The sequence below is a fragment of the Rhinichthys klamathensis genome, unplaced genomic scaffold (genome assembly GCF_029890125.1).
Source record: "Rhinichthys klamathensis goyatoka isolate OS25496 unplaced genomic scaffold, OSU_Roscu_1.1 h1tg000111l_1, whole genome shotgun sequence".
NCBI classification, from domain to species: Eukaryota; Metazoa; Chordata; class Actinopteri; order Cypriniformes; family Leuciscidae; genus Rhinichthys; species Rhinichthys klamathensis.
The window spans coordinates 6,287,760-6,409,655 of NW_026606649.1; the positions used below are offsets into that span (position 1 = coordinate 6,287,760).

Below are 121,896 nucleotides of genomic sequence, written 5' to 3' on the forward strand. Positions count from 1 at the left end.
TGTATTATTATTTTTCTTTGTTATTATTATTAAAAAAAAATTTTTTTACATTTATTTATTGCTTGGAGGAAATATAAAATTGTGGAGCTGGATCACACTAATCTTATTTCATTTCATTTACACAATTATTGAAGTTACCAAACTTTTCCATCAATAACTGGCTACTAATTTCGTTTCCTCTTAAACAGATCCCTATCTGATGAATTTCCATGCTTGCATTTTAAATTTCTTCACATAACCATAAATCTACTGAAGCATGCATCCATTAAATCAATCAAAGACTATGGTTTGACCTGACCTTCCTACTTACTGTGGGCGTAACCTGACATTTGATACATTCACTCTTCTCGGAGACCTTGTTTTGAACTGTGGATGATAACATGTGTTGTCAGAGAACATATGTTTACATGAAGCACATAAAACTAAGGCTATGAAAATGAGATGCCCACCTCACATTGGAATTCACAGCTTCTTCTAGAACATCACTTCCATGATCAAAGTGAGGGAGGGGAAATATCTCTAGAGTTCCAGTCATGGAGATGAGATAGAGCAGAAAAATGCCTGACAGCACTCCTCTGTCAGCGCTTTAACACTTTTTTTCTGTTTTCTAACATTTTTTTTTTTTTTTTTTTTTGCAACAGACAAAATTAATCGTAGGGATGTGAGATGCCTGATTTACATTCATTAAAAGTCATCTCCAGAAGTCAAGTTCAGTTCCAATCAAATTTGGGTAATTATGCAGAACAAGATATTCCCCTAAGAGCTGAAAAACGCAACTTTTTTTTAACATGTCACTCTAAATGAACAAGTTTAATTTTATCAAATATACGTGAGGGAAAGCTGAATAGGTTATTCAAAAAAAAAAAAAAAAAACACGCTTCCTATATTGTCAAACATATCTTAATAGTCACCAAGCACCTAACAGTTAGGTTAACCTTCTTCTCTCTTATATATCCTGCCACTCAGCTTCACAACAGAGGTCATTTGAGCAATAACACATGCCAGAGTGGTATTTTTCTGAAAAAGTGCTGAGTGCTATTTGATAACTTATTTTCATGCTGATATTTAGACTAACAGCATCACGGCAAATATAACATTAGCTTCGTCCGAAATTGCATACTGAGGAAATAATTTATATATGTAACCTAAACAAGAGGGGTCATTCAGCTGGTTCTATAATTGTAGTAGCATGTTGTCTTTGTCATGGCTTTGTCCTTTCACTGCCATTCACAACTCCTTTCCTGTGGCTTCATGAGATAGTAATGTGTTTATCAGTTGTGCTCTTCAGAATCTCAGCAAAAGATTGTTTTAATGTTTTAACTGTTTTATGAAAACTGTGAATTCAGACATGCTACTGATTTCATGTGGTCTACTGTTTTTCACCTACTAAATTTTAGGGCATATTGTGAAAAAAAAAAGAAAGAAAAAAGTATATATATATAGTGCTAAAAAAAAAATGAACAAAGCCTAAGCTGGTTTGTTTGGCTTAACTGGTTTAAACTGGTCTTCAGGCCTGGCTAAGTTCTTCAGCCGTTTTTTATGGAAAAATACTGTAAGTTGAGTGAAAGACTTATTGACTCACTCATAGTCTCGCGTAGCCAGACCTTCAGACTGACGGCTGAAGGTCTGGAATTCATAGCAGCTTTCTTTGGCCAAGGCCCGCCCATAAGGCCGTTTGACCGACATGTCAAACAACCAATTACAGTTCGTTTCGTTCAGCGTCACGTTTCGGGGCGTGGAAATGTCCCCACAACAACAGACCAGTTTTGGAAGTCAGTCAGCATAGAAAATCAAAGAAGGAGAAGAAAACTTCAAGAGTCTATGCCGTGAACCTCGCATACTTTTGCGAATCCTTGTCACTCATGTAAACCCAACAGTTTTTCTTTCTCCCCCCGGAAATCCGATAAAATTCAACCAATCAGACGACGACTTCGACATTCCTGAAGTGTTTCCAGTTAAGTGTACCATATGCATCAGACGTTTAGCCAACGTTCCGTGGGCGTGACGTCTGAGGCTGAGACTTACGCTGCGTTCCAGGCAGGTTTTTGAGCACGTAAATCAGGCCAGCCACGCCAAACTACCTGAGCGCAATATATACATACTTATTTTTTCAGACACATAACATTGTAATACATAATCGTGTGTGTATATACATACTTATTGTTTCAGACACATAACATTGTAATACATAATCTTGTGTGTATTATTATCATTATTATTATATTATTATTAATTTGACTGCAATGTTATATTGTCCTAAAGTGTATTCTCACTGTGTACCGCCTGCAGAAACACTGCATCCGTAGGGGCTGCCATTGTTGTTTTGTATGGTTTTGCGGGCTATGTGACGTCAGAACTCGTAACTGGGAGTACATCGATCTAGTACGAGTTCACGGGTGGGAAGTCACGGGTTTGACTGCCGTTCCAGTGCACTTTCACGGGTATAAGGTTGGAAAAACACGGGTTACAGGTTGCCTGGAACGCGGCATAACTCACTCATAACGATAAATCCTTGTTGCCACCTACTGGTGCGACAAAAGGATTCCTTTTTTTGGTAGTTTTTTGGTAGTTTTTTTTTTTTTTTTTTACTCTCTGTACAATTTACAATTCTTCATGAACATGACTGGTCAATCCCTGGCCAGTCAACAGTCAGACTCCTTATAGCAGACTTAATACTTCAGAATAGATCAGCAATTGTGAATTATTACAAGTCAATTGCCCAATTTTAACCCAATTACAGTGACCAAATGGGTACACGTACCATCAGCATTTTATTTGCTTCAACCTTCGCTGTTATTAGAGAAAAATATATTTTGAGTTCGGAATGCTGAACTTTAGAACTCAGATTTGTCCTGTGATTTTTCATTCTTCTATTCTAGTGAGGTTTATTTTCTCTTTGCCGTCAATTCCAGAGGTCTGTAACCTGTTTTGAGAAAGAACGCTTCCTTTAAAATGCATGTAACTGAACTTTTCCACCAACAACTTCTGTGACCTCAAAGGCAGTGTGATTTTTTATCCTTTCCTCCTGAGGCGGAGAGAGGGCGAGGGTTATTCATTCGTGCTTAGCTGTGAGTTGAGTTTGATGGATAAGCCTCATAAGCATTGATGCTAACACTCAGGTGCACACTCTCTTTCTCTTTCTCTCTCGCTCTGGTTCTTCACAGATCATAGAGCATCCTTTTCCTTACACTCACTCTCTCTCCAACACACATTCTGCCTCTTAGACCCCCTGCTGGGTTCACTTTCTACAACATCCATCAAACCTAAACAAGAGGGGTCATTCAGCTGGCAAATAACCTTCACTCAACTACATAGTGAGCAAGCTGTGGGTAAAACGCTCGCTGCTAGTTCGGGCTAGTGGAGTTGAGTTAGGCCTTGGGAAGAAGTTTCTCTTATGTGGTGATCCTGGGCAAGTTTCTGTTGTTGAAATACAATTAAGAGACATAAACAGCATTGATCTCTAATACATGTACACAAAATTAATGAAACAGTAAAAATTCACAAGGTAATGTTAAAGACAATCAAACCGTTGTTCATGTAACAGTCTCATTCTGTTTTGGTTTCGTTTTCATTCTGGGGTCCGTTCTTTGTACATGGATTACTCAGTTATTTGGATTTTACTGCTGACAATTTGACATGATACAGGATTGTTAGATACTTCGAAGATCATCATGGAGTTGCTGTCATGGCAACAGGTCCATAAGCTCAAACCTGTTCGGGAGCAGGCCTTTTTCATGTAAACAGGATTAGATTGCAGCTTTTTAAGCGGAGGTGATACTTAAAATCTTTCCCAGCCACTGCTACTTTCTTAAAAGTGTACCTTATTGAACCAGGAACAATAATCATTTAAAATAATAAATTTGAAACTAATATTAATGTTATGTTGTCTATCATAATATAGACACAATTTTGCTCCATGAGAGATTTATTCATGAGGGAATAATTGCCTAATAATTTTATTGGAGTCTTACGCACATGATGTACAGTTAGTCTGTATGCTTTGCATTAATTTGAACGGTGACAGATATTATGTGAGTGGCTTGATGCAGCGCAGGAGATGCAGATAATTTTGTAAAAACATTAGAAAAATATTTTGACACATAAGAAACTTTGGTAACACTTTACAATAAGGTTCATTAGTTAACATTAGTTAATGTATTAACTAACATGAAGCAATACATTTGTTACTGTATTTTTTAATCTTTGCTAATAAAAAATAAAGCTGTTTGTTCATGTTAGTTCCCAGTGCATTAACTAATGTTTTAATAAAGTGTTAGTAAATGTTGAAATTAAGAAAGATTAATAAATGCTATAAGCGCAGTTCATTATTAGTTAATGTTAACTAATGTAGTTAACTAATGCTAATGAACCTTATTGTAAAGTGTTACCAAAACTTTAATTAATGCTGTCAGGTAACAAATCTGCTTCACAGGTAAAATTATATGAATTGCTAATTGCAACATTGTTAGGCTCTCTGTGAGCCTCCTTGGTCACTGTTTAACCAGAGCGTTGTTAGGCCTCCTCTCGCTTACGAGTTGTAGGTTCTTTGTGAGCCTCATTGTAAGGCGTCCTGAGCGTGGGTGTAATCCTCTTGATTTAGAGAGTTGTCATGTTGAGGCCTCAAGAGCTCGGCTAGCTGTTTGCTAGGTTGTTAGGGTCTTTGTGAGCATCCCTGGCTACTGTGCTTTCATTCCGCAAAAGCTCCCCTAGAATAGTAATTGCGAGTTGTAGTCTCTCTTGGAGCCTCCTTGCAAGATATCCCATGCGTGGGGTATTGTTAGGTCTCCTCTTGATTTAGAGAGCCATCATACTGAGGTCTCCGCTCAGAGTTTCGTCTAAGTTTGCTAAGTGTTTAGGCTCTCTGTGAGCCTCCTTGGCTACTGCGAGCGTTGTCAGGCCTCCTCTCGCTATAGAGTTATATTTATTGAGGCCTCCGGTCTCTTGAGCTCTACTGGGATTGTGATTGAAAGTTGTAGGCTCTTTGTGAGCCTCCTTGCAAACTGTTCTGAGCGTGGAATATAGTTAGGTCTCCTCTCGATTTAGAAAGTCGTATTACTGAGGCCTCAGTTACTAGAGCTCGGCTAGGCAGGTAGTATACCGGGTTGTTAGGCTCTCTGGGAGACTGCCTGAATACTAAACCTTAAGTGTGGAGTGTTCCTTCTCTCATTATGAGAGTCATTGTATTGAGGCTGTATCTGCAGAGCTTTGCAAGCCAGTAGACTGAGCTTAGTTTTTTTTTTTTAGCTTTCTCTATATTGCCCTTGGGTTATACCCTTGAGCCATTGAGTGTTGCCTAGGCCTCTCTTTGAGGCCTCCACTCTTCAGGGCTGCCTTAACACAAGTTAGGCTCTCTGCGAGCCTCCTTGGACGCTGGCCTCCTCTCTTTGGAGCTATCCTGTTAAGGCCTCCGTTCTTGAGAAGCTCTGGTGTATGATTGTTGCCGGTGCACCTTAGGGATGAGGACTCATTTGAGTCCTTTGACTTAGCTCAGCCAATAGGGCACTCATCCTTTCAGCATGGGTATTCCTTTCCTCATAGCGACCTCTAGGGGACGCAGCGCGAGTTCCCTTTCAAAAGGGAACGTCTCAGGTTACGCATGTAACCATGGTTCCCTGAGAATAGGGAACGAGATGCTCTGTCCCCTTTCCAAGCTTCTGGCATTCTTGCACACGTCACCTTCAAGTCAAGTCAAGTCATCTTCATTTATATAGCGCTTTTAACAATGAATTGTTTCAAAGCAGCTTTACAGAGATAAACATATAATTTAAGGTAACAGATTGTTTTGGCGTTATAGCGGTTCTTGAATAATGTTACTTCCAGCTAAAGTTAACTTTGATTGATTCACCTCCGTCGAAATGATCAGACTTTAAACGCGAACCTGTGATTAACGCTGACGGCGTCCACATGCTCATTCAGAATTCTATAGTTATGTGCTTTTTAAAATATGTGCGCAGGTTTGTAATTCATACAACCCAGCCTAAACAAACTACTTTTCTTGCCTATAAATTTTGATACAGAATTTTGTTTTATTTTATCACTTCGGGGTACGCGAGCCGGAATTCACAGCGCTTTATCTGTAGAGTGGGAAAGGGATCCTCCATAGGGAGAGGATAGTGGATACTTCAGCACTGCATTGTCATCGGGTCCAGGCGAATCTCCTTCGTCAGATCTGGACACGGCCTGGATCCGGCAGGCTGCGGGAAAACCTCGGGATAAACAAAGACACTAATATTAGCGTAGATGCCATTCTTCTTATGATGTAGCGAGTACATCAAGATTTAAGGGAAGTGTTCCCAGTTCCGGCTGACCTAATCTATGCAGCCTAACATTGAATTTATAGAAGTCTATAATGTATTATGTGTATGCTAGGTCAAAGAGATGTGTTTTTAGTCTAGCTTTGAACTGACAGAGTGTGTCTGCTTCCCGGACAATGGTAGGAAGACTGTTCCAAAGTTTTGGTGCTAAATAGGAAAAGGATCTACCGCCAGCAGTCGATTTAGATATTCTAGGCATTATCAACTGGCCGGAATTTTGAGATCGCAATAGACGTGAAGGACTATAATGCGTTAAGAGCTCGCTCAAGTACTGCGGAGCTAAACCATTTAGTGCTTTGTAGGTAATCAACAATATTTTAAAATTTATACGATGTTTAATAGGGAGCCAATGCAGTGTTGACAGAACCGGGCTAATATGGTCATATTTCCTGGTTCTGGTAAGAACTCGAGCTGCGGCGTTTTGAACTATCTGTAGTTTGTTTATTAAGCGTGCAGGGCAACCACCCAGTAGAGCATTACAATAATCTAGCCTTGAGGTCATGAACGCATGGACTAATTGTTCGGCATTTCCCAATGAGAGCATATGGCGTAATTTAGATATATTTTTAAGATGGAAAAATGCAGTTTTACAGAAACTAGACACGTGGCTTTCAAAAGAAAGGTTGGTATCAAATAGCACACCCAGGTTCCTAACCGACGACGAAGACTTGACAGAGCAGCCATTAAGTGTTAGACAGTATTCTGGGTTATTACGTGTGGAAGTTTTTTGTCCAATAATTAGAATCTCTGTCTTTTCAGAATTTAGTAGTAGGAAATTACTAGTCATCCGATTTTTTATATCAGCTATGCATTCCGTTAATTTTGTGAATTGGTAAGTTTCGTTGGGTTTTGAAGAAATATACAGCTGAGTATCATCGGCATAACAGTGAAAGCTAACTCCATGTTTCCTAATGATATCTCCTAATGGTAGCATGTACAGAGTGAACAGCAGCGGTCCTAGTACTGAGCCTTGTGGTACGCCATACTGAACTTGTGATCGATAAGACATCTCTTCATTTACTGCTACAAACTGATAACGGTCAGTTAAGTATGATTTAAATATCATGCTAATGCAATTCCACTAATGCCAACATAGTTTTCTAGTCTATTTAAAAGAATGTTGTGGTCAATGGTGTCAAATGCAGCACTAAGATCGAGTAACACTAATAGAGAGATACAACCACGATCGGATGATAAGAGCAAATCATTTGTGACTCTAATGAGAGCGGTCTCAGTGCTATGGTACGGTCTAAATCCGGACTGAAAATCCTCGCAGATATCATTTCTTTCTAGAAAGGAACATAGTTGTGAAGATACTGCTTTTTCTAATATCTTTGACAGAAAAGGCAGATTCGAGATCGGCCTGTAATTGACTAATTCTGTAGGATCAAGTTGTGGTTTTTTAACAAGCGGTTTTATCATAGCCAGTTTAAAGGTTTTTGGTACGTATCCTAGAGACAAAGATGAATTAATGATATTAAGAAGAGGATATATGACCTCTGGAAACATCTCTTTCAGTAGCTTAGTCGGTATAGGATCTAACATACAAGTTGTCGATTTAGATGAATTAACGAGTTTGCAGAATTCTTCCTCTCCTATAGCAACAAATAAATCAAATTTTTCCTCAGGGAGACTACAATGCACTTCCTGATGCGATACTGTGGTAGACGGTTGCATAGTTATAATTTTGTCCCTGATATTATCAATCTTATAAGTGAAGAAGTTCATAAAGTCATCACTGCCGTGTTGCTTTGACACGTCTGAGCTTGAAGCTTTCTTTTTCGTTAGTTTAGCCACTGTTTCAAATAAATACCTAGGATTATGTTTATTTTCTTCTAATAGGTTTGAAAAATAAGCAGATCTAGCAGCTTTTAAAGCCTCTCTGTAAGCAATTGAGCTCTATTTCCACGAAATCCGAAATACCTCTAGTTTAGTTTTCTTCCAGTTGCGCTCCATTTTTCTGGCTGCTCTCTTTAGGGCCTGAGTGTGCTCGCTGTACCAAGGCGTTGGACTATTTTCTTTAATCTTCTTTAAGCGCAACGGAGCAACTGCGTCTAAAGTGCTGGAAAAGAGAGAGTTAAACGTTTCTGTTGCAATATCGAGTTCTTCTAAGCTATCTGGGATGCTGAGATGATGAAACTGATTAGGAAGATTATTGATAAAGCAATCTTAAGTGGCAGAAGTTATAGGTCTAACGTATTTATAACACGGAGTCGGCTTTGCAGCCTTGGCTAAATGTAATTTACATGAGACTAGATAATGATCTGAGATGTTATCGCTCTGCTGCAGAATTTCAACAGCATCAACATCTATTCCATGTGATAATATTAGATCTAGAGTATGATTACGACAATGAGTAGGCTAGGTCCTGACACGTGTTGTCTAACTCCAATTGAGTTTACAATGTCTTTAAATGCCAATCCCAAAGCATCTTTTTCATTATCTACATGTATATTAAAATCACCAACAATTAGTACTTTATCTGCAGCCAATACTAAATCTGATAGAAAGTCCGCAAATTCTTTGATAAAATCTTTATGGTGCCCTGGTGGCCTGTACACAGTAGCCAGCAGAATTCTCAAATGTGATTTATCGTTTACACTATATATTTTTACATTAAGCACCAATACTTCAAAAGAAGTATATTTAAAGCTACATTTCTTAGTGGTTTTGAAAATATTACTATAAATTACAGCAACACCTCCCCCTTTGCCTTTCAGACGAGGTTCATTTTTATAACTGTAATCTTGTGGGGTTGACTCATTTAAAATAATGTAATCGTTTGGTTTTAGCCAGGTTTCTGTCAAACACAGCATATCAAGATTATAATCTGAAATCATATCATTAACTATAAGAGATTTTGAAGTAAGGGATCGAATATTCAGCAACCCAAGCTTTATCATTTGCTCATCTGTATTATATCTGTTTTTTATTTGTTGAACATCAATTAAATTTTTAACCTGACGTTTTTTGGATTTCCAAATTCGGGGAACAGACACAGTCTCTATATGAGGATATCTAGGTGAAAGAGGCTCTATGTGATGGGATTTATCTGACCTTGGTGACGTGAGGCCGCTAGCAGACGGTCGGTTTAGCCAGTCTGTCTGCTTCCTGACCTGAGCCCCAGATTGTCATGTTTTAGCTCTAAGACTATGAGCCAAATTACTAGAGAGAAGAGCAGCACCAGCCCAGGAGGGATGGATACCATCTCTTTTCAACAGATCAGGCTTGCCCCAAAAACTTTTCCAATTGTCTATGAATTTTATATTATTCTGCGGACACCACTTCGACAGCCAACCATTCAGTGAGGCCAATCGGCTAACTATCTCATCACTCCTGCGTACAGGAAGGGGGCCAGAGCAAATTACAGTGCCTGACATCGTACTTACGAGTTCACACACCTCCTTAATATTAATTTTGGTGATCTCCGACTGGCGGAGTCGAACATCATTAGTGCCGACATGAATAATGATCTTAGAGAATTTACGATTAGCATTAGCCAGCACTTTTAAATTTGCTTTGATGTCAGGCGCTCTGGCTCCCGGCAAACATGTGACTATGGTGGCTGGTGTCTCTATTTTCACGTTCCGTGTGATCGAATCACCAATTACCAGGGCACAATCAACAGAATTCTCAGTGGGTGTTTCACTGAGTGGGGCAAATCGATTTGTTATGGGAATCGGAACGGAAGAGTGGTTCTTTGATCCGCGACTAGAGCGGTGATCTCTCACAGTAACCCATCTGCCCTGCTGCACGGGCTCTACTTCAGCCGGAACTGAATCATGTAAAGAGTTCACTATGCTAGGCGCATCCAAAACACTATCTAAAGATCTAGCATTCTTACCATCCTCAATTAAAGTTTGGATGCGTGTCTCTAGTTCTGAAATCTTCTCCGTCAGCCTGACTGTCTCCTTGCATTTATCACATATAAATCCTATATTGCCATCGGAGAAGGCTATACTAAACATATGACATGTGACACAGGTGACAATAACAGGACAAGAAGACATTACTCACCGTGTTTGTTGACTGATTTCTTACTTACCTGGACTTTATGAACTCAAAAGGCGCGGGCGCGCGAGAGAAAATAAATATATAAATGAGCGCACGGGTGGCGCGTTAGCAGGCTAACGTTAGCGAGTTACTAGCGTGCTGTGTTAACAATAACGGAAGCTAGAGATGTAAGGTTAATCTGAGATGTTGGGTAAGCTGTATTTAGTAGTATAAACAACTAGATAGTAAATGATGGCTCAAAACATAAAGAAATACGAGGCTCAGGCGGAGCTTACAGCCTCGAAGCAAACAAACACACAGCAGGCAGCGAGGCAGACAGGAGCAATCGATCAGCGATCAGACCAGAATCAAAATTATATATATCAAAGTATATATCCACTTCCACCTTCAGACAAGAAGTGGATGAGGTATTTCTCAGGTGCCCTTTTATACACGGTCGCACTGGTGATGACGTTATAGGCTGCCGCCTGTCAATGAGAAGTTCATTGCCATGTTTAGATTCATACTAGCGACCCCTGAACGCAGCGTCTTGTTCCCTATTCTCAGGGAACCATGGTTACATGCATAACCTGAGACGTTTCCATCCATCCATCCATCCATCATGAATTCCTTTTTGACAATTGCTTAAAAAGGAAAGTTATTAAAAATAGGGCCAATGTACTGTATTAATGTACGAAAAAGAATTTGACCTGTATTTTGAATTACACATTGCAATGTGTTTTATGGATAAAAGCAATGTCCATAAACTTAAAGATATTTTTGCATGTTTTAAGCAAACACACAAATAAACACACAAATTAAATGATTTGAGTGGTGTCCCCTCATCCACAACGTATCTCCAATATGCATGCTCAGTAATAGACGCAGCAATTTGAGGTTCAAAAAGGCTTATAGTCTTTATAACTTAGCCATGTATCTTTATAAAAGCCAACTCAAGCTGTCCACTTTAAGGTAAATACGGTATTACAATTTTACATCATAAATACATTCCATATTAAATTCAAAATGATTAATTCTCAAATCAAAGCAAGACATGTGATCATGGCAGATAAGCAAGGTGGATTTGTTCTGCCTTAAACTGAGCATTCTTAATAGCCTGCCAGTTAAGTGCCACTCCCATCATCAAACTTGACATCATAAGTTCTCACTATTGAACATTATAAGATTGCTCATACTAAATTACCTAAAATATTTACTTTAATACTTTCTTAACCTTAATCTCAACTTTTTTCTACATTACATTAAACAACTTTTAAAATAGAGTGTGGCAAAACAGAAGTTGGATTTTTTACAGTGTGTAATCTTTAGAGAGATATAGCCGTTGTATGAGCTGAGCTCTGTGTGTCAACTATAGTCCCTGCCTTCAAAGTATATAGAACTATTAAATATTGTCCTGTCCAAATGTCTTTTGTCCTTCATTCTATTTTTACTTCAAGTGAATCGCCTATAGAAACTCAGTCCACATCATTTCAGCTGGCTCAAGGCAATATACTGTTGTTGGTTATGGATGCTGTTACTTAAACAACTGAAATATAGTCATGCAATGACATCTAAAGCTCTGTGTGCAGTGCAACGAACTGGGCTTGATAGAAAATGACAGGTTGCTTCTGGTCCTGTCGACAATAATAGGCTATATGACTTACTCAAGCCTGCAGAGAAATATTTCGGTAGCAGATCAAATGCATGAGGCCTAAATATCATTCCATCCACTCTAATTAGACAAATAAAGATGTATTAAATGCTAAAGCTCAATTGAGAAATCCCTTGAGGGAGCAGGTCAATGAGTCACAGCATTGGGAAGAGCACACCAAACATCATCAACATCATCCTCATATTTCCTGTCTAAAGCAGTAGCACTTGAGGTTGTCTTTTCCTTTAACAGTGTTGGTGATTCAAATGAGCACGAGGGCAGAAAGCATTGTATGATTATTAATGGGAAAAGATTATGCTCACGGGGGTGAGGGATTAGTTTAGCGACCTTCACAACACTAATTGAAACAAGTATGGAGACTCTGCGGCACAGTAATCAACTAAAACACGGGATCATTAATCATTATAAATAGCGCTGTCACAACACAAGCATTAGTATTATCAACCCCTTTTGTTTGTCTAGTGGGAAGCTCGGCTCGGACGCGTGGTAAATGTCCGGTGCGGAGGTTAATGTGAGTCGAAGTGGCATTTAAACGGCGCCGCTGATCAAACGGGCAATGAGGTGACACGCTTCGCACACGTTCATTTGCAGCTAATGGAAATTGATGCACTTCTGATGAAGTTACTAACAGGCTTGACATCCGGAAGAGTTCAAGTCTGTTGGGAGTAGAGATTTTTTTGACATTCCAAATGAGAGGGTAAAGGATATTATTAAGCGGGAAAGAAAAGTAGGCCTACTTTACTCTTAGAGGATCTTTTGACAGGTGTGGCAGCTGCGCAAAAATTAATTGAAGCCAATTGAGACGTTGGCTGTGTCCGAAATCACCCCCTGTAACCTTTAATAGGGCACTATTTGAGGGGACAGCCATTTGTAGTGGTGTCCGAAACCATGGACGTTACTGAGTGCACTCATTCAATCCCACAATGCACCGCAATAACGAGTGTACAACTGGTGTACGCTCAACGGCTAGTGAATACCCATAATACACTGTGAGAGTCGCGCGTCCAATGAATTCCCGCGTTTGACCAGAAGATGGCGCCCGCAGCTGAATCATCTCTCCATCCATTTTCCAAACCGCTGGTGGTCCAATGTGGCTACATCGTAATAGAGTGCTGCAAGTATAACGTCACTTTGTAGGCCAACCGTTAGTTAGCATCACACTAGTTCCCTCAACAAAAACCCAATAGGATTGTCCCATAGGCTTTTGTATTATCGCTAAAACCAAGCTGTGTTCAACAAAAGTTTATGATACTTGCACGTTTTGTCCATCAAGATCATTTTCACCGATGAACACAATTTATATGAAGTAAAAAGCTAAAGCTATAAATGAACTACACCACACGGTCGCTCGACTTCAACGTCACCCCCAAGCTTCCGACAACTCTTTCAGTTTTTATCCAAAAACATTTTCCCAGAACGTATGAGTTAGAATAGTTTGTAAGAGCACAATTATAACCATAACGATGGTGTAAAAGCGGACTGGGCTTACCCGTTCAGCGTGATGACGTTTACTTTCCTCGACAGCCTTTGTAGTCTCATTTAGCTACTTGTTAGCAACCGCTTAAAAAAAATATACGTGGGGTAATATTGATGTATTTTATGTCGTAGAATAAAATGTGTCTTGAGCTTGTTCACCACAGACCTTATTCGCCTTTGGCTAAGCCCCGCCCCCCTTAGTTACTGTTGCTAAGTCCGACAAACAAACTTCATCTGGGCTCTGGTATCAACATGGCTTATGCTGTGACAGCTCTTCCTGCTGAAATTGTATCAAACTTTTATAAAGCAGCAAATAAAGTGTCCGATAGAAGTAGGCAAAAGGGGCTGCAATATACGTTCGAAGGCTATATTCACGACATACAGGTGAAACGCAAGGAACAAGGCATCCAAATAGAGGCAAAAGCATACCGGTCACAGTCAAAAAATTAACCACCGCATATCCTACTAATCGAGACGGAGGCTGGGACTAACAATATCAAGGAGCAACACTGTTCATGCAAGCTGGGTGAGTCTCCTATCACTTCTATAATCGTTATTACAAAGCAAACGGACTACGCGAGTATAACGTTGTATTTATTAGAAGCGTGTGCTATGACACTTATCAGGATTTGACTTCGGTTTGGGAAGGGAAAAAAACGGACACCCCCCTCCAACCTCTCTGGGAAACGTGTATCGGTGTTACAAATGCCCCAGGCACAACGTTTAACCATATTTTTGATAAAACTACGACGGTAATAGCCTGCCGAGACCAAAAATAAGAGACGCCTGTGTTAAAGTCAATGGAGCACTGTGAAAAAGTGTCGGACATCTGTGGGAGCTCGTTCTTGGCTGCGCTGTGATTGGTCAATCTACATTCTAGGGTGTGGCTTAGCCAAAGGCGAATTTCAGCCATTTAACCAAAACCCTATTTAAAAACCCCATTAACTTCGGGACGATGGAACAGGATGTGCTACAATGCTAACTCGCTTCTGCGTTTTGGCTTACAAAGTGTTACCTGCACCACTCTATATCATACAGGTATAAATTCCTTTTTAATAACTGGGTTTCAGTCACGTGATTATGATGTCGCGCGAAATTCAGATGGAGTTATTGGGAGTGAAGAGCGCAATGGACGAGATGGAGGAAAGTCCGTACTGTACTACTTTACACGCTATTACAAGAGAAAGATATAAACAAAAAATCAAACATATGTTGGACGTGATCCTTACGTTATGAAGAGGAGCGATTTTCAACTGAATTGAAAGATTTTCCTGCCATCGAGGCGATAGATATCAGCAACTACCTCGTCTTACAGACATACTTTGACTTTACAAAGTTCGTAAACGTTACACAAACATAGCCACTTAAGTTGTATTAACTCACCTTTGACGATCACTGCACAAACGGGCATTTTCCCATTCGGCTCCTCCCGACCGCAGACGTAGGTTTGCAAGCCGTTTTCCCGGAGTTTTTCGGTCAATTTCTTGCATTTCCCCCCCTTATGAACAACAACTTTTGGTGCACGATAAAAAACTCCTCGTGGTTTGATCGATTTAAGTAACCATAAACGACGCAAAACAGGCATTTTGAGTTTGTTATAGTGCTTTCTAAATACAGCAAATCACTTCCTGCCCTCCATTTGCATTTCGCGCCATGGCAACGCAGTGGCGTGACGTCATATGAAAACAAGCTATTGATTATTAGATTGTTTAATTACAGTTTATCAGTGGCGGGCCGTGCATTTCACACCTAGGCCTTCTGTCCTACCTGAATTAATAACTTTTAATAGTGTAGCAGCAGTGCAAAGACTCTATAATTGTTGTTTTTATTTTGCACCGGCAGTTATTGGGTTAATGCGGTGAGTTTGGAAAAGGCCGGTAGAAAGAAACGAGCGTGTAAGTTCGGCTGGTGCGCTTGCGTTCCGATTATAAGTTCAGAAACGGAGCCTCCCTTATCTTGTCGTTCAATGGTTACAATAGTGTATGGATGTTTGAAAAAAAATTAAGTTTCGATCATAAATTTAAAAGAAAAATTAAGAAGAAAATCATATTCACCACGGGAAAAAAAGCATTATACTCAGCAAAACTACTGATTATTTTTTACACAAAATCCATCCTTATTTCTTTCCTCAGGAAGACTTAAATTACTCTGTTGTACAGGCTATCTGTGCGTTTCAGTTCCAACAATAACGAGTCTAATGCTGAAAGTCGAGTCCCGTCATATTTCTAGCATAAGTTTTAATTCGCTTTAGAGAGTGTCTGCTCGACAGAAGCAGTGGACACAGTCACCGCATAACCTGACGATGTGTACCGCTGTCCCATGCTCCCACACAGAGTTTTGAACGAAAGCAATGAGATCAGCGGGACTTTTGCCTTCAAAATCATTCGTGGCATAACTTACATTAGTCAGTTTTTACCCGGACAGATCGAAGAGTTCCGTGACTCTGCGTTAAGCTCAGGCTGAATAAGGGATTTTTTCCGGTAGGTTTGAACCTGCTGGGGGGTCGAGGAGGGAAAGAAACATTAATTTGTGGGTTGAAAAACTATTAAATCTACAGGAATATATTTTAGTTTGCAGTTCGCTACAGATGCGTATAGCCTACTGACTACCAGTAACAGTACGCGCTCTGAGCATCCAATCAAAGAACGTGAAAATGCCGACGTTATTGTATGCCTGCTAGATGGCCCCGCTGCAGTCAAATCGAAATCTGATTGGCTGATTAAATCTGACTGCTTATCTGATTGGTTAAAGCAACGGTTTCATTGCCATTCATTGTAAGTTACAGGCGCCCGCACTGTCGATTCTGAAGGCCTGAGGGCAGATTTCTTTGACCCTGGCAACGCATGATGGCTGAAATATGATTGGATAAAAGCGCTAAAATAAACATACACTACTGGAAGCAGAGCAACCAAGAGAAAAGCTATAAAATTAAGAGAATGAACTATTGGGAATAATTGAATACTCATTCATGGAAAAAATATATTAAACTGCAAGTCAGTGATTCTGATAGTGTTTAGGCCAGCAGAGAAGGCCTTGCTGGCCCTGACGGCCCACCACTGCAGTTTATGTATGCTAATTTGCATGACAGAGTTCAAGATATTTTTGAATAAGACACAAAATCAAGTCTATGAAACTTGTCAAAACTCTGCGTAAATATAACAAGCGTATCGGTGCACACTTGTTTAAACAGCACACACACCCGGACATTTGACTGCACGTCACTTTTTTTACATTATTGATAGCTTTCAATCGCAATGCAACGGACCGGTCGACGAGACATAAACTAAGCCTTGAAATAAAAGGGTTACTGAGCTGTTTACACTTAAATTACACCTACATTAATATTTAAGTAACTTATATTGATTGCTATCAGGATGTGAAGACAGTTTAAAACAGTAGGCTATAACAAAAAGTGTTTATAAAACATACCCTACCTTTAACGTTTCCACCATTAGCTACTGCAGACAGGCATGTGTAAGACAACTTTATGTGAACAAAGTACACACAAAGTGTACTGGCAAGTAAAAAAAGACATCTTACACAAACTTTTTTTTTTTTTTTAAGAAATAATAGTTTTATTCATCACGGATGAATTAAATTGATCAAAAGTGACACAAAGGCACAACTTTACATTATATATATATATATATATAATGTATTTTATATTCATTATATATATATATATATTTATAATATATATATATATATATAATTACATTTTATATATATAAATCTGTTTATGTTCTTTTGAATTTTCTATTCATCAAAGAATGCTGAAAAAACCATCATGACTTCAAATATTAAACGGCACAATTGTTTTCCTCTGTGATAATAATAAGAAATGTTATTTGAGCACCAAATCAGCATATTACAATGATTTCTGAATCATGTGACTGAAGATTTGGGTAATAGTTGCTGAAAATTCAGCTTGGCCATCACAGAATTTTGTAAAAAAAAATTATTAATATAGAAAATGGCTGCTTTAAATTGTAACAATATTTCACAATATTAAAAGTTTTACTGTATTTTTGATGCAATAAATGCAGCCTTGATTTGCAAAACAGACGTCTTTTAAAAACATTTAAAACATCTTACCAAACTTTTGACAGTGTGTTCATGAAAGGGCTATTGTAGACACTTGCTAAAGTCATATTGTGATTACTTGTTATAAAAATATGATAAAGAAACTTAAGTTTGGAGGAGTTTGTAGCCCAAGCAGGGTCAAGAGCTATACTTAAATAGGTATTCAGGGAGTAAAATGGCTGAGCACACATTCCAAAAAAGGTCAAAGGCCCTGTTATTTTTAAAGGCATTATGTAGAACAAAAATAATGGATTCTAACCCACAATTATACATTTTAAACTTTCAATTAACCTTGCACAAGGGTATTCTCATTTCCATCAGCTTTAGATTAATACCAGTTGTTTATCACATACCTGTGAACAAAGAACCCTGTTGCATTGCATGCATCATTTAGAAGGTTAAAACACAATTATTAAATTTAAAGCTAAACTATTGATAATTACATACTTGAACACACATAATTCCCATTTAATAACAAACATTTCATTAACCTACACCAAACACAAGGGAATTTACATAAACAGTTACTGAAGGTGGATGCTATTACAGAGCTTAGCATTGTTTTTTTAATTGCTTTGCTAATTAAAGCAATTAATGCATGAATTAAAGGATGGGAATATGATAATTACACATCAACCTCAGAATACCTAATTGTGTTATTTGGTTTCATCCTTTTTAAAAGAAGTTCAATTAGCCAAAGTTAGTGTATAAGCTCACTACGTCTTTTTTTTTTGAACATCAACTTCTTCCACTCTAAAAGAACTATTGAAGTCAGATGCATATTGTTTGGAGACCGATGGTCACTCAAACAAAGCTGACAAAAATGATTCGATGGTACTGATGAGCGATATCACTGTCACAGTGGCAACCTTTATGATACTGATTCACAGTGAGGAATAAACTACCCCATTGTTGCGCATCATTAACCGGCCTCATGAAGAGACACGCCTGGTCCGCTTTAGTTGATAACACCTGTCATTCCAACAAGCGGTCGCAATCATTCTCCACATGCTGTTTGTGTCTTTGTTAAAGGTGATTCAACGGAGGCCTGAAGATGGTGCATCCTTGACCCATGCTACAACTAAAACAGGTGGCATTTCATCCACAAAGTCAACAAATGTTTGAGGGACTACCATCGAAACACTCTTAAAAGTGTAATAGATTCGAACATAACAGGACTCAACTGCAGCCTTTTCCCATTCAACTAAAGTTAGGAATAGGAATCATGAAATTGACATTAACCCAGACAACATTCTCCTGAGAATTTCTCCTTGAAAAGTGACTGGATTAGAGTAAATGTTTAGCAATAAGAGCAAACATAAGGTGGAGGTGATTACAGACACACAAATGAATTCTCACTGCAGGAGTGAAACATTATGCCTCCTATCTGCAGGAACCAAGGACACAGCCACCTCTCCCTCTCAGCACGGCTGGGTGTTAATGAAGCTTGTGCCTTTTGGGCTGATCTAAGAGCCATGCCGCTTTTACCAAACGTGACCTTAAACATTCCCGGCCAAATTCTGGTGTCAGATCTGAGCAATACAAGCACCTGTGACATTGAGAACAGGCTTGATGATCCAATTAAACTGCTACTGTTTTGAAGAGAATAAGAACGAAAGAAGAATTTGGCCATGACGTTTAGTACAAATGTTTAAAATAAAGAAAGACATCTTAAAAGATTGATATTACAATGCTACGTTACAATACAAAGCACAAGCAGTCAATTAATTAACTATAAATGCACTGATGTCGCCATCGTGTGGATGAAATACACAAATGCACATGGCTGTACAGATAAAATGCCTTTGAGGGGTCAGCCAGAGACCATATCAATAAAAAGAGCATGTTTCATACAGTTAGGGTAAAAAAACAACAACATTTTACTGACTTAACCTGCAGCAAAACCCAACAAAAAATGCATTATAGTTATTTGTATACACAACGTTAAATGGACAAAAAGATAAGGCAAAATGCTTGAACAGTCCAACTGTACATACTGAGGCACATGAAAGTAGGCCAAACAAGGCAAAACCAACTACTTTCACACATTAATCATAGGTATATGCTTATATACAGTGTATCATGCAGTTTTTTCTTAAACTGCTTTGTCAGAGATGAATTTTAGACTCATCCTTGACTAGTGCTGTTTTCAGAAGCCTGAAAAAGATCAAACAAAAAGGACAGTTAATGATAAGACAAATTTAAGTGTGCAAGTCCTATTAAAGTTTTTTTTTCTTAGTAGGTAGTGCACTTTTTTAAAGTGCAAATATACCCCTATAGCTATAATATATATATATATTTAAAAAATATATATATAGCATGTCACACCATAGGGCCGTGGTTCTCAACCAAGGAAACGGGGCCTACCTTCGAGAGGGCTGCAGAATGCCTTATAAATTTTTTTTTATATATATATATATATATATTTAAATTATTATATATTAAAATAACATAACCTGAAGCTATGTATATGGTTTAGATTATTTTATCCCCCTCAACAACTGTTGTTGTTTTTTATTGTTAATATATTGAGACTTCCAGTTTGTGGTAAAAAAAAAATTTGCTTTGTCATAATTAAAGCGGAAATGCCATCCATGCATTCTCTAAACCACTTGAGCTATGTAGGGTCGCAGAATAAATACTCATGTCCGTGGAATTGTTTTTAGAGAGAAACACTGTAGAAAATGTAAAAATAAATAAATATTATAATAAACTAAATTTGATTCAAATAAAAATACTAATATAAACAAGTAAAAATTTATTAAAATAATAAATAAATTGGTTTTTGTTTTGGAATTTAAAATTTGAATAAAGAATGCATTCAACAGTACAGCACTATTACGCATAAAAACGTAATGTGACATTATATAAAATAAATATTTCCCTAGCAATCTTTTACACACTCATTAATTTTTCCAGTTTTAGCACATTTATACATGGAAATGTAAAGCTGCCTTTTAAATGTTAGGAATCGGATGGGGGACCGTGGCATCTAAGTGATTGAAACCCCATGCTTTAATAGGTTGCGTCTGGCAGACTTCACCTAATTTCCCAGATTACTGATGCAAGAAAATCAATATACTCATGATTTTGCATCTTCAAAAGGGAGAGTGGGTAAAAACAGAGTGGGGAGAAGCAGAAATAAGACCGTCTGGTCTGAACAACGAAAGACTGTCACCACAAATCTACTGCTGCATTAGTGTTAGCACCTTTAACGAGTCAGAGGCTCTTCTGAGCTCTTTGATGACTGATGACAGGGCTTCGGGATTGATCCCTTGCTCACAGAGACGGACACATATCGACAAGGACTCCATGTCCAATCCTGTATTCAGAAGCCTTGATATCTCCAGGAGAACTGAAAATGAAAGAAGAAGCCACAATAGTCGTCCAGTGGTTCATTCGATGATTAACCAATATGATTCACAACAAATAATAATAATAAAAAAAAAAACTTCGCCCTAAACATTTGTCTCAATCTTACCATCCATAGTCTCCCGGACAGCATTCATGTTTGCGCTCGCGGGATTGGCCATGGTGCTATCGTGCTAAAGCTATTTAATTACTTAACGACAATAACAAAGCACTATCTTTCATTCAGATGACCCTGACACGTCTTTTGCTGATAGTCCCTGGTATCTTCCCCGCATTTGCGAAATAAACATTAAACAAAATACATTGCAAACTAACTGAGAGTCGTTTTATTTACACCTCCCGCTTGTTGTTGTGGTAATCCTTTCAATAAAGTTGTAAACGTTCGAAAGGAAGTTACGTCGAGACGGAATGTCGCCCGTTCTCTTCACCCGATTGGTTGTTTCGCAGGTTCTGCTGAATTGTGATTGGTTGGCACATCTTGAGCGAAAATTAAATCAGACGTTGGAAGCCCATCAGAGATCGCGGTTGGGCTTGTTTGCGTCTCGTTGCGTTGTAAGTATTTAATTAAGAACATTAATCACCTGGTAAAAATCACATCAAAACATGTCAAGATTGCAAACTAAGAAAGGTAGATAACCCGATCAGTACTCGGTTGATCATTACTAATGAGATGCAGTAACTTAGTGGATAACCAAACAGGATGTTTACCACACCAAGTTGTTGATATTTTCAAGAATCTGCAGTCTTTCACTAGTTTTTATTTTTTATTAAAACGTAGCCAGCTCGTCTCTGGACGCCGTTTTTAAGATGGGAGATATAGCAGAGATTCATATAACACCCGAGACTCCAGGAAGACCTGCTATTCTGAACCCGTTTGAGAGCCCAAACGATTATCACCGTCTGCATGAGCCTCTGATGCCCAGCCCGTCGGTGTTCAAAAGCTCCAAGAGCTCATCTGCGGTGAGTATCTGACTCAGCGTGTCAGGGGGAAAATAAAGAAAAACGATAGAAATGACATTTCTGTTTGTATTTTCTGTTGTAGACACCAGCCAAGTTCAAGTGGTCCATTGATGAAATGGCAAATTTACTTCCTGTGGAAATAGACCCTGAGGACATTCACCGCCAGGCTGTGTTTCTGAGCCAAGCCAGGTATGTAATTGCTGTTAGTATGTTTAGCTTTTTAATAACCCTGTATTTGTAGTTATTTTTTCATATGTTCGTGATATTGACTCAACTGTGTTTCTTTTTAACGCATAAGGGCAGATTCTGAGATTGAGGCAAAACGGCAACATGCTATTGAACAGGTAAAACTGCTTTACCCCTTGTAAATAAAACAGTGTCTGTCCATGAAAATGTTTTCTTTTCACTAAAGAGAAAGATGCTTCATCAAATTATTTTTGGTTGTACAGTTTTTCACTAAAGGTGCCATTGTTCCCTCTCCATGGGGACCACTCACAGCTAAACAATCAATAAAACTGCCACATCAGAAAAGTAAGTCATGACACAGACACATAAAAGACAAATGTTTTAATACAACTAATGTAGCATTTGGATATTCATTGAAACTGTCTAATTTTAGGTCCGTTGTCCCCACTGGTAACAGAGGAGCCTCCGCCACCAAAGAAAATCAATGGTTTGTTTAGCAGCTCTAAGACATTTATAAATTATCATTTTAGATCTTTATGTAGATTTAGAATAATCGGGCTTTGCTTGTTGTTTGTGTTTAAGCCATCTGTCAGACAGTCCTGTCCCTACCAGTGGACTTCAATCTTGAGAAAGTTCTGGGTAACCCTTTTCATTTCTTTCTTGTTTTGGAGTAATATATTTATATATTTATTATTATTATTATTATTATTTTGTGTGTGTGTGTGTATATATATATATATATATATATATATATATATATATATATATTCCCTCAAACTCTTATGCTTTTGTCTTTCATACACAGTTTTTATGACCTCATTAATTGAGATAGCATGACATATTTACTCTTTCAAGATTCAAGTGAATTTATAAAGAAGGTTCTAATCTAAAATGTTATTTACAACATTATAATACCATTCAAAAGTTTGGGGTCTGTAAGATAAAAATAATAATAACTTTTATTCAGTAAGAATGCATTAAAAATGTATCAAGATTGACAGTTAAGGCCCATTCACATCAAGGACGATAACCAAAGATAACAATAAATATATAGTTAAAAAATCTTCAAGAATAGCAGAGTTCACACCACTACTATAACGATAACAGCACAGAGGAACTATTTTTATCCTGCTGATGAACAATATAAACATTGACAGCCAATCAGAATCCATTCTGCTGCAAAGAGCTGGAGCATTTAAAGTGACAGACAAGCACGCGTTTATAATAAACAGAACATTATTGTCCGCTGGTGTGGACGCTAATATAGTTATCGTTCTTGGCCTTAAATGGTTCTCTTTGGGTTCTATCGGCCAAAAATACTTTTCTTTTTAAAACCTTTTATGCATACAGTTTTAATGACTTCATTTATAGAGAGATTGGTTTATTGTACTTTTTAAAAAATGATGAAAAGAATTCATAATGTAGGCAAAAAATATAATTTATAATAACAGGGTTCATACTTTGACTTATTGAAATTGAAGTACTGGGAAAAACTTTTGAAACAGCCATGAAGAGGTACTTTAAAAAGTGCTTGAATTCTTAAAAGGCAATATACCCCAAATTTGTGTTCAATTTGTTTGATAAAACACAAATACAGTCTTTACGCTTAAAATAAACGCTGTAGCCTGTCTGATATTAACCTTGTTGAGGAGATTTCTCATGACTGGCGTCAGTGCTGGTCAATGCATTGATCTCTATGAAGTGAAGCGTCAGATTAGCATTACTTCAGCGCAGCATTGTTTGTCTGTTGCGCCTGACGCCGTTGTTCAAATAATTTTCTTGTTTACAACCTTAGTTTCTTGTTGATATTAACTTGAGAACTTCTATTCTACCAGGTGATTACTATAAGACAGAAGAGTTAACTGAACAGGTGCAGGAAAGCCTTAGCTCCTCTTCATTGCGACGTAAGCTGTTTCTGGATGGTCATGACAGCGGTTCTGAGTCTTCTACCCCTTCCAGCCCAGATAGAAATTCCCATAACATACCTCCCAGCAGTCGAGAGATGATGTCTTCTGTTATTGTCTCTCCACTTCAGTGTGGCATTCCAACCGGGACGCCATTGTCTGTACGTACTACGTACCAATTCATAGATTTGCCCAGGGCCATTTTACCCTTGTATATACCAAAAAAATCTGGATCAAGGATACCTGATTCTAATAATCTAATATTATGTTTTTACCCATAATTTTCAGGGCCAGTTTTCTTCCAGTCCCATCCGAGGCCAGTGTCGAGCCTACAGTCTGGGCAGTATCACAAGTCCAATGTTTTCAGAGAGATCTTCTCCTGCTTTTAAATCTCCTATTCTGTCGCCCATCAGACTTCAGCATTCTGTGACGCCTGTATCAGGTAAAAAATCTGAGATGGTGCCAGGGTTTTAAAATGTAATTTGCATGACCAGATAGATAGATGCAGGGGTGTCCAAACTTTCTTTTGTCAGCTAAACCTGTTAGACATAATATTTACTATAAGTACCCCCTGAGATTTTTAGTATTTCAATAATTTAACATGTTCACGGTTCTCTGTTGGTTAGTGGTCACATAACATGCAAGTAAACAGATTAAATATATGATATTTTTAGTGTTTTATTTTGGAATTTAACCTTTGGAGATTCGAACCTCTGTTTAGCTTAACCTCATTATAAAAAATTATATATATATATATATATATATATATATATATATATATATATATATATATATATAATTTTTATGAGGTTACCTAAAAAGAGGTTTGAGTATTTAATCAAATATATATATATATATATATATATATATATATATATATATATATATATATATATACATACATAAAATAAAATTATTTATATATATATATAACTATTAAAAAAGAAATATTAGTTTTTAATTACAATTGTACTTTTTAAAATAAAAATGTTAAATTTTATTTTATACTAAAAGTTATAATACTAATATATATATATATATATATTGGTGAAATTCTGTATGTTGGACATTATGTGAATTTGTAAATAAAGTCAAATCTAGCACACATATTCCCAAATGCACGTTAAACTCGCAGCACGTGCAGAGATGGAGTTAGCCGCATTTACTGTGAACAAAGTCACTAAAAACACTGGATCATCATAAGCTATTTGTGTGTGCATTGAACATTAACACACTTCACTGAGACATGTAGCACATTAGATGATAGTTATGTAATTCTATCACCGCTTTTGATTTGATAGTCAAACTAAGCTATATCTCGATTATTGCTCATTTATTTATTTTAATTTTGCTTTCAATGTAATTTATTATTCGCTTTTCACCAACTTGCGAACCACCGTTTGTAAGACCTTGGATAAGTGTGAATGTGAGATGACATTAAAACTTTGTCTTTATAGGTGAGAGGAAAAGGCTGTCGTTTCTGTCCCCCAGTGGTGTTCCTACGGGCAGCTCGGACATGGACGTGAACCGATGTGGAAATAGCCCATTGGTGGAGGGCTGTTCCCCTATTCGCAGCTGCTCCCCCTTTCAGTCCAGACCCAGAGTCTGTATGTGGGCCTCTCCTACTCACATTTCCCCAATCCTCCACGACAAGGAGAACATCCATCCCAGTGAACCTTTACCCACCATGGACCTGGACGCCAGCTCGACAGGGCCTCATGCCCAGCGAGAAGGACTGCTATCAGGGGGAAGTGAGTCAGAGGCCTCTGTGGATGTTTCAGAGCAAATGGATCAAGACGAGCAGTTTGTGAAGGATACGGAAGGAAATATTGAGACCGACAAAAGTGAAGATGAGGAGGATGAGGTCATCAGCAGGTGCAGAGAGGAATCCTGTGGTTGGGTTCCTGAAGAGGACACTGCGTCACCAGCTAGACTGTCCAGCTCTCGAACAGGCAGTGTGCCTAACGCTGAGAGTACGCACATGTTCGTATCCCTGCTAGCGGAAGGGAGCATCACACCGTATGACATTAGCATGCAGGTTAGTATGCGTGCTGTCAGATGACCAGAATACCAGTGGCTTCCAAGTAGCCTCCAAATACTAGACAACTAGATGAAGAGTCGTTTAAACAGTAACCCAGCAGGTGTAGCTGACCTAAAACGTTGTGAAACCGCCTGGTGGTAGCAGTAGCAGCTGAACCGCCTTCTCTCCAAGAACTGTAGTTTTTATTTATTTTAGTTATTGCTTTATAAATAGAAAATTGTTTTTGCAAGCTTTTTAATGGAATTGTGAACTATGGTCTTAATCTCATATCAGGTTTAGGTCTAATCTGTCCCTCATGTTCTCTGTGCAGGTGGATAGCGGTTATAACACTCACTCGGTTTGCACTAACAGCTTAATGGACGCCCTCAGTTCAGACAGCCAGAGTAAGGAAATGCTGGACACACACACTGCTGAGGAGGGTGTACCTTTCACTAGACACACTAAGCCAAAGGTAATGTCACACACACACTACACAGCCAACATCAGTCACTGTAACCAACTATATCACATTTGAATACTTTATTCAGCTGTTTTGAGCCATTTATTTAGTTTTCTTTGTGTGCACACTCAAACTGTATTCACTTGATTAGTTTGTATAAATAAAACATACGCACTGTGCATAACCACACTAGGTCATTTTTAAATGAGGATATGTTTTGTTCTCCAGTTGTTCATCCCACTGCACTGAGCATGAGGGACAAAACAGGCACTTTACACACTCTTATGCCCAAAGCTGTGGAGGAGACATGATTTACACATCAAGCTGAATACTGATTTCATCTCATAGAGAATGCTGAATACTGTGGTTGGTATTACTGTCTGAGCCTTAAAGTTTTTTTGTACTGACTAATCCACAGCATTATTTATTCTTGCTTCAAAAATGAATGAATTTGAGACTTGAATAAGATTTTTGTATGGTTTTGATTGTGGAATGTAAATGTAGCTTGCAATAACTTTTGTTAAGAGGATGGGGAGGTATGTAACCATTTCCTCTAGCTGTTTTTATAGGGCCTTTTTTTTTTTTTTTTTACAATCTTAAAATAATTTATGAATTAATCACTAAAACATATGGAGATACCACAAGGTATACATGTATATTATGGCAGCATGTGTATCTGAATTGTAATAAAACGTCTTAAAAACAGTGCCAGTGTCCTTGACCAGCTTGCAATTTGTTCTCTTACAGACAAGAATAACATTAACACTTTTGTTCATCTAAAAGAAGTGAAGAAAAATCTAATGAAGAAAAATATTTCTTTTAAAATCGAAATCAAAAGATGTCACATTGGCACATAACATTGTTTTTGTACACAACTGTTCTAAACTAGAGCCGAATACATTCAGCATGTACCGGTACTTACAGCTGATGTGTGTTGTAGTTTTTCAATTAAAATGTAAAGAAGAAATATAGTACTTTTTTTTCTTTTTTCTTTCTGCATTCCAAATTATACAGGGTTCCCACTGTCATGGAAACTCTGGGAATTTTACAATTATGATATTCAGGCTGGAAAGTCATGGATTTTTTTTTACTCATGCTCTGTCCTAAAATATTTAATCTGAGCCTTGTTGCCCCAGATTCAAAATATGGTGAAGAGTTTAGATATGTCATCACGCATGGCCAATAAGAGACAATGCCATTCTAGTCATCTGCCCATTTTAGGATTTTTGTTTTCAGGTTATAATAATACTTGATACAATTTGTTCTGGGCATCATATTTAAAGACCGTTGTAAGTGGTTCTGATTCTACTATAATATTTAACACTGTTTAAGAACAAATTTGGATAATCCCTTGAACTCTACAATGTATTTAATATAGTTTTAATAAAGTAACAAAAAAACATTTCTTAATATTCATATTTAAAATTTAATAATGAGATTTTCACTGAAAATTAATCCAGATGGATGACATAACGGTACTGCTCAAATGAAAATTATACAGTTTAACACAGATTGTAGAAAATGGTGCTTTAGCTAGCTAAAAAAAAAACTGCTGATGTAAACAGAATAAAAAGAAACTACTAAAACCCTTTCATATCAATTTCTTTCACTTGTGCATTCACTCAAGGCTCCCTTCAAACTACCTTGTATCTGATCTGAAAATCTTTTCATTTAATTTTGGCTTTTATAGTACTACTCTCCTTCTTGGTGTTAGCGGTCAAGCCTGGGTTTTTTGGCCACTGGTTCCGATTCAGGCACAGGTACACTAACCCCAGGGATCTAGAAAAGACAAATACAAAACTATATTTTAGTGACACATTTAAAAAGTTAATTTACTTTATTTCTACATTGTTTCGACCTGTTGACCTAACGTCTATCTAGAGATGTAGCTTATAATAATCAACAAATAAACCCAGGGAGAGATATCACTGCAAATATACCATAAACGAAGGGACATAAGGGATAAATGAGCACTAGGATGGTCTTTATTGTAAAAACAAAATAACTAAAAATATTTACTAATATTAAATCAATATTTACTGTCCATTTATTACATATTTGGTTGAATGTACACTGAACAAAATTTTAAACGCAACACTTGTTTTTGCCCCAATTTTTCATGAGCTGAACTCAAAGATCTAAGACTTTTTCTTTGTACACAAAAGGCCTATTTCTCTCAAATATTGTTCACAAATATGTGTTAGTGAGCACTTCTCCTTTGCCGAGATAATCCATCCACCTCACAGGTGTGGCATATCAAGATGCTGATTAGACAGCTTGATTATTGCACAGGTGTGCCTTAGGCTGGCCAAAATAATCTGTGCATTCAAAATGTCATCAATAAAATGCACCTGTGTTCGTTGTCCATAACATACGCCTGCCCATACCATAACCCCACCGCCACCATGGGCCACTCGATCCACAATGTTGACATCAGCAAACTGCTCACCCACACGACGCCACACGCTGTCTTCCATCTGCCCTGTACAGTGAAAACCGGGATTCATCCGTGAAGAGAACACCTCTCCAAAGTGCCAGACGCCATCGAATGTGAGCATTTGCCCACTCAAGTCAGGTACGACCAGTGTTGGGAAAGTTCTTTTTTTTTCTACATGAACTAGTTCAAAGTTCAGTTCACACATTTTAAAATGAACTAGTTCAGTTCATAGTTCATACTTCAAAAAATGAACTAGTTCATAGTTCTTTTTTTCCATATGTTGCTGCGAGCTTCTTTTTTTTTTTATTATTATTGCCACAGCCCATATACAACCACAGACAGGAATTATTTTATCGACGGCCAAAGTTTGCACAGAAATGTAAGATTTTTCCCATCCTCACCGACCTTGTCATAAAACTCGTTTAAATGATCATACGACGCCTCCTCGCTCGCTGCTTTGTCGACTACATGCTACTTCTTGTTTGATGCCGCATGTGGCGGCCGCGGTGTGACACTGGTGGCTGGTGTTGCCAGATTGGTTGTTTTTTTCGCTACATATTAAGGCCTGTTTACGTGCGTTTTAGCCGGGTTTTCGCCTGGAAGGCTCTATAGAAATCTGGCACCCTATTGAACGAAGTTAAACTGAGAGAGCGTGCGTTCACAGACACCAGAATGAACGCGTTCACAGTAACGTTCATCAGGCAGTTATTCAGTACGTTCAGTTCACGTTCGCCCAAAATATGAACGAGTTCATGAACTATCGTTCATTGAACACGTTCAGGCACAACACTGGGTACGACGATGAACTGCAGTCAGGTCGAGACCCAGATGAGGACGACAAGCATGCAGATGAGCTTCCCTGAGACGGTTTCTGACAGTTTGTGCAGAAATTGTTTTGTTATGCAAACCGATTGTTGCAGCAGCTGTCCGGGTGGCTGGTCTTAGACGGTCTTGGAGGTGAAGATGCTGGATGTGGAGGTCCTGGGCTGGTGTGGTTACAAGTGGTCTGCGGTTGTGAGGCCGGTTGGATGTACTGGCAAATTCTCTGAAACGCTTTGAGACGGCTTATGGTAGAGAAATTAACATTCAATTCACGGGCAACAGCTCTGGTGGAAATTCCTGCAGTCAGCATGCCAATTGCACGCTCCCTCAAAACTTGCTACATCTGTGGCATTGTGCGGTGTGATAAAACTGCACATTTTAGAGTGGCCTTTTATTGTGGCCAGCCTAAGGCACACCTGTGCAATAATCATGCTGTCTAATCAGCATCTTGATATGCCACACCTGTGAGGTGGATGGATTATCTCGGCAAAGGAGAAGTGCTCACTAACACAGATTTAGACAGATTTGTGAACAATATTTGAGAGAAATAGGCCTTTTGTGTACATAGAAAAAGTCTTAGATCTTTTGAGTTCAGCTCATGAAAAATTGGGGCAAAATCAAAAGTGTTGTGTTTATAATTTTGTTCAGTGAAGGAGACTGGTCAATTATAGTTTTGTGGACATTATAAAAAAAACAAATCACAGCTGCAATTGATGTTGAGCTGTAAATGTAATGTGCTAGCCATGTCTCTCAACAAAAACAAAAACGTACCACTGGTTCAATGAGCGCCATTCTGATCCTCTGATGCTGGAGGTTGGAAGCATCGAGGCTAATTGTCACTTTGACTTTATCAAATATGTGGAAAGTGTGTTCTTCCACTTTGAGAGTGGGACCCTGAAAAAAAAAAAAAAAAAAAACAGGTTCAACCTCAGAACATTCATATGATCAGGTAATATCTCATGAATATAACCTGTAAGGCTAGCATTGCCTGTTATGGGCTGCACAGACTGATGTCAAGATATATGCGTACCTCAGAGTCAAAGTTGAGATGAGGACTGGGTTTGTCCTTGTTCTCAAAGAACACAGTGCCCTCCAAACCAAATTTAGGAATGAGGATTATGATGGCATTTTTTCTTACAAACAGAATGAAGCCTTCCTCATTTATGATTCCTTTATTCTTGAAAAATAGCTGAAGAGACGAGATGAAAGACACCATGTTAAAAAAAATCTGCAACAATTATACCACACATCATTAGTCATGTTTTTTGGAGATGTGTTGATGTTAGTGCTTGCAGTTTACCTGAGTGTGGAATGCCACTGAGGCTCTCTGTGCATACTGGGCCATTTTGTGTCTGTAGTTGAGGTTGGTGCACAAGGCCGACTGCTTATGCTTGTCCATCAAATCTGGGTACGTGTTGTCTGCATTAATAGCCACCGCTAACAGACGGTGAACTATGATATCAGAGTATCTAAAAAATAAATAAAAAACAAGCATAAATGTTCAGTCAAGAAGGATCAATTTATGAATAGGTGAAAAAAAGTACATCATAATGAAGGTAATCCATACGACCCCAGTGGATGAATCGATGTGTTTTTATATTCTTAACAAAAATTAAAGTTCTATCATCCTTTACTTACCCTAATGTTGTTCCAAACTCATAAGACTTTTGTTAATCTTCAAAACACAAATAAATATGTTTAATGAAATCTCAGAGATTTCTCTCCCTCCATTGAGTCTATTCACCCAAAACTCAATACTTCAAAATGTGCAAACGTTACGATCATGACGTGCATCGTAAAAGAAATCCATATGAATCGAAGTCTTCTGAAGAGACACAATCACTTTATATGATGAGCAGATTTAATTCAGGCTTTTATTGACATAAACATTGATCATTGCACATACATGGAGAACATTACATTTTAGTAAACCGAAGCTCAAACATGCTTGCTTGAGATGTGAGGACCAATGAGGTTTGTTCTCACGCATCAAGCAAGTACGGCTGAGTTGCTATTGACCATTCTTGTTGTACTTGATGTATGTGTAATGATCAAAGTTTATATGTGAATACAAGCCTAAATTAAATCTCATAATACAAAGCGATTGTGTCTCTGTAGAAGACTTGGATTAAACTGCTTGATTCATATGGATTCATTCCACAATTGTTTTACCAATGTTTTGAACCATCAGAGTTTTGAGGGAATAGACTTTCAATGCAGGAACATGACTTTCATTAATATCTTTTTTAGATTTCATTAATATCTTCATTTGTGTTTTGAAGTTAATCAAAAGTCTTATGGGCTTGGAATGACATGAGAGTGATTAACTGATGACAGAATTTTCATGTTTGGGTGAGCTAACCTTTTAACTATAAACCATCGCTTCCTGCCAACTGTCATACTTGGTTTCATGAGAGGGTCAAGTTTACTTTTGATTTAAAGAAAGTGCGTTTTGAAGCACTGGTCCAACGTCCCACTCCCAGTTCACAACATGCTTAGGTTTACGTCAAGGGTTAACTCTCTTTTGAATGCAAGTAACACCCTCGTAAATGCAAGAATGACAGCTTGTCGGCAGCAATTGTTTCTAATTAAAATAAGTTTAAAATATTAGTATTTTTATACAAAGACCTATTTTTTTTTTTTAGCAGACACAGATTCATCCACTGGGATAGTATGGATTATAGTCAATGTGTTCAACTAAAGAAATAAAGGTATACATCTAGGATGGCATGAGGGGAAGTAAATCATTTTTGGTTTGACTATGCCTCTAAATTGATTGAATATAACAATTTTACAGGGACTAGGTTGTCTCACCTTCTGATGGGTGATGTGAAGTGTGTGTAAATGGGTGATGCCAAGCCATAGTGGTGGAAATCATTGTCCATGCCAGAGCAGAAATACACAGCCTGCATCATGCAGCGGGTGGCCAGAATCCTCAGCAGAGTGTTGAAGTATGGAAAGCTCTCAGTCGTTGCATTGTTCAGGGAATCGGCTAGAGCTTTGGCTGAATCTGTATGGATGTCGAGGTCCTGGAGAAAAGGAATAACATGGCAAAAATTTCAATGAAACTGACCAAAATGCTGCACTTATTTAAAATGTGAGATGATTATACCTCTCTAGATGGTTCATATCATGAAAAAGTTTTGGATGCCCTGACTAACACAATACACATAATATACACTGCTATCCACCTACTTGTTTACAGACCCTGATATACTCACAGAAAAAATTTTTTTTTAACCTTTGCTCAGGGGTAAAAATAAGTTTGAAATGGCTTTGCAATGATATATTGTTTGCAAACATTAGGACACTGCCCATGCTGGGAGCCCTTTAGATTTGCATGTAAACATTTGCTGCTTCTCAATAGCTCAACAAAATTGACAGCAATGAGAAAAGAACAAATTTAAAAAAAAAGTATCTGATTATAGGGATGCGAGTATGTTTGCACCAGCTCTGCAATTAAGTGTTTTTTTAAGTGCAATTTTTGTCCCACTGTCTAATCTCGACCAACCGACTTAACAAATTAAACTGAAAAGATTTCCATGTCAAAGTAGGTGAAGCCCCAGAGCACCCACATATTAAATAATCATAATGGACCATTGGCAATTTGAAGATGTTTAACATGTGCAATGTTTATAGGGAAAATTAATGCTGAGCATTACTTTCAAACGTGTTCGTTCTTTGATTTCAGTTTCAAGATTCACTTCAAGTAAATCAGAGCCTTAATGATGTAACCTCTACAGACTAGAAAAATACAGACTTTAATCTTAATGAATCTTTTTGGTGAATGTAATAAAAAAAAAACTGGGATCAATCAAAATCAACATCACTGTTATATATAGAAGGTCTTTACAAGGTAAAAAGTGCCCATGATAATCAATTCTAGTTGACAAATATGGGGAATTTTGTCCTGCTTGCATTGATTTTCAAGGGCACTAACTAAATAAAACAAAAACTTCTGACACTGGCTTGATTTAATGATGGTGTTTGTGCACTTGGTAAGTTAGTGGTATGATTTCCACAACCAAAACCCAAAAGAAGCCCTTACACATAATAGGTAGGTGTGCGTGGAGGCTTTGCCTTCTTTGACATGGAAATCTTTCTTCTGTTCAGTCCGTTGAGCTCAGACGCAAGTAAAAACATGAACACACTAAAGAGAGCAGCTTTATAGTAGAAACTGAAGTCCTAATGGAAAGAGACACTGAAACAGTTTTTTCATGTTTAATACTGTAAAGCTGCTTGCTTTAAATCAATATATTGTATAAAGTGGTATATAAACAAACATGACTTGACTGGAGTTCTGAATTGTAGTGCTTGTGCTCAGATGCTTCTTTACTGCAGTTTGCTTACTGCTGTCATTTTTGTTGGGTGTTAAATTTGTTATTGAGAAGAAAACATAGCAGATATAACATCATCTAAATACATCCAATGTTTAATAAAAGTATAGCTGCAAAGGTGTGTAACTTTGCCATGAGTATATTGGGGCCTTACTTTTTTTGGATTATATAAAGACGAAACATATATAAAGAACATATCCACTCACCCTTGACTTTGCAGCCTTGATGAGGATGTCATAGTTGGATGGTGGTGGTGCAGGGTGTTTCCTCAGTAGGGCACATTCTGAGAACTCATCATAGATCTTCTGCGCTACAGAGATATTTGCCAACAACATGAACTCCTCCACCATAGAATTAGTCTCCCTGGGGAAACATGTAAAGGTCATGGAACACTTTATTTTGATGGTCCACTTTAGACATTCTACTAATTATAAGTAACTTTGCAAGTCACAACTGCATGTCAACTACCAGTCACTAGAGGGATAGTGGACAGTCTGCTTAATATCTGCTAACTTTTTATTTTGATGGTCCACCCAACAGACATTCCACTGACTTTAAGTAACTTTGCAACTATGTCAACTTATTGTACTAGTTTGAACCATAACCTAACAGTCTACTCATACTCTAATGAGAGTTAGTTGACATGTAATTGCAAAGTTACTTATAGTTAGTAGAATGTCTAAAGTGGACTCAAAATAGTGTAACCAAAGGGCACATTTAAACTTTCAGAATCCAGACAAAGATAGGAAAAAGTAATTATTCTTCACCATAAGAAATAACAAAAGAAAACATATCATATTTTAAAGACTTAAAGGCAGAAAGAGGTATATGGAACTCACATTAGTTCTTTGGTCTGCAGATCTATGGGGTCATGCGTCTCACTGTCTATATGGAAACGTACTTCGGGAGAGGAGAGGGTCAGTGCTCTGAAAAATGGTAAAATAAGCAACCCTTACAAACTGTCAATGCAAAGGGTTAAAGTCTGCTTCAGAATCATAGCTGAGTTTCAAAATTACAGATCTAGTTAAATGGAAATACCCTTTGTCAATCCTCTGGCCCTTTAAGATCTTGGCCAGTTTGTTAAGGCCCCGCAGGCTCTTTGTGATGTCATCATTCATGGTGGTGTCATCGATCCTCATCTGAGCTTCGGCATATGTAAGGGAGGCCTTACAAGACAAAACAACACTTCCTTGAAGACCATCATAGAACACAGTTTTAAACACATTTTTCAAATTAGAGGCAGCATACCTTGGAGTTAATGATGCTCTTTGTGAAGTGAGTTTTGATGATATCAGCTTTGTGGTTCATCTCCCAAATACAAGAAAATGCTAACCTGAGTGTGAAAGTACATATTAGACAGTGAAGGTTAAAGCATATTTAATGTTTAAATATATAATAATGAGTTTACAAAGCATAATCACATAGAGGATAATGGTTTCATAGAAAGCACACCTCTCAACATTGGACCGCAGCGAGCACAAGTTGGAACTCAGAAGTTCAGGAACCATGTCAATTCTCTGTGGAAAGGAATGACTATTTATCACAAAAATGAATAAAGAAAGTAATATGCACAAAAACACTAAAATATTAATCCTACAGTTCCATTAAAAGGTTTGGGGTTGGTAAGATTTTTTTTTTTTTTTAAGTCTCATGCTTCACCAAGGCTGTATTTATTTGATAAAAATATACAGTAAAACATAGTAATAATATGAATTATTATAACAATTTAAAATAACCTCCTTTTATTACAAGTTAAAAACAGTTCTGCTGCTTAGTATTTTTGTGTAAACTGTGATACATTTCTATCAGAATTCTTTGACGAGTAGAAATTTAAAACATTTTAAATATATTTTATGTAACAATATAAAGGTCTTTACTGTAATTTTTTTTAATCAATTTATAGCATCCTTTCTAAATAAAAGTATTCATTTATTATTAAAAATGACACTTATAACCTTATAATTAATCTATAGTTATACTAAACAAAAGGCTAATTTAAAATGAGTATTTCTGGTTATAGCTTTTGACCCAGCCAGTCCATAATCTGTTTTTTTCCAAACAAGTACCTTTCCACAAAGGTAGACTGTAGTGCCTCGGCTTGCTGCCTCTTGATCTAGTGCATTTCCTGGCCGTATAAAATGGCTGACATCTGCTATGTGAACGCCAACCTAAAAGAAAAGCATGCCATTCAATACAAAACCCCAAAGGAACAGCACTACTACATTCCCTTTACCTTTCAAAATACTTTACACATACCTCCAAGTTTCCATTCTCCAGTTCCCGACAGTGAAGAGCATCATCAATATCCGTACAGCCAGGAGGATCCACACTACACACAGAGAGGTGTCTGAGATCTGCTCTGACCTTTAACTCCTGCAGGAAATCACAGATAAACATCAAGCCTTGAGCATTATAATGAAACATTCTGACACAACAAAGCATGACTGCCCTACCTCCTCAGTAATACTCCAGGGCATCTTGGGAAGGAAGCTAAGAACAGCCTGAGAGAAGGGCTGGTGAGGAACATCATGTTCTAGGAGAAGCACCTCTGTCTCAGTCTCTTTGTCTCCTGCAGTACCCAAGTTTTTAACAAAGTGTCCCTGAGAGACATGGAGAAAAATAATATAAAGTGATCTTGAAATGATCAGTGGAATTTTAACATCCAGGCTTCCAGACTCAAGCTATGTTTAATCATTCATTTGAAACAGTCTGTGTAAAGATGATATTAACACACAAAATGCAGGATTGATAATCCTAAATGCACGCTTGCATCAAAATACTATAAAAATGCATCTCTGATGGAAATCTCTTGCCTAAAACTCAAATCAACCCAGCATGCCATTATTTGTATAAAGTGAAGAGTGTAAATGACCGACACTTACGTTTGGGTATCTGGAGTTTTTAGGCCAGCCATCTATAGCAACCATAATCCTCTGTCCAACCAGAGTTGCGGCTTGTCTAGTCTCGATTCGAATACGTGGGATTCGTCGGTCTGCTGGGGTGAAAAGGTGTCTTGTTGCCTGGTGTTAAAGTTCAAAATAGTTCATTAATGCAATGCATCAGACTAACATCAAGAGATTAAGGAAAAAATTAATTGAAATTCTTTATAAAAAAAGTAAAAAAAAAAAAAAAAGTTAAAAAAAAAAAGCTAATTCCCCTTTGTAAGCAGTCATGTAATATTGATCAAAATACAGTGATTATATGAGCAAAACTGTATTATTGTGCATTTATCTGTTCAGAATAAGATTTCCATTCAATAAGCAAACTAATTCTGCCACCACATTTCAAACTTCATAAGTTCAGTTTACACTAATCACTTTAAAAAAAAAAAAGTTTAAGAAAGAAGTCTCTTATGCTTACAGATTTATTTTAACAAACACAAAGTAAAAGCTCTAATACTGTGAAATCTGTTTACAGTTAAAAATAATTGTTTTCCATTTTAATATATTTCGTCTTTTATTCCTGTCATGGCAAAGCTGAGTTTTCAGCATCATTGCTCCAGTCTTCAGTGTCACCTGATCTTTCAGAAATCATTGTAATATGCCGATCAGTGTTACCTCTTTGATCTGTGACTGTGAGAGCATCCCACAGAAAGGCCTCCAGTTCCTCTTTATAATGCCCACCACTCGTCCAGTGGGCTTAAGAGCGCTAGACTCCGATGCTTCACTCTTCAACTACAACACAACAGCAAAGAGTCACTACACACATTACAAAGGTGTCATACAGGTCACAGAAATTAGGGATGCACAATATATCGGCCACCATATCGACATCGGCCGATATATATGTTCGTTTTTAATGTTATCGGCCCAGTAAGAAAATTTGGCCGATATATTAAAGCTGATAAATAATGAATTTATTTCCTTCAGGTGAGACACTTCAGATGCGAACTGTTCGCCATGATGGTTTTGAATTGCTTAATATGATTGGAATCACTTCAAAAAGGAAAATAAATACAGTTAAGCACAACATGTGCTGTCATATAGGCTACATAAAATTGCAATGAGAAAATTATAAAATTATAATTGTGTGCTTGGGACATGGCTTTTTTTGATCATGACTTTTGTTTTTACAGTCATGCTCTCAAATTACATAAAAATTTGGATTTAGATTTATCGGCCAATATATCGGTTGTCGGCTTTCAAATATAAAGGTTTATCGGTGTCGGCCAAAATTTTCATACCGGTTCATCCCTAACGACAATATATAAACCCACAATACATTATTGAAATAAAGGGTTCTGATTCAACTACACAGTGTCTTTCGATACATTCTAGTAATTATATCTTAACTGTTGATCTTATGGGACTTATCCTACCTTATTCTCAGTCTCATCTTCCTCAGCATCTTCATCATTTGGACTATCATCCAGCAGCACAACAGATGATGGAGCAACCCAGTGTTCTTTGGGTAGGAGTTCAACAGCCACTACATCCTGATGCACAGCCCGGTTTAAGTTCTGAAAGCCTCGAAGTAGAACCTGCCAGAACATATAATGTTACAAATGTTCTTAAAAATACAACAAAAATGACTAGAAATACATTAATAATTTATTTTATAAAAATTTAAATAATCAATAGCTTGTCTTTCTTCATGATAACCTGCCTACCTCATTGATATCCGCCCCCTCTCGATGTATAAAGACCGTACCCTCCAGATAGTTATCTCTGTTGGCATGGAATGTGCCCTGAAGAAACGTTCCGTTCTTAATGCCAGTCTGAATCCTGGATAAGGGCAGGTGCTCTGGAAAGAGTAACTTACTGCCAGTGTTTTCATTCTATAGAGAATCATAAAAAAGACATGTCATTATATAAAACATTGAATATATATATATACAAAAACAAGAAGCTTTCTTGATCATTTTTCATCACATTGTACGCACTTGATCATCAGCTGTCATTGCAAGCCTGTCCACAAGCTCAGGATTGCCAATCAAGCTCTTGATGTACTCTTCACCTACATGAGAAAAGAATATAGAAATAAAACCTGCATTCATTTTTAAATCTTAATTGTAACAATTATGCAAATATCCTTACATGAAGATTGAGGCTGTCAATTAAAATTTGCTGATTATAAATTAATATGATTTTTACACTACCGTTCAAAAGTTTGCAAGATTTTTTTATTGTTTTTGAAACTCACTATGGCTGCATTTATTGAATTAAAATACAGTAAAAACAGACTACTTTAATATATTTTAAAATGTAATTTATTCCTGTGATAGCAAAGCTGAATTTTCAGCATCGTTACTTTTAGGTAAAAGAGCCCATCACTGATTGGTAAAGTCAAGCGCTTCACTGCAGCTGCCGTTAGAAGCTCCGGTTCCCATAATAACCTGAGACTCGCGCTTAGGACTGCACATGCGCACTGGCTCGTCTAGCCTGAAAACGTCGCCTTTGTAACGCTATTTGAGCATAAGAAACAACATTTATGAGACGGTTCATGTCAGATTGTGTTGCTGATTCGAAATATGTTATTTAATTGTGAGTTCGGCAAGCAGTTTTTGAGATTTCAGGATTCCCCCATTCAAATAGATAGGATGTCCGAAATAGCTGCCCGGAGGCGTTGCAAATATGGCCGCCGAGTGAACAGACTCTCCTTTAAAGGGACTTTGGTACAAGTCAGAGCTCTGCAAGTTGTTTACATTCATTATCACTGCAATGTTATATGCTGCTTTGAGACATGAGGTCATTTAACACCGTCTCTCGTGAAGCTTTGCAGACTCTGCTCTGTGCATTCATGTGTTTTTGAGGAGGCGTGGCTTTAGAGACACTCTGAAGGGAGGGTGGGATCTTATGTTTTCAAAGCTAGCTGGCTATTGCTAACCTCTCCAAAAATTGCCCACCCTAGCTTTAACAGCTGCTCAATATTTTTGTGGAAACAGTGATACTTTTTTTTCAGGATTCTTTGACAAATAGACAAAAGAATAGAATTTATTTTAGAATTTATAGAATAGAATTTATATAAATCTTTGGTACACAATAAATGTCTTTACTTTCACTTTTTTTTTCTTTAATGTATCCTCACTGAATAAAACAAATTTCTTTTAACTTTTGAAAGGTAGTGTATTAAAGGTAGTCATCCTCCCAAACCATTAGATTAGGATGAACAATTAAATTCAAACTAACCCTAAACTAGCCATAATAAAGACAGTACTTCAAACTTCTAGTGCCACAATGACATCAAGAACAATAAAAAAAAAGAAAAAAAAAAGTGTCTTACATTTGTACACAATCAGACCACACTGCTCTGCCTTTTCTTTATTAGCCCGGTCATTGGTCAGCAGAACCACTTTCAGTGGGCCACCATCGGTCACTTTAGTCAGGTGATCGGTGTACCACTTAGCAGCGACACGGATGGCTCGATCATTACGATCGTTAGCACTTTCCCCTTGCTCTCGTTCAACGAATGTCTCCCTTTAATCAAAGAGAATTATGCGACAGATGCATTCAGAAATGTATTCGAGTTAAATCAAAAGCATGTCATGAAGGTACTGTTAAGAGAAGCTTCTCAGAATGTGTTACCTGTGATGCTCATTAGTGAAGGTGTAGAAGTGCTTATCCTTCTCATGAATAGCATCCTTGATTCTTTTGTAGACCGTGGCGCTCCTGTGTCTGACCTCTTGTAAAACGGTCTGAAGAATGATGACGTTCCTGATCAGAGGGTCCACGAGGATGTCAAGCTGTCAGAATTGAATACCAAATCAAGTTACGTCTCATTTAAGGCAAGACACTCCAAGCAAAACCATTGTTTTTTCATGCATTGGTCAATTTTGGGTCAGATGTTGGGTTATGTTGCCCCATAAAATGTATTTTTTCAGACTAGCGGAAAGAAAACATACAAAAACACACATTTAAGGGTTTATTTTATTACACCTTATTTCTCCAGTAAGGGCTAGCAAAATCTCCACTTCAGTAGCACTTAAATACACCAAACTGTTTTATTCCCATATGTATTCTGAAGGTTTTTACAGAGGGGTTTGTTCATACATCATTCGCCTGGTTTGTATAACCTTTTATTCCTAAAAGTATGGTAATTTTATTTTTCTAGCTGTTGACATTTTTTTTAGATATATATATTGATAAGTGAGTGACAAAAACAGATATCCTAAATTCCCTCTGTAAAAACTTTAAATATGTCAACAAAATAAAAAAGAATTTAGAACCTGGCTTTATTCAAATATTCTGATTTCTGAGTTCTAGAAATGTACGCAAATCAGTGCATATTTAATTAGATGTGACTTTATTTGCATATTTAAACTACATTTCAGAAAACTTGCAATGCAATAATTTATCTGTACATATGGTTAATAATTAAGTTGGAAAATATGGTGATACATAGTATTTTCTTTTCTATTCACCTGCGTTATTGCCTTACAAATTATTTTATCCAAAGTGACACGAACTTTGCAATTGCAAGATGCTTAGGATTATAGTTATGATAAAACGATTTTTTAGGGGATCACCTATACTAAGAATGCCTTTAACCTGCCAAGATCTGAACAGACAACCCATGTGCAATATGTTTCTTTGGTGCTTCGTGTTATGGCACACACACACACTGACCTAAACAAGAAGTCATCTGATCTTCTAACATGCTGATATGACAGTTACGAAAACAAGTAAAAATGCATGTTATTGTTAACAGCGAATTGAAAGAATAAAATTGAAATGAGATTAAAATGAGTGAAAATGTACCTGATGTAAAACCACATTGGTGTCTGGGATTAAATAGTGAGGATACGAGCACAGGTTGCTCTCTATGCACGCGTCCTCTTGTAGCACTGGAGCTTCATCTTTGCACTCCTTACAAACTTCACTTCCGCACCAGATGTCATCTCGGAGGTAATGTTCGCGCACTATTTTCAACACTCCACCAGAGCGGGTCTTCTTCACAAATGTTTTGGATTTTAACATGGTCCAAACTGTACCGACGGTGGTTTTGAGGAGCTGTTCCACCAAAACACACTCAGATAACCCACGTGTGTGTGTACCAGTGCGCCAACTAAATATTATTCCGGAGTGATTCAGCAAAGGCAATGGGTTATTTACCTTATTTTTGAACAGCACTGCACTTAAAATGCACATATAAAACGACACAAATGTATTTGTTAAAACTGTACACTATCGGGAGGCTCCAAGCAGCCTGAGTGTGTTTTGTAGCTGTCCCCTTACAGTTCCAAACACCCCAAAAGGTACTGTCTGGCCATTTTGATGTTCACAATGGGGTGGAGTTAGAGCTGAGTTGGTCTTCTCTGTCTTTACCATATTACACCACTAGAGGGAGATACAACACTTACTATCCAAGACGAGGTGCGTCAATGTCTTTCTTTTACTGTCTATGGTCAATGTGTGTGGGAAGTGCGGCGGCATAGCTAAAATGTATCATTTGACTTGTCCCAATGTTTTTTTTTTGTTTGTTTTTTGTAATAGACACTTGAGAAAATCTATTATTTTGTCCCTGTGCTATAACAGCTCCCGATTTGCTTCATGAATGCAATACTGTTCACAGTTCACACTGATTTGATTCTCCTGAACGAGGCAAAATGCAAATTTTGTTTTAGTAATTTTGCAATGGAGCATCGCTGAAAGCGTTTTGTGATGCATGCCACAACCCTCTTAAATGGCTAATTTGAAACAACATTTAGTCCTAATTCAATTTAAAGCTGTACAACATTCATTTTTTTTAATGAATTGAATTAATATTATTATTTTAATTATTTATAACTCTAACCTTAATCTTTTTATTTTAAAGTCGGCATTTCCATTTTATAGGTGAAACAAAGGCAAAACCAGCTATAAAGATTTTATCATAGCCTCAATTCGACTGGCGCATGGTTTATAATGCAACCTCATTCTATGATGGCTAATTATCAAAGACTATATATCAAAACTATTTTTTTAAAGGTTTTGACATAGGCTATTTGCTCTTTTTTCTGTTTGTTTTAGGGCTCTTAGCTCTATGCATTCTGCATAGTGCTAATAACTAAATCTATGTGTTAAATAAAATGAATCAAATTTGTTCATGAACGATATGAGACCTACAGAACTGCCTGCAAACAAATATGATTATTTTCATAAATACAAACAATGTGTAATACAATACTGGACATATACATATTTTCCATAACATCTCTAGTTTTTATTGTAAGATATTTGTTTTCAGAGCTTAAATGTGGTTGGTCATGTTAAAGTTTAAAGAGCTTAGCTTTAAAGTTGGGTTGTGTTGTTCACACATCATCAACATTCATATAATTATATTCAGATACACACATGAGTCAGAGCTCTAGATCAGTAGAGGGCAGAATAAATTCCTAAATGATTCATTAGATGAACCAAAAGTACCAACCAAACAATCACTAAACATTCGTAGAACTGATCCTTGATTTGTGATTTATGAGCATGATAAAATGTATCAATGTTTTGGTTGGTGCGTGTTTCCTTGGATCCCAGACAGATAAGGTCAGAAATTACAGTCTTGTACATATGGTCTTACCCAGCCTGTTCCAAAACTGTTTTCCTCGAATAACTCACATAGCAAACAACTGCACAGCTGCCTTTATTCATGGCTCACATAACAGCCATATTTTGGGGATATGCAGTGTGCTCTACATGAACCGCATGCTATCAGAAGAAGATAAATTATTTTGCTATTTTGCAATCATACGACACTAGAAAATATGCATGAAATTAAATACTTCGATATCATGAAAATACATGGACTATCAAATTACCCACACTCTATGTCAGGGGTTTTCATTCTTTTGACCAAATATGATCATCCTCATGAGAGGGACCCCAATCTTAAAGTTTAAAAGGCATAGGCCTACATATTATTATATATTTTCACGTATAAAGACATTAAAGGTACAATATGTAAGAATTTTGTATCAAAATATCCAAAAACCACTTGCACAGTGTTATATATTTCTTTCAATTGTGTACTTACATTACCCTAAATGTTTCCAAGAATTTGTAAATTCAGAGAAATGCGCAATTTTAAATAGTGCCATATCCCTTGTCACTTGTTCGCCTGTCAATGACGTAATATCCGCGTTATCCCTGGTTTCCGCTTGTACTGCCATAGTAACCATGGTGACAGACTTGGACAGCTGTGTAACGTCGTCTAGTGAAACGCTTGTTGTTGTTTCGTTCAAACATTATGAACCATGGTAAGCAGACTTTGGGACAAAAAGAGAAATAAAACGAGGATCAATATCGGCGTGGCGTTTTCGAGATGCCGAGAGCTCCACGACCGCGACTAACTTGGACTTGACAGAGATGCCGCTCTTGCGTGTACTTTATTAAACAGGTGATCAAATGTACATAAAACAAATTAATGTTATATCTCAACATGATGAAATGTTAGAATATGATCAGTATGTTATTCTAATGTTGATCTAGCTGTCTCATCCATCCAACAAACTAACACATAGAATAACATTATAACTTTCAACACACTCAAATGCAGTTTAGTAGTGTAGACCAAGTGAAACAGCGCTGCGTTACCTCACAATTTTAATTTGTTGCATAAACTGACCAGTTTGAGTAGTAATTCAGCACTTGCGGGTAGTTCGGTAGAATTAAATGTCCTCATTAGGACTCGCGTGTGGCGCTGATATCTGTCTCTCATTAGCAATCGCGCCCTGCTTCATACCACAGTCATGTTAAAAAACATCAATGTATTCACTCATCCATAAACATTATTTCCCATAAACATAATTAGATCCATCGGCATGACGACAAATTTCATGATTCCGCTTATTCACTGCATCATAAATCTACGCCTTCGTTATTGTAAGAGGTTAGCAAAAATTACATATTGTAGCTTTAATACTGTGAAAAAAATATTATTATAAATGTGTAAAATATTATTTGGCATTTTTACACACTATGATTTGTTATTTATTTAAAGCATTTTTGATTTATTTTAATTAATTAAATTATTAAAATTGAATTAATTATTTTTATTTTAATCTAATTTATTTATCATTTATTTAAATCAAATTTCATTCATTTATTATTTTAATCAATTCGTTTTTTTATTTAAATCTTAAATATTAATTGTTTCATTAATTATTTTTTTTTACAATTCTTTCAGTGTTTTACTCTAAACTTTTCCAAGGACCCCCTAGCTCTCCCTAGCTGTGGATCCCCGGACCTTGTAAAACCCTGATCTATGTGATTCAATCTAGATTTTTATTCATGCATTATACCAATTTAAGCTTCAAAAACAGGAAAGATCTTACAGTATGGTATTATCGTATAGCATTCAGAGCGGTAATCCTTATATTTAACATCTATGCAGCTGAGAAAATACCATGATATTATGCAATCACAAATGTCTTTCTGTCTTCTGAATCCCAGAAACGTCCATTATTGTTTCAGCTCTGTCTCAGAAGTGCAGGTCTGAGGTCTGGGCTCTTGCCACCAGCAGGTGCAGAGCTGCTTTGACCTCACACCCCTCATTTAAGTTCCCTGGGCCTTGGAGCATCAGACCCCCTTTGTCTTGACTCTTTTCACACACCATATAGCCTACACAATGTACAAGCCCTCCAGATAAAATTGAGGGTTATTATGTATGGAAATAAGGCAAACATGCCTACTTAACAAGTTAATACAAAGTGCTTTTTGTTAACCATGCTCACTAGGAGTCTGTGAACTACAGCATTGATGCAGCTGGCAATATTTTATCTAAATGTAGGGATTTTTCCCTAGTAGTCTACTAAATTCTGGAATATGAGTGACATCGATTTTATAACAAAAAATAATCCCACGTCCACACTAGGGGTTTACATCAATAGTTAATTTTAATTAATAAATTATATTACTGTACTGTATACAAAATAATCTAACGTGAACACGCGACGCGCCCTACTGTTTGTTTGGAAGAGCACGTGACTCTCCTCCGTGGAAAACATGGCTGCGCCCTGTGCCGCTCAATGCTTTTACAGAACAGGTAGGTTTACAGGTTCATTTAGGAAGAGGTAGACTTTTCTGTCTAAATTGTAGAACATAAACACTCATTCGGACGGTAAGGCAAGCCAAACGGTGACTCAAACGAGACAGTTGTCGCTCATGTCTTATTATTTATAATCGCTTATCGGCAGTGTACGCTGGATACTATAAATATGAAACCCAAAGCCGCGCTGTTTTATAAGCTATACAGTCACCATAGTGGGCAATTCAGTTTAGTTGTTGATCAAGATGGGGGTTTCAACTTTTATATTTGGTTCCTCCAAGTAAATCTTTAACAATTAAAAATAAACAAGTTTAACAATTTGCTTACTTATTCATGCACTGCTTACTGTTCCAAGACAAGACAATGGAAAGGCTGGACTCATGGCAGTCTTGGAGCTCTTATTGTTCGCTGGTTTGGCAGAGTCTTTGTGGGTCCAGTAGAAGTAAATAGGGAAAGTAGCATTACAACTCTCGCTGTCTTTTCAGCCATGGCATTTTCTTCGTTTAAATTTAAATGAATTATAACCCAAAAGTGAAATGTTATGACTTATTTCATCCCTATAATTTCTAAGTGGTTAAACTAACTGTGTTACAACTCACCCTGTGTTACAACCATCCATGGCCTCTCCTACAACAGTCAGTTTTCTGAAAAGGACCTGACCTGCACATGTTTCAGTAATACAATCAATAGCAAAATAAATATCAACCAAGCAAATACATTCACCTCATATTTCTGTTTGAGATTTTCCCATTTATTTAATTGATGGTGTTGACACTTTTTTTTTTTTCAAGATTATTACCAATGAATGATTGGGCACAGTAATAAATACAGTAGAGACACATAACATGATCCAGTTGACATGACAATAATTATTAATAAGCATGAATTGGTGGAACTGCTTTGCCACTTAATAGATAAAAACTAACAAAGTAGTTTCTCTTTTTTTTACAGCATTAATCATTAAACTTACTTGACATTAATTATTTTCTAAATGAGAAATAAATAACTATTGATTGCTCACATTTCCACCATGTTTGTAGTTATGAAGTTAACCATCACCAATTTTAGACAAAAGGACATTCAGAACAATTATAATAGACCATCCAGAATTTGTTTGAGGCACGCTAATTCTAATCTAGCATACTGTTTAGGATAGATATATGTGAATTGGGAATGGTCGCCTCTGGGATTACAGAGCAATTAATGGTAATACACTGACATTAAGATTATCAGATCACATTGATATACTGCAGTCCTGAAGTAAGGATTATGTATTACAGTTAAAGCACCAGAATAAGTCTGCTGAAGTCGACCACACACATACACACAAAGGGAATTCAGAGCAATCCACATCCTTGGCCACATCCTTTGCTCTCTGCCACCCAAATTGTTGTCACTACACACACCCGCTACCCCACCCTGGGTTAACCCACTACTGCCTTTATTTTAAACCCCCTCAGCCACCCCTCGCTGCTTTTGAGTTACTCCCTTCATCAGTGGTTTTTTCATCTTTGTAACTCAACCCCTGTATAACTGCACTTATTTTGGGCTTTTGACCACAGTGTCTTCAGAAAAAAAGTTATTTCTTTTTTTTTCCCTGTAGACAAACCTCTGCTGTCCCTGTTGGTATGAGTTACAACATGTTTTTTGATGTATGATGATGAATTATTTTCATTTGTGGTTCAGATAAAAAAATTAAGCATCATATTATGAGAGCATCATTGCATGGTGTAATTGTTTGGACTATTTGTTTACATTGCAGCTGTGTTATTCTTTTGAGAAAGGGAATGGGTTTGGGACATGATTCACAGAGTCTAAGCAAGGAATATTTGTAGACCTTAATTTCACTTGGCAAAATTCATTTGAAAATTTGGTTGAAATGCCCTGCAATGTCATCAAACACAGACAACACTTTAGTCATACAGATACGAATATTATGATATACTATTTTAGTGTAAATAAATATTATGAATTACCAAGTTCATATATATATATATATATATGTATTCTATATAATTTAATTCATCAATGTGAATTTTCTATATCTAAATTAGTGCTGTGAATCAATAAAAAAACAAAACAAATTAATTGCACAGGTTTCTGTAAGTAATCGTGATTAATCACCCTTAACATTAAAATTGGTAACCATAAATATATTTTCAAATTGATGTAAAAATGTAATGTAAATCTAATCTAATCTAAATCTAATGTAAAAACTATGGAAGCTTATTTCCGCCGAAGAATAAAAAAAAAAGAAGTAATTGCGACATTTTATCTCACTCTTTTTCTCCCAATTGTGATTTACATCTCGCAATTCAGACTTTTTTTCTTAGTTGCGTGATATAATCTGGCAATTGTGAGCTATAAAGGCAGAACAATTGGTGAATTGCGTGAAGAATTGGGTGATATAAAGAATGTAAACTAAAGAATATATAAAGATTTAAGTGATATAAAGAAGAATTGTGTGATATAAACTCGCAATTCTGACTTTTTTTCTCAGAACGTTACAGAAGTGAACTTTTTTAACTTGTTAAAGAGCCAATATTAATCACAAATTATATATATATACTGTATGACTATGGGACAAATAACAGTTAGGAAAAGACACCTATTTAAATGAACATATACGTATACAAACAAACACATCATTTAAATAGGTGTCTTTTCCTAACTGTTATTTGTCCCATAGTCATAATAATGGCATTGTAATGGTCACATCTGGTGTACTTTATGTGGTGAAATAAGCTGGTTAAAAATGCCAACAGTTTTACCTTTAAACTGTGTCTCCCCCCCCCCCCCCCCCCCCCCCCACATCCTATGAAGAGGTTATCCATATACAGTCTTGTTCCATACAGTATATCGTTTGAAGTGCCCTTTGGACTGAACATTTACACTCACTATTTGGAATCACACTTGATAGCCGAAAGAGAGAAGTACACTTTGCAGAGCACTATCATACCATTTGTTCATCTTTTTGGCTGTGAATAGGTGGTTCAAGGCTGCTACAGAGAGTAGCACAGCTGCCCATCTGCAACAGGAGCTCATCTGGTGCCAACCAATGCCCACCTCGCCGATGCTTCTTCTGGAGAAAATCAAAAAGTTCCAGTGTGGTCCGGCCTGCCATAGTGCGCCCCTCTTATGCTGTACCCAAGGTAATCAATGCATCATCAAATGACACTGAGGGGCCGTTTGCACTACACCGTTTTCAACTACGCAGTTTCAACAGCGTTTTGGGGGCCTGAAAACACATACTTTTGAAAACTGGTTTCAAAGTGAACGTTTTTGAAAACGATTCCGTTATTGTCTTGGTGTAAACTACAAAAACTCTATTTTGTGAAAAGGGTGACATCATGCGCATGGTATTACATGTTCAGTCTATAGGCATGTAGTTTTTCTTTACAAAGTGACCTCGCCAACTACTGGCCTGGCAGCATAATACAGGATTTTTTAATTGTTTTTGCGGATCCCTGTGATCATGGATGGTTTTGACAATGTTTAAAAGTTTAATGTTGATTATAGTCGCCATGAAATCAAAATTGACAAATTTATTATAAATGATTTATCTGTTAACATTACTATTTTTTTTTAATTCATGTGTAATCTTTAATCAAAATAATTTCCCCTCCTTCTTGCAACGACAGCTCTTCTCTTGTCTGATGAAGTGTTTACTGGCGCGACTCGTGCGAGGGTGGGACAACCTGTCACTCACATGAGATCACAGCTATAGAAAAGCACAATGATCCAAACTATTCCTTATGGACAAAATCGTGTCCCGCCCTAAATTTTTCTTGTTCGAGAAGCCGTTTCACTCAGATGTACACCGTAATAGCGAAGAAAGGACTATCGCAACTTTCGTTTGATGCCAACTTTAAATTTGAAAAAGACTTGCTCTTTTTTTCTCAGCACATTCAGAGGCCGGACTACGTGTCATCCAGCAAAGTGCCTGAGTGGCCAGATTACATAGAGATTAAAGATGAGGAGCAGGTCCAGGGATTAAGAAGAGCATGTCAACTAGCCAGACACGTACTACTGCTGGCAGGAAAGAGTTTGAAGGTATACTCTGCACTTATCTGAAATTTGAGACTGTAATATTGAATAAGCTTGATGTGACACGTCCTTGAATTGTTTTTTGCAGACACCTCACAATATTGTTTGTTTGCCAGGTTGGCATGACGACAGATGAAATAGACTTTATAGTCCATCAGGAAGCGGTTCGTCACAATGCCTACCCCTCTCCTTTACATTATGGGGGGTTTCCGAAGTCAGTCTGTACCTCTGTCAATAATGTAGTATGCCATGGCATTCCAGACAGGTAACTCAGTGCAATTAAATGTGAGTGCTTTGTTGTGACTGAAAGTCTATAAATGTGTCTGTTAGTATATGGGTCAATGGCATAGAACAGGGGTACTCAATCCTGCTCCTGGAGGGCCAATGTCCTGAAGAGTTTAGGTACAACCTGCTCCAACACCTGCCTAGAAGTTTCTAGCACAGATGCGCAGCTCTACTATTGGAGAATAACTTGATAACATTATAGCCTTGACGTCACTGAATCGTTTTCAGAGTTGTATGACAGTCAATCACTGTTTGCGAATACCATAGAAATGAATTGTCGAAACTGAATCATACTCATTGCAAAATTTTTTGTGAAAAAAACAGATTTTTTTGTTGTAAACTCCAAATATATAGCTCACTAAAAAATAAATATTGAATGGCCAACATGTTACTGTACAGGTTGTCAATTCATGTAGTGATGATCTGTTTTCTCACAAAAGCAGTTTATTCAGCAAACTGAAGCCTTACCTCTACTGATATCCATTTGGGTTAACCTTAGAGGCTCTGTTTCACGCACTCAAAAGTACCTTGATTACCTGGTTTAGCTGTGTTTAATTTAAGTTTGGAGCTAAACTTTTCAGGACAGTGGCCCTCTAGGTGTAGGATTGGGCATCCCTGACATTAAATATCATAATAAAGGAAAAATCTTTTACAAATCTAGTTTAATGCACATGTGCCAACTTCTTAAACATTCAAAAGTTTGAATTTATTTGAATTTATTTACTCAAGTAGTGTAACCATCCAGTAAAAAGTCATATTTTACTTTTTATTATAAAATAAACTTTTTCGGGGAGTCATATGACAAAATAAGACAATCAGATTTAACTTTACCTTGTCTTAAAAAGTTATCAAATTATCTGACTTATTGACCTTGATACAAAAGCTGTGTCCCAATTCAGAGGCTGCATCCTTCGAAGGCCGATTGCGTCACAGCAGCGTGACAGAGGATTACATAATGTATTATTATGCACAGAAATGGACCACGGTAAACATATTTAGGCAGGTTGTGAACCCTGTTTTGTTTTCAGACTGTTGAATATCAATTTCAAAAACGTCCTTTAAATGATGCAGCCTCTGGTACACAGTTAAAGTCTTGAATTGTTTCCTGCATGTTGGTCACACCAAATTTTTCTGCATATATCTGCATGTTGGTCGCACCACATAACTCGCAATTACACAAAACACACAGGATTTTTTCTTTAATTCAGAAATGAAAAACATACTTATAAAAGAGTGTATGAATTGCATCTTTAATGTATTTTTGAACATCTTGGTAACACTTTACAATAAGGTTCGTTAGTTAACATTAGTTAACTACATTAGTTAACATGAACTAATAATGAACTGCACGTATACAGCATTCATTAATCTTTGTTCATGTTAATTTCAACATTTACTAATACTTTATGCAAATCTTGTTAACATTAGTTAATGCACTGTGAACTAACATGAACAAACAATGAACAGCTATATTTTTATTAACTAACATTAACAAAGATTAACAAATACTGTAACAGATGTATTCCTCGTGGTTTGTTCATGTTAGTTAATACAATAACTAATGAACCTTATTGTAAAGTGTTACCAACATCTTAATACAACAGTCCTGTCTTTGACCCATATACAGTCAATATTGTGTTTTATTTTCTAGTCGGCCATTGCAGGATGGAGATATCATCAATATAGATGTCACAGTGAGTCCTCTCTTTAAATTGTTAGTTAATTGTTGTTAGATTCCAATGCAGTTCTATTTCACGCATCTCAGTATCTGTAAATAGTGGATTTGCATTCTGTAGGTTTATTTGGAAGGTTACCACGGTGACACCTCAGAGACATTTCTGATTGGCTCAGTCAATGAACAGGGGAGGAAGTTAGTGGATGTGGCTCGTCAGTGCAGAGATCAGGCCATCGCCGCCTGCGGACCAGGACAACCTCTGTGCATCATTGGCAACACTATAAGGTCCGTTCCCACACTCATCCCAGTTTGCATCGCCGGTTGAATTCTTAACAGCATCCAGCACCTTCAAGAATGATGTCTGTGGGAAATGTTCTTTTATTCATTACATTTACCCACTTGCTCTTTTTTTTCTTGTTAAAAATAGCACATCTAACCCCTAAACCTCTGTTATCCCTATTGTGCACAAAAGTAGAAAAAAAGACAGCAATCTTGCCTTGTCAGACTATAAAGCCCTTATTTGATAGTGTAGTGTCTGAAGAAGGACTACACAGAGTTAATGTATTTCTCAGTGAGCTCCGAGCAAGCAATTACCCAGAGTGCATTGGGGTTTTTCCTGCAAAGGGGTGTAAATTACAGGTTAGTTTGTCTTGTTGGATGTGTGCATGTGTCCGTGTGTGTGTGAGAGAGAGAGCGAAGTAAATTACAGGCTTGCTCCTGCTGTCTTTGAGAATCGTAGACTCTGCCAGGGTGGATTCAGCTCCCCACAGAGACACGAAAAGATCCGCAGGAGCCTTTTCACAGAGAGAGGACATTCTCAATCACTCACATACAGTACAGACATCTTTAACAGCATCTTATTGACTTTACACTTCTAATACAAAGACGTAAATCTGCAAAATATCAATTGTAGAGATGCTGAAATTGGTTCAAGGTCAAAACGTGTACCTGAAAAAAAGTGTACTGTGAATATTTTATTATTTCTACTTTAATTTCATGGCATAAATGTGTGTTTTTACATGTATCTTGAAATTAATACATTTAGGTGATTAAATGTGAGGATTTTCATGCATTTTGTGTAGTGTAGCAATAGATATTCCGTCTGTGCCTGAGGAAGCAATGCTTTTGTTGTCTCTCTCTCTCTCTCTCTCTCTCTCTCTCTCTCTCTCTCTCTTTCTCTCTCTCTCTCTGCGTAGGATTCTGAGCTTCTACAGGGACATACACTGTTATTATATACACACACAGAGGGAACAATTACCTCTCCTTAGGAAAAAGCACTTAGACCTCTCTTTCACTCCTTCTCTCCCTTTTTTTTTTCATGCTGGCACCCTGGCATCCTCTCTCAAACTGTCTCTTTACATTTCTTTGTCTCTGTCTTTTATTCTCTCGTCTTTTTCTTTTTGTGTTATACACCTTCTTTGTCCTCTACCTTTCCCTTCCCCGAATATAATAAAAAAAACAACTACGCTAGAATGTTTCTAGTGTGCATTTCAGACACTGTAAAATTTGACATGTAGAAGGCAACTCCCTAATTGGGTGTAGACTCATTGGTAAACCAGAATTTACTTTTACACTTGAAGGGTTAGCAAAAAATGGAAATGAAATGAAGAACATTGTCATCAGTTACTCACCCTCATGTCGTTCCAAACTCGTAAGACTTTCGTTCATCTTCAGAACACAAATGAAGATATTTTTAATGAAATCTGAGAGATTTTAGTCCCTCCATTGACAGCTACACAACAGACACTTTGACGCTAAAAAAAGTTCATAAAGAGATAGTAAAACTAATCCATATGAATTTAGTGGTTTAGTCCATATTTTCTGAAGAGACTATAAAGATGCTTTATATGATGAACAGATTGAATTTAGGCTTAAATTCACATATAAACATTGATCAGTAAACATAAACCGAAGTTCAACCGAACCTGCTTGACACGCAAGAACAAACCTAATTGGTTCTTGCAGAGGCTCAAACGTGCTGCGCGACACATGAGAATGAACCTCATATGTTCTCGCACGTCAAGCGAACATACTTGAGCTTCAGTTTATCATATTGATGTGTGCGTTGATGAACGTGTATAAAAGCCTAATTCAGCCCGTTCATCATATTAAGCGATGATCGTGTTTCTTTAGAAAATTTGGAATAAACCGCTCAATTCATATGGATTAGTTTTACGATCTCTTTATGAACTTTTTGAAGCGTCAAAGTGGTAATCTGAGGGTGAGTAAATGATGACAGAATTTTCATTTTTGGATGAGCTACCCTGTTAATTGTTTAGTAGAAACTTTTATCCAAAAGAGAAAAATAAACAAGCAATGTATCATACAGCAACCAAGATAAACTTGGCTAAACATAGGCTAAATCATAGCATTCCCTTATCATCTTTGTTTCTGAATTACAGCAATATAGCTAATTCAAATGGATTCCGCTTGTGTCCATACTTTATCGGTCATGGGATCGGAACGTATTTCCATGGTCATCCAGAGATATGGCATCATGGTAAGAGTTCAAATTATTTAACGTATTATTCATTCATTGTACTTAATTGGAATCTTCATTAGCCTTGATTGGCTGGCTTACAGGGATAGTTTACGCAAAAATATGTTTTCATTATTTACTCACCCTCATATGATTCCAAACCTGTATGACTGGATATTTTGAAAAATGCCTCAGGGGTTTTTTTTTCTTGTTTTTCTCGTCCTTATAATGGAAGTCAGTAAGGTCCAATGTTGTTTGGAAACTAATGTTGTTCAAAGTATCGTATTTTATGTTCGTGCAGGTTTAGATTAATATGAAGGTAGTAAATGATGACAGAATGCTCCGTTTTGGGTGAACAAACCCTTTGATATGTCTAAGCTTTACTTATTTAGCTATTTAGTTTTTGTATTATTGTAACTGTGAAGTGGATTGATGTGATCAGCAAAGGTGTTTTACCCTTATTATCACCAGGGGTTCATACTACTTTTCTCTTTTACAGCCAATGACAATGATCTACAGATGGAAGAGGGCATGTCCTTCACCGTAGGTATGTGTGTGTACTGATCATTGTTTTAGATCACAGAGAGATCACATCAATATAAGCATGCATTTGTAGGATTTTAGGAAGTTTAACCATCATATCCCATTTTTCCAGAACCCATTCTTATGGAGGGATCCTCAGAATTCAGGATCCTGAGTGACAAGTGGACTGCTGTATCTGTGGATGACAAAAGGTGTGGTTTAATTTTGTCACCCATGCCGTTCTTTCACCACCTTTTTAATGAGAGCCCAATGCAGCCATTTACATGTAGCCTACATTAATCATTCATTACTTCATGCAAGAATAAGTGGCCAATTTCTATTGAGAATCTTCAAGAACTTTGTTTCTATTGGCTGTTGACATTTAGCTCAGAAAGACTAAGTACCCTCAGAATTTGAAGCACATTGAGAGCTAAGTGCTCTGCTATAAACTTTCCTTTAACAGCATATATTTCACTGGAGAGCACTCCAATGTTAATTGCAAATGAACTGATTGCCCTGTTGGCAGGTGAGAGCAGAGTGTTACTACTTGGTCAGTGGTTGATTAGAGCTCTGATTTTTAAGTAATATAATATGTATGATGTAATATGCATTATAAGAAAATGGATACTAACATTCATTCCTTTAATTCTACTTCTAAGGCGGTGGTTATTAACCTTTTTGACTCCAAGGCCACCTAATTCCAGTTGTTTGCGATTTTTTCTGGATAAGGATTTTTTTTAAATATATATTTTTTACTCGCAATTTCTATCTGACAAAATATTTTCGAGCTTGGCATAGCTAGAAAAATATATATTCATAAAATGTATAAAAATGCTCATTGAGGTTTAAATTTTTTTTTTTTATGACAGGTTACATTTATAATTTTTCAAAGGAAAAAACAACAACACCACGATCTCATGGCAATTCGTAACTATTTAACATTTTGGCAAATTTGTGGCTATATAGTATGAATTTGTACAATCTCATTTTCCTACGTTCTGCTTACGTTCCAGTAACGGGTATATTTAGTGGCTGGGTTAGAAGTGAACCATGCTTACATTTTTCTAATAATCGTAAGTTTTTGTAAGATTCACACAAAATCGCCACCTTGTAACATAGTTCGTTTTCCCTGTGAGAACAGGTTGGGGGGAAAAAAAGTTTTTGAGGGGGTAAATTAAAATATCTTGATTTTTAAGTTTTATCTTGACCTATTTTAATGCTTGTTTCGTCTTTATTTTAAATAATTTTAAGCCCCTCCTTTATGCCTTCTCAGAAGTTTGCTGAAACCCCTTAGTGGGACCCAGCCCACTGATTGAAAACCTGCTCTAAGTTGGAAGAATAAATCTCTCAACATGTTTACCTGTGTGTGTGTTCTCTTGTCTTGTGTGTTAATACTCAGATCGGCACAATTTGAACACACGGTTGTCATCACCTGCGATGGTGTAGAGATTCTGACTAAACTACCAGATGAAGATTGACTGGACAAGAATTATGGAACATCTTGAAGTGTGACGTGTGATCTGGAAGTTTTTAGAATAACAAGCTGTTATTTAAATAAATGTGTTTCATAACATGTAGACAATGTTTTATTTTATTTTATTAGCTTGACCAAATATCTTATTGAAACAGCTGTGCAGCTCCATTAATGGGTTTTTACATCTTGAATGAATGGGTTTTAATTACTTAATGCATGTAGGTTATTGTGTAATGAGTTTCAAAATCTCTTCACTGTTGCAAACTCTTTTGCTTCTGATGTCATCTCTGACAGAACTCATTGAAAGCACAGGGAATGAAATGTCATTATGTCTTATTATTATGGCGGGGTTTCTCCGTACATCATAATATTACTCCGCAGTAATGTAGTTAGCGCTGTGGATCTCTCGAGAGGTGATTATATTTATGGGCCATGGGTTACCGTATGAGCCATGTGTAGCTTATCAAGAATACCCTATAATCATATCTGCTTCACGACATCATTCGGAGACTGCTTATGCTGTCTGACATTTGACAGAGTTTGAATGTTGCTGCCTGAAGAAGTGCGCATTCATCCTCAGTGACAATAGCTGTGTCCAGTAGCCTATTACAATGAACTATTTGAAGTCAATTTTGATGGTATAAAAGAAATCATATTTTACAAGTAGCCTAAGCTATTAAATCGCTTCAAAAACTCGTTGGATGAAAGAAGTCAAATGACCAGAAAGTGCGTTCACGTGAGCACGAATCTCGAGCCGACTTCCACTCTGGGCTGTATCTGTTTAGTGGCTGCACAATTAAAGTTAATTACATTGTGACCCTTACTAGTTAATCCGTAGGTTCGTTTGCTGTGCCATCTGGTAAGATTCCTGCTTTTGCTTGAAACAGTCCATAGGCTATAGGTCTGGGCTAAAGAAACGCGCAGTTACACTATCACATAAAAAAGTTTACATGATCTATGAGTTTTTGTGTCCTTCATAATGTAGCCTATATTAAAATACGTATGATGTATTTTCAAGGGATAAATTATTAGGACTACAGTAGATAACAGATTTAAACGGCCATGAATGATTAGCCCGGTTATGTCTTTATTTTGAATTTTTAACTAGGCTGTAGCGGCAGCTCGGATGGAATTTCAGCCTTTAATCTTATTAGCGTAAAATACATAAGGCATAGCTTACAAAAAAACTAAACAAAAATAAAACTAGAAAGGGCAGATTATGAAGATGATGTAGCCTACTAGTTACATTATTAGCTACTATTATTATTAATCATCATCTGTAGGCTATATCTGTTAAAGGTCTAGCCTATTGTGATTTGATCACACTCTCTGGCCGCACATGGTGCCTCCAGCCTTTCTAATCTGTGCTCATTAAATCGAATCATAATTGCAGCCATTTAGTTTTTGTGCATCCTCACGCATTTTCCTCTGTCTGTCGCAATTACGAGCAGTTTCTGTCGCAGAGGGAATCTTTTCAGTCGGACAAAAGAAAAAGGGAATAGGCAGGGAATCTATAAGCGTTTTTTCTGATGATACAGCATGAACCGGTAGCAGGTGTTGTAGTCTCACGATGTCGTGATCCTTATTGACCTTATAATGTCGTATTTTCGCTCACTTTTAGTTTCAGCGTTTTCTTTCCGTATTTTCTGTTTTATTTACAGCATTTCATTATCTTTTCTTAGTGTTTGAAGTTGAAATATTGCTGAGTAGTTATTATAGGCCTATAGGCTATCTTTTCCCCCGTTTCATATGTGGCCGTGAATGCGCAATAATGATTTACAGTCAGATGGGGTTCTTTGATTTCTCCGACCTAAATGAACCAAATCAACGCCAAATCAACTTTTGCGTTACCATCGTGTAAACCTTTGCTTAGCTAGTCTACAAAAAGCTTTATCAAAAGTTATTCAAATGAAATTTTTAGAAATAATAGAAACCCCCTGCTTCATGCAGATGTAGTGGCTTTGAATCCGCGGAAGCAGTCATTTGGACTGGTGTGGTTGCAAATAAGCCCTGGCATTTCAATTACTGCCAGCTGTGAATGTTGACATAAGGAGTGAAGCAGAACGGTACAAATGTGCTACAATCATAGTCTTTGGGTTTGAGAATGAGATACCCCAAATCAGAATAAAAATAGATTGTCTTTTTCAATAAGAATCAAAGAATTCAGGGCATGTAACCACGATGCCCATATTTAGAAAAACCACGGAAGCACAAATTAACCTCAAAAGAAACAAATCATAGAATATAAACAATTAGTTACAACAGCCCATGAAACTTTATTCTTATAAATAGCTAGTGAGTAGCCTAAACTTCGGGAATACTGATGATTCTGCTGTGTGTTTGTTTGTTCGGTCGAGCTGATTGATTTCTTCCTGTAAGGCCTATATATTCTTTTCATTATGTTTTACCTTTAAAATTTAGTATTTTTAGATAATAGCCTACAAATGTTTTTGAATTTCAGAAATTAATAATAGGTTCATTCATGACATACAACATAGCTGAATACATATTCCACTTTGAGGGCCAAATCGTCCAATAAAGCAAATATGCAATCTACTGTTTGTATTTTGTATTTTCCATACTTATAATTACAGAAACGTTTAATCCCAATTTCACAATGACAAAAAGGTTACATGGACTAGATTACAGATACTGCAGAATATGCAAACATGGGCAAAGCCACATTTTAACTTGAAAGTAACACTTGGGCAAGTGGTTGTATATGCTTTGCCCTTAATCCGGATTTCCCACCTATTCCAGTAACTAATTTTAGTTCCAAAAATATTGAACGTGACTATGTAAAGACGTGAGGCGAGCTATGAGAACTGTGTGTCCCCGTACAAGAATAGCTCAAGGCTGTGCTGGAGCTGAAGCGAGGGCTCGAGGAGAATGTTTCCAGGGCGGTCTGCTTGAGGCGGTTTTATGTATTTTTTCTCTGGTTGAGTGGCGTTCATAAAACGTCTGGAAGAGGAGCGAGCTGACTCCAGAGAGTCTGGAGTGGGAAGAGCTCTCGCCGCACGCGGAACGCCCTCGCATCTCCTTCTGCGCATGCCAAGACGCGTCTGAATGCCAGAGGTAGAGGATATACCTCCTCAATTTTTTTATTATTATTATTTTTTTTTTAACAAAGGATTAAATAGAATTCGATTCGTTCAACCGAATAATCACACATGCATTAAAAACGCTATGCTATGCACTGAAACAGATTGTCTATACACAGAAAAAGTATGCATGGTCTGTAGAATAATGTTTTCTGCAAGCCTTTGCGGCCATAATTTCTTAATTTCTATTAAAACTAAATTAGATTAGTGCTTATGAACCCATGTTCTATTTACGCAGAGAGCGTCCAAAATTGTCACACTTTAGTTTCATTCACATGATTTGAGCGTTTTAAAGAAAAATTTGCCATGGTTCAACGGACGTGGAAATATCAACACACACGGTTACATGATTGTACGATCCTTCACGACACTTTTACGATCCATTGATAAGATCAAGTATCATTTTTACAGACAAAAACCGTGGGTCAATGAAAACATCCATAGGCCTACGCGATAATCAAAGAACGAAACGTTAATTGATAGTAAAACGCACATTTAATTATGACTGCAGGTTGTATAAGCATTTTAATAGATTTATCACTAAACCTATAGGCCTATATTCTGTACAACACACGAAAAAGGGCTACCCGTTTGTACTTGGAATGTGAAATAAACATCTGATTACCTTTTTCAATTGTACTATAACGAAAACAAATAAATAAATAGAAAAATAATTTAATATGCTTGTTCGAGCGCATCCAAAGTATTCCACAGCAAACATCTTTAGCAAACCCAGCCTGAAAATAGATTTTAAAGTTAATGTTCTCCTAAAATACAAGTCCAGTGACACGATAGGCCTATTATTTCCTCCTACAACAGGTGTATTCAGTCCTCTGTTAGAATATGGTCCCTGCACTCATTGCAGAGCTGTGATGAGGTTGTATTAAGGTACTGGGCTGTAGATGTGTGACCGTATTCGTGGAGGAGTACCATGAATAGTTTGTCAAGAACGATGGGGCAGTGGTGTTTGGTGGCCCCGCGGGCTGCTCTGAAACCGTGTCCCCGTCGTTCGCTGTCTGGTTCGGAGGGAAATCCCAACCTGCCTGTGGTGGAGGAGTGTTAGAAGGAGAGTCACCGGATACAATCTGCTGGTCTGCTGGAATCTCGCCGTTTTTCCACAACTTTTTGAATTTTGAGCGTCGGTTCTGAAACCATATCTTCACCTGTGGATATTCAAAACAACGCGCAAATCTAAGTTAAACAGGCAATACAATTCCAAAACAACTAACATCATTTGGGACACAGGTCTACAATGAAAATAAAAGGACTACAGAAATATAGTCTACACATATCATAGCAACAAAAAGAACCCGCGCTTTTGACCTGGGTCTGTGTGAGGCCCATAGACGCCGCCAGTTCCGCGCGTTCCGGGAGCGCAAGATACTGGGTCTTTTGGAATCTGCGCTGGAGAGCCGCCAGCTGAAAACTGGAGTAGATGGTTCGCGGTTTCCGGACTTTCTTTGGCTTTCCATTCACCATGCGTACCTCCGGTTCACTCTCTTCCTTCTCTATCAAAATTAACCACAAAATTGTCATTAGAAAATATAAGAATAGAAGACAATGAAGGTAAAAGAAAACGACGTTTGGGAATGCTGAGGTGGTCTTACCCGGTTCGGTTGGTGTGGGTGAAGAACTGGGTCCATACGTTCCATAAGCGCCATAGGAAGAAGCATAGCCTAAATCGTAAGCTTTGGGGCTGTAGTGGACATTACCCACTGTACCAGGATGATAGGAATAAGATGCCAGTTGTGCGTACGCTGTCCCTGTGCAGTGTCCTGTCTGCGCACTACTGTAGAAGCTGCTGTCGGTCACAGTTGACACCGGCAGTGTTGGGGAATCCTGCGACTTGTGAACGGTACTGAAGCTGCTCGAAGTAATATGGTTTGTATGCATATCCGAGCCAAGGCTATCCAGAACAGCGGTCATTTTTGCAGGAAAAAGTAAACTGAATTTAGGCTATACTTACCGTGACCACTTATAATGTTCAAAATATGTAGGCTACCTCTAACAATTAATCGGTGAAACAAAAATCACAAAACTTATAAAGATAGTTCGTTTTGCCTCAAGTCACATATCCATGGTTAATAGAGGGTTTGAGCTCCGCGGCGGTCTCTGCCTTGGAGATGCTGACGGGCGGGCCATATACTGGGCGTCATGTGGTAAAGCGAACCAATCGCTTCGCAGGCAGTCCTGCCAGTGCCAGCTGAAGGAAGACCTTTGACAAGTCGAAATAACAAAACATCTTGCAGCTGGTCTTAAAGGTTTTTTATTTACAAAGAGTTGATTTAAAAAAATACATTCATCTACTAAATTAATTCAATAGTCCAAAAACATTAGCAAAATAATTATGGACATTTCAAAAAGAGACTATTAAAGAAAAAAATCAAAGACTATTTGTTTTTCCAGATGGAAAAAAAAGCCCTTAAATGCACAGGAGTTTTTGCTTTCCCTAAAGTTTTAAAGACATAAAGCACGTTCCTTTCTATAGTTAGAACATTTTGACGCAGCTAATTTAATTCAATGTAATTCATTTATAATTTAAGTTTCTTGTTTAAAGGGAACCTTTTTAAGATGCCTGAACCGTTAACCTGGCAAATGGAGCATTGCGCATGTAAATTACTCTATCAATAACCTACATTTAGACATAGGCCTACTAATGGTCTAAAAGTACTATGGAATGAAGCTTACAGTCTTGATTAAAGGGGTCTATTTCTCCATTGTTGAGAAGCACGGTTTTACTGGAATGCCATCTATCGTTGAAATGTTGTCAGTGTATTCTACGGAAGCAGTCTGCATTCCTCTGACTAATCACAGACGGCGCCAGTCTACTCACACCCACAGGTGCGCAAAACAGCAATTATTGCCCGGTAAACACCGGGGATAAAGCGCGGAACCAGCCCTATATGATGCTCTGTCGCGCCAAACGCCTCGTACGCAGACCCACATAGAAAACTACCTCAGTCACGAGAACTGGCAATTTACTCAATTCTGTCAACTCAACAAACTCTGTGGCCTAAGCTTTGCCAGCTGTAATCCTCAGGTGACTTGTCTCTGCTGTGGTGCGATTTAAAAACAGAATTGTATAAAACATTTTAAACTAAAAGTATTTGGCTATTTTATAACATATTGCCTGTAGAGTAGCCAATAAAATCGTATTGTGCCGTCACTCGATTAGATTAGAAATTATTTTCTGAAGGATGAAGAATTTGATTAAAATAGCCTATAGGTGGTCATTAGGGCTAATAGTATGCAGCTAATTACTATATAGTATACAGTCAAATCGATATTCAAAAGTTTGCAGTTGAAGTCAGTCTGTGCTCTTTTCTGCTCAGGTCAGGTGTGCAGTTGACAAGAAATAGAGGCGACCTCTGGCGCCCTCCTGCGTCTTTAAATGTGAAATGGCCTTTTTAGAGATGTCTTCCGCAGTGAAGTCACCCCAAATTCCCCCTCGGAGTATGCGTATTATTATTATTAATCATATTTGTTATTATTTTACCTTTTTATCTTTCTTAGGAGCGAAAACTTTATTGTATTTATTTACAGATTTTAACAGCCACTAAACAAATCTGAGTAGCCTATCCAGTAACAAGATAGGTTATAGCCTGTGAAATGGGATAAACTAGGCTTTAACTTTAGAAGATAATAAAAGGTTTTCTAAGTGAATGCAATAACATTTTGATTTAAATTGTAGCTGTAACTGTTTAGCTCATGCAACTGAACTACATTAGTAAACACAAGATGGCACTGTTTCCTGAAATAGCCTACTATTTCAGGCAATTGTGTTTTTACTGTGCGTTAGAGGAAAGAGGTCATATAGGTTAAGTATAGTATTGAACAGGTATTATTTAGATTTAGGAACACATCAAATACAAATATCAACTATACTATTTTGTTACAACAAATAGGCCTACACTATTCAAAGACTGATACATCATTTGCACAGGCCGACTGTTTTTACTAAATCAAATGCAGAACAGATTTATTTTAATGAGTATCACAAACTATGCAATGACATCCATTAGAAAGAACCCAATAGAAAGGTCACTGTCACTACATAAAGCAAACATATTTGCTCCAACAATAGATACAGCTAGCTTTCATCAACATACATGTCAGCTTTCTTTGGATAAGACCAAATCAGCAGTAGACAAAGTTTAGATATGTACTCTCTACATGTTTTCCTAAGTACAGTTTTCTTTACTTTGTTTATTATTTTACTGTGTTCTCATCTGTTCAGTACTTTACAATCTGTTTAGAGTTTGTTGAACTTTGTTTGGTCTACTTTCCTTTCAAATAAGTTGTGATTAACCCTTTCAAGCATAGAGGTCACCAGGGGCGATTCTAGGGTCAGAGCTTTAGGGGTGCTGACCACCCAATGAGCCCCACTGCCACACCCACCCTCTTTTCACACACAAAAAAAAAATATATGTCTATTGAAAAATAACTTTATCATTTTAATATTGGTTCAACTAACTCCAAAATCCAGATTTTTTTTTCTTTTTTTTTTGAGACCTTTTCAGAACACCAGCTTAAAGGTGCATTGCGCAACATTTCATGTTAAAAATACCCATTTTTCTAACCCATACATGCTTAAACAATTGCCTGATGGGCTGAATGAGCCTTCTCTGATCACTGCGATTGCCTCTATAATCCTGTACAGTAAAATAAATAAGAGGGATTCGGGCCGGAACGTGAGACTGGGCGTGACGTCATGCGCGTTCACGCTCCCCTGACTATGTCTGGCAGGTGTGTGTATTCGCCGCCATTCTCCGTATTAGCGAAGACAACTCGAGCGACAAAACTTCAGTCAACTTTCGACAAAAGTAGAAGATGGATTCAAAGAGACCGGCTTGTAGTTCATAAACCCCAACGCAAACTCCACGCAAGACAAAGACAGTAAGGCAGTTTCGCTTGTCGCCAGAGGGGGGCATAGTTCTGCAACTCAGAGAGTCACTGTAGTCACTCGGACTATTTCAACAATGTCTTTCATAACTTTTGGGCCGGTCAGTTTCGATCCCTTAAGAAGCCTATGGAGGAGTGATCCAGCTCTCAGATTTAATCAAAAATATATTTTTGTGTTCCGAAGATGAACGAAAGTCTTACGGGGTTGGAACGACATGAGGGTGAGTAATTACTGACAGAATTTTCATTTTTGGGTGAACTTACTCTTTAATTGTGAGAGTTCACACAGACAGCCCCCTGTAACAAACACAAAACCTTCTTCACTCAGCCTTTTTTTACGGAGCCCCCCTAGTCCCACTTTATCAAAAAAAAAATTATAACTATCTCGTGGCCTCAAGATAGTAACTTGTGGCCTTTTTTCCAACGCGCCGGCGCCTCTGTGTCCTGATTATATTGTCTACTATATTTGCTTCTTATTTATTAATCCAGGCAAATTTGTTGATGAAACATTGATTAAAATGAAAATACAATTTATACAAAACGAAATTCACTTTGAATTTGAAAAGGCTTTCTACAAAACAAAACTTAATAACTTAATCATGTCTGACCCATTCCAAATGTTTTCCGATATATTGGTCATCTTGATCTTATCTTACTCATCTCATACGGTTCCCTTTTCATATAATCAACATAGATGAAAAAAAAAAAAAAAACATTATATTATTTAAACATAAATATGAAACGTATGTTTACGTTTTTTAACTTATATTTAAGCGTCACACCGCTCCGCTTTGCTCACATGCTCTGGTGTGTAGCCTATACATGCATGTGTGCGTGCATGTGGTGGAGGGGTGCGATTTTCGAATAATAATCAAATAATACCCAGCGATCTTCGAATATTATTTTTGCTTGAAAATTTCGTTTTGAATTAATTGTATCTTCATTTTAATCAATGTTTCATCAACAAATTTGCCTAGATTAATAAATAAGAAGCAAATATAGTAGACAATATAATCAGGACACGGAGGCGCCGGCGCGTGAACTGGAGCGCGTCTCATAAATGAACCGAAACTCAGCGTATAAGCTACTTGCTTATCTATAAATTGCTTATCTACTTCAATCTATAGAATGCTTGAAATGTCTACTTTTAAACAAAACAATTAAAAACTAAAAGAAATTGGCTACTCTCTGCTTATGTAGGCTAATTCATATGAAGTGTGCATTTCTCTCTATAGGCGCGTTAATACTGCGAAGATGGCGAGTCTGCATTGTCAACTTTATCTTTGCAGCCACTGACATAGTAAACACTAGTTTATTAATAAACAATTCAAATGTTTCATGCATAATCATTACTTGGTTCTTTGTGGCAAGCTTTATTTCAGGTGTTGCGTGATATCTCTGCGCCCAAGTAGCCACGAGTTACTATCTTGAGGCCACGAGTTACTATCTTGAGGCCACGAGATGCTATCTTGAGGCCACGAGATACTATATATTGAGGCCACGAGTTACTATCTTGAGGCCACGGGATACTATCTTGAGGCCACGAGTTACTATCTTGAGGCCACGAGATGCTATCTTGAGGCCACGAGATGCTATCTTGAGGCCACGAGTTACTATCTTGAGGCCACGAGTTACTATCTTGAGGCCACGAGTTACTATCTTGAGGCCACGAGTTACTGAGGCCACGAGATACTATCTTGAGGCCACGAGTTACTATCTTGAGGCCACGAGTTACTATCTTGAGGCCACGAGTTACTATCTTGAGGCCACGAGTTACTATCTTGAGGCCACGAGTTACTGAGGCCACGAGATACTATCTTGAGGCCACGAGTTACTATCTTGAGGCCACGAGTTACTATCTTGAGGCCACGAGTTACTATCTTGAGGCCACGAGATACTATCTTGAGGCCACGAGTTACTATCTTGAGGCCACGAGATACTATCTTGAGGCCACGAGATAGTTATAATTTTTTTTTTTTGACAAAGTGGGACTAGGGGGGCTCCGTAGGTTTTCCTGACCGGTCCAAATAAGTTGTGATTAACCCTTTCAAGCATAGAGGTCACTACAGTGGACATGTATTAAAAAAGCCATTTTCTTGTGTATGTATGAGCTTTGATGGCATATAGTTGCTTGCACACAAACCACTACAGTGGACACTAGTGCATCATCCTATACACTGCCACCAAGTGGCAAGTCGTTGTATGTCAAAAAAAATTCTTCTCCAAACCAAGATGGTTGAGGGCCATTTAGAAATGCCAAATTCCTCCAGAATATCCATCCATTCCTTCTATCATATGAGACTCTTGCAGGTAAAAAAAAAAAAAAAAAGTTGTAACATCTAAGGAGTAAAATCATTCTTACATTTTCATAATGATTCTAAATTGGTAGGAAATTCTGAATAATCCATTAAATTGGACAGCATGCATTACTATTATTTCAGCTACAATTCATCCTATTACTTTGACTATTGTTATTCCTGAAAATACTTCATCTGCAGTTACTTTTTTGGCTGTAAATAAATTTACTTGTGTTATTAGATTGTAATTTGCAGTTACGTCAAAAAAGTAATCTGATTATGTAATGCATGTTACTTGTAATACGTTACTTTACTCGTAACATCAAAACAGTAATGCACATTACTTTTAATATGTTACTCTACCCGTTACATCAAAAAAGTAATCTGATTACGTAATGCACATTACTTGTAATGCATTACTTCACTCGTTACATTAAATAAGTTGAAACCCAACTCAGACTATGTAGATAATGCTCCCTCCAGTCTGATTTACCCTTATTAGCTGATAATTCTGATTATGCTCAAAATGGACAAAATCAGTTCTCTCTGAGAAAACCTCAGACTCCAATCTACATTGATCTATTGATTTTTCAGACTGTTCGGTGTCTGGTTCGGAGGGAAATCCTAACCTGCCTGTGGTGGAGGAGTGTAGAGGGAGAGTCATCGGATACAATCTGCTGGTCTACTGGAATCTTGCCGTTTTTCCACAACTTTTTGAACTTTGAACAGTGTGATTTTTAGCAATCAGGTGTTTTCAAATCTCTTTGTAAAATATGTGAAAAAAAAAAAAAAGTTCCTATCTTGTTTTTCATGCCCTAAGAGCAATAAAAACACAGGGTTAGTCTGGTTAGTTTCCGGTTACATTCAGACTTCTAACAGACTTGTTTAATGCTGAATATTAAATACAATGCCCTACACGCATACTAATATTACAAGAATATGACGCATAAGCTTTCCAGCTATCAAAATAACTCTCTAAATGGGCTGCTACTTAAACATGATTTTTTGTGCAACCCTGGCTGAGTGTTTCTTAGTCATCATCCTCATTCACATTGTCACAAAGAGTGTAAATTTCCTGTGGGTATGTGCTTTGTGCTTTGAGGAAAAACCTGACAGGCAATACTTCTAAACAAATTCATTTGTGGATTCATAATCCCGATTTCCTGTGCTTGTTGGTCTACGTGGGGCGGGGGGATCCTGGATTTGCTGCAGCAAGAAAAACATTACCTTTCTTATGGCTTTGAAGAAAGTAAGAAGGGAATGTGTTGTGCCAGAGGGTATACTATAGTGGAATAATGTAGAATCAAACAAACAAACATGGTCAGTAGTATTTGTTTATGAGGGTAACATTCCAACATTTTCCCCCCAAATCCAATCCCTTTATACCCTTGATGTGACCTGCACACCTGTCAGTTGTGCTTTTGTGAATATCACTTCCAGATGAAGTTGATAGAGCTCATCTCATGTTCTCAGTCGAATAGAATTTCAAAGTTCTAGAGGTCTCTGTCCCTCTTGATGTATTCCATCAGTGTGCAGCTAAGGGGTTCAAAGATGATGTTGATATAAGAATATCATTGATGGTCATATTATCAGACGGTCTTTAAACACATTACACAAACACATTTATGCTTTTGAATGATAAGAAACTAATATTAGTGCATTTTTTTTAAGTCTGTGTACATTTTGTTTTGGGACAGCTTGTACAACCATTTTTGAAAATAACTGTAAACAACCAAAGTTTCAGTCACAGGTCTGTTGCGTAAAATGTTAACTGTTTTTGTTGAACTGCCGTCAGTACCTCAAATGCATTCTGAGAACAGAACAGAACAGAACAGAACAGAACAGAACAGAACAAAACAGAACAAGACGACCTGCAGGAGCATGTGAAAAAGAGAGCTGGAGGGCTGGGAGGAAACGAGGGGTGGTGAGGTGTGTTTGAAGATTAGAAGGAGCTGTGAGGTGGGGCTTCCGCATGTGTGTGTGTGTGGTTCAGGTATTCCATGTTGTGGGGACATAATGTCATTGTCCTAAAATGTCCCCACCAAGATAGTAATACCAGAAATGTTTGATCTTGTGGGGCCATTTTTTGGTCCCCATGAGAAAAACTTATAAATCATACTAAATTATGTTGTTTTTTTAATGTAAAAATCCCAAATGTTTTCTGTGAGGGTTGTTTTTAGGGGGAGGTTTAGGTTTATGGGATAGAATATACAGTTTGTACAGTTTAAAAGTCTTTACACTACTGGTAAAAAGTTTGGAATCAGTAATACTTTTATCAAAAGTGACAATAAAGACTTACTTTTGTTACAAACAAATCTGTGGATATTTTTCTTACACAAACGCATCACTTTGCTTCTGAAGGCCTTTATTAACCCCCCTGAGCCGTGTGGAGGACTTTTATTGAAGCTCCTTTTATTGAAGCGTAGTTAAATTTTAGGCAATTCATTACTACCACTGTAAAGGTTTTTTTCAAGGTAACTTTTGCAGAGTAGCCTATTAAATACTTTATTCACATAGTTGTACATACTGTTTATAAACATACATTGTTTGAAGGAATTTACTTCAAATCTACTGTACTCTTCCCGAACCCAAGCAGTATTGAAATAGTACACTTACAAGTTTACTTCTAGTACATTGATATTAGTATACTTACTACATAAAGTATACTTAAAATATATTTGAACTTTACTTAAGTCTAAGTATACTTAATAAAATAAACTTGAAATATACTTATTTTTCGTAAGAGTAGGCAGGAGGTTGTGATTGGTTAAGCACTTTCCTTTACTTAATGGTGTCGGTGTGCATGTGTCTTCTGTAACTGTGGGTGTTAAGTATTCTCCATGGAAACAAAGCAATTAATTGCAAATAAAATACCATCTTTCAGGTTCATCCTTGCCGGAGGTCAAACACTTATGTAATGAAGTGTTTCATACAGTGAGTTGGTGTGAATTATTGCGTGTATCATGTCCCAATCGTCTCCTTCATCCTCTTCCTCATCTTATCTCTCTTCTCCCTCCCTTTCCATTGCTTTATAACTGTGGTTTATAAACCCTCTGGGTGTGGTTCAAGCATTCGGAGCCCAGACAGTAAAAGTTTGTCAGTGCATCTGTTTATGATTACAAACAGAGTTTGCGATTTCATTTACTCTATACACACACACACACACACACACACACACACACACACACACACACACACACACACACACACACACACACACACACACACACACACACACAGAGGAACTTTACTAAATAAACATTTAAACGGTTAGTTCACCCAAACATGAAATTTCATTTATCAGTTACCCACTGTCATGTCCCTCTAAATCCCAAAGTGTTTTGTCCATCTTCAAAAAATGTTTTTACTGAAACTTGAGAGATTTCTGCTCCATTATTAAAAGTCCATTACCAAACCTTTAATGCTAAAACTTTTAACGTCATATAAGAAATTCATGAACCAATTTAATTTATGCGTTTTATTCATCTGCAAGATGTTAGATGTTTGTCTAACAAACATCTAACAAACATCTTGCAGATGAATAAAACGCATAAATTAAATTGGTTCATCATATAAAGCAATTGTGTCTTTTCAGAAGACTTAATGCATGATTGAATTTCTTATATGACGTTAAAAGTTTTAGCATTAAAGGTTTGGTAATGGACTTTTAATAATGGAGCAGAAATCTCTCAAGTTTCAGTAAAAACATTTTTTGAAGATGGACAAAACACTTTGGGATTTAGAGGGACATGACAGTGGGTAACTGATAAATGAAATTTCATGTTTGGGTGAACTAACCGTTTAAATGTTTATTTAGTAAAGTTCCTCTGTGTGTGTGTGTGTGTGTGTGTGTGTGTGTGTGTGTGTGTATAGAGTAAATGAAATCGCAAACTCTGTTTGTAATCATAAACAGATGCACTGACAAACTTTTACTGTCTGGGCTCCGAATGCTTGAACCACACCCAGAGGGTTTATAAACCACAGTTATAAAGCAATGGAAAGGGAGGGAGAAGAGAGATAAGATGAGGAAGAGGATGAAGGAGACGATTGGGACATGATACACGCATTAATTCACACCAACTCACTGTATGAAACACTTCATTACATAAGTGTTTGACCTCCGGCAAGGATGAACCTGAAAGATGGTATTTTATTTGCAATTAATTGCTTTGTTTCCATGGAGAATACTTAACACCCACAGTTACAGAAGACACATGCACACCGACACCATTAAGTAAAGGAAAGTGCTTAACCAATCACAACCTCCTGCCTACTCTTACGAAAAATAAGTATATTTCAAGTTTATTTTATTAAGTATACTTAGACTTAAGTAAAGTTCAAATATATTTTAAGTATACTTTATGTAGTAAGTATACTAATATCAATGTACTTGGACACTGAATGTCTTCCAGCTTAATGCACTGCTATCAGCTAAAAAGTTATGGATCTTTAACAGGGAGTTTGAACCAAGGATGTTCCTTTAGCCAATCATATTCTCATCTTCCTGTTCTTCCAAAGTGATTATTCACATCGCATTTATGGCTGACAAACAATTATGCCCATGAGAAAAGATGTCAGACTTCAAATTATGTACCTCCCTAAACAAGCCAAGAAACAGCCATTGAGATAAATGAAAATGTTTGGTAGACCTGCTTAGTCACAAATACTTTACAAACCTTTATCTTGAGCAAAATGTTATATGTTTAAGAATCCTCCAAATATAATCAGGCTCTAGTATCCACCTTATTTTTGACGTGACGTGGCCATTTGTAAATTGAATGTGTCTGGCTTCCAGTGTCATCCGCTTCCAGTTATTTTTAGCTGTACAAAACAGCTTGTTATGCTGCTTGAAATTGCAAACTGGTATTTCTTACCATATTATTTTAATGTATTATAACACACTGGTTGGTAGTTCAAATAGTTTTAGTGTTTACTGCACATTATTCTAATGAATTGTAAAGTATTCCCACACATATGCAAAAAATTTTGCTTGTTTCTGCACTGCAAAATCAGGTGGATATTAAACTAAAACATCTACTACATATACTAGTAAATACTAGCAATATACTGTATACTGTGTCAAGTCAAAGAAAATTTAATCTGAATACACAGCTAGGTTTGAATGGCTTTTAGTTGAGAATGTCTATATTTATTTTTAAAAATGTTTGTGAATTAGATTGTAATTGGTAATTGTGATAGAATTATAAAAACCATGAAAATAAATAAAATACTTTTTGTAGGGCTATTTCTAGAAAATGAGGATTACACTGTGTTGGTGAAGGTCTTTAGATTCTCACAGTATCACTTTATCAGTCTGTAGTGGAATCACATGATCATTAAGAGCGGCTAACCCACAGGAATCCTTTACAGACACTATAAACTTACATCACCTGACTCTGAAAAGAGAGTGAAAGATGAAGTGTGAAAGTTAGGGTGATAAAGATGTACGTAAAATGGTCTGAAAGTGAGCAAGAAAGCATGTTTGTCTCCCTATGCATTTTTAAAGCCAGGCCATGTCCTTTAACGCCCAAAATAGCGAGAGCTTCCAGAGTTTATTAGCTGTAACTTTGGAACTGACGCATCCCTTTGCACTGTTAATGCAATAGCAAAGCATCTAAGTTGAATTTAGGAGAGGATAAGCATGAAATTAAAATCAGGTGTGTGTGTGTGTGTGTGTGTGTGATAGAAAAGAAGACAGAGGGAACTGACTCGAAAAAGTCACTCAGAAGTTACTCAAAATTAATACAAATCAATAACAATTCTCCTGTCATTTTTGAGAAATATCAGACCATCATGCCTTGGAAGCCACCAAGAGTTCAGTTATTGTCTCTGGTGGGATGTCTGCCTAAATCTAATTATGTCCTTCTTAAGGTAAAATTACTTAACTTAATGAAGTGTCCTTTATGAGTCCAGATCAGTGAAGCTGACCAGTATCTGAACCTTTTCTTCATTGGTAAAAAAGCTGCCCTAGCACAACATCAAAAAGTTTTTTTGTTTAATCAGATCGAACTAGAAATGAAGACCGCAGATCATTTCTCTGGTGTCCCTATATTCAAAAAGAGGAAAAATGCGAATAGTTCAAAGAAATGGTTAAACATACACTGTAAAAAATTAGAAATATTTTTGACCAATTAATTTCTATATAACCACGAGGCACAGATTTTAGGTTAGCATTTTTTTTTCAGCGTAACTCCCTTAAAGAAGATCTCGTCTTTCCCTATCAGTCAGTCACGTTCGACGTTACGTCAGATCTGATTGACACAATGGGATCTCGCCTGAGAGCCCAATCACCTTCGAGTGGTAACAAAACAAGCCAATGGACATTGGCGAGTGAGATTTGCAAATTGCATGGTAAGCCATTCCCGTACATATGGGTATATAAGGCAGCGTGCAACACTTCCTCAGTTAAGCTTTAACTTCGGAGCCGAGTGGTTTTCTCACTGTGTTCTTGACAATCATCGTTCGAGCGAGCATGTTGAGGTAGCGTTCGTTGATGAGTCATGTACCCACTGCAGGAAGATGACCATCACGATGTTGAGATCGAGACTCCAATACCTTGAAAAAGGTTGATTCCTGCTATTGCCGCTCTTTCCCCCGGAGGAGGGCCGGGTAATGTCTGGGGGCCTGGCTAGCGCTTCCCAGCCCGTCTCACTGGTTCATTCGGACGATCAGACTAGGCTATGTGAGTCAGTTCACCTGGCATCCCCCCAGATTCATCAGCTTCCGGTTTACCTCAATGGCAGACAAGGATGCTTCTGTCCTGCGTGCGGAAATTGTGGTCCTGCTGGAAAAGGAAGCAACAGAGCTGGTCCCTTCAGCCGAGATGAGGTCAGGGTTTTATAGCCCATACTTCAACGTACCCAAGAAAGGCGGTGGGTTATAGACGATCTTGGATCTGCGTGTCTTGTGTCCCTTCACAAGCTTCCGTTCAAGATGCTAACGCAGAAACACATCCTCAAGTGCATTCATCCCCAAGTTGGGTTTGCAGCTATCGACCTGACTTTCATTTCTTGATCTATACCTTGACCTCTATACTTCTGTGCTTTGCGTTTGAGGTGCGGGCATATGTACAAGGTCTTTTGGTCTTCAAAGTCCCTTTGGGCTGTCCCTGTCACCCACGTCTTCAAGAAAGGTCACCCTTGCCCTGCTAAGGGAGATGGGCATTCTATATCTATCTCGAGAACTGGCTCATTCTGGCCCACTCTCAAGATCATTTGTGCGAACACAGGGACCTGGTGCTCCAGTACCTCAACCATCTGGGAAAAGTGCATGCTCTCCCCCATGCATTCCCCGTATCTTTTTTCTCGGTATGGAGTTGGACTTGGTCAACATGACGGCATGCCCAATCGGTGCTGAACTACTTGAATTCGTTCAAGGGCAGGACAGCGATTCCACTGACATTATTTCAGAAGCTCCTGGGGCATATGGCATCCGTAGCAGTGGTCACACTGCTCGGATTGCTTCATATGAGACCACTTCAGCACTGGCTACATGGCAGAGTCCCGAGATGGGCATGGCACCGTGGCACACATCGGGTGAAATCACACCGATCTGTCACTGTTTTTTCAGCCCCTGGTCAGACCTTGCCTTTTTACGGGCCGAATCCCCCTAGAACAAGTGTCCAGGCATGTTTTTGTCACAACAGATGCCTCCATTATGGGCTGGGGTTCTGTATGCTACGGGCATGCAGCCTAGGGCTCCTGGACAGGACCTCGACTGCAGTGGTATATCAATTGCCTCGAGATGCTAGCAGTACTGCTGGTCGGTTTCGACTCTTGCTTCAGGACAAGCACGTACTACTCCAGATGGACAACACATTGACGGTGGCGTACATCAACTATCAGGGTGATCTACGTTCACGTCGCGTGTCGCAACTTGCCAGCCATCTCCTCCTCTGGAGTCAGACTGAGGTCGCTCCGTGCCACTCACATTCTGGGTGAGCTCAATCGTACTGCCGACACCCTCTCATGACAGCTCATGCTCCTGGACAGTGTTAATTTTGACAGCACATTTGGATCATAGTCTCTTGACTAAAATGCCATTTAGTTTTAGCCATAATTTAGTCATCTGAATTGTTTTAGTTTTAGTCTACAGTAGATTTAGTAGACTAAAATTAAATGGGTTTAGTTAGTTAAATTGTAATGCATTAATTTGGAATTTCTCTAAAATTTCCAAACCCATTATATATTCCCGTAGAAAACATCTATTAACCTGTTAATATGAATAATTTTTAAAGTTTGAACATGCAATACAGACACAGATTTAGCACTGTGACATAAAATAATATCTAAAAATTAAATAAAAACACTTCTCCTAAAGTAGAACAGTCTTTTTTTTCTTCAATTAATGATTATGCAGTCTTTAACTTACATACATCATTCTTTATTCTTTCAAGCAGACATATTTATTTGTATGAATTAAATATAATTAATCCTTATTAAAGCTATTAAAGATCAGTAAATGCTTTTCTCTTTTTATTTTGTTGTTTGATTAATATTAAGTGTACAGACGGCATTAGGTTTATTACGCACTGTCACTTTAAGACCGAGTGTGCAGATCCAATTGCACTGATACACATCCGATATTCTCACAACTGTACGTTCTGTAAAGACATAACCGACTGTGTTTACGTGAATACTCTCCAAAACGGACATTTAGACATACTGTTGTGTGTATTTGTCCATTCAGATGTGAAAGAGAGCTCAATTTAGTCCTTGCGCGCTGTCTGTCTATGTGCAGGGCTGCACGCTTCGGGTCAGGTGTGTGTGTGTGCGCACAGAAAAACATACCGAATAAAGCTCTCTTTCGCGTCTTCACTCTTATTCAGATCTATCCATATGTCTGCTCTTCTCTTTCTCCCAGACGTTTACATTTTTGAACGATTTATGAGACATGCATCAAGCGCATGCCAACTTCTGTCCCGCCAGTTAGATCAGCACGTTACAATTCAAATGTGTGCATCTACCACAAACGCAAATCAGTTCTGAATAGATCTCTTCCCCAATCGTCCCTCCCTAACATTTTCGTCTAGTTTTTATTCGTTGACGAAAATGTCAATAAATTTTCGTCATAGCTGCCAGCAGCCATATCACCTTGTAGCCCAAGACTGGTTGCCCACTGAAGCTAAGCAGGGCTGAGCCTGGTTAGTACCTGGATGGGAGACCTTCTGAGAAAACCAGGTTGCTGCTGGAAGAGGTGTTAGTGAGGCCAGCAGGGGGTGCTATCCCTGTGGTCTGTGTGGGTCCTAAAGCCCCAGTATAGTGACGGGGACACTATACTGTCAAAATAGCACCGTCCTTCGGATGAGACGTTAAACCGAGGTCCTGACTCTCTGTGGTCATTAAAAATCCCAGGATGTCTTTCGAAAGAGTAGGGGTGTAACCCCGGCATCCTGGCCAAATCTGCCCATTGGCCTCTGTCCACCATGGCCTCCTAATCATCCCCATATACTGATTGGCTTCTTCACTGTCTCCTCTCCACCAGTAAGCTAGTGTGTGGTGAGCGTTCTGGCGCAATATGGCTGCCGTCGCATCATCCAAGTGGATGCTGCACATTGGTGGTGGTTGAGGAGATCCCCCCCTCTATGTAAAGCGCTTTGAGTGCCTAGAAAAGCGCTATATAAATGTAATGAATTATTATTAATTATTATTATAGTTGTCGTCATTTAAAACTGTTTTTTATTTAGTTATCGTCTCGTTTTCGTCTGTGGAAAAATATTGTTGACGAAAATAATGAGGAAAATTATTTGTCAATGAAATTAACACTGCTCCTGGAAGAGTAGAGACTCCATCCCCAGCAGATCTGAAGATGTTTCAGGGACGCACATGTAGACCTGTTCACCTCTCCGGAGTCTTCCCATTGCCAGCTGTTTTATTCCTGGCCCCGGGGCCTTCACTCGCTGATCTGAGCCAGCTTGCACAGAAGCTGTGCAAATTCAGGGAGGATGAGGAGCAGGTCTTGATGGTTGCGCCTTACTGGCCCACCTGGACCTGGTTCTCGGACCTGTTGCTCCTCATGACAGCCCCTCCCTTGCGGATTTCCTTAAGGAAGGACTTGCTTTCTCAGGGACTGTCTCATCCAGACCTCTGGAACCTCCATGTGTGGTCTCTGGACAGGAAATGCAGGACTTAAGTGGCCTGCCACCTGTGGTGGTAGACAATATCATTCAAGCTAGAGCCCTCTACTATGTGAGCTTATGCATGGAAGTGGAGTCTGTTCGTTGAATGGTATTCTTCTCACCGGGAGGACCCCCGTAAATGCCAGATCAGCGCTGTGCATTCTTTCCTGCAAGAAGGGTTAGAGCAAAGGCTGTCTCCCTCCACCCTGAAAGTGTATGTTACTGCTATCGCCACACATTATGGTGCAGTAGACGGTAAGTCTGAGGGAAAGCATGATCTGGTCATCAGGTTCCTTGGGGGCGCAAAGAAGTCCCTCCTGGGACTTCTCTATGGTTTTAACCACCCTATAGAGAGCGCCTGGAATTTGGACCGTCTGACTCTCATGTTCAGTTGCATGTTTTACGTGGACCACACGCAGAGCTTCAGAAGCTCAGAACAGCTCTTTGTTTGCTTTGGAGGCCAGCAGAAGGGAAAGGCTGTCTCCAAACAGAGGTTGGCCCACTGAAAAGTGGATGCCATTGTCTTGGCATACCAACCCCACTCGTTCCCCCATAAGATGAGTGCTCACTCCACTCTGAGTTTTGCCTCATCCTGGGTGTTGGTGCATGGCGCCTTTCTGGCAGACATCTGCAGAGCTGCGGGCTGTGTGACACCTAACACATTTGAAAGATTCTACAATCTCAGAATGGATCCGTTTTTTTTTCCATGTGTTGGGTATGTTGTGGCAAAAATTCATCTCAAACAAACATCACTGCGTAAGAGACACTCAGAGTCAAATTATATAAAATAGAAGTATTTATTCTTGCAAGAATAGGAGCAGTCTAATACACAGTTGTTACCCTGTGCAGAAGAGTGACACACCCCCAGACAGACTGAACTAGCTTTTATCTTAGTTTCAAGGCCTTCTTCCCCCCAGAGCCTTCCTCCCAGTAGTTTTCCATAGACGTCACTAGTTGGCCCACTAAGCTCCCCTGCACCAAAATGGCCTTCTGACATCTAGGTCAGAGGTCCTTGTTCGTCTGTTCTCTGGAGTGTCTCCCTCTTCTGCCTCCCCAGGTACATAAACAGAATCTTCTCTCACTAAAAGTGAGAGACACACATGTGACATTCTTTGAATCATCTATATTTTACTAAAGATCAATGAATATCATTAAAATTGCCACTACAGGTACAAACAGGTAATGTGCGGGAAGGCAGTCTCTGTGTCTCGCTTGCAGTGTCATTCTTCTCCCATGAGGGGATACGAGTGCCTATTTGCTCTCCAGGTGAGTTCCCCATTTGGCTAACCCTGGATGGAGTTCCTCCAGCATCCTTCGGCAGTCAGACGCCACAGAGGTGTCCAATGCCAGGCCTAGTACTTGTGTGCATGACCATTCGATAAGCCCCTGTACTAGGCTAGATGCCCCATATGTTGTTATTCCCTCTTGGTGATTCCATATGTGTATTCTTCCACTGTATAGTTTCCCTGGTGGTAAACCCGTGTCTTTCCCTGGGCAAATTCCACTCTGCCCATCTCTGTATTGGCACTGATTCCATCCCTGTCAATAAGAATAAGAATAATAATCTTTATTGTCATTGCACTTCGGATATACAATGAAATTACAGTACATCTGCGGCCAGTGCATAATAAATATAATAAATAAACATTAAGATTTCCATTACACGAGAGTAGATGTTAAAACTTCATGCTGATTTGTACTCGGCTTTCGCCAAGATAAGCAAAACTAAGACGTAGCTTTACAGTAAACTGTGCTTCTCCATCCATTTACGCTTCTTTCCATATGGTGGTGTGACTCCCCTTCTGTCCGTCATTAACGGCTGCAGTGTACTTGGCGCGTCAGCACACGTGACGGCTGCAACTACAGGACCAGCACGACAACCGTCTGGATTGAGCCGAGTAGGGGACATCTCTAGGGTCTTCAAGTGGGCACCTTCCGTCCTCAGTGTTTTGTCGACTAGCCCATGACACCTCAAGAGGGCTCGACAGTGACTCTGGCGTCCCAGAGTCACCCCCCTCCGTCCCCCACTCAACTCAGCCCAGCTTACTGACCTCTACATCCCTCCTGCTGCTGAGACCTATCCACAATCTCAAAATCTCTCCGTAACCCAACCATACACGCCAACCCGTTTGACTAAGGCTGTCGAGCCCCACTGGTGCGTTAAAGCAGTTTCAGTGGCAACGGTTCCGTATGGCATACCATCTACCGCAAAACAATATCTGCCCAACCACCCGTCATTCACGCAATATCCACAGGAACGTATGCAAATAAACCAACAAACTCTTCAAGTTTTCAAGAATTCTACGAAACCGTAGCGTGGCGGCCTGTACACAGCCAGCTAGAATCTTTCCGCCTCAACCACAGCCAGTTGCTGCTCCTTTCTGCTGCTTCAGATAAAAAGAATATAAAAACATTTACACATCATAGCGCACACATTCTTTATGAGTTCAGTGACCTAAAGGAAAAAAACAGTTTTTGAGTCTGTTTGTCCTGCTCTTTAGGCACCCGTACCTTCTGCCAGAGGGCAGGAGGTTTAACAGGTGCTGTCCTGGGTGTGAGAGGTCAGCAGTGATTGCCCTTGCCTTTCTGAGACACTGTGTGCTGGCGATGTCTTCTAGCGAGGGTAACGGGCTGCCAATGATGTATTGTGCTGACTTTATGACCCTCTGCAGGCTCTTTCTGTCCGCCACTTTGCAGTTAGCATACCAAGCCATGATGCCGTATGTCAGGACACTCTCAATGGTACTGCGGTAAAAGGCCACCAACAGTTTCTCCTCCAGATGGTTCCTTCTGAGTATTCTAAGGAAGTGGAGTCGCTGTCGAGCCTTTTTTACCACCGCAGATGAGTTAGCAGTCCAGGAGAGGTCGTCGGTTATATATGTACCGAGGAATTTATAGGAGGACACCCGCTGAACACAGTCCCCGTTGATGCTCAATGGGGCTGGTTCCCCCTTGTGTTTCCTGAAGTCTATGACCATCTCCTTAGTTTTGCTGGTGTTTAGCAGCAGGTTGTGTTCAGAGCACCAACCTGCCAACCTGTTAACCTCATCCCTGTATGCAGACTCATCCCTCTCATGAGGCCATGAGGCCGATGACAGAAGTGTCATCCGCAAATTTAATGATGGTATTGGAGGGGTGGATGGGTGTACAGTCATGCGTGTTGGTGCATGGCGCCTTTCTGGCAGACATCTGCAGAGCTGCGGAGAGGAGAGCCTCTCACTGTGACAGTGAGAGGTTGAACAACCTAGTTAAAACTCTCACTAGCTGGTCAGCACAGGCACAAAGTACTTTTCCGAGTACACCATCCGGACCGGCTGCTTTTCTGGTGTTCACAGTAGAGATGCGCGGTTGGCGGTTATAGCCGCGGACTCCGCGGATAAACCGCGGATCGGGCGGATGACGTGACGAAAAAAAATATTTGAATTAAATTCGGGCGGTTGGCGGGCGGTTTCTAGTCTCGCAGCTGTCATCAGCAGCGCCTTGTATCAGCGGATGGCGGGCGGGTGGGGTTTTGAAAATTGGTCAAAAACGTTGGTGCGGATGGATGGCGGACGGATGATGAGTTATGTGATGCGGTTGCGGATGAAATAATAGCCCATCCGCGCATCTCTAGTTCACAGTCTTTAGCACCTGCCTCACCTGATGTTCCTGGAGTATGAGTGTGCTGTGACTGGAGGTCTGTGATGGCCGTGCTGCTATGTGTGGAGCCTCAGTTTCAAAGCAGGAAAAGAAAATGTTCAATTCCTCAGCCAGCGATGCATCATCGATGCTGGTGGTGACGGGTGTGGGGCCTTTATAGTTGGTGATGCTCTGTAACCCCTGCCACACCAGCCGCGAGTTGTTGTTGGCGAGGTGATCTTCCACTTTCCTCTTATAAGCAGCCTTAGCAGCTTTGATGCCTCTCCTCAGCTCTGCCCTCGCTACGTTGTACTGTTCTTTGTCACCTGACTTGAAGGCAAAGTTACGGGTTCTCAGAAGCGTCCGGACGCTCGAGGTCATCCATGGTTTTTGATTGGGATATAATCGGATGCGCTTCTCCACTGTGACACTGTCAGTACAGTTCTTTATGTAGAACAGAACAGTGTCTGTGTGCTCCTGTAGATCGAGATGATCAAATATGCTCCACTCAGTGCGCTCAAAGCAATCTTGAAGCTGAGAGAGTGCTCCTTCGGGCCAGATTTGAATGTTGTTTGTGGCAGGTTTGGATTTCCTCCTGAGAGGAGTATACGCAGGGACCAGGAGCAGTGAGAGATGGTCCGACATGCCCAAGTGTGGGAAGGGTACTGCCCTGTAGGCTTGCTTCAGACATGGTCTAATGTGTTCTTCCCTCTGGTTGAGCACTGTACATACTGTACAAAGTTGCAAAGTTTGCAAAGTGCAAAGTGCAAAGAGCACAGACTTAAGGCAAGCTTGGTTGAAGTCCCCAGCCACAATCAAAGCACCCTCTGGATGGGCCTGCATTTGTTTGTTTATGGTGGCATACAGCTGAGAGAGTGCTGTGCTAACATTAGCATCTGGTGGAATATACACAGCTGTAATGATCACCGTTGTGAGCTCTCTGGGCATGTAAAAGGGTCTACACTGCACACAGTCAATACTTCTAAATCTGGGGAGTACTGTGAGTGTATGACCCTGCTGCTTGTACACCAATCCAAATGAACATAAATACAGAGCCCCCCACCTTAGCTCTTAGTGGAATTTTTATTCCTGTCAAAGCGATTTATGGAACGGCCGGTTAGCTGAACGGCCGAGTCCGGGATGAGCGGATGTAGCCAGGTTTCCGTGATAATCATCACACTGCAGTTGCGGATATTTTGATTGTTTGCTGTCAGTAATTCCAGTTTGTCAAATTTGTGGACGATAGACCTTGCGTTTGTTAGGAAGATGCTTGGTAGCGGTGGTTTGTAGGGCTGTTTCCTTAGCCGTGCTAATAGGCCGCCCCTGCAGCCTCGCTTCTGCCTCCGCTCTCTGCGCCGCCTCCGGCGTCTCGTAGGCCCGACAATAATCCAGGGTGAGCCCGGCGATCTCACTATTCCCAGCGGAATGTTGTGGAGCCGCTGGTATTCCGTTGTTATATTCACCCGACATGAGAATCCCACCTTTCTCAGCATAGCTAGTGTTTTATCACACTCATACTCACTCAAATACACCAAGACCGAGAGCTTAAAGCCGCTGCGTCCGTGCGCCCGCCATTTTAGAATCCCATTTTAGAATGGCATTCTAAAATCCCCCCCCCCCCCCCCCCCCAAGTCAGGATTTACCACAGAGATCTTCCATATGTAGCACTGCCTCAAAGGGTTAATCCATATGTGTAACTCTACATGTTCACTCCCTTTGGGCAGGATGTGGTCTCCGTAGCGTTCCTTTCCATCTGGACTAGGTACACTTCCCCAGTGTTATCCAACCAGGCGTGGCTGCATAAGGGTATAATAACGGAGCAGCAGCTATCGACATCTCCCTTTCCTTCGGTCCCACCAGGGACAGAGATCTAGGCGACTTACACAGTGCGCTGGGAAGGGGCAGTGGTTTTGGTGCTTTCCATTGGGACCCCATTGCGTCAATCAGTTCTGACGTAACGTTGACCATGACTGACTGATAGGGAACGTGAATCTGAAGGACGAGACGAGACGTTACCGCCACAACCCATATACCAATGCTGGATGGCAAATCTCACACACAATGTCCATTGGCTTGTTCTGTTACCACTCGAAGGGGATTGGGCTCTAAGGCGAGATCCCATTGCGTCAGTCAGTTCTGATGTGACGTCTCTGTTCCCTCCTTCATGGAACAGGGGTTACATTAGTATCCAAGATATTTGTCTTGAAAAATCTAATTGACAACTTTACAGATCCATTTCCTCAGTACTGCATCTAATGTTACTGTTCTGTGGAAAAATTAGTGGCTTTTGTGTGTGTTTGTGTGTGTGTGTGTGTGTGTGTGTCAGCGAGAAAGAGACGCAACATATGCAATCTGCTTGTACTTGTCCTTAAGGACAAGGTTGAATACTGGCAGCTATGTGTACCCTGGGGTTGCATCTTGTGTGTGTGTGTGTGTGCGTGTGTGTGTGTGTGTGTGTGTGTGTGTGTGTATGTGTGTGTTGAAACTTTTTGTTTGGTTCAGCTGTGGAGAAAACCGGTTTGACATTTTTTCTTTTACAGTGTGGGACCCATTTTCCTTTCACCAGAGAAAATGAGGTACAATGAATGACAGAGTTCATACACACACAAACACGTGGTTTTGAAAAAGACCAATACGGAAAACAGGCAAAGTCACATTCTTGTTTTATTTCTCTTCCTCCCTCTCTCTATCCCCCCCTCTCTTTTCCACACCCAACATGAACATAAAGAATGCACTGTGAAATATAGCATGGATAAAATGAATAGGGTACAGAGATAATGTGGAACAAAATACAAAACAGCATATGTTCACACATTTTATTCAGGTTTAGAACAGTAACAAATTCCAGTGTATATAATGACAGAGGCAGTTATAGACCCACCCCGTATCTGCAGTTGACATTTCTGTGTGAAACCATCATTGCACGTGCTCATGGCCGTTCCTGCTCTTACCAGTCATGTTTCCCAACCTTGCTCTTTTTTCCACTAAAGTTTTATTTTTAACAACAATGGCTTAATGTCTGTTTGGATTCAACAAAAACAACTGGAAGGAAGTCTTGGCTTTTGAGGAGAGGGAAAAGGACAGGGAATAGCTGAGGACGACAATGCGCCAGACATCTGAAAAGTACAAACACACACACAAAATCAGTCACATATGCTACATAGTCTTGGGATTCTCAAACACTAACCTATGGTTAAAAAAATAACGGTCTACAGTTAATCTCAAAGGCCAGTGCTACAAAATCTGCATTCCCCCCAACCCCACTATAACGGGACACTTTTCACTTAATTTGTGTAATTGTAACATTTGGCTACAAAACTCTCTATCTGCCAAACCAATGCTGGTCATGGGTTTTGCGTGCAAATAATTGTGCACATTAAGACTTAATAAATTTATACTTGAAACTTGTGAAACTTGAGCGAAGTAACCCCAGAGTTAAAATATCCAGAGTTCCAGAGTGCACTCAGCCAAACTGTAATAAAAAGTCACAGTAATCTTATTCACACACCAAATATGCATACTGGGTACAAGTTCTTACAGTATTGTTTCCTGTTGCCATGGCATTACTCTGTTTTCCACCTCACTCCCTCTGTGTGTGTTTTGCCATGTCTCCCGGCAGGATTTAGTTTGCTTTTGTTTGCTCAGGCAGAAACAGCTACAAATCTGTGGTGTACAGTAAAAATAATTATTATAGTATTTACAGTTTTTCTCAGAATATCTATTTTTTCTTTATTTTCCTCAACCCCACCCATATACCTCAACGGTCACCGTGATTTTGCCAAGTAAGACATGGTCCTGGATCAACATATTTTGTTGATCCTGGATCAACATTCCTGTCCCAATATGTAGTCCTTACCCAATCCCTACCCCTAAACCTAACCCTACCCATAACTTTTCCCTAAACTCAGAGGGTAATGAAAGGTGAATGACATTGATGTGTAAGTACTTCACCCTGGTTCTAAGCCTAAACTTGACATAAACTGTAAACTTGTCCCTCAAATCTGATTGGTTGATTGGAAAGTTGATCCAGGATCAACAACGATGTTGATCCAGGAACATGTGGTACTTGGTGAAATCACGTTCACCAATGCGGGCTGTGTAAGTACACTGATGTGTTCACTGATGACACTGATGTGTAAGTACTTCACCCTGGTTCTAAGCCTAAACTTGACATAAACTGTAAACTTGTCCCTCAAATCTGATTGGTTGATTGGAAAGTTGATCCAGGATCAAAAACGATGTTGATCCAAGAACATGTGGTACTTGGTGAAATCACGTTCATCATAAATCAACATAAGATAATATAATTTGACTACTTTTTGATTACTTTTGTCTAAATTGTTTATAACATTGATTTCACATCTAATTACAAGTACTTCATATTTTGTTAATCAAGATTACTTGTAATTAGTAACTTTACCCAGCACTGCCCATAATGCTTTAATTTACCACAAATTTATGACAATATTCATACAGTATGAGTCCATTTGAAATGCTGTGGCAAAAATTCAAATCTGTTTTGATGGCTGTGTGAATTATTTTGACAGTATTGACAGTATCCCACAGATATCAACAAGCTCAACAAGCTTATCATAATTCTTACAGTCACTGCATACATATAAAATAACATAAACTCAAAAAAATATTTACTGTTTGCTTTCAAACCACCCAAAATTGACTGATCTTCAAGAAACTCCATAGTTCTTAAAAAAACTTGTTGTGAATATCTTGGGTAGTATAGTGAAGGTGAATATGATTAATGGTTAAATAATTAACAAGCAAAAAAGTTTGCAGAGCATTTTCTAAGAAAAAAGACAAAGATAATGATACCCTCTTAAAAATAAAACCTTCAACATTCAGTAACATTAGTCTCAAACCTCCTAAAATAATGTTGAAATAACATTGTATATAAATTGCAATAACAACTTGTTGGACCCTAAACAATCAGGCTTCACATGGTCACCCTTTTCAAGCTGCTTTTCTTGCAATTTCCAAAGTTCTGTCAGCCAAAGCATCTACACTAAGCCAGTATGATTTCTCAGGTGTCTTCAGTACAGAAATATAATTCTGCTGATCTCAAAATACATGGGCACTTGAATTTGTGCTTTACTAGTTTATATCCTGCTTAGATAAAAGGTCATACTAGGTCAGCTGAAAAGGCTCACTCGCTGCATTCTCACAACTGGGGTCCCACAAGGTTCAGCGCTTAGCCCTTTACTGTTTTATTGTTCCCTGGTGTTCTTAGATAAGTTGGCACTGTCATTGAACTGCTTGAACTCTAACAATGCCTGATGACTCAACTGAACACCTCAATTCCTCCATCTGGTTCCATGTCTGCAAAAAAATCTTTGCATACTCTGTATAAATAAAATAAGAAAAATTAAATTTCCACTTAACACTTTTGCCACCTGTCCATTTGTTAGAAAAGGTATACATGTTTAAAAACCTACAAGCAATATTGACCAATGAAATAGGCACTTTTTCTTACACAGTACGTTCATACAAACAATAGTAGTCTCTTCTGTTGTCACTTTACTCATAATATAACATATAGACCCATTGCTTTTATAAAAAAGGTATTTCATAGTAAAATTGGAAGGACACAATTGTATTAAAAATGCACTAAAACATTGTTTTATTTAGGCCTAAGCAAATTCATTAAGGACATTCCAGGGCCACATTGGCCCTGCCTGTCATGGTCGTCAATATAGGACAGAAGCAATTGCAGGTAAACTCAGTTCTTTATTTAAGTTCAGAGAAACACAAAGCAGGGACACAGGCGTGGACAGATGACGCAGGGACCTTGATGGTCGAAGACGAACCCGTGAAGTGAAGTGAAGACACGAACGACAATCCAACACCGAGACAACGAACCCACAGGAACACGAACACTGGAACAGCAAGGGAAGTGGACTGGAACACCACACGGGGAAACATCAACCAACGATCTGACAACGGGGATGAGAAAACTGTGAGAATATGTAGTGTGATGAGATTGGCTGCAGCTGGTGATGAAATGATGATCAGCTGGAGCGGATCAAGGAATGACACACATTCACGCCCACTACACACGTGCTCTCATACAACAACATAAACATGAGAGAAGGAAGCAATGAACTTGTATACCGTGACACTGCCATGCAAACATTAACATAACTTTATTATATGGGTGCTGTGCAGTTGTTGTTGCTTTGGTCTGCATCCATGATTGGAACCATCTATTTTTACATAAATCATCATAGCACCCTAATAATTGCACTTTATACATAGTGCATTAACAGTCTTAATCTTTATATTATTTTGTGTTTTATTTAAAGAAGCAGGCAACGAAGAATTACAACATTGTAAGAATGACAACGAAATAGTGGTCAAAATAGGTACTGCAGTCCAAATTTAAAATATCGGAGATCGTCGTTTCCCCAGCCCGTTCTCATCCTTTGGCGTCATACATGTGACGCTTTGGACATTTCGTTTAAATCTTACGCACATGGCATCTTTTAGCATCAATATGAGACTCAGAACCCAAGGCGTCATACAGGTGACGCTCGTCTAAATCCAACGCACATGGCATCGTTTAGCGTGAATATGAGACGCAGATCCCAAGGAGTCATAACCGTACCCTACCCCAGACCTAAACCTACCCATAACAGTGGGTGTTATATTGACGCTAAAGGATGCCATGTGCGTAAGATTTCGACGAAATGTCATATGGCGTCACCTATATGACGCCAAAGGATGAGAATGCCACCTCCTCAGACTCGACGGTTGCCAGTTTGAGGACACGCAACAGGAACGAGCGCAATTGACAATGAAAGCCAAGGAGACGTATTCTCCCATGTGTAAGTTGATGAGTTGATTTATCCGTGTTTTAATATGCTCTCATTCATAGAGATTTTTAGATGGATACCGAGGCTTTTTAGGTTCGATAAATCTGCAATCTCTGACCCAGTTTGTTTGCTGGCTGCAATGTGCTGTGTTTCCTACAAACTGGCATCCCTGGGTGTCGAAATACTATTGGGTGAACTGGCAGTGTGCGAGATCACACAGACCAAAACAAAAGACATTCCAACACAGAATGCACATATCAAAGTAAAACAACTGGCTGTAGAAGTGTTTTTCAGAGAAACTAGTATGTGAACTAAGCATGTTTCCTACATATCTGCAAACATATTATGGTATTTTTATGCTTTAGTAGAGTGAAAAAGTTACATACAGCACCTTTAAACTCAGTATGTAAATGAATAAAAATAGGAAAAAGTAATATAAAGATCGCAGTAAGATAGTGACTGACATGGGGGACTTGAGGGATTACTCATTCTAATTCGTCTCTACTTTTTGAGCCCTTTGTCGAGAAAAATTAGGGAGTGAGAAAAGAAAACGTGAACAGAAATGTTTGTATAGACAGTGTATAGTGAAGCTATAAAAACATTTTTCAACTCAGTTTTATAAATAATACGCATTGATAAAAAGTGTACAATACTCCTAATTTCGTGATGTGAGTGTGACTACAACACACTTGTGACAGTGAAGAGCTACAAGGGTTTTTCTGTTGTTTAGGAAATAATAAAATTATATGATACACAAATATAGGAACAGTTGTGTCCCTCACACACACTGACACACACAAACACTGTTGGCAAGTAGAAATTGATGGATTATCCCACCTGGCTGAAGGGAAAGACAAGCTTACAGCAGAAGGGCCAGAGAGAAAAAAAGTGGTCATGAGGACTGGGTTCTTGTAAAGAGGACATCAGTCCCATGTCAATAATCAATAGAGAGGAAAGAGCAATGAGATTCAAATCAATACCAATATGTGTCTGCACATGTAGGCAACTGTATATATATTCCTGTACTAAAGCTCTTTAATTCTGCATAAACATTAAAAAAATGTATTTTGTAATGATTGTAATCCTCCATAATGTTTTCAATTTCCTTCTTCAGTCTTGTCACATACCAGTGAAAGCTAAAGGTCTCTATTCCTTAGAAAACTGATTCTGACAAATGTCCATTATAATAAAAATGCATTATTTTGCAATTTATTTAAATACCTCAGTCAGAAAGTGAGTGTGGTGGATAACAGTACAGTGACATTTCCCATGCTTTATCCCTCAGAATCATAAATTAGTCATGTGTGTTTAATATAGGGTGGAAAGGATCCATACTGTCAATGTACAGGAGGGATGTGTGCCACGTGGAACTAAACAGAGAATTCCTGCATATGAGGTGAGGTAGCACACAGAATGTAGATTTTAAATTGGATTTTGAATTGGGAAGTAGAATTACTAGAAAAATATTTAAAAGTATATATAAATATTAAAATTAAAATAAGTACAAAATTTCAAATGTTATGGACCATTGTGGAAGAGCAATTCCTTTTCCAGAATCAGTTCTGGGCAGATTACTTACAAATTGTAGTTGGTTGCTGATTCCAAATATGACAAATAATTGATATTAACATTATCCATTACATTACATAAGGTAATATAATTTGACTACTTTCTGAGTACTTTTGAGCTATCTTGTTTATAACATTGATTTCACATCTATTTACAAGTACTTCATTGGTTGATCAAGATTACATGTAATTACCCAGCACTGCAGAATGCTTTAATTTACCACAAATTTATGTCAATATTTATATGATAAAAATCGAGTTTATATGATAAAAATGGAGTCCATTTGAAATGCTGTGGCAAAATTCAAATCTGTTTTGAAGGCTGTGTGGATTATTTTGACAGTATTGAACTATCAGGGAAAAAATCTGCATGATTAGTCAAAATGAATGATGTAATTATTTATGTTTTAGTGCAACACGTTTGGGTGACTGTAGCGTGGACTTTCTTTGAATTACAATTCAGTAAATTCCATTTCCTGTCATTTCAATTCAGTTCAGTTGAAATTCACAAATAATTTAAAGAGATTAATAAATATAGAAAAAATATTTTCTCTTGATAAAATACTTGATAAAAATTTGCATGGGATTTCCATTATGAAGTACCAACATCCATCCCCTGATCAGTTCTTGCCATGAAGGGAAGGCAGTGTACGTAGTTTAATGACTTACACCCTCAGACATGACAAAACCTGCATCTGTCAACATATCTCTCCATTCTCAGCCCCAGCCCAACCTCTGAAGACACAGTAGCTGACAGAATCCACTCTCTCTGGCCAGACTGCAGCGTCCCTGAGGTGTCTTCAAAACACTGTCTAAAGATCTGTTTTACAAACCTTCAGAGAAAATCCAGAACGGTGTACACAAAAAAAAAAGAAGAAAAAAAACTATAGGAGGAAATACAGAACAGAGGGGACATTAATATGATTTAAAGCAACCAGAATGGAACTGCAACAGCAGATTGAGATTTACGGCTCTGGGATAATTCTGCTCTCCATACAGATTTATTTGCTGCTGCTGTGTAGAAACGCCGACCACCAATGTCACTGAGAAAAAGAGAGGAGGAGGAAAGAGAGAGGGAGTGCATACTAAGTGATTGGAGTGCTTATGTTCGAGGGAAGGGGGTGGATAGAGAACAGGAGAAAGGGATGGAGGAGGCAAAGGAGGGGTTGGGAGAAAAGAAGAGGGGTCGGATTGCAGACTTTCATCCAGGCACGCCCAGTGTTTCTGAACATTCTTAGCCTCAGGCATTGCATTTCAACACTACTGACATCAGACCAGCAAAGTTCACCTGGTTGAAGTGCAGAGAGAGATGCTTAGACAAAATGTGTCATCTTTCACAGGGAGTGGCTGTGTATGCCAGGTCAGTGAATCAGACAACCACTGTGTGCCTATTTGTTTTCGCAGGTCTCACCCTATGTGGTGGCCTTAATCACTGGCATAGCAACATTGCAATAATACATCTTTAAAGTTGTAGTCAAATGACAATTCACCCCCATTCTATTCTAAATGCATGTTACTTATTCTGAATGATTCATCCATGCATGTTTTTTTTTCTTTTTGATTTTTATTTATAAAAATAATTTAATGATACTTTTTTTTTCAAGAAGACATTTTTTCTTTCAATAATCTGTTACACTCATACGCACGCCAAAAAAAGAAAAATATCGGTCGATACCTCTACTTCATTGCTTGCAACTTTAAAAATGTCGAACATTTTATTGACCAGGGGTGCATTTCCCGAAAGCATCGTTAGCCAACTATGGTCGCAAGTTCCGTCGTTACCAATAGAGTTCAATGGGATTTGCGACCAACTTGCGACCATAGTTGGCTAACGATGCTTTCGGGAAACGCACCCCAGATCTGCACAAGCTGTTGGCAAAATACAAACCACAGGTAAAAAAAACACACAAAAAAAAACAGCCATTTTTCATAATATTTGTGTTCCACGGGGGGACAAAAGCATACAGGTAAATGACGACAGAAATTTTGGGTGACATTTTCATTTGTGGGTGAATATCCCTGTATTTCTGTGGGTGAATATCCTGAATTAACATCCTTTAAATTACTATCCCAGAGGTAATTTACTAGGCTATACTAATAATCAGAGGGGTCTGACGTGTGTATTGTTGAGATTAATGGACTATTTTAAGCCAATAATGTTATAATTATTATAACTGAATAATATATATAAGAAAAACTTACATTCCTGCCTTGCCATTTTTTTGTGAGAGGAAAGTACACAGATGTTATCTTAATTCTTATGGCCATTCTCAATGAAGTTCATGTGACTGTTTCTTTTTCTCCAAGTCACCTTAATTGAATTAAACCTCCTGTTTATTCTGTAAGTATAATCCATCTGAAGTGCTATTTGTAAAATTCTGAAGGTTTTATTTAAGTATTTTGGTGACCTTTTTTATGAATTGATACTCTGATTATTATATGTTTGATACTACGTATATTCAATGACAATATCAAGGTCAATAAATGAGTAGTCTCGCGTAGCCAGACCTTCAGACTGTTTAGCCAACGTTCCGTGGGCGTGACGTCTGAGGCTGGAGGCTGAGACTAATAAATGAGTGACAAGTATTTGTCTCTATTTCAAATGTCACTTTTTTATTAGGTGATTTAACCTTTGTCTTTCATTCCTTTTGTGTACGGCGTCCCCCACCCCCACATCCCCCATCCTCTTGGTAGCATTAAACAAGCTCAGTTTTATTAGAATGCTTGTTTCTATGCCCCAATTGTCTAAAAACAGATTTGGGACAGTATACTAGGCTTTTAGCCAGGTTCAACCACATCGTGTAAAACACAGGGGGTCTAACAAGCCAGAGATTAGAGGCTGTGATGTCTGTGTTAATTTGCACATCTGAGAATTCATGCTCACAAACACAGACAAAGAGATAAACAGAGATAAAGAGGTAATGCTTGTGTGGTTCGGTGCTAACTGCAATAACCCCCTGATGTAGATAAGCAAATTTTAATTTGTAATATTGCTGTAGGGGAGAACGGAAAGTGCTTTAACACAAGGCTGAAATGTAAAACCAAATGAGCTACATGAGTGAAATCACTATCATATATGACAATTCTGTACAAACTGGATCTCTTATAATAATGTTTATAACTTGATTTGCAATCTTGGCTGTTGCATGTTTGCAAATAACAGAGCTGGTATCTTCTAAATCAGCAGGTGTTTGTTTCATTTCATATCATTTAAGTGTAGGCCCTGCATTTAATTACAACTTAGGCTAATATTATTTTATTTTTATTAAATAAAGTACATTTGATTACCACCATGCTGTCTGTACACTCTTTGTACCTTATACAATAGTCTACAAGCACAATTGAGGGCGTATAAACAGATAAAATACATAATATAAGGAAAGGCTACAATATAAGAATATGGTAAACACATTTTATAAAAATGTTACAGACTTTTAAATGTGCTACAACTTATTACTCCCCAGAATGCAATGTTTTTGGTGTAGAAAGCTCTCATTCATACAGCTATTTACTTACTCATCATGAGTTGTGTGAAATGAATGACACTCGAAGGAAATCGTTGCTATGACGATTCATATCTAATATCATACGCTCGAATAACCAAAAGAATGCTGAATAATGAGGAAAAACGAAGCCCGGAGCTGTACTGGCAGGTAGAGGCACGGCTGAGGGTGGAGACGGGTGGAGGACGAGGAGGGACGTAAGTGAGATTCCTCCCTTATAGGCATCCACAAACCTAGCAGAAACGGGCTGCAAGTCTCAACTCTAAAGCAAGAACCCGACACGAACGGAACTCAACATTACTATGGGATCTTATAGGACTTTAACCTTACCGCTTCTCAGTTTTTTTGGATGGACGCTGATCTCTGCCTTCAACCTGGACACAAATAATGTTATCAGGAAAACGGGAGATGCCAACAGCTTGTTTGGTTTCTCCCTGGCAATGCACCGACAACTCAGACCATCTGATAAAAGAATGTAAGCATTTATTTTATCCTCTTTGGAGTCCAGATATCGTGGTTTTCTTAGTGAGTTTATTTCACATTTGCAGCAAGTTGAATCCAGGTATTTTGTTTGTTAAACATTTGTGTAATTTCAACTATGTAGCTGGTAATAGCTATGCACCATTGCACATCCACCCCTAACCGTAGCCTACTGTAAGACACACGCGCCCCCATTGCACCAGTTCAAGTGCATTATAAGGGTTATCCTTAAAGAATTAAATCGAACATGGAAACGTTTTAAACCCGTATTATTTAGGCCAGATATTTTTTTCACCCTGGTGAACACAAAATAAGAAATTTTGAATAATGTATTTTTCATGCAAACCAATGTAGGGCTAAAGATGCCCAAATCTTAAAAAGTCGCAAAATCACTAAATGGTATCATAACGTAGACGTCTTGGATTTTCTGAAAGCCATACGATAGTAATTGTGTAAAGAAAAGACTTATATTTAATATGACTGATAATTTTGACATCCCATAGCTCTCATTGATTGAATCGTCGTCAAGAGAAGTAGCGATTGAGTCACATGAGTCTGATGTTTTAAATGAATCTGCAGATCCATTGCAGGGTCTGAATGATTTTAACCGAATGTGTCTGACTCACTGACTATCTAAGATGAAGATTATTAGTGGAAAATGACTTAAATTTGAGTTTGTTTTAACAAAGCTATATGGCAGTGAATATAGCAACAACAACAAAAAGAAACAAAAAAGTAATGTGGGCCAGTCATTTATGTATACAAATTTGGAACAAGATGAAGGATAGTAGAAAATAAAGATTTTGATTTGGGACTTTTTTGTTATGCATTGCGTAGCAGTGCACTAGAATGATATTTCAGAATAAAAGGTCCATGAGAAAGACAGCTGCTGAAAAAGCTACAACAACTCAGAGGTTTATGTCATTTCAGGGCATAACTTTAACCACCCAACAGTGTGCTCATTACTTGGAAATAGTGTGCATATTTAGCTTCATTGGGGTCATTAGAGATGTCCAGTCTCCTTCTCCTTTCTCACTGTGGAGATGTCTGGTCCCCTTCATTCTTTAATTTTCAACCTCTTTGACCTCAAGCACTGCAGGGATTAGATTGTATGTGGGATCCTTAGCACTTAAGGTTATTTGAGAAACAGAGACTTTAGACAGTGTTTCTAGAACATATTGTATTGAATTTTCAGTCATGACAGTTTGATATTGTTTTTGTGGTTCACTTAAAAAACACACTGTGTTGCCTTGGCAGCACCAGATACGCATTGTAAGTTTCAAGCCTAACACGCAAGTGAAAGAATGTGTGCAGAAGCCTGTAACTCATTCCTGAAACTCACTACTGCCATCAACCCTGGCATTACAGAAGAGAGACTGCCAGTATTGACCTCATGTTTATCCTGCAGAGTCCACCAGTTATGCAAGTGACTGATGTTGAGCTTAGAACATTGATGTGTGAGATGTACATTTAGTTATTATTTAGCACATGCTTTTATCCAAAGCAGCAAATGAGGAACACCACAATCTGTTTATCATTCAAAAGCCAACCATTTTCAAAGTATACTGCAATATCAAGTTGATGAGTAAGCAAGACTACCACATAAACAAAAAATTCAGACATCATTATGGTTAGCAGAAAAGCAATTAGACAAAGTAAGACAAACTGGAGTTTATTAGCAAATCATCACTCATTTTGGAACCTCTTCCAGCTGAATTGTGCAATTTTTTTCTGGATTTATGTTGTATTTCAAATATTTCAAACCACACCCAGTGTATGAAAGTCACATTTATGTTTGTGTGTGTGTGTGTGTGTGCTCTGACTCATATCCTCAGTGTGTATCTCATGCATGGGCTTGGCAGACTGGCTGGCTGTGTTAGAACACAACTCTGCTTGTTAGTAACACATGCCCTACAGGTGTGTGTATGTGTGAAGGTGATTCACATTACTGCAGGCCAAGGCAGGGCAGGGTAGGGTGTGTGTTGGGGGGCATTGATGTAGCATTCCTTGGCTTGTCATATAGCTGGCACGATGGAGCTGCTGTCCTGGTAATGTAGGCAGTGTGTGTGTGTGTGTGTGTGTGTGTTTGTCTGGCACGTTAGCTCTTTTGCTCAAGTGAAAAATAGTTGGGAATGAGGAGCATACCTGTAAAGTGATTCCATTCTTCTTCTGTGTGTGCTCACTACAACAACACATAATGCTGATAATAACAAGGCACTTTTTTGGACTGTTTAAAAATACATCTAAAGAGTTATACAAATAATGTTGAAGGGATAGTCAATAGAAAATTAAAATTCTGTAATTTTGTTCTTATTCACTTACTCTCCTGTTGTTCAAACCCATAGCTTTTATTATTCTATGGAACACAAAAGTAAGCTGCAAAGGAAGTATATTTGAACTTCATGATTGTAAGTAAATAATAACAGAAATTTCATTTTTGAAAACACAAATGCAGAAAAAGAAAAAAGACATCTTGATGTCAAGTAGGCTACATGAAAATCCTGACTAGGATTTTATTTTATTTTATTTGATTTTTCTACATTACAAATATCCCTATCTAAAATACTATTTCTCACTGCTATTATAAATATTATATCTCAATGCAGTTTTTTCACTGATTCCTCAGTTGTCAAAGGTGTGGAATATTAACTTGTAGTTGTAGTCAATACACCATTAGGGATGTATTGTATTGAGTACCCTGGGGTCTCATTTTATTTTCTGTGTTACTTTGTGAAATGATTCTATTGTAACAGAGAATATGTAAAACCACTGGGAAACACTGCACCAAGTGTGCCCAGACTTCAACAGAACTTGGCAGAAAGTACGTTTAAGATCTAAGCTCTCACTGAACCTGAGCCCTGATCTTGGCACTAGTAATTGATTGGTTTTGACTTGCCAGTACTCCACTGAAGCAGTCTGGGCTGGTGGTGCTTTCACAATCGGAGTTGTTTCGTAAGACAATTACAGCACTTTCTGTCTTTTTTTTTTTTTTGGTAAGATTTCCACCAATTCATTCAATTAATAAAATGCATCCTGGACAACTGAGTGAAGGACCGCTTACTCACCACTGTGCAAAAAGAACGGTTTTAAACTTTACTGGTTTAGATTATGGACAGATTATGTGAAGTAAGCACATCCAGAGTTCATCTAATGCAAGTATCTAACTAAATAAAATAACAACGAGCGTTCAATCTGAAAACCAGTAACACTCTGACATTGTGAGTGATAGTCACAAAGAAAAAATCACTTAATGTTGGAATTTGAGATCCTCCTTTTGAAATCCGATCACAAGTGGTCATAGGAGACATGTTTGAAGACGCATGTCCTGGTGTATGCAGAACCTGAGTCTTTGTGGGGGCAGGGGTCTCTTTGTCTTTATCAACTTTCACAGTTGACTTTGCTCCTTAACATATTTTGAAGGTTTCTTTGGGTATTTATAGTGTTTCCTCCACACGTGTGTGAACAACAATAATCAAACTTTTTATCTGATTTGGCTTTAACACATGGTGGAATAATGTAGCAGGCAAAACACATTCAGTTTTATATACAATAATATGTTGGCCCATATCCCTGAGTGCAGTGGGTCCATTTGGCATGGAAATTGGCTACCTCTTCCTCTTCCTGTGATTCTCTTAGCTTCCTGTGCAGTAGTAGCCTAGGCATTAAGCTTTGGCTGAATTTGTACGTCAGTAACAACAGGCAGCTATTGGCCTTATACATCACTCTATTGCATTGGCCTACAGAATAGTCTCAAGTATTATTCTCCTACTGTAGTTTGTCCACAGGATGGATTATGCCAGCCACACTGTCATGCTAGATCCACACCTCTCTGAGAAACTTAAACAGTGCTCCCCACTATAGGTGCTCATGGGAAATTGGGGATGCAGGTAGAAATTTGATGTGTCGTGTCCCCCCCCCCCCTCTCTCCATCTCTCTCCCTCTCTCTCCCTCCCTCCCTCTGCTACTATATCAGAACAACACATCCCTTTTATTTTATTTTCTGAATACATTATTTCCTTGATCACTTTTAAAAGTATAGTTCACCCCAAAATAAAAACTTTCATCGTTTACACACCCCCATATTGTTACGGTTATGTTCAATTTGTTTCTTTATCAAGGACTTTTAAGTTGCTCATCTTTGTTTCCTGTGTTCTCTGTTCCTGTTTGATCGTTAATTGCTATGTCAATTCATTAATTATCACACACCTGTTTGCCATTCAATTCGTTTTCACTGTGTATTCAAGTTCCTCTTGTGTTGCTGTTCAGTTGTTGGTTATTGTTTGTGTTTAGTGCACACTGCTACGCATGTGGTTTATTGTCATTTAAATGACCTTTGTTTTGGAACTGGTGACTCATCTTCATCTTTGGAACTTGCAGTAGGCCTATACATGAAACGTATCTTTACTTTTTGAAAAACAAATATTTTTTAATATAATTGAGAGATTTCTGCATTGAAAGTCCATTCCACCAAAACTTTTAAGCCTCAAAAATTCATAAGGATAGAAAAAGTAATTATCTGAATTTAGCGGTTTAATCCAAGTTTTCTGAAGAAACAAATTGCTCATACAGTATGATGAACAGATTTATTTTAGGCTATTATTCACATAGAGCACATCAAATATGGCCAACGGCAACTCAGTTGTAATCGTTTGATGCATTAGAACAAACCTCTTTGGTTCTTGTGCAAAAAAGCATGTTTGAGCTTTTGACTACCATATTTAATGGGCTTTATGTATGTAAACCTGCAGTTTACTGCATCTGTTACATTCCGGGCGCTATGATAAGGGGGCCACTAAGACTTGCCTCTAAGGTCTTGAATAGTATAGTATATTGAGCCATGGAGAAAGATCAACCCCCCCAAAAGATCAAAGCTCCGCTCCCCCTATTTTTTCTCTGGCCCTGTGAATGTTAGCGATGGCCAGCTGGCTCTATCCAACACCATATTTTGCAAATATCTATTCCTAGACTTATAGGTAGTCATTAATTTATCATTGCCTTAAGGGAGTCGGAAAATCTTGTTCTCCAGCAGCACCTATGTTGTGCACAGTAGGTCAGGTTATATCAGTTTGCACTCTGTATCTTTAAGCCTTGAGTCTTTGAAATGTTTGAAGCACATCTGGAGCTGTAATTCAGCTGCTGTCAGTTCGCAATGTGAACCATGACACTCCAAACCTCCTCAGCAGAACCAGCTCTTGCACCATAGCAGTGGCCTCCTCAGTAGATTCTTTAAAACATCAATGCTTAACATTCCATACAAAATTATGATAGCGTGTCTATAAAATTATTTGGCCTAGTACACTATATGACCATGATTTACTGCTTCTCAAGTAAAAAAAAAAATGCTTTTAGCCAACAGTGAGTAAACAAGTGTTGGTTAAGAGATGTGACAAAACATTCAGATAAAGTTTTGAATTAAAGACAAATGCAGTGTTTTGGAATTTGGATATAATTTGGAATTATTGTATCTAAAAGAAGTGTCAAAAGAAGTCGAAATGGTTAAAGACGTCTGTCAAGCGTGTGTTTACTGATATCAAACATTTTCCGTACACTTGCCACATCATTGCCGACTTTGTAAATGGTACACAACAAACTCACACAGGAACATGTGCACAACAAACTCACACAGGAACATGTGCCTCGTTGCTTTGAGACACAGATGAAAACAACATATGCTCTAATAAATGTAAAATGTGTTTGAAATCCTCCAACTGGATGGATTCCTAAAGCTAAAAAGTCTGTGTCCAGCATACACAACATGATTTTCTGCTAAATCTGTCAACTCCAACTGCCCAATATCTGGAGACTGGATAGCTAAACTACGATTCCTCCAGGCTGTAAATTGTGGCAATAATCTAGGCAAGAGTTGTTTAGTGCATTCCAGCCTTAAGTTGTTTGCATTTCAGAAATTATTTGTTTCTACTACAAAGCTCATAAATGCCAAAATGAATCTTAGTGTGGCTGTGTTGGTATTGACAGCAAAATGCACATCTATTCTCTTGTATAATCAAAGAAAGTGCAACAAGCAACACTGGCTAAGTGGCATAACAGGAATTTGTGTTGAGGTTGCTACTGTTAGCAACCATTTTGGTTTTTACATGATGTCACAGTCAAATTGGAGCTTTCACAAAATTATGTAAGGACAAAGATATGTAAGGACAAGTTGGAAACTAAAGTTATGATAAGTCTGACATGGCACACTGAAATGCACCATTTTTATAATACTGATATTATCCTATTGGTTATTGTCTATATGACTGTATCGTAACTTAAGTTCACCAGCCTTTAGCCTATAAACTTTTAATGCAAGCATATTGCTGATTTATGAACTGATTGAAATAATCTATTTGGTCAAACATCCCAACACATGAGTGGCTATTGCTGCAAGAGTAAAAAAGGTATTTTGCAAAATACTTTACAAGATCCATTTTTTCATTTGCCAAACCTGCAGTTTTTTCCTTCCTATTGAAACTATATGAAATGCGTAAGAAGTCAAGACCATTTGCTCTCTAGAATGAGTAATTGCTTAATTGTTTCTTTCTCATTATGTTGAGAGCCTGACATATTTAACAGTTGAGACATAATTCTCTGTGTCTGTATCATGATTGAATGCCAGTGTCGGACTCTGGCCTCAGGACACATGAAGCTCTATCTCTGAATAAGCTCTCAGTAAATAGAATAGTTGTCCTCTCTGTTCTCCCCTCCCCCACCTGCACATCTCTCTTTCCTTCTATCGCTTTATCCCTCTCACTTTCTGAATCTTGTGCTGTGGACTTTTTTAAAAAGTTTTAAAATAAAAATGTATGGTTCTTGTGTAATGTTCTCTCCAATTTATTTATTTGTTTATTCTACCTTGGAATTTTGGGCTTGTTTGTCATGTGTGTATATATATATATATATATATATATATATATATATATATATATATATATATATATATATATATATATATATATATATATGCAGAACCATCTCAAAAAGTGAGGTATATATCCTTGGGGTCCGTGAGGTAATATGTACTATTGGTTACATCCCCCTGGGGAGTGATTAATGGAGACACATTACATTACCCACAATCACACACTACCAGACTTTCAAGTTGTTTCAAATACACAATGCGTCTCTATAGCACGCATTGTGTATTATCGTGTTATTTATACGCGAAAATGAGTTTTACGTGCATATGATACGCAGTGTTCGCGTGCATTTGATACGCAGTTCATTTGCGTGTAATACACACGCACCCCACACCACTACTAAACCTACCCTAACCAACTCATGCGTATCGTATGCACGTAAAAACTCATTTTCGCGTATAAATTACACGATAAACACACTGCGTGCTATAGAGACGCATTTAGTGTGATCGGGTTGCAATACATCAAACTCATTCAGGAACATGTGCCTCGTTGCTTTGAGACACATGACCGATGAAAACAATACTGTAAAATATGCAAAACGTGTTTGATATCCTCTCCAACTGGATAGATTAAGATTTGTGAAGCTAAAAAGTCTGTTCCCACTGCCCAGCATACACTACACGATTTTCTTCTACATCTGTCAAGTCAATATCTGGAGACTGGCTATCTAGCTAATCAACTAGCGTCGATTCCTCCAGACTGTAAATTGTGGCAAAAATCTAGGCAAGAGTTGTGTAGTGCATTCCAGCCTTAAGTTATTTGTGCTTCAGAATTGTTTTGTTTCTACCCAAATCATTTGGGGTTTGCAGAATGGAATGATGCTGTTTAGGAGTTGACTGTGATCCAGATTATAGCAATTTCCTGAAACATGTAGGCCCATTTAGATGGGATGCGGCTTCAATAACAAAGCTTTTAATGAAATGTAGGGGTTTTGTGTGCAGTCATTTTGGGAAATGTTGCAACTACAGAGTATATATCAACCCGATCTCATGAGGAAATTTAACTATTTTACGAGCTGGCAATTCCGTATAAATTTGTAGGGATGGTTATTATTCCTATGGTTTGATTTCTTCGAAAATGTATTAGATGTTTTAGAAAAAAAAGTAAGCATGAAGGTCCGACATCAAACCATTACAGTGTGTTTATATGAGTGTGTTATTATATTATATATTTTTTATGAATGTTTTGTAAGTAATATCTTTTGTTGTTTTTCTTATTATAGATCATAAAAGACACTAGAATGTTCTTTGTAATGTTGTTGGATGTGTAATGTGGATCATTTCATCCTGTGCATTGCGTTAGATTTAATGTAATCATGAGCATTTTCATCAGATATATAGCAATCTGTATGCTCTTGAGAGTGGAATGAATGGCAGGTATTCAGTGGCTATTTTTGCCCAACACAGAAAAGTTTGTGTTGCCCTTTCAGCAAAACAGTGCTGTCTCTGTCTGTTTGGAAAATGTGACTCTAAAGCTATTCTCTTTTTGTGATCCAGACACAGAGTCTTGGTCTATACGCTTGTTAAATCTTAGGCACAGAAGGAATTGGATGGGATTGATGTAATTATCAGTAGATCTAGGCATGAAATACACTTCTGAAAATGGGGGAAATTCCCACCCTTAAATGCCTCGTGTGTGTGTGTGTGTGTGTGTGAGGTGTGGTGTGGGGTGGGGTGGGGTGGGGTGGGGGGGGGGGGGGGGGGGGGTTGGGGGCATGTTCAGGCCTTGGAACATGCAAACGACTCGGTTACTAACGTAACCTCGGTTCCCTGAGAGGAGGGAACGAGTATTGCGTAATAGCTTTACGCTATGGGAAAACTCCTTTTCTCGAGAAATATTGAAGTCTTTATGTAAAATGCATTGCAGCTGCACAGCATACAGCAATGAGCGAGGCAGCTCGGTCATTGGCTGTGCTGCGGCAACTTGCACGAACCAATGACGGGGCGACTCTGAACCCGCTTCCAATGAGCGTGCTTCGCGCCCACGCGCGTCAGAGCCCGCCAAGATGGGCGTGGCCAAGGGCTATATATTGGGCGCCCCGTCGTCTGAGTTCTTTAGGTTCAATCGACTGAAGCAAACTGACCAAGCACAAGCACGGCAGATTACGCAATACTCGTTCCCTCCTCTCAGGGAACCGAGGTTACGTTAGTAACCGAGTCGTTCCCTTTCGAGAGGTTCCTCCTATTGCGTAATAGCTTTACGCTATGGGAACGCCATGTAAAACGCCGTGCGTGCTGACTTCGCTTCTATTAAGCCGGAGGCCGGAGCCTGAGCCTTTGAGCGAAATAATTATCCAACGAGCCAGCCGAAGGCGGGTTTTATAAAGGACAACGTGGAACGGCCCGATGGGCGTCCAGAGACACACACAAGCACATTTTTATGTACTGTCATGTATGAAAAATCCTCCACATCAGTTTCAAAGATGTGATTCTATGAGGGAGGAGACAATGCTCAGCATGTACACACCCCAGCCTATGATAGCTAGACCGACAGTATGTTAGAATGCAATGAGGGGACCTGTAGGTTATAAAACCTGATAAATGTGGACGGTGAGGCCCAGCCTGCAGCCGCACAAATATCTTGAATGGGTATCCCACTCGACCACGCCCACGAGGAGGCCATGCCTCTCGTAGAGTGAGCTCTGATGCCCAAGGGGCACTGAAGGCCCTTGGCTTCATAAGCCAGCGCTATAGCATCAACTATCCAGCGCGATATTCTTTGCTTTGACACAGCCAGACCTTTAGTGCGGCCGCCAAAGCATACGAACAACTGCTCTGTCTGTCTGAACAGGGCAGAGCGTTCCAAATATACTCTGAGTGCCCTGACCGGGCAGAGTAAATTAGCGTCACTTTCGTCTGCTGGGGACGATAGCGCGGCCAAAGATATCACCTGTGCTCTGAAAGGAGTAGAGAGCACCTTAGGAATATACCCGTGTTTTGGCCTGAGGACAACCCTGCTGTCGTTAGGTCCAAACTCCAGGCAGTTAGCGCTTGATGACAGCGCGTGCAGGTCGCCCACTCTCTTGACCGAGGCGAGAGCCAGCAAGAGAGCAGTTTTGAGCGAGAGCTGTTTAAGGTGCACAGTTCGGAGGGGTTCGAACGGGGCACGCTTAAGTGCGTCCAGGACCGTGGCCAGGTCCCAAATCGGCACCGAGGGGGGGCGTGGGGGATTCATCCTCCTGGCGCCCCTCAGGAAACGAACAACTAGGCAGTTTTTCCCCAGTGTGCGTCCTTCGACCGGTTCATGTGATGCCGCTATGGCAGCCACATATACTTTGAGCGTGGAGGGGGTGCGGCCTGCCTCCAACAGCTCTTGTAAGAAAACGAGCACACTCGGCACTTCGCATGTCTCAGGATTCAGGTTCCTGGATTTACACCAGTCACTGAACACCTTCCATTTCTGGGCATATAAGCGCCTCGTAGAGGGCGCTCGCGCCTCAGTGATGGTTCTCAACACTCCACTGGGGAGGTTCCCGGGAATCCGTTGAGGGGCCACGCATGGAGGGCCCACAGATCGGGGCGGGGATGGAGGATCATCCCGTTGGCCTGCCTGAGGAGATCTAGCCTCAGTGGAATCGGCCATGGGGCAGATTGCGTCATCTGCATCAGTTCTGGAAACCACGTCTGGTTCTTCCAGAGTGGGGCTACCAGGAGCACTGCACATTTTTCCTCCCTGATCCGACTGATGACCTGAGGTAGCATCGCGACCGGAGGGAAGGCATACAGCGGTCGGCTCGGCCAGACTTGGGCGAGCGCGTCTGTGCTCTTTGAAAAGAAGAGAGGGCAGTGCGCATTTTCCTTGGAGGCAAAGAGGTCGACCTCTGCTCTGCCAAAGGTTTGCCATAACCACTGAATCGTCAGGGGGTGGAGAGACCATTCTCCTGGGAGAACTTTGTCTCTGGACAGCATGTCCGCTCCCTGGTTCAGAACACCTGGCACATGCGCCGCTCTCAGCGAGCGCAGGTTGCGCTGGGACCATAGTAGGAGCTCCCTGGCCATCGAGTGCAGGGAGCTCGATCTGAGTCCACCTTGACGATTTATATGCGAGACTACCGTCATGTTGTCCGTTCGGACTAGGACGTGCTCGTCCTTCAGGTACGGGAGCAGGGCTCTGAGAGCCAAAGCGACCGCTTTCAATTCCAGACAGTTTATATGTAGGCGCTTCTCCGGGTTTGACCACAAGCCGGAGACAGGCCTGCCCTCGTAAAGGGCCCCCCAACCTATTTTGGAGGCATCTGTCGTGATCATTTTTCTCCTTGTGTTCACGCCCAAACTCACGCCGGACTGATACCAGTCGACAGCTTTCCAGGGCGTCAGGGCTTTTATGCAGCCGTGATTTGCTCTGATTAAAAAGTGGCCCGAGCGCCATGCGTGAGTGGGGACACGGCTCTTGAGCCAGCGTTGGAGAGGACGCATGTGCAACAATCCTAGCTGGAGTACAGCTGATGCTGAGGCCATGAGACCGAGCATCCTCTGAAATCGCTTGACGGGGGCGCGCGCACCCGCTCTGAACGATGTTGCAAGGCGCCGAATAGTGAGCGCGCGCTCTGATGAGAGGCGTGCTGTCATCTGCACCGAGTCTAGCACTATTCCCAGAAAAGAAATATTCTGGCTGGGGGATAGCATGCTCTTTGCAAAATTGATTTTTAGACCTAGGCACTCTAGATGACTGATAATCCAAGACCTGTGTGTCACTAACTGGCTCTCTGATTGTGCTAGTATTAGCCAATCGTCGAGATAATTTAGTATTCGCACTCCCCGCTGTCTCAGGGGGGAAAGTGCTGCATCCATACATTTCGTAAATGTACGGGGTGCCAGTGACAGGCCGAATGGTAGTACTGTGTACTGGTATGACTGTCCCTCGAAAGCGAATCTCAGGAATGGCCTGTGATGAGGCGCTATTGGAATGTGAAAGTAAGCGTCTTTCAGATCCACTGACAGAAACCAATCCCCCGGGCGAACTTGCGCGAGGATATGCTTGGTTGTTAACATTCTGAACGAGCGAATCATTAAAGCTTTGTTCAGATGTCTGAGATCTAGGATGGGGCGGAGACCACCATCCTTTTTCGGGACGAGAAAATAGCGGCTGTAAAAACCTGCCTCGCTCATAGAGGGGGGCACTGTTTCTATAGCGCCTTTCTCTATCAGTTTGAGCATCTCGGTGCGTAGAACATGTGAAACATCTTTTCTCACTTTCGTCTCTACCACTGCTGTGAAGCGGGGCGGTCTGCGAGCGAATTGGAGCGAGTAACCGTGTTTTATTATGTTCAAAACCCATTTCGGCATGTCGGGGATATTTTCCCAAGCTTTCGCTCGCACAGATATGGGCTGAATGCTGGCCGGGGGCGTGTCGCAGTGACGTATGGCCCCCGCCAGCGAATCGTTCTGTGTAAATACCGAGCTCACAGCTGTCAGCGGCGCGGGCGCGCGCTGAGCAGCTTTGTTGAATGACGAGTGCAGGGGTGCGTGTGAGATTACAGGCACGCTCGCTGTAATGCTCACAGAGTGAGATGGGGAAATGTTTAACACTGTGTGTATAGTGCTTATGGGTGGGGGTGCATAGACTGTGGTAGGCACGCGCGCCACTTTCATAAAACTTCCCGCTCGTGGCGGGAGGTTTTTGGCCATATAAACAGTGTTTGTGAGATGGGGTGCGTGCATAACAGCGGGCACACGCGCTACTCTTATACAACTTCCCGCTTTTACTGGGGAAGTGTTTATAACTGTGGGAACAGTGCTTGTGTGTAGTGGTGCATACGTAACAGTTGGCACACAATCTACATTTATGAGGCGTCCAGCCTGAGCTGGGAAAACTTTTGGCACTGAGTTTACAGTTTTGATATGTGGGAATGCGCACTTTGGTGTGGACACGTGACCCTTTAATGACACAGGCAGAAAATAGCTCTTTATGTGATTTCTGTGTGTCGCCGTAAAAACGGCGTTTGTTTGCAGGTGGGCGAGCTGTGTGGCTGGCACATTGGCTGCTGTATAGACATTTCCAGCCGCCTGTGAGGGGACTGGGTAATGCTTTAAACGTTTTGGAGAGAACGGTCCGGCTCTTGCGAGACACGCGCTCTCCCTTTTCATCCCTGTAGCTAGGAGGACTTACGAGGCTCTGGGTTCAGCACAATCCTGGGCCGAGGTCCCCGTCGCTCGGGCGGCTGTTTCCTGTTGGCGGAGCGCGAGCGGCGTCGAAAATCCGTTTCAGGTTTGGGCTGAGAAACGGGGGGCGCCGTCTTAGCTCGCTGCTGCTGAGGCGGCCGTTGGCGGCTCTGCGATGAGCTAGATCACTTGGGCAGGAAGTGACGCATAGCCTGTGAGTCCTTACGGGCTTCGGTGAAGCGCTCGGCGAACTCCTTCACCGCTGGTCCAAACAGGCCGCTTTGGGAGATAGGCGCGTCGAGAAATGACGCCTTATCTGCATCCTTCATTTCTGTTAGCGTCAGCCACAGATGGCGCTCAAGGACAGTCAGGTTAGCCATAGCACGGCCGATGGATTGGGCGGTGGCTTTTGTAGCTCGCAGCGCTATGTCAGTGGCGCTGCGTAGGTCCTTAAATGCCTCAGGATCGGGTCCAGACTCGTCCATACTGCGGAGAAGTTTGGCTTGAAAAACCTGGAGGACAGCCATAGAGTGAAGCGCTGATGCAGCTTGGCCGGCGGCGGCATATGCGCGACCGGCGAGAGCTGAAGTAGATCGGCAAGGCTTCGAGGGATGAGAAGCTTTAGCTTTCCATCCAGCGTTGGAGGGTGGACACAGATGATTGGCCACAGCTTCCTCGAGGGGCGGAGTCCCCTCATAGCCTCTTTCTTTCGCGCCGTCCACAGAGGAGAGCGACAAAGAAAAAGAAGGCTTCAGGCGAGCGGAGTGCGGGGCTTTCCACGACTTCGTGAGTTCGTCGTGAACTTCCGGGAAGAAGGGGGAGGGTCTTTGTCGAGGGGCCTGTCGGCGCCCCTGCAGGAACCACTCGTCCAGTCGGCTGCGGGCGGGTTCTTCCGGGGAAGACCAATCGAGCCCGAGGTCTTCCACGGCCTTAGAGAGAATGCGGACGATCTCAGAGTCCATGCTGGAGCCCGCGCTCGTGCCCGCTAATGTCGATGGCGCGGGGTCGAAGGACGAGCCCGGCCAATCGTCGGATGCAGCATCACAGGAAAAACTGTCATCCTTATCATCGTCATCCCCTGACGCGCCAAACGAGACGAGCCCCATCGCTCCGCTGGAGGGGTGCTGGTCCGCCTGTGTGAACTGGACTGGCGGCGGGGAGTCTTCGGGTGGTGGTGAAGCACGCAGGGATTGGCCCGGCGTGACATCACTGCAAACCGCGTGCTCCGGCGGCCTCTGTGAGCGGCGTTTTTTCTTTCGCGGCTCGACTAGAGGAGATGGCAGCACGGAAGAGGTGGGCTCTTTCGCGGTGAAAACGGCGAAGCGAGCACGCAGCTCGGTGAGGCCCAGGGCGTCACACTCGGGACATCCGCCTCGAGTAAGGGCAGCCTCTGCGTGGTCCGGTCCCAAGCAGCGGGCGCAGATGATGTGACGATCCCCGTCCTGAAGAGGGCCTCGACACGAGGCGCAGGAAGGCATTTGAAACAACGCCTTGGAAATTTGACTCTTTTAGAAAAAGTGTCGCGGGGGCGAACACTGATAGCTTTGTAAAAGGATATAGATGGTGCGCGCCGGATGGCTTAGCAGAAGGGCGATCGAAGGCGGCTGAAGGCGCCGGCGTCCTCGAAGCAGTCCTGCTGTAGGCTTGTCGACGGCGGCGGCGAAAAGACTCCAACAAATCCGGAGGATCCAGCGAAGAGAAGGTTCTTTGCTGAAGGAGATTAAATCTAAAGAACTCAGACGACGGGGCGCCCAATATATAGCCCTTGGCCACGCCCATCTTGGCGGGCTCTGACGCGCGTGGGCGCGAAGCACGCTCATTGGAAGCGGGTTCAGAGTCGCCCCGTCATTGGTTCGTGCAAGTTGCCGCAGCACAGCCAATGACCGAGCTGCCTCGCTCATTGCTGTATGCTGTGCAGCTGCAATGCGTTTTACATAAAGACTTCAATATTTCTCGAGAAAAGGAGTTTTCCCATAGCGTAAAGCTATTACGCAATAGGAGGAACCTCTCGAAAGGGAACACATGTTCAGCTGACCATAATTCAGTTAACCAACAGCAAAAAAATATGCCTTTGCTTGTCTGATTCCTGAAATAATAAATGAAATGCGACTTCACAAACTTGAAATTGACTGCACTTGCACTTAGAGTTTTGTCCTGTAAATTCTCATAAAATGTGCATTAATTTATACATTAAAGGCAGTACCCTTAAGGAAATCTTTGTATCGTATTATGTACATTAAGGGTACATATTACGAAGGTACTAATATCCACCTTTTACCTCTTAAGGTAAATTAATGTATGCATCTGCAAAAGGTAAAACAGTGTATGCATCTGTAAAGTTCCTGGACATTACCCATTTTTATTCCTTCAGGATTGTGGGAAATGTAGGCTTTCTTTCAGTCAGACCCTTTTTGTCTATGCCCACTACGAGAACTTGTGTAGCTAAAATCTGTGATGTGTTGGGATGAATGTTATCGCTGAACCAGTCAATCCAAAGAAAAGAAAAGAGCCTTTCACTCTCATAAATGAAGTGAAACCAGAGATACAGCCATTGAGTGGTGGATACATAGGCTTTCTGTGGCCTACATTTCTTTTATTCAGAAGAGAAAAGATCTTCTCTTGAGTTTTTCAGTGGAAAGAATAGAATGAGTGCCCTCTCTAATACACAGTGTACATGTGTTTTCAGTGTGGGCTGTTGAATCTGCATTGTTTCTACTGAGGATCCTACTGAAAACCCATGTGTGGGGAAATAAAAGATAATGATGCCATGAAGCCATTTACTTTTTCAAAATCATCATAAGCTCAAATATTGCTCCAGACTTTCAATTGTTGACTGAGACAGTTGAAAAGAGTGTATCTGATTGATCATTATATGATCACCATTTTACAACATTATTGCTCATGTTTCCACAAAAAAAAAAAAAGTTTTACTTCTTGACAAGCATATTAAAAACCCTATTCACACAATGCTCATGCCAAGTATGTTATCTGCTTTGGTTTCTGAGTCTCTTTTGTGTAATTTGGAGCTGCATTAGCAAGAAGAAGAATGAAAGATCATAATTTTTTTTATATGAAATTCACAATATTGCAAATCCATGAGTAAATTTCTGTTTGTTGGTTTACAGGTTGCTGGTTGGTGCCCCAAGAGCTAAATCATTGTCCAAGCAAACGTCCACAATTACGGGAGGGATGTACAACTGTGACATAACTTCTCCCAGTCAGTCATGCCAACGAGTAATGTTTGACAATGACGGTAAACGCAAACACATAAAAACATGACACATTATACGTTATAATGAGTTTGTGTGTGTGTTAAGTGAGGTATTTTTATTGTGAATGTAGAAAACTTGAATACCGAAAATAAGCAAAACCAGTGGATGGGAGTGACTCTACAGAGCCAGGGACCTGGAGGAAAGATATTGGTAAGAGAGAGAGAGAGAGAGAGAGAGAGAGTGTGTGTGTGTGTGTGTGTGTGTGTGTGTGTGTGTGTGTGTGTGTGTGTGTGTGTGTGTGTGTGTGTGTGTGTGTGTGTGTGTGTGTGTGTGTGTGTGTGTGTGTGTGTGTGTGTGTGTGTGTAAATTAGGGACGCAACAATATTAAAACTCTGACCAATACCTGTAAGCTGTAAGCCAATAATTATTTTCATGTCATGGCTGATAACCGGTAAATGCAGATATTTAGATTCATATTAAGATATTAAAATCGATCATGTTATATGCTACAAGTAAATTTAGGAATTACAATGTACAGTATAAAAAAAATGGATATTAATTTTAAGATTAGCTAAAGATGACATTGCTAAGTGTAAAAAATAGAGGAAATGAGCAAGCCAATAACCGATATGGTACCGATATATTGTGCATCCCATAGTTTTAATGTAAATTACTGTACAAGAGCTGGTTGTCATGTCTGTATATCCCTTAAAGAGATAGTTTACCCAAAAATAAATAAAATCTGTCATGATCTATTCATCCTTCAGTTCACAAAAAACAAATGCAATTATGGTCCAAAGTGTTTAGTGTTTATCACAATAAGGCCTCTTCAGTTTTGTGTGAGGAACAAGCCAAAATATACAGTAAATTGACTGTAATTCATGTATTCCACCCTAGCTTCTAAAATCCTATTCAAATATTTTACATGTCCAAATCAACAACAAGATAAGTGTGTACAGTTTGTCCTTCTATAATTAAGTGCGTTCCTGTTAAATCAAAATTTCCCCTTTAAAAGACTTGAATAAGGTGCACTACTTTGTATGGACTTAAATGAATACATTTATCCTTTTATCACATTAAATTGATCGAAAGTGACAGTAAAGACATTTAGAATGTTACAAAATTTAAAACTTTTAACAAATTTTAATAAAGTAAATTTTAAAATATATTAAAGCAGAATAGTCATTTTAAATACTGATACTATTTCACAATATTACTGTTTTTACAGTATTTTTGATCAAATAAAAGGAGCCTTGGTGAGCAGAAGAGACTTTCAAAATTACCGACACCAAACCCGATGAACAGTATTTTTTTGGCGGGAATATCTTTTTGTAACAGTGCAAAGAAATGTGTTTAGTGATTATTTAGTTTAGTTAATTATATTATTCATTTCACTGATTTAATATGAACTCACCGTGTCTCTCTCCAGGTCTGTGCGCATCGCTACCAGCGGCGCTTATTTGTGAACACAAATCAGGAGCTACGTGACGTGACAGGTCGTTGCTACGTATTAAGTCAGGACCTGACGATTAATGATGCCTCAGATGAAGATGGAGGGGACTGGATGTTCTGTAACGGGAGAAACAGAGGACACGAGCGGTTTGGTTCATGCCAGCAGGGTCTGTCTGCTACATTCACAAAGGACTATCACTATCTGGTGTTTGGAGCACCGGGTGCTTACAACTGGAAAGGTATTGGAGGATTAAAGTGCTTGTATTTACTGCATGGATGTATTGACGTGTATAGGTGAGATCTTCATGGTACATTTCATGGTAAATCTTATTATTTTTGGCATATTCAATATTGAGTGAAAATTCAGCTTTAAATCATTTGTTAAGGTTAGATCAATTACAATGGCCAATGTCAAACAAAACCCATAATTCCCCACATTCGTGGCATCAGATTTGATTTGTCCGTTCATTGCATCTGACGTATTGTATTTTATCCCACACTATTTAAACTTTGACATCTTTGCTCCATCTCTTCACTCATTCACTTTCTCTATCCTCAACCCTTCACCCTTTTCCTTTCCTTGTTCACTCACTCCTCCACTGGATGGATATCAGGAGTGGTGCGGATGGAACAGAAGAACAGCTCTCTGTGGGATGAAAATATTTTTGATGACGGCCCATATGAGGTTGGAGACGAAAGCCGACTTGATCCAGAACTGGTGCCTGTCCCTGCCAACAGTTATTTAGGTGAGTCCATCCTCACATAACATTCCACATATCCATATCCATATCCCATTCTATCTATATCACCCGATCATTAGTCCATCATGTGACTCGCTAAAGAACTCTGGTGCAATTAAGTGAATAAACTTTTCAGCACAGTTTTAACATGTGTGTCGGTAGGACGCAAGGCATATATATGTATTGCCTTACCTTTTGTTTGGATTTACTCCTTTTTGCTTTGGCTGTTCTACTTTGTGCTTTATTGAGAACAAATCTTGTTTGTGCAACTGTAGGTGTGCTGTTCATGACTAGCATATCTAGTAATCATCCTGATCAGTTTGTGTATCAGTCACCTCCCCTTCAGGTGGCCAAGGAGAACATTTATGATGTGGCATCCAATAGCTATTTAGGTTTGTGGGATTTCCTGGACGCCAACTTTATCAATTATGTGCGTTCATCCTGGTCATTATACGTTCTATACATTGTGTCGTTTTTGTGAACAAATGTGAATGTTGTTGCTACATTACTGTATTTTTTTATTTTGTTGTTGTTGTTGGTTCCTTGTTTTCATCCATATCGCATGGGCAAAATGATGGAGTGTCCAAGTAGTCAATCAGAACCATGAATGTTTACATTCATGTTGTTCGTTGGTTATCATTGCATATTTCTTAATCACTGAAATAATTTCAGTATTCTTTTGCTTAACAAAACTGTAGCAAATCTTCTGATTGATTGTATCTGTGACAGGTTTCTCTCTGGACTCTGGAAAAATGCTGACCAAGAGGGGTCAGTTGACTATAGTTGCTGGGGCTCCAAGAGCCAATCACAGTGGGGCAGTTGTGCTATTAAAGAAGGAAGAAGGTAAATCATCCTTGTTGACGGCTGAGTACATACTAGAGGGTACCGGACTTGCCTCTTCCTTTGGTTATGACCTTGCAGTGCTTGACATCAATGGAGATGGGTAAGCTCCAAAATACATCATTATATATTATATTTCTAAAATAGTCTTTTTCATATTTTGTTTCATACTAGTGTTACTTTAGTGAATTACATGATGTGGCCATTGCAATGTTTTATTGCTTGTAGATCAGTGTTATTTTAGTAAATGTTTAAATTATTTTTTATTTTTATATTTTCAGTTTCAGCGTTGTAATATTTGTATTTAGTTTGAAATTTATATTTATTTCAGTTTCCGTTTATAATATCTTTAATTCGTTAGTATCTTAGCCTTATTTTATTTCACTTAGTTGACAAAGCAACATTTCTAATTTTCAAGTTTTGAATCTAATCATTCTATTTTATTTGATTTCAACTTAATTTCAATTAATACAATGAATATTTATTGTATATATTTTACATGTTTGATAGTTTAAGTTACAAATAACAACATGTATAATTTAACCTACACTGATTATTAAAACAGGTGGCAGGACATTGTAGTCGGAGCACCTCAGTACTTTATTAAAGATGGTGATATCGGTGGGGCCATCTATGTTTACCTTAATAAGGAAGGGGCTTGGGACAAGATCACCCCCAAGAGGATTGAGGGAGCCGCCAATTCCATGTTCGGTTTGGCTGTGGAAAGCATGGGAGATGTGAACCTGGATGGTTATCATGGTATGTGCTGGTAATGCAAAATACCTCAATGCAAACAGTTTCCAGGAAATATAAATAGAGAAGAAGAGATGCCCTAATGTACATAAATCTTTCAACCTTTTCACTCTAGAACTCACATTAAACATATGCATTATAAAAACGTACGCTAAACATAACATTACCTACTCCAAATCCTCAAATTCTTAACATTACACTTATATGTGAATCTATATAGAAGATAACATTTAAACACTTTTATAGTAATGATATAGAAATGATGATAATCACAAAGCTATTTTTTAATAATATAATTAGTAATATAACTTGTCATTTATTTTCTCAGATGTTGCTGTTGGTGCCCCATATGAGAGCAATGGAGCTGGAAACGTATATATATTCCATGGTTCAACTCAAGGCCTAACAAAATCCCAGGTTTAGCCATATATTCACTTTTCTTTTCTTTCAGTTGTCTTTCAGTATTAACACATTCTTTCATTTATTTAAAGAACGTATATTCAATAATTTCAGGTTCTTGAAGGAAAAGATCACAATGTGAAACTCTTTGGATACTCTCTTGCTGGGAATATGGATATGGACAGAAATTCTTACCCAGATCTGGCTATTGGATCTCTCTCTGATTCAGTGCTTGTGTACAGGTATAATCATATTGATAGACAACGCATAATTATTTGAAAGGATTCTTTATTAACAATGAAATAACACTATTATTTATTAATCATTGGTAATATTTAGCATTAATATTATAATACAAATAATTTAATAATAGTATGAACATGCCTTCATTTTATAAAATGGTGTAAAATGGCTACAAAATTTGCTATTCATTTAGCATTATAGATAAATGATTGAATTCATAAATTCACTGAATGCATTAATTATGTGTTTTACACTAAAGGGCACGGTCAGTGATCAGCATTGAAAAAGCTGTCACCACCACACCAAAGGAGCTAGACCTTACTAAGAAAAACTGTGGTGACAGTATATGGTGAGAGAACTAGAAACAAAACAAGCAATCCTTATAGGGATAGTTCACCCAAAAATGCTAATTCTTTCATTAATTACTTATCCTCATGTCGTTCCAAACCCGTACAACTTTTGTTCATCTTTGGAACACACATGAAGATATTTTTGATAAAATCTGAGAGCTTTCTGTCCCTCCATTGACAGCTACGCAACTACCACTTTGGCACTTCAAAAAATTCATAAAGAGATTGTAAAACTAATCCATATGAATTGAGTGGTTTAGTCCAAATTTTCTGAAGAGACACAATCACTTTCTATGATGAACATATTGAATTCACATATAAACATTGATCAGCGAACATAAACAAAAGCTCAACCGAACCTGTTTGTTGCACGAGAACAGAAGTTCAAATGTGATGGTAGTTGTGTAGCTGTCAATGGAGAAAGCTCTCAGATGTCATCAAAAAGATCTTCATTTGTGTTCCGAAGATGAACGGAAGTCTTACGGGTTTGGAACGACACGAGGATGAGTAATTGATGACAGAATTTTCATTTTTGTGTGAACTAACCCTTTAAACATATTACCAAATGGTAAACCTTTCCTAAAGCAAAGCTTTATTGTGCGTTCTAGCCTTGACGTGACAGCCTGTTTCATTTTTTCTGCCAACCCCAAAACCTACAACCCTAACCTGCGTAAGTACATGTTTCTTCTCAGTAATTATTCATCTGTGTTGTCCAGAATCTCATCTCTGTAAACAAATGCCAATGGTTTTGTGTTGTTTTGTATGCTGATGAACATGTCTTTTTCTCTTCTGCAGAGGTGGCATACATTATCAGGGTTGAATCTGAAAGGAAGAAACTTAATCTTCCTTCTAGAGTCATCTTCACCCAGAGCTCAACCAATGAGTATGAAAGCAAAGGGGTCGTGGAGCTAAAGGGCCAGGGCACACAAGCCTGTGTTACGAGAGGCCTCAGGCTGCAGGTACAGCAGATCAAAAGCAGCTTTACAGCATCCCATTTAAAGGGTCAAATAATAACTACTGAGTGACATGTTAACGGAGCCCCGCACATGACATGCAAGAAAAAAAAGGAAATCAAGGGAACGAATTAGTAAATCCTGTGCACGATTAGCCTACTCATTTTTTTCTGCATGTCATGTGCAGGGCTCCATACATGTTGTTTAAGTAGCAACATAAAGTTGCAGGGGGCAATTGTGACAACAACTCAACAGTTTTACCATAATATAGTGAAAAGGAAGTACTGCCACCTAGTGGTAAATAAATTGGGATTGTTTTTACATCGGGAGTGTCAATGTTAATGCTATTATGTTAATGGCTTTTAATAATGCAAGTATATTATGTTCAAAGGAAACCCTAAAAGACAAACTGAGAGGCATTCCCATTGAAGTCTCTGTGGAGATCCAGAAGCCGCCCACTCGCAGGAAGAGACAGACTGCTCTCCCTAACCTGCTTCCCATCCTGGACTCCAGTCAAGGAGCCAGTACTGTCACCAATGTAACCACCATCTTCTTAACCAATCAACAATAATGAGCTTTACGTCTTGTTTTTCAGCTATATACCATATCTATATACCATATTAATAATATATAACATACATTACACTCTAAAAAATGCTGGGTTGTTTTAACCCAACTTTGGGTCAAATATGGACAAATCCAGCCGTTGGGTTAAATTTTTTAATTAAATTTTTAACCCAATGTTTGGGTTTGTCCATATTTGACCCAAAATTGGGTTAAAACAACCCAGCATTTTTTAGAGTGTACCGTTCAAATGTTTGTGGTTGGTATTATTTTTTTAAAATGGTTTTGAAAGAAGTACCTTATGCAAAAAGACAATTAAAAAAATTATATTTTGAAATATTATTACAACAACTGTTTTCTATTTTAATATATTTAAAAAAATATATAATTTATTCCTGTCATGGCAAAGCTGATTTTTCAGCAGCCCATACTCTAGTCTTCAGTGTCTTCAGATTTCTGATCCTTCAGAAATCACTCTAATATGCTGATTTGCTGCTCAAGAAATATTTATTTTTATTTATCTTAGTTGAAAATGGTTGACTTACTGTCACTTTTGATCAATCTAATGTATCCATGTTGAATCCTGAAATTCTAAAAATAAAAATAAATCTTTCTGACGCTAAACTTTTGAATGGTAGTGTATTAGCATATAATAATCAGATTAATTACACAACCATTATTCACATCAATAACATCAGATAAATGTATTGAGTTACCTATTTTAAAAAATGTATACATTTCAATTTTCTGTTTGTTACCGTTCAGTTATATTTTAATTTATAGCTTTTAACAGTTTGGCAAAAAAAAAAAAAAGCTCAGCTTTTACATTAGACTGCTGAGGTAAACCTTTATCAATCACTCATATCTCATTCAGTATTAATTATGAATCATACTGCCTTTCAGGTTCAATTTATCAAGGAAGGATGTGGTGCTGACCATGTATGTCAGAGTGACCTGCAACTACAGTATACATTACACACCAGGGAACCAAACAGGGACATCTTTTATCCATTACCTGAGTGAGTTTTATTTGTTATTGTACATTTGTGGTGGGTTTCAATTAAATGACTATCATGTCATATTATTATGCTATAACTGCACACTCATGTCTTGTTTCAAGTGACATCAGTTGCGTAATTCATGAAAGCGAATGAACAAAGAACTCTTTTTATCAAAGCAAACGACAAAAGGAAGTGCCATGAAGAAGAATGTATCTTTAATCTCTCTCTTTCTCTTTCCTCTCAGAGAAAATGGAGTTCCCATTCTGTCTCTTAGCGATCAGAAGGACATCGCCCTGGAGATCAACGTGAAAAACAAGGGTGAAGATGCTTATGAAGCGCAGCTGACTGCCTCGTTCCCCAAATCCCTCTCTTATTCTGCCGTTCGCACTAAATCTAGTGTAAGTCCAGCTGCCAGATATCGAACTTATTTATTGTTTGTTATTATTATGAGGAATTTGTTTTTAAGTACTCCTAAATCTTTACAGGATAAACCGATCAGCTGTTTAGCCAATCAGAACGGGTCTCAAGCTGATTGTGAACTTGGAAATCCGTTCAAAAGAGATGCTGAGGTAAATATTTCAAATTATAATTGACAATATAATTGAAATAGTTGTAGTTTCGGTCTGGACTTAACATTCATGGAAAAAAAAAAAACTTTTTCAGACAACTTTTTACATAATTTTGAGTACGGGAGGAATTTCTTTGGAGACCACTGAAATTGAAATTGACCTTAAACTCAAAACGTGAGTAACAACATAATACTTGATAGTATACAGGCACATTATCAAAGCTAATTTAGAACTAGCCATGTCAATATTTACATATTGATGTATCCATTTTCTTTTCGTTAATTTCAGGACAAGTGATCAGAAGCAGTTACAAGCAGTCAAAGCCAAAGCCATTGTTAAGATCCAACTGCTGTTGTCTCTCACAGGGTTGGTTTGCAAACTGCAGTATTATTTCTCAGTTACACTTCTGATGATGACATCATCAATGTTCTGTCTTTGTGACATCATCATGTATCATCTGCAGGGTAGCTAAGCCATCTCAGGTCTACTTTACTGGAGAAGTCAAAGGAGAGAGTGCCATGAAACTGGCAACTGATGTTGGCAGTCCAATTGACTATGAATTCAGGGTAACTATTAGATTTCCTAACATAAAGCCTAACATCATTGAAGGAATTTTGTACATTTACAATACTTCCATTGATTGTATGAGTATTTCTTTAATTGCATTCTAGCTATCAAACATGTGAAGATATTTAGTAGCCTGTTAAAAGATGGATCCTGTTAATTATACTGACTGACAGGTTACAAACTTGGGCAAACCCCTTAAGTCGTTCGGCACGGCATCTATGATTATCCAATGGCCTAAGCATAACTCCCAAGGCAAGTGGCTGCTGTACCTCATGAAGATAACCTCAACCGATTTAGACAGCTTCAGCTGCTCCAATCAAGATGAGGTCAACAAACTCAGTTTGAAGGTAGTCCTAATATCTTAACTACAGTCAAAATGATCTTTAGTTTTCCCTCATGTTTCATAAATACATCAGTTGCTTGCTTCTATAAAGGAATTACCTGATTATGTGTTATCTAGGAGCCTTCAGTGTCACGAACTAAACGGGAAATTGGGGAAACTCCGGCAAAAGAGGGAACAGTCTCCCTTTTTACTGACAAGAGGAAATACACAGTTTTGGTAAGGTCACTCAGATATTCAGAAAGTATTCAGACCCCTTAATTTGTTATCACATTTTGTTATGTTGCAGCATTATGCTGAATTTATCACACTAAATTACTCACAATGACAAAGCAAAAAAAAAAAATCTGTGATAACTTTGCAAAAAGAAACAAATCTGACCCTCAAACCAATACTTAAACACATTTAAGCATAAGGCTGCAAAACTGAAGGGGGCTGGATATTTTCGGAATGCATTGTATGTATTTCCTTAGTGAACATTTATCATTGATAATCAGCCTCTTGTTTGTAATCCCTGGCTGGTGTTGTGTTTTTAGTCCTGTGAGGATGGGGCGGAGTGTATAACATTCAAATGTCCTCTAATGGGAATGGACAGCAATGCTGTCATTAGCCTGAGAGCTTACCTTTGGAACGCTACCTTCCTGGAGGTGAGTGTGATCTTTCATTAGAGGTGTGACCCTCATTTTTAAATGGTTTACAGTACATTTATTCAGAAACACATGCAATTCATACAATGATTTGAATGCAGATCTTCTACGATGAGCCAGATGTTAATTTCTGAATTAAAATTCAGAATATATATTGAGTAAATGTCAGGATGATACAGAAAAACATCCTTATTAAAATAGTGAAATTCTTGAAAAGAAACTTTATTTGGTAACACTTTACAATAAGGTCTCATTTGTTAACATTAGTTAATGCATTAACTAACATAAACCAACATTGAGAAATTTATTTATTAACCTTTGTTAAAGTTAGTTTTAAAATGTTCATGTTCATTCAATCCATCCATACATACATATTATTATAAAAAATATACTTATTAACAAAACTGCTTCGCTGCTTATTAATATTAGAAAAAAAGTGTTTAGGTCAAGGTAAAATGCCATGTGGTGGGATTAAACTTGGTTGAAAGTCTGTAAAATACTTTTTACATCGCAAACTATGTTTAAAAACCTTTTTTGAAAATCATAATCATATGAGATGCGTTCACTCATGTGCATTCAAGATGTATTTTTGTTTTTTCAAAATGCATATCACATATGTTATATGTGAGTTATATCACATAAATCATACCATTTTTTCTTGACAATGACAAAAGTATAAAAATAAATAAAAATGAACTTGAATACAACGAGAACATTTATATCATGACCCTTATCATTTGTAAATATACTTTTGCTAATTTCAACTATTTCTTACAGGAATATTCAAAATTGAATTACATTGATATTATTGTCAAGGCGTCACTCGATTTCAAGACCTCTGCTACAAATATACAGCTGAAAAATGAGCCAGCCCAGGTGAGGACATTTATAGCATTTATTCATTCCCCTTCCATGATTTGTTCCATGTTGGATCAATTTGACTTGATATGCAGGGCTTAAAAGAATGCACTTTAAAGTACAATTTGTCCTGGTACAGGTACGCGTTACTGTGTTTCCCGAACGCAAAGTAGCACAGTATGGTGGTATGCCCTGGTGGGTCATTCTGGTGGCCATTTTACTAGGACTCCTCTTGTTGGGCCTACTGGTCTTTCTGCTTTATAAGGTAAGGTCACATGACTCATTTCACAACCTGACCCATTTAGGATTACCTAAACCTGTTTTTACCTTCACTTTTATTCAACTTTGACAAAGTGTAAAACAGATTTTCATTCATATGACATTAAGTATTTAAAACACAAACCTTTACCCCTTTTAGTGCGGTTTTTTCGGCAAAAGCGACAAAGAACCTGAAAAAGAGAGGCTGACTTCAGATGCGTAAAGTGAAACAGACAGAGAACAAGAACCTCTTTCTTAGGGTAAAAGAACTCACAGATCAAGTTGACCTGTGCGCTCAGAACTAGCATGAACGGTTGAATTAGCCAATGCTAACCTACTGCTGTCTGATGCACATGCTGCCTGTCAATGCCAAATGTGGGGTAATGGTGGCAGTTTCCGTGGCTTTCATTGCTCGGTGATGAGCAAAATGCTATGAGGAATGCAAACTAATCATGACTCGTTGTTGTTGGAAAAGGGTTTATACTGTACATGTTTGCGTTCACTCTTACTCAGCTTCAGGTGCGTGTGACTGGGTATGACTGAATGTCTGAGTCTCTAAAGCTCTTTTAAGCCTTTAGATGTGGCTTGATTCAGGAACTTGCACATTTCTCTGGCCTGCTTGGGTTATTTAACGGAGCATCTCTCTCGCTTTCAGCACATGATTCTTGCTTATGTCTTCTTCAAAACATTGAATGTATTGTTCTGACCTCATGCTAGGCATGCTGCACACCCAACATCACTATGTCTTTGTTCGTTTTCCTGTAAAAATGATGCTGTAGGGCATTGTTAGCATGACGCTATTCTAATTGCCTGTTTTTCCGAACAGTGTGGGTTTTTCAAACGCTCCAAGTATGATGACAGCGTCCCCAGTTATAACGCTGTGCGGATAAAGAGGGAAGAGAGGGACTATATGCCGGGGAAAAAGGAAATGGATCCTCCGGAGAAGAAACAATGGATGACTTCTTGGAATGAGAATGAGAGCTACTCATAGCTAAATGCTAAACTGAAAGCAAACCAAAGACTTCCTTCCCAAGGCCTTTAATGCTTACTTTTGCACACACTGATCTCTTCTTACCGTTCATTTTCCATTAAAACATTAAAGGAAACATTTGAGATTTTATTCCTGGGATAGGGATTTTTAAAGATTGTATTACAAAATAGTGTCTGGAATACGTATAGTTAACAAGGATAGAAAAAAAATGTTTTGTTTTATATTGAAATTTGCTTTTCGTGTTCCACCCCATTTGCATATCATAGTTTAAATTCACTTAAACAATGTATATACATTTAATGTATTTATTCTCAACAGATTTTTCTGTTGTACAAAGGCCAAAGATTAAAAGTTTTTGCTTTGTTTTATGAATGGCTTGTGTGGGCCAGGACTTCTTGATATCCAGCTCAAACTGCCTGGATGAATGTAAATATTTGTGTCTTTGGATTTTTTTTTTTCTATTTGTTGCTTATTTGTTTAAACCAGTCAGGTACATATTTCATTTTCATAGGCAGGTTTTCACTGTACTTTAACTACAACTGGGACAGATTTTATTAGGACCTACTTTGTTATAATCAAATGTTTGATATAATATCAGTTGACTGCTACAATCAATTGTTAGATCAGCTTTTAAAGGATTCTTTTACTTTTTGAAGGTCATTTGTGAAAGTATCTTTGTTTGTAAAGTTGCTTTTCTTTAAAAACAGCAGCTGTTGGCAAAGCAAATACTCAAATAATGAAAAGTATTAATTCTGTTTAATTGTAAAGTGACATTTAATTTGACAATTGTATGTATTGTTTAAATTTTAGCCACTTACAAATGTATTAGCTCACGCAATTGACACTGAAGTAATGAAATTGATTATTAGAGATTCGTTTTCATTTTCTAAATAAAACATTTTTGCTGATCTTAAAATTAATGTAAGAGGTGCAAATGTTTTTAGTTAAACTTGGGGGGAAAAACAGTTCAATGTTTAAGGCTTTGTGTTGCGGAAAAATACCAGGTAAAGAAGCTTTGAAGTTTGACAACATGTAGTCACTCACTGATGATTAATGACATATGAAGACACAAAAAATACATTGGGTCTGAAAGAACAGATACCTGAACAGAAGGCACACTCTCAGAAGAAAAGGTACAAAAGCTGTCACTGCTCCTTTTCAAATGGAAATAATATGTACTTTAATGGTACTAAAATGTTCTCAAAGTATACAGACAAATCAAGGTTGAGCTACATAAAACAATGTCTCT

At 38.8% G+C, this 121,896-nt stretch overlaps 6 protein-coding genes across 10 annotated transcripts; 3 read left to right on the forward strand and 3 right to left on the reverse strand.

Moving 5' to 3' along the window:
* Positions 1-19,162: 19,162 nt before the first annotated feature.
* On the reverse strand, positions 19,163-21,271 carry mzt1 (mitotic spindle organizing protein 1). 2 transcript variants are annotated; one of them, XM_056254343.1, is made up of 4 exons: positions 21,020-21,271; positions 20,748-20,893; positions 19,662-19,695; positions 19,163-19,624 (listed from the first exon to the last, which is right to left on the reverse strand). In XM_056254343.1, the coding sequence occupies exons 1-3, from the start codon at positions 21,069-21,071 to the stop codon at positions 19,666-19,668; spliced, it is 228 nt and encodes a 75-aa protein (XP_056110318.1). In that variant the 5' UTR covers positions 21,072-21,271; the 3' UTR covers positions 19,163-19,624; positions 19,662-19,665. The 2 variants fall into 2 exon arrangements, with proteins under 2 accessions (XP_056110318.1, XP_056110317.1); XM_056254342.1 differs by having other exon boundaries at positions 19,163-19,695; positions 21,020-21,270.
* A 106-nt stretch (positions 21,272-21,377) lies between these two features.
* On the forward strand, positions 21,378-27,143 carry bora (bora aurora kinase A activator). 2 transcript variants are annotated; one of them, XM_056254341.1, is made up of 12 exons: positions 21,378-21,462; positions 21,689-21,870; positions 21,953-22,059; positions 22,169-22,214; positions 22,320-22,401; positions 22,490-22,543; positions 22,639-22,695; positions 23,892-24,121; positions 24,249-24,402; positions 25,418-25,998; positions 26,312-26,452; positions 26,669-27,143. In XM_056254341.1, the coding sequence occupies exons 2-12, from the start codon at positions 21,718-21,720 to the stop codon at positions 26,687-26,689; spliced, it is 1,626 nt and encodes a 541-aa protein (XP_056110316.1). In that variant the 5' UTR covers positions 21,378-21,462; positions 21,689-21,717; the 3' UTR covers positions 26,690-27,143. The 2 variants fall into 2 exon arrangements, with proteins under 2 accessions (XP_056110316.1, XP_056110315.1); XM_056254340.1 differs by having other exon boundaries at positions 21,387-21,538.
* Positions 27,144-27,985: 842 nt separating this feature from the next.
* dis3 (DIS3 exosome endoribonuclease and 3'-5' exoribonuclease) lies at positions 27,986-42,219 on the reverse strand. Its single transcript, XM_056254344.1, has 21 exons — positions 41,734-42,219; positions 40,561-40,718; positions 40,259-40,452; positions 38,919-38,992; positions 38,646-38,813; positions 38,355-38,516; positions 37,594-37,710; positions 36,919-37,056; positions 36,490-36,636; positions 36,293-36,409; positions 36,103-36,204; positions 35,489-35,553; positions 35,285-35,369; positions 35,075-35,202; positions 34,876-34,962; positions 34,243-34,399; positions 32,514-32,728; positions 31,000-31,168; positions 30,730-30,888; positions 30,471-30,593; positions 27,986-28,219 (listed from the first exon to the last, which is right to left on the reverse strand). Exons 1-21 carry the CDS (start codon positions 42,121-42,123, stop codon positions 28,151-28,153), a joined length of 3,024 nt encoding a protein of 1,007 aa, XP_056110319.1. The 5' UTR covers positions 42,124-42,219; the 3' UTR covers positions 27,986-28,150.
* Positions 42,220-45,911: 3,692 nt separating this feature from the next.
* Positions 45,912-73,066, forward strand: metap1d (methionyl aminopeptidase type 1D (mitochondrial)). Of its 2 annotated transcripts, none has more exons than XM_056254346.1 (10): positions 45,912-45,994; positions 48,986-49,149; positions 49,901-50,050; positions 50,161-50,309; positions 51,981-52,023; positions 52,126-52,289; positions 54,407-54,504; positions 54,983-55,030; positions 55,139-55,217; positions 72,981-73,066. In XM_056254346.1, the coding sequence occupies exons 1-10, from the start codon at positions 45,955-45,957 to the stop codon at positions 73,036-73,038; spliced, it is 993 nt and encodes a 330-aa protein (XP_056110321.1). In that variant the 5' UTR covers positions 45,912-45,954; the 3' UTR covers positions 73,039-73,066. The 2 variants fall into 2 exon arrangements, with proteins under 2 accessions (XP_056110321.1, XP_056110320.1); XM_056254345.1 differs by lacking the exon at positions 72,981-73,066 and adding an exon at positions 56,405-56,587.
* On the reverse strand, positions 59,975-61,715 carry dlx2b (distal-less homeobox 2b). The gene is made up of 3 exons (XM_056254348.1): positions 61,188-61,715; positions 60,904-61,088; positions 59,975-60,743 (listed from the first exon to the last, which is right to left on the reverse strand). The coding sequence occupies exons 1-3, from the start codon at positions 61,504-61,506 to the stop codon at positions 60,417-60,419; spliced, it is 831 nt and encodes a 276-aa protein (XP_056110323.1). The 5' UTR covers positions 61,507-61,715; the 3' UTR covers positions 59,975-60,416.
* Positions 73,067-92,614: 19,548 nt separating the features above from the next.
* Positions 92,615-121,572, forward strand: itga6b (integrin, alpha 6b). 2 transcript variants are annotated; one of them, XM_056254374.1, is made up of 26 exons: positions 92,615-92,887; positions 109,036-109,163; positions 109,253-109,332; positions 110,552-110,813; positions 111,189-111,320; positions 112,044-112,257; positions 112,720-112,913; positions 113,236-113,324; positions 113,421-113,548; positions 113,809-113,898; positions 114,508-114,569; positions 114,695-114,858; positions 115,244-115,390; positions 116,320-116,435; positions 116,662-116,815; positions 116,903-116,986; positions 117,081-117,160; positions 117,275-117,352; positions 117,450-117,552; positions 117,727-117,900; positions 118,014-118,112; positions 118,430-118,540; positions 119,318-119,416; positions 119,538-119,663; positions 119,817-119,916; positions 120,483-120,616. In XM_056254374.1, exons 1-25 carry the CDS (start codon positions 92,715-92,717, stop codon positions 119,877-119,879), a joined length of 3,150 nt encoding a protein of 1,049 aa, XP_056110349.1. In that variant the 5' UTR covers positions 92,615-92,714; the 3' UTR covers positions 119,880-119,916; positions 120,483-120,616. The 2 variants fall into 2 exon arrangements, with proteins under 2 accessions (XP_056110349.1, XP_056110348.1); XM_056254373.1 differs by lacking the exon at positions 119,817-119,916 and having other exon boundaries at positions 120,483-121,572.
* Positions 121,573-121,896: the final 324 nt, after the last annotated feature.

Coding starts and splice junctions, on each gene's coding strand:
- mzt1 (XM_056254343.1), bottom strand. CDS start 21,071: ATGGCCAATCCCGCGAGCGCAAACATGAATGCTGTCCGGGAGACTATG. Junction 20,894..21,019: donor TGTCCGGGAGACTATGGATG/GTAAGATTGAGA, acceptor TTTCATTTTCAG/TTCTCCTGGAGATATCAAGG. Junction 19,696..20,747: donor GAGCCTCTGACTCGTTAAAG/GTGCTAACACTA, acceptor GATCTTTTTCAG/GCTTCTGAAAACAGCACTAG.
- bora (XM_056254340.1), top strand. CDS start 21,514: ATGTCAAGATTGCAAACTAAGAAAG. Junction 21,539..21,688: donor AAGATTGCAAACTAAGAAAG/GTAGATAACCCG, acceptor ATTAAAACGTAG/CCAGCTCGTCTCTGGACGCC. Junction 24,122..24,248: donor CAACCGGGACGCCATTGTCT/GTACGTACTACG, acceptor CATAATTTTCAG/GGCCAGTTTTCTTCCAGTCC.
- dis3 (XM_056254344.1), bottom strand. CDS start 42,123: ATGTGCATTTTAAGTGCAGTGCTGTTCAAAAATAAGGTAAATAACCCA. Junction 34,963..35,074: donor GGCCAGAGGATTGACAAAGG/GTATTTCCATTT, acceptor ACCATTTTTCAG/AGCACTGACCCTCTCCTCTC. Junction 28,220..30,470: donor TGGCGCTCATTGAACCAGTG/GTACGTTTTTGT, acceptor TGTCTTTTCTAG/ATCCCTGGGGTTAGTGTACC.
- metap1d (XM_056254345.1), top strand. CDS start 45,955: ATGGCTGCGCCCTGTGCCGCTCAATGCTTTTACAGAACAG. Junction 50,051..50,160: donor TGGCAGGAAAGAGTTTGAAG/GTATACTCTGCA, acceptor TTTGTTTGCCAG/GTTGGCATGACGACAGATGA. Junction 55,218..56,404: donor GTATCTGTGGATGACAAAAG/GTGTGGTTTAAT, acceptor GTTAATACTCAG/ATCGGCACAATTTGAACACA.
- dlx2b (XM_056254348.1), bottom strand. CDS start 61,506: ATGACCGCTGTTCTGGATAGCCTTGGCTCGGATATGCATACAAACCAT. Junction 61,089..61,187: donor ACCCACACCAACCGAACCGG/GTAAGACCACCT, acceptor TAATTTTGATAG/AGAAGGAAGAGAGTGAACCG. Junction 60,744..60,903: donor TGGGCCTCACACAGACCCAG/GTCAAAAGCGCG, acceptor GAATATCCACAG/GTGAAGATATGGTTTCAGAA.
- itga6b (XM_056254373.1), top strand. CDS start 92,715: ATGGGATCTTATAGGACTTTAACCTTACCGCTTCTCAGTTTTTTTGGA. Junction 110,814..111,188: donor GGGTGCTTACAACTGGAAAG/GTATTGGAGGAT, acceptor GATGGATATCAG/GAGTGGTGCGGATGGAACAG. Junction 111,321..112,043: donor CCCTGCCAACAGTTATTTAG/GTGAGTCCATCC, acceptor TATCTGTGACAG/GTTTCTCTCTGGACTCTGGA.